The sequence below is a fragment of the Ursus americanus genome, chromosome 11 (genome assembly GCF_024610735.1).
Source record: "Ursus americanus isolate L20-20 chromosome 11, mUrsAme1.1.p, whole genome shotgun sequence".
NCBI classification, from domain to species: Eukaryota; Metazoa; Chordata; class Mammalia; order Carnivora; family Ursidae; genus Ursus; species Ursus americanus.
The window spans coordinates 67,853,864-67,998,042 of NC_142137.1; the positions used below are offsets into that span (position 1 = coordinate 67,853,864).

Below are 144,179 nucleotides of genomic sequence, written 5' to 3' on the forward strand. Positions count from 1 at the left end.
GAGCATCTGGGCTCCGCTAGGGGTGCAGATGGAGAGGAGCTGAGGCCATTAGCCAACAGCCAGCGCCAACCTGCCAGCCATGTGAGGGAATCCTCTTGAAAGTGGGTGCTCCGGCCCCAGCGAACCGTCACATGACGGCCCCCCAAGCTGACGTTCAGACTGCATCTCATGAGACACCTCCAGCTAGAACTGCCTAACCAGACGCTTTGGGGTTCCTGCCTCACAGGAGCTGGGAGGGACAATACGTGAGCACGGCTTCAAGTCACTAATATTGGGAATAACTGCAACACAAGCCTTCTGAGAAAAAATACAAAAAAAAAAAAAAACAAAACGAAACCTGTCATATCCTTGGGTAATTATTCAGTCATGGACCAGAAGAGGAGGAGATCATGTGGAGAGTGTCCCCCGGTCTGTGCCTTTCTGATGTGACAGTGTTGGTCAAGGGGATCACCGACGTTATGGAAGTACAAGGACTCCTCGCTGGCAGCAGTGGGAGTATTGAATACACCAAACCAGCTGAAGGGCTGATTGGAGAAATCATGGTGTCTGCAAATCCCAAGGCACTCAACACCCATCTGTTGAATGAATTCAAGAAACAGCAAACAGGATGTGTGTCACCAGTTAATGAAAAAACTGAATTTGTCACACAACTACTTGCCTCTCATTCCTTCCCCACCTTGGAAACAATAAATGAGTATTTGCTTGTGATTATTAGACTCACAGCACTGATCGTCCAGAATGGGAAATCTAGTCTTTTTTTTTTTTTTTTAAGAGAGGGGGAGAGAGAGAAAGAGAGAAGGGGAGAGGGACAGAGGGGGAAGGAGAGAGAGAATCTTGAGTAGGCTCCACGCTCAGCCCAGAGCCTGATGTTGGGCTCGATCTCATGACCCTGATCGTGACTTGAGCCGAAATCAAGAGTCAGACCTTCAACCAACTGAGCCACCCGGGCGCCTGGGAAATCTAGTCTTTCTAAACTGTGCTTGTGGGAGTGTCTGTCAGCCTGAGGACGTCTGCCCACTGGTTCAATGAATCCCTGGTTACGCATGCAGGGAGTTCAATACAGCCAGGATTTGGATGGGAGTGGAGTGGCGGCAGGGCAGAGGTCCAAGCTTACACTTCCTTCTTGCAGAGGCCCGTTCCACCAAGCTTGTACTACTGAGTACGGAATGTCCTCCGGCCCAAATGCACTCAACCCGTGTTTGCTGTGCACCTGTGTGAGTCAGGTCACAAGCCAGTTCCTGCGCTGGGGGGGGAGCAAACCCAGACACGGTCTCTGCCCTAGTGGAGCTTACAGTCGCGTGGTGGCGATGCACCGTGGGTAAGCACACGGAGAAATGCAAACACGCAGCCGTGAGAAGGGCTTGCAACGGAAAGTCATCTGGTGCTTTGAGTGGGCGTTGGGGGGTGGGGGACAGTTTATCAGCTGGCAGGGGTCGGGGGGACTTTGATATGAGCTGCTTCGTGAAGGATAGGAAGGAAAGCAGAAAAGAGTAGGGGATCAGCTGCTGCCAAAGCCCCTTGGGGGGAGGCGGCACGTCAAAGTGACTCCGGGACTGAAACACGGCCGGTGGTGGTGTGACAGTTACTGTAGCAGGAGTCCTGGACTAAGTCCCTTCCAGGAATGGAGGTAACCCACGAAATAGCTCAACTACACCTTTTCTTTTCAAGAGCACCATATAAACAATCACCAAGCATAGTTCATGAATTATGTCAGAGAATCATGCAGATTCGCATGGTACAATGTCATAGAAAGTTTCTTCTTGGGTGCACTTTGGTGCAGATTCTGAAGGATGTAAGAAAAACGGGCTTAGTTTGCTTCTCAAATGTGGCCTGAAAGAATTGGTTTTGAAGCAGATGCAAAACAAAAACAAACAAACAAACAAAAAAAAAAACAAAAAAAGGTGCCTTTTCTAAAGTATAAATAAAAGACACTCTAGTCTTAAATGCCCCCCTGCTGATATTTTGTTGCTGGTAATTCACATAAGTGTTCTTTGTACTGGCCTATAATGCAGAGTGCTGAGTTTGCAAAGGAAGTAGCACTATTTGCTCCTGCCTTTGACACTTACTAACTGTGTATACATGGGCTGGGCATATAACCTCAGTTTGTACCTCTGTAAAATGGGCATAATAGTGTGTCTTCCGCCTTCATGGTTCATGAAGGTGAACAACATCACGCTTTGAGAGTTGAAAATCACCATATTCTTACAGGTAAGAGTCCCTGAAGCCGTATCAGTCACTTACATTTCAGCTAGAAGGAGGTAGAAGAACATCCTTGGGGGCGCCTGGGTGGCACAGCGGTTGAGCATCTGCCTTCGGCTCAGGGCGTGATCCCAGCGTTCTGGGTTCGAGCCCCACATCAGGCTCCTCTGCTATGAGCCTGCTTCTCCCTCTCCCACTCCCCCTGCTTGTGTTCCCTCTCTCGCTGGCTGTCTCTATCTCTGTCAAATAAATAAATAAAATCTTAAAAAAAAAAAAAAAAAGAAGAAGAACATCCTTGAAGGCAGGTTTGGTGGTGGTAGTGGTGGTGGGGGGGGGGGGGTTGGTAGGGTGCCCATGGGTGCTGTGTGCTGGGGTGAGTGGTATGAGAGGGGGTGCCACCCACGAGGAAAGGGGGTGGGGGTCACTGCTGACGATCTCTCTTCTTCATCCCCTTTGCCAGGGCTGGTCACGCTGGTAGCATGATACTACCAGGTATGTGTTCCTGGTGAGAGAAGGGTCTTGCGGGGCACCAGGATTATGCTGGGCCTTTCTGTGGCTTGCCCAAGGGTAGCCCACTGGGCTGTTGATGGCAAAGCCCCTGTCAGCTGTCAGCTGGCCCATGGCATTTCAGAGGTGACCACCGGTCTGTGCTGTTGAAGATAGGCTGGGTATGCAGTAGGAGCTCATTAAAGGCTTACTGAAGAAATAATTAGTTTTCCCATTTTGAGCACGAGTACCTGCCTACCCACATGGGGTCTTTGTAGGCCTGTGTAGCTGGTGTGACATGCTCCGTGCTTGGCAGCTCTGTGCCTCTGTCGTACCTACGGGATTGCAGCCCTGTTCTGCTCTCGACAGGAGGCGGGGCTGGGCCAGGGCAGGCTGGACAGCAGCCAGACGTGTGTTTTGCTAGCATAATGCCTCAGTCAACTTCTCAAACTGCCAACTGCAACTCGAAGACTGGACATTCTGAGCTTTTGTTCCATCCCGGTTTACTAATGCCTTCTCCCCAAACTAGACTTCTTAATTCTGCAGGGTTAGAGTGAGTGCACCCTGAGTGACGTCTGCCTACAGCAATTACATGCAGGGTTAAAGCCCTCCTTGGGGAAAAAAGTGAATGAAGTAAGAGAAGGGATAGGCAGCATTTAGAACGATGCCCGTAAGCTTCACGGCTGAAATAGCACGGTGCTCCAGATTGTCAGTTTTTGTGTGTTTCTGTCCTTGACTGTAAGTTCTTGGAGGCAAGGGGCTGCTTGAGCTTCAGTCACATTTTATCCCCAGATTCTAACACATTACTTGATGCAAAAACAGCTGTTCAACAAAAGTCATATAAAGGAATAGATTAATGAATGATTTCTCTCGACCTAGCCCAAGTCCTGTGCCCATTGACAAGTGGCAGGTGCTAAACTGGATTATCTAGCTGCTTCCATTTGCAGTGTGTCTGTCTAGTGGCCTGGGGCCACCAGGCAGAAACTTAGAGTAAGGTCTGTGGGCTTTCCTATCATGGCAATCAAAACATCAGAATCTTCGACGATTCGTAGGCTAGGTGGGGTATCTGACATTTTCATCCCTTATGTTCCACTAATTCGCAGTATTTGCACAGAAGAGAACTTGCCTTGGCATGCTTTGCAGTGGAAACTAGTCAGAACTGCGCAGAGGAAGTATGCTTTAGGCAATGATGGATTTACAGAAATGCAACCACCACTTCTCTCCTGCATCTTCCAAACCCCAGGAAGGTGAATGATGTAACATCAAGGTCTTGTGTAATTGTCTGCTAACGAGGATTGCTCACCATTTGGATGATAAAGAGGTGTCTCTGTTCATCTGTACTGCACACGGGGAATGCAAAACATACTTTTATTTGTAGTCTCTGCTTGGATCCTGATGCTTTTGCTGAAAATAGAATAGGAGACATCTGGTGGTGTCATAGTGTCATGGAAAAGATATGTACCTGGAGTCAGACGGGGGGGGGGGCTGTCACCCTTACTTGTCACTCATGAGGGTGGACAAGCCACACAAACTCTCGGAACCTTGGTTTTCTCTTTGTAGAAGCAGAGAAGTGCCTCTAAGATCGTTGTGGGATTCAGAACAAAATAGGTACCGCTCAAGAAAAGTTTGGCCAAGCATTATTTTATTTTACTGCTGGTTAGAAGCAATCTCCATCTTTTTTCTCCCTTGTGAAGCTGAAGCCTGCTTGCCTGCCTCTTTTTTTCTTTTTTCTTTGCCCCTTCTCCTCTGTTTATGGCGTCCTGTTTATAGAGACTGAGTCTCTCCAGCTGCCTTGTGCCTGCGTCCGTGGTCTCCTCCCAGTCACTGCAAGTGCTGTGGGTACTCCCCCTTTCATTCTATGCTCTGGGGAGTCTTTAAATAAAAGCTGTGTGCACATCACCGTTGTGGAATGGGGATTGTACCGCGTCCTGATGCTGTGGCAACATACAGATACAGTCAAGTGTGCTGCTTAAAAAGGAAACGAAAGAGCCATGTGAGCCAAACTGAAGCCTGAACCCGATTTGATGTCCGATGATGGTATGAGACACGCACTTTCAGAACTACACGGAATGTATCCTGGATGGGCATCGGAACTGGTTTCCGCTTACCCACATGAGAATAGCATTGTAATCTCCCCACCGCGTTGGAACGCCATGACAATGTGTATGGAGATTGCTCAACTCTTTGAATGTACGGTTAAAATTAACTAGAACCAGACATAGTGATGTGGACACGGACAGATTCATAAAGCTAGAAATAAGCCAGAGAAGCAACCTGGAGGCTGGTTAGGAAACGGTCACAATCAAATAGCTGATAATCCATCTGGCCCAAGAGTGATCTCTACTCTGTTTCGTTTTGATAAATAAAATAAAAGCAACAACCAGGAGCTTAAGAAATTATGTGAAAAAAAACCCAGAAAAGTCTATCAGGACGATAGTAAAATAGAGGGGAAGAAAACTTTGGAGAGCTTGTATTTTTGAGGTGCTCACATCCAGGACAGAGGACTATGACTCTTAGGTCAGATTTCTTTGAGGTCTTTCTGTTCATTTATTTGTTTTTGTTTTGTTTGTTTCTTGTTTTGGTCTGTTTGTTTTCCTGAGGTCTTTTAAACCTCAAGTTTGCTGTTTCCTTTTAGGACTTTTAAAATGAAATGGACTTCCAAATTTGTAATCAAATCAGAATCTAGACTCATAAATGTTAGTAATTTCATTTACTATCTCACAGTCCCTGGATGATTGTTCTGATCTAGTTGGAGGCAATGTTGCCTTGTACTTTACTCTGAAAGGCCCCAGAAGTAAGCTGCCCTCATAAGTAATATGCTGGGGAGGCAGATGCATGCACATGCATTTCACAAGGAAGGAAGGAATGTGCTGGTCAGGACTCAGTGGTTACATGGGATGGAAATCCCATTCCAATTTAGCAAAAGGGTATTTTTGTCTCCTGGAACTTAGGAAGTGCAGGGCTGGGGCTGGAGCCCAGGACTTGTACACCTGCAGACTCTATCTCCCTGTTGGGTTGTTCATGTGTTGGCTTCATTATCTCTGGATGGTGCCTCTCAAGGCTGAGCCAGAGACATAGACACCTCCTGGCTACTGTATCAATGTCCTGTGGCTGCTGTAGCAGCTAAAACAACTGAAATGTATCCTGGCAAAGTTCTGGAGGCCAGAAACCTAATATTAGTGCCACTGGAGTCAAGGGGCCCAGGGCTGTGCTCCCTGCAGAGGCTCTCTGGGGAGAATCTGTTCTTTGCCTCTTTTGACTGCTGGGGGCTGCCCCCTACCTTGGCTCATGGCTGCATCGCTCCCATCTCGGCTTCTGTGGGCACATTGTCCTCTTTTCTGTGTATGTCAAATCCCCTTCTCCTTCTTGGAAGGATGCATGTGATGGCATTTAGGGCCCACCAGATAATCCAGGATAATCTCTCCATTTCAAAATGCTTAATTTAATCACATATGCAAACACCCCTCCTCCCCCAATAAGGTAAAATTCATGGATTCCAGGGATTAGGGCATGGATATCTTTTGAGGGGTTATATTTCAGCCTACCATAGATGCGGTCCTTCAACATCCCTGAATGACTGGAGAAAGAAGACTTTCCACCAGCTCGGACTCTGACCCTGCTTGGGCCACTACGGATACTTGGACCAATTTGGGTGGGGAAAAGTGTGGTTGGGAGGGGACAGGTCCCACTGGGGCCACTTGGTCAGAGTGGGGGAAAGGGCTACTATTCCCAAAAGAAGAGCAGGACCTGGGGGGGGGGGCGCTGCTGGACAGACAAAAACCACAGCTCCATATTACATGGCTTATGGAGGAAACGGCGAAATACTGGGGAGTAATGGAAGAAAGTACATATTTAAACATTAAAATACTCGCAAACTACAAGAGCTCTGGGAGCACAAAGAACTCTCAAGATGAATGAAGAACAAACGGTCACTGGGAACCAGGAGAAAGCTTTCCCAAAAAGAAGGTTGAAGGAATTACGGGTTTCACAGCCAATCACTGGGCAAGAGGCACCAGCCAGGGTTTAAGGGCAAGGATGTGTTGTTGCTTTGTTTCAGAAGAGAAGTACTATGTTTCTCTTTTTCATCGGTCTACAATTCATTTAACAGTCGTTCCCTCTCTGCGGTATCTGGTCAAGTTTTGGGGTGTCCCGATGGAGAGCCGCCTCAATGTTAGGTTGTGAGCTGGAGCGCGAGCAGCTTTGAACGGAAACCGCTGCGCAGCGGGCAGCACCGGCGCCCCAGCGTGGGCCTGCCTGGAGCAGGTGTCCTTGTCGCCTCCAGGGGCGCTCCCAGCCCGCTTGGAGCGGCTCGAGGCTTGCGAGGGTGACGGCTGGCCACACACCGGTGGGAGTCCGGTACAGGGAGCCACCTAAGCTGTGTTCATACCATGGATACTGGAGGAAGCAAGGCCAATCAAGGCCTCGGGCTGGAGGCTTCCGTACTTCAAGACGGATTCCTTTGAGACGAGTTGATGCGCTCCCCAGAAATGACAGCCAGGAGCAGCAGTGTCTAAGGACATCAGACCCCCTCTCCCGGGCGTGCGGGGTGTGGGAAGTCCGGGGTGAGCCGCAGGAAAGACCGCAACGTGCAGACAGAGGTGAAGGGACGTGGCTCCAGTCCCCAACGTTGAAAGTGGGGGTTTTTATTCAAGGGATCCTAGGGCACTCTTGGGCTTAGCAGCGATTGGACGCGATGAGCCATTTCCCGAGCAGAAAACGAGAGATGTTAGACAATGGGAGGAACTTCCCAGTCCACTTTGCCGCGCATCGCAACCACGAATTTTCAGAACCACCAAGCGGGGTTCTGGGATGCTGGAGCACCCGGAGCCCCGACTCGGCACCCGGTGCCCCGCCCTCCTGGGCCAGCCGCCCCGCCGCCCCGCCGCCCCCCGCCTCGTGGCCGGCAGGGGGCGCCCGCTCGCGGCTAAAAGGCGCGGCGGACCGCCGGAGGCCTCAGTACACAGCGCTGCGGCCGGTGCGCGGGCGGAGCGATTAGCGCGGGGCCAGGGCGCCGCGGGAACGGCGCAGAGCGCGCACACCCACACAGACGGCGGGGACCCGACGGCGGCGCCTCCGCGCTCTCCGACTCCCGCCCAGCGCCCATCCGCCAGCCGGCCCGCGCAGCTCGCCGCGTACCCCGGGCTCCCGATGGCGCCCGAGGCCGGGGCGGCCCCGCGCGCGCGGTGCCCGCTGCCCTGGGCGGCGCTGCTGCTCCTGGCCGCGCTGCTGCCCGTCGTGTCCCCGGCGGGGGCTCCAGGTATGCGCAGTCCCGGGCTCGCTGCCCGGCTCTCCGCGCCTCCTCGCCGCTTGTCTGTCCACCCTCCGTGCACCACCACCCACCCTGCCTGTCGCTCCGGGGATCGCCGTCCGCTCTGTGCTGTGCGTGTCGTGTCACTAACCTGTGCGTCCTCATCGCTCGCGGGTCGGGGCGCGGAGGGGGCGGCGGCGGACTCGGGGTCTGGGCACTTGGCGCTTCGCGCACGGGAGGCGGACGTGGGGACACCGTTGGTGCCGGGGACCTCAGTGCCCTGGTTTCAACTTTGCCGTCGAACGCCCCGGAGTCCGGAGACTCGAGCAGTCAGTCTAACTTCCCCAAGAGAGTCGGGCAAATGAAAAAACAAACAAGAAAAGAAAAAAGCGACCCTTCGGCGTTGCGGTGGAGGTGGGGGTGATGTTTCCCCGTGGGCATCCTTTCCTCCGGTTCACCTGCCCCGAGGTAGGGTTGCCTGTTGGAGGGTGGCACTCGGGAGGCCAGCAGGGAGGCAGGGAGGGGGGACTTTTCTAGAAGCGCACGGGGAAAAGCTTCGAGCTGCCCGGGGGCGGTCGGGTACCTCGGCGCCCAAGCATTGGTGGCGCTCGGACGGAGGCCAGTACCTCCCGGTGGGAACTCTGGAGCTGGGAGACCTTGGTCTCGAGAGGAGGGAGAGGGAAGGTGCGAGAGCCGATTCGGGAGAAGCTCGCCCTTCCCCGAAAGAGACTGAGGACTGGAGATGGGATGGATGCTTTCTTTCGGGGCTGAAGTGTGAGCAGCGCTTTTCAGAAAATGCCAGCGTGCTGGTGTCAGATTTTTTGAAGGTTTCCCGCAGAGAGTTAAAGCTTGTGGTGGGGTTTTCATCCCTAAGCCTTTGGTGGCCCTTGTTCCCACCTCCTGTGCAGGCATTTTCACACTTGAAACGGTGTGGCTTTTATTTATGCATCAGTTTGTAGGAATCCAAGAAGTCCACATTTTTGTTGATACTATTCACTCCCAGCTGGGTTATAAAAATTCAGATGTGATTCCAAGGAAGGCTACTTGCTTTATGATGCTATTTAGTGTCCCTATTGCCCTTTTGAAAAAGGGAAATGAGGGACAGTTGGGGGGTCGCACTGTCTTGCAGTGCTTTTTGGTGGGGACATCTGCATCAGGTTGATGCCACATGGTGGGATGCCAGAAGTCACTTCTTCATGCAAGGCAGTGCCACTGGTAGATTTTGTTTTCCTCTGTTAGCAATCTCTAGGAAAGCATTCACTGAGTATTTGGTGCAGTAGTTAACAAGAATAAAACTCTTTTAAAGCCTTTAACTTCCCTACCTACCACCCATGGCTCCCCCCCCCCCAAATTAAATTTTCTGAATGTTGAAAGAGTTTTTGTTTCAGAAAATGGGCTGGCACTGGAAATAATGCTAAACTGGCTTCATGACAATTCCAGCTTCACTCCTGCTGGATCCCTCTGCCACCTGCCCATTGGGTTACATTTGTGGGTGCCTGGAGTCAGGGTGCTTTGTGGCAGCTGCGGAAACGCTGCCATGTTCCCTGCTATTCCTTGTCTTGCCTCCTGCTCTGTAAATCCACTGAGCTGTGGAATGTGGGAGCTGGAATGCTTGCTGGCACTTCTCTCAACTGTGTTGACGTGGGATTTGCAGTAAAATGATGATCAGACTAGAAATGGACCAGCACATTCCGAAATGAATATCTACTGTATTTAAATGCAATTAATAGAAGGAAAGAAACAGATATAATCTGCAGATAGCTCCCCAGTGCTGTGAAAGAAATCATGGGGCCCATAATTTATTTCATCTGCTCCTCTGGAAGGCTTCCTGTCTGTCCTGCTGCACATAGCTACAGTCACTGCTCCAGACTTGGATTCTGGGTCTGACAGCAAGGCCATGGACACACCACTCCTTCTCTGGCTGAATCAATGCACGGGCCCAGCAAGCTCCTTGAGTCAAGCCTTTCCCTGCCCCCCCCCAAACCTTTGGGGGCCAGAAACCCTATAAAGAAAGCACCCAGATCCACTCTAAATGGCAGGCCACCACAGCTCAGAGGAACTTTTCTTAAAACAGAGGAGATTTGCAGGGCATACTGAAGATCTAAATAAACCCTTTACCTTGGTGGTCCGTTGAAACATAAAATAAGCAAGTGAAGCCTCCGCCATCCATCCCTACAATAAAGTGCTAGGCAACCATTGAGATTATGGTGGCATTTGCCAGTCCGATAGGATACATATCTCTAAAAATGTGAGGACGCACACACTCACAGACATTTCAGCAGTTACCTTAGTGTGGTTATGGGTGACTTTAATTTTTTTCTTTAGAACTTAAATACCCTTTCAGAGAATCTACAAGGTCAAACTATTTTCAAAGAAATGCCAAGATACTATTTGCCTTTTTTTTTTTTTTTTTTTTTTTTGTACTGTGTTGACATTTGCAGCAAGGGTGGAAAGCTTGGTGGGTGAAACTGCTGGTGAATCGAGGCATTGGCACTATAATGAACTAGTAGTCATTGAAGTGAAGAAAAGATATGCCAGTTTCAATTACGATTGTCCTGTGCAGAAATTATTAATTTTACCAAATCTCTACCCTTGAATGCATGTCTTTTTAATATTCTGTGTGATGGAACGGGAAAGGGACATAAAGTACTTCTGCGGGCTGCCCAAGTTCAGTGGTAATCCGGAGGAAAAATCCTGAGGAAAATCCTGGTAATCCTGAGGTAGTCCTGAGGAAAAGCTCTTGTGTGATAGTTTGAGTTGTGAACTGAACTACCTTCTTTTTTCATGGCACACTGACCATATTTACCAGAAAGAATGACCACAGACAAACTTGGGTATTTGGCAGACATCTTCTCAAAGATGAACAAGGGGGCCTGTCACTTCTAGTAAAATAACTGATAGTATGTCTTGCCAGTGATAACATTTGAGCTTTCAGATGAAAATTAGAATTTTGCCAAGTCATCTCCAACATCATTTGAAAGCTTCCCAATGCTTAAAAACTTTTCTAACGATGTCGGCATTTAGATGACCTGCATAACCAAGTGAACCAGTAAATTCCAAGTGGCCAGTGCAAGTTACCAAATCTTGCCTGGCTAAAAGATCTAGCCAAAGTGCAAGACAGCCCAGTGGATTTTTCATGTAACAAAATGTGAAAAATTCTTCATATGGTTTCAGATTCTACATCACGACCACCCTTAAAGAACTGCTACTTGATGAGTTTTGGTGTAGTACCAAAGATCTTCCAAAATGATCCACAAGGCTGTTAAGATACTTCTCCAAGTACAGAGCTGTGTGAGGCTGGATTTTCTTCAGGCACTTCAACCACAGCATATTGTAATAGACCGAAGGCGTAAGCGGAGAAGACGTCCTGCTGTCTCCTGTTGAAGAGATGTGCTGAAGTGTAAAACAATGCCACTCTTTCTTTTTGTTTTGGAAAACAGTTTTTTTTTTTTCATAAAATACAGTTTTTTTAATGCCACTATGAAACGGCTTCCTGCTGCTATTTTTAAATGATTTAATACATGCACAGGAACACGTGCCTACTTTACATTTTGGGTCAGTAGATCACAACAGATGAAACCCACATAGATATAACTGTGAAATCCTCATTAATTTAAGAGTTGACAGGAATCCAGAGACTAGGTAGTTTGATAACCACTGAGACAGAAGGAGGTCCCCCATCAAGGGGCCTGGCTGGGTGTCTCAGTGCTGTGTCATTCACACACTGTGTGACCAGCCCTGGGCCAGCTAGTCAGTCTCCACTGGTCCAAGTGAATGGAAAGATTCCTTCCATCTCCAGAAGTCCTCAGGGGCTTTCCTGTGGCCCAGCCTACACCCAGCTCTGCAGGGTTTCCCTCCCACTTCTGTCCTCTTTGAGAAGAGAGGGTGGATATACCGTTTCCTTTTATCTTGAGCCCACTCAGATGAAAGCACTGTTCGATGCATGCACTTTGGTACTGTGGAATCAGAGGTCGTAACAGAATTGCAGAGTGACGGTTCATGCCCTTGGGGAGTTGTCCCTGGACGGTTCCAGAGCATTATCAATATGTCTTGCCAGGGCCATTCATATCTCTAGTTAAGTCATAAAGGCCCATTCCCTGAAAACAGGCAGGGGAGGAGGTGAGGAGTGTGTGTGTGTGTGTGTGTGTGTGTAGGTATATTAGTTTTCTATTTACTGTTGTAACAGATTACCACAATTTTAGTGGTAAAGCAACACAAGTTTTTTATTTTGTAGTTCTGGAAGTCTGGAGTCCGAAGTGTGTCTCATTGGGCTAAAATGAAGGGCCGTGTTCCTTCCGCAGGGTCTTGGGGAGAATCTGATCCTTACCTTTTCCAGCTTCTCGAGGAGCCCATGTTCTTCTAGCGGCCCCTCCCAGCAGTCCTATCACTCCACTCCCTCCCACACATCACCTTCTCTGACTCTGACCTTCCTGTTTCCCTCTTTCACTTATGAGGACCCTTGTGGTTCTCTTGGTCCCAGCGGGATAATGCAGGATAATCTCCCCATCTCCGGGTCCTTTACTCAGTCACATCTTCGAAGTCCATTTTGCCATGTGAGGTCACATATTCGCAGGTTCCAGGGATTGGGAGATGCACAGCGTCGTGGGGCTGTTATTGTGCTACTGCAGGGGTGAGGGTGGTGGTGGGAGGCTAGCAGCAAACATTTCAGGAAGGACCCATCTCCCTTCACTGATTGAGGAGCAAACCTCTCTTCATTGTTCCTATGGAACTGAGGATTTAAGTTACCATTAAACCTCTTATCAGACTTTATTTTAGTTTGAAAATATAGAGGTGAGTATTTAAAGGTATACAAATAGAGAAAAATACGTATATTTACTTGTTAATCCATAGAATATTTATGTTAGAACATACCCGAACCTGAAATTTTAGGTGCCTTGATGAGAGCCAGGTAGCTGGGGGCAGGGACAGATATTGCTTATTTCTTTTACCAGTTTTAGTAAGCACATATCAGGGCATTTGGATCGGGGTATTGGTTATATATACGAGCTAACATCTTCTTTTCCTTCTAGAATTTATTCTTGTCTTGTTACAAAGAATATACATTTAATTCTATTTTGGGGAATTAGGTTATTATTGATTTTTCAATAAGGAAATTTCTCCAATATGGGCCAGATGGTTAAAATTTAGAAATTTTGAACAAGGTATCTTTGTGCCACTGAGCGTTAGGTGACGTCACGAGGAAGACACATTTCGCCCCATCCCCCACTGCCTTTTTCTTTGGGCCCCGAGGGCGGCCGCGCTTGCGCCCCGCGGCCCTTAGAGGGCGCTGCTGGCCTTCTGGCGGCGTTTCCACCGCCCGCCGGCCCCTTGCGCTGGCGCCCCAGCAGCTGTGGCTTCAGAGAGATAAGCAAATTAGGATAAACGTGCAGTTATCTGCTTTGGGTTTCCCTTAATGTTTGCCTTGTCAACTTTGCTTCTCTTCGAAGCTTCCTTCAGACAGTAAGTCAGGAAGGACAAAGCGTGCGTTAAGAGTGGAACTGAGTGCTTCTTAGTAATTTTCAGCTGATCATTGGTGAGGAGGAGCTCGAAAGCCTAGAGCTAAAGCAGGGGCCGGCAGCCCTTGAACGCTGGGGGACCCCCGGCATCTCTGCCAGTCCCCCAGAGCTGCAGCAGCTGGAAGGTGGGGAGAGACAAGGGACACTGGAGGAAGACACGGGCCTCCAGAGCACCGCGAGTCAGTTTTGAGTGAGTTGATTAATCAGACACAGTTTCTCCCCGTTAACCTCCCTGGAAGCTTTTTGTATCTGGGGAGAGTAATGCACGTTTTAAGGCAGATTTGTAAGTCTAGCAAAATAGCTGGAGAGCTGCTCATGTTATTCCTCACATTTTTCTGCTGTGGTCCCTTGTATGTGGAGGAAATGATTAAATTATAATAGCATCATAATCTATATGGTATAACCTACACAATTCTGTTTTCATTTTTGCGTGGAGTTCTTCGGTGTGCGTTTTAATTTCCTTTTAATACTAACTGGTGATTAAAAGTGCCACAGAGTTTGTCATTTCTCTCTATGTCATATCATCTGATTTTCATGGCAACTTTGTGAAGTTGGTAGCATCCTCCCCTTACCACGAGGGAACTGGGTTCACAGGAGTTAGCTGATTTTCCCAAAGGAGTTAGCTGATTTTCCCAAATCATGTAGTCTGCGGTATCCCAGGATTTGGACCCCAGTTTTCCGGATCCACATCCTCCGTGCTTCCTGCAGACCAACCCAGCTCCTGTTCTAGTGTTTGCTGAATTCCTCGTGTTTTTTTCTTTGGGGTGGCGGTGGGAGCTGGTTTGCTCAGAACACCCTTCTAAGTCTACGCTCCAGTAACACTGCCGTTGGCTGTTGAGAAATGAGCCTGTCACGCACCAAAGCGTGTTGAACTCTAGTAGGGCTTAACGTCAGATGAAGTTGCAGGGAACCTGTTCCCTGTGACGAAATATATTTGGCATTGGGGCATAAGCACGGTCTTCATGGTAGGCAGTGTCCCCTCCTTAGTGGCTCCTGTTAAAACTTGCCCTTGAGATCAGTGCTCTGTGCCTAGTTGGTTACAGAAACCCTTCAGCGTTTAGCGCAGTGGTTCTCTGTGGAGGCCTGATCTGTGTGATGGAGCCTGTCAGCCTTGTGTTGCAACCACAAGGTTCCCAGAGTTGAAGTTTGTTTACAGCAGACGATTTAGATCAAGGAGCAGTGCTGACAGACATTAGTTTTTTTTTTTTTTTTAAGATTTTATTTATTTATTTGACAGAGATAGAGACAGCCAGCGAGAGAGGGAACACAAGCAGGGGGAGTGGGAGAGGAAGAAGCAGGCTCATAGCGGAGGAGCCTGATGTGGGGCTCGATCCCACAACGCCGGGATCACGCCCTGAGCCGAAGGCAGACGCTTAACCGCTGTGCCACCCAGGCGCCCCCCTGACAGATTAGTCATTAATCTGTGGGGTTGACAGATCCTCATCTCAGAGGTGGCAGGACTGTAAGAGCATTACCGTTTTAAGGTGTTTGGAACGTCTCAGAAAACAGTGTTCTCTAAATGCTTGAATTTGTTTTTTAGGGATTATTTTACAGCGTTACGTCTCTTTACCCATAGTGGCTTCACCTGACCCAGCTGCTAAGTTGCACTGCGTGAACTTGGGCAGGTCATAATTCTGCAGGCCTGTTTCTCATCTGCAAAGTGAGGGATCAGACGATGGACATCGCTAAGGGCCCCTTCGGGCTCTAACTTTGTGTGAGTCTCCATTTAAAGGCCATCCATTCAGTCAGTCAGTCAGTCAGCCAGCATTAATGCTTGTCAGATGCAGGGATACAAAGCCTGACAAACACAGTCCCTCCGTCCAGAAGGCGTAGGCAGAGGGGGTTGGGGAAGGGGTGCACACAGCGTGGTGCGTATTAGGACAGTCCCTTGGGGGAATCGGACTGGACATCAGGACAGCCATATTGGAGCTGGGTTTTGAGGAGGGGAGTGGGCGTTAGTTAGGCAAGGAGGGCAAGGAAAGACATTTCAGGTGGAGGAACACTGTGCCGTGTGTGTGAAGGCACAGAGAGGCAAGGAGCATCATGACATGTTTGATGAAACATGCGTTTTCTGGTGGCTACTGCAATGTGGCCCCCTGGGGGAATGGTGGCATTCAGGGCTGGAAGGGCAGCCCTGGTCATCAGCTCAGGAAGGTCCTGGAGTTTGACCATAGTCCAAAGTAGCCAAGGCCATTGAAGGAGTGTCCATAGTGGGGGGAAGGGGGCACATGGCTGCTGAGTGGAGGACAGTGCAGGAGTCAGGCCAGAGGGGGGGGTTCTTTTATATCTGCTTATTTATTTGAGTAATTTTAGGAGTTGGTGGGGGCGGCGGCGGTGGGTACCTCGGAAATGAGGAAATCAGGCTCTTAGAGTCTAAACAGTGACACTCCACTGGGAAGGCCCCCCAAGCATCCACTAGCTCTGGGGTCTGAAAGCTGGTATGTGGTGCACAGGCGGTGGGTTAGAGCCAGCGGACCCAGAGAGAGGAGCCGGTGCCGTCCGTGGCTGAGGGTGGACGGCGGGTCCCCAAGCACCCGCGCCGCGGCTGTGCTGGCTAGCGATGCCCTCCTCGGGAGGCTGCCACGTTTGTCTGGGGCTGAAATGCCACCGGCAGTCACCGCAGCCAGAGCCCGCAACGCTGGGCAGGGGGAGAGTCCAGGGACCCCGAGAGTCAGGTGTGGTCTCCTAGGAGCTGGGGAGCAGCAACCACAGCCAGGCCAGGTGAGGGCGGCCCTCTGGAGCCCCCCACCAGGGGCTGCTGTTGGCGGGGTGACGGCTGGGCCGGCTGCCTTCTCCGTGGTACCGTCTCACGGGGGCAGCGTTTTATCAAATCAAATCCCTACGGAGAAGACTCAGTCTCTCCAGACCGTGATGGTGCCGCGTGGATGCTTCTCCCTAGGAGACAGAGAGCTCTGGGCGCCTGTCCCGCAGTGAGACCGGTGCGGTGTGCAGTGTGGCGGCTCGGATTCCAAGGCTGCTTTCGGTGATCGTTTATCAGGAGTCTGCCCTGGCGTGCTCTTTTCCCCAAGCACAGGGGGCAGGGTTTGGAACTCCACTGTAGTCATTAAACGGCTTTGTAAAGTGTCATTTTTGAGGTAGTCGTAGTCACGTGCAGTTGTAGGAAAGAGTGCAGAGATCTCCTGTGTCCTTCCCCCAGTGTCTCCCAAAGGTGACATCTTGCATACCCTAGTGCAGGGTCCGTCACGCAGCTGACATTGCTACGATCCACTGACTGTTCCCATCTCACCAGTGTGACGTCCTTGTGTGGATTTCTGTGTAATTTTGTCGTCTGTGTATATATGTTCACCTTCCTTCTTCCCCTCCACCTCGGCCCTTGGCAACCACCAATCCATTCTCCACCTCTGTAATTCCAGCATTTCAAGAATGTCATATAAATGGAATTGTTTAATATGTCACCTTTTGAGACTGGTAAAAGCCTATTTTTAAGAAGTATTTTCGCCCATTCTGCTCGAGATCACTAGTTAGCTTGCCAGTATTTTTGTATGTTCTGAGATATCATGGTATATAATTTGGCATAGCAGGAAAGTACTGCTTGCCACCCTGGTCCAGGTCACTTTACCTGGATTACTGCAAGAACCTCCTCATTGATCTCCTTGCTTGCATCCTCCCTCCCTGCACTCTATTCTCAAAACAGCAGCCACAGTGATTCTTATGATCCATGAAGTCACAGAAGTCACAGTAGCTCCCCATCTCTCTTGGATAAAAACCCAAATCCTAACAAGTTTTCGGGGCTACACATGATCATCTTCTATACCACACCCTCCCTCACTGTCAGCTGCAGCTCCTTGGCTTCCTTGCTGGTTCTCTGATGTGCTAGGGACCTTCCAGCCCCAGTGCCTTTGCACTTACTGTTCCCTCTGCCTAAACAACTTTCCATGAACATCTATGGGTACATTCCTCACTGTCTTCAGGTTCTTTATGTAACATCTCACGAGGCCTTATATGACCACTTCCTCCCCAGTTTAACAGTGTAATCCTATCCCTACTCCCAGCACTTCTTATCCTGGCTTTATTTTCTGCACAACGTTTAGCCCCACCTGATAGTTCATGTATTTAGCTTTCGAAGTTGATAATTGCATGTTGTCCTCCATTGGACTAAAAGCTCCCCAAGAGCAGGACATTTTTTGGTTTTGTTCACTGAAGTCTCTTCATTGCCTGGAATGCTATGCCGCCTGCAGAGAGAAGATGCGTGGTAATTATTTGCTCAGTGATTGGATGTGTGCTTTCTTTGGTATTGATTACATGTGGTAGACACCAAATATATTTATGTACATGACCTGACAAGAGCAGGATATGTGGGGGCTGCGAGTGTGGGACAGTGACCTGCCTCCCTCTTACCATAACCCTGTGAGGTCAGCCTGTGAGTTTTGAAAAGTGTCGGCTTGTGTTGGAAGTCCATCAGCAGCTGGAGTGAAGAATTATATTTACGTGGTATACCCATTTCCCAGTGCTGCGTGACTAAGGACTGCACACTGGGTGGATTTAACAACAGAAATTTATTCTCTCATACTTCTGGAGGCTGGAATTCAGAAATCTGTGGGGCAGGGCCATACTCTGAAGGCTCTAGAGAAGACTCCGTCCTTGTCTCTTCTTAGCGACTGGTGGTTTCCAGCAATCCTTGATGTTCCTTGGTTTATAGATGTGTCATCCATTCTCTTGTCTCCTTTGTTATATGGTCTCCCTGTGTGTCTTCTTATAAGGACAGTGGTCATAGTGGATCATGGCTAACCTGAAGCATAACGTCATCTCAACTTGATTACATCTGCAAAAACTCTATTTCCAAATCACATTCACAGGAATTGGGCATTAGCACTCAGCGTGGCTTTTGGGGAGACGCAGTTCAACCCACAACATATGGTATGCCTACCAACACGATTCCTTTTCAGTAGGTGAAAGAATTCTTGCAGCTTCCAGAAGTGGGCTGTAGTTGAGCCGTAGGAAGACATGAGTCACTGTGTCATGCGCTGTGCTGAACTGTCAACCCAGAGTTCCAAAGACCTACGCACATTCAGTAGGCCTAATTCATAGATCAAACCGGGCTGAATCCTTCATTCATAAAGTAAGAAATTAAGTAATTAACTCAGATCTTCTGTGACCAGTGACTATGCTAGGCTCTGAGGCACAGGGCTACAGAGACTTAATAATGAAGTTAGGATTGATGTAGCAGTAAATCATGGCATCGAATGTGATATTTAGCAATATGGAAACATTTAGTACTTTCTAATCAACTTCTCCTTGTCAGGTATTGTGTTAAGTTCTCAGTGTTTTTACGTCGACATACATAAAATTGTAAGATTAGCAAGAGAAATCAGCAAATTTGTGTGAGGACTCTGCCTGGTGGCCTCCCTTGAATATTCACTCAATCTCTATTTTTTTTCCTGTTCAATAAAATTTGGGATGCACCACTGTCCTTCTCTTATCTAGATTGTAGTCTCTAGTCAAGACTTCTGGGGGGGTGAGGTGAGGAGGCCTTGCTCTCTCACAGAATATCCAACTTTTTGACATTCTTTATGTCATAGAAAAACGTCATGTCCTTTTTCTATTGTAATGCATGCCTGGCCCTGCTCTGTCTTTTCACATTTTCCCACCCCACCCAACAGTTGCCTTCTATTATTTTCTGATAGACTGGGAGAATTGAAACCTCTTCTTGTGGTTAATAACTCTCAGAATTCGCATATGTACCTGCAGATACCTGAGCAAACCAGAGCCGAGGGGAAGAGAAAAGAGGGGCAAAGAACACTATGGTCCCCGACTTCCCTGAGTCCCAGGCTGATCTTATTTTATAGTTGTTGAGTCAACACCACATTTTGACTCTAGTACCTAGGAAGGAAGAAGTCTTAGAGATAAGCCACGGGCCATTGTCTGAGCAGATTACATGTCTGTCTTGGAGAACATGAGGATTTTGGTTTAGGAGTCTCTGGGATGAATTTGGTGGGGTCTACTGGTGCTCTGAAATTATAATGAGTTTTCATTATAGAAAGCAATTCAGAGCAGTTTCAAGGGTAAAGGGCAAGTTGGGTTAGAGTCACAGAAACGACTTGATTAAATGTCCTCTCACAATTCAAGCTGTGAGACTGAAGCATAAGAAACAAACTGAGGGTTGCTGGAGGGGACAAGGGTGGGTGGATGGGGTAACTGGGTGATGGAGGGCACGTGGATGCAATGAGCACTGGGTATTATATAAGACTGATGCATCACTGGCCTCTACCTCTGAAACCAATACTACGTTATATGTTAATTGAATTTAAATAAAAATAAAATAAAATAAAAAAAGAATTCAAGCTGTGGAAAGCACTGGCCGGGTCTCCCACACATGCGGGAAATCTCTGGCAAAGGCCCTCCTTGAATCCCATTATTAAGTCTCTGTAGCCCTGTGCCTCAGAGCCTAGCATAGTCACTGGTCACAGAATTGTGCTTTGCTCTCTGATCATCCTGACTTGAGAAAGACTTCCTTTCCTCACCCTCTGAGCCCTGATAATGTTCATCGTTAGTAGCACTCGGTTGATATTAAACGTCTGATACCCTCACTCTTCTTTTCATGTGCCCGTACAGCGCTTCCCTCAGAAGCCTGAAGACCACTGCCTTCCTTACACGGCTGTGAATTTATTCACTTGTATTCCCAGGGCAGCGTCTTGCATACTAACTCGTACTAACGTCATACTAACTTCACCCAGCTGAAGTAAATATTCACGGAGATTTACCTTTGAAGAGAGGGGAATGTGGGGGAATTTGACTAGGTAGACCTGTCTAATCACGGAAACTATTGAAGACCGTTTTAGGCACAGAATTGTTAGGCAGATTGAAAAGGGGAAGTTGATCAGATGACCTAAATTTCCTTTCAACTCTTAAGATTTTAAAATTCAATTCCAAGACTATTTCCTAAGGTTGAATAAAATGAAGACCCCAAACCCACTCCTGCTACGTGAGGAAGGAGAATTGCCCGAGAGCCCAGGTACTGGGAATCATGCCCAGTCATTTTCTGTTGGGTTTTAATTGGTGACATCAGCCCTTCTGTGGCTCTTCCTCTTCCCACATTAGCTGAGTGCTTTATGACTTTCTTTCACATTTCATTCTTGCATCAATCCTTTGAGCACAGCTGTCTGAAAAGGAAGTGATTCAGTTTTATATTTTCCTAGAGAAACTTTGATGACCTATTTGCTTTGCTTTTAGGCCTTGAGTGGGGGTAGACCTGTCCTAAATATAAGTGGAGAAAAATGGGCTCTTCTCAGGCTTTATTTGACTTGGCACTGACAGACATTCCCTTCTTCCTGAAAATCTCTCCACTTCTGTCATCCATGATGCAACTTTTTTTCGTGGTTCACCTCTTTATAATTAATGGTTCAAATTAAAATGTCTTCTTTCCAGTCATCCTTCAGACATCTATGTTCTTTGGGTGCCACTGGAGATGTCACATACACTGTTGGACACATTGGAGCGCCAAGGAAAAGTCAGGGGTGCCTGGGTGGTTCAGTCGGATAAGCATCTGCCTTCAGTTCAGGTCATGATTTTGGGGTCATGGGATTGAGCCCCGTGTCGGGCTCCATGCTTAGTGTGGAGTCTGCTCCTCCCTTTCCCTCTGCCCCTTGCCCTGCTCATGCTCTCCCTGTCTCTCTCTCTCTCTCAAATAAATAAGTACAATCTTAAAAAAAAATAGGAAAAGCCAGGGCTGGAGTCATGAATTTGGGAGCCATCATTGTATGGGTGGTATTTGCTATCATAGGACTAGATGTGCTAAGGAGGGAGAGAAGACAGAGGGGGGTGCATGCAGAGAAGAGGGAGGGCCAGAAGCTGACTCTGGAGTACTCTAACATTTGAGTTCTGGCAAAGGAGACCAATGATGTGGAAGAGGTACCAGGGAGGGTGGTGTCCTGGGAGGCAGGTGATGGTGGGGTCAGGGAAGACAGGAGAAGAGGTACCTTTGGGAGAAGGAACTCAGCTGTTGTTGGAAGTAAGTAAAGTCAAGGACCAAGAGATGAGGGTTTGGCAACATGGACTCTTCTTGGTATTTATAAGAGCTCACTCAGCACAATGAGCTCATGTATCTTCATGAATTCTGGTGTCACTGATAACTTTTAGGGTTTTTTTTTTTGTTGTTGTTTTGGTTTTTGTTTGTTTGTTTGTTTGTTTTTCAAAGTAGGCTCCATGCCCAGTGTAGAGCCCAGTGCAGGGCTCAAACTCACAACTGTGAGATCAAGACCTGAACCGAGATCGAGAGTTGAACACTCAACCAACAGAGCCACCCAGGCACCCTAATAACTTCCAGTTTTATATCTTTGGTTCTGATTTCCCTCCAGGCCTACATTTATCCCTTTCAGTTATAACTGCAGCTGAGAGGCAACAAAGAGTAGTAGAAAGAGCATGGTCTTTGGTTTGGGATTGGTCTGGGTTTAACCATTGTAACTTACTAGCTGTGTGCCTTTGGGGAGAAACTGAACTTTATGAGACTCAGTTTCTTCATATGTAAAAGTGTGGATACCGAAGCACAGTTGATACAGTTTTTATGGAGATGCAAGGGCTGATAGTTACAGTAATCTAGAACTCTTTTTAATCACTTCTGGGTCCCCAGTGCCTAACTCAGAATCTGACACACAGTAGGTATTCAACATATGTCTTTTGTAGACATAAATGACATGTCTGGCTCTTACTAAATGGGTAAATAACAAATATTCATTTCCTTTTTTTCTTTACTTCCCTCTCTATTTTTTCTTGATCACATGTGGCCCCACTACAAAACTTAAACTCCTTGCTTATGAGGTGTGTTGAGCATTTCTTTCCTTTTCATTGGTAGATTATTTGCCTATGCCATTCATAACCATTAAGTGGTTATCTGAAATATTAATTTTTTAAATTTGAAAGCATATTTTATTTTATTTTTTCAAAGATTTTATTTATTTATTCGACAGCAATAGAGACAGCCAGCAAGGGAGGGAACACAAGCAGGGGGAGTGGGAGAGGAAGAAGCAGGCTCATAGCGGAGGAGCCTGATGTGGGGCTCGATCCCATAACGCCGGGATCACACCCGGAGCCGAAGGCAGATGCTTAACCGCTGTGCCACCCAGGCGCCCCTGAAAGCATATTTTAAAAGGTGATTATTATTAGCAGTCTGGGTCGTCATTGGGTCCATGAGGTCGGTGGCTTCTGGTCATATCTGTCTCGTTTACTCTGTTTCATACCTGCCTCTCCACAACATTTGCTTGGCTTGTCTTCTAAGGGTATTTTTCAGGGAGCTTTCTGAGTAAGATGAGTGGTGATTTCAGTGACAGTAATACCCAAGTGTTTAACATAGACAATGACTTTCACATTTTGGGAAAAGGAATGAATTTTCAGGGAGTTTTTTTTGGCTGGCATGTCAAGCAGTTTATAGTAGGCTGAGTTTAAGCTGGACCAGCAAACAATGGTAATTCTTTGAGAAACTATTTCTCAGTTGCGGATTGAATTTGAAGAATGTGCAAGAGATCCCACAAAAACCTGGAAAGTACTGGTGTCTAGTGGGATCTCTGCTGCCAGTCAACAGCAGGCATGAGTCCTGTATTCCTTTCCAATCCATAGGCATTTTCTCTTCCAGGTCTCTTGTTTTCTTGTTGTTTTTTTTAAATAAATATATCTGTCCAATCCCTCCAGTTCCATTTCCCTAAATCATTCTGGAAAGCTGGTGGTTTAGATGGGGAAACATTCTTGTCTCTTCTCTGGAACAGTAGCTTTGCTTACATTAGTTCCTGAATAAAATGGCCAAGAGTTTAAAACTTTAAATCCTAATGATCGGATTCTGCCAGCTCTGTGGGTTAAGTTTACTTTAATTTTTGGCTGCATCATTTTCTGGACAGATGTACTGACTCAAGTCTGTGGCATACTGACAAATAAAGCATTGACATTGTCAAAATTAAATTCCCAGAGCAGGTCCTTTAACAACAACAAGAGAAATAAATTAAAGTTAAAACAAAGCAGCTCTCATTTAGAAATCAAGAGAAAAAGTGACTTGATTGTATGGATCCAGAAATGATGACACCAGTTAGCAATGGATTGAGTTGCTAATAGCACAATATCTGATGAACAGTGGCTAAACAGGTAAGAGAACTGCTTATCTCACTCATCAGTAAACTCAGGAGCAGAGAGGCTAACCAGGATCTTTCCATTTTTCCAGTCTGCTGTCCCAGGCCACGTCGTCATACTCAGGCTTGTCACTTCATGTTCCAAGATGGCTGCTGCATGGCTAGGTGTCAGGTTGACATCCCGGAGTGGGGAAAAGCAGGAAGGTACAAAAGGTCAAGAGCACATGACAGTGGATCCTGACCCCTTTGTAATGCTTTCCTGGTAGTGATAGCAGTAACTTCTTCATAGGTGTCATTGGCTAGAATTGATCACATGACCACCCATAGTTACCGGGAAGGCTGAGGGGTCATGAATGTTTAGCATCTCAGTTTCTGTTGCGGAAGAAGGCAAGGGAGGAAGAAGCTGGGAGTGGATCTGCCATGACACTTTCTGAATTCAGTGCAAGTTTTAAACTGTTATAAATTAGCTGAGAAACTGGCCATTCTTGAGTGAAACTAATAAAAATTCAGAAAACATCTCAGAAGACATCTTGAGGAAGAAGGCAGATTCATTTTAAGAGTATTCTTTGGTCTTGAGAATTTGATTTTAGTTTTGCCACTTGCTGCTTGTTTTGAAACAATTCCCTGCTGCTTCATTTTGTTGTCCATTTTGTGTGTTTTTCTACTTTATAGATCTTCCCCAAAGTGGCTGACAGGGAGGAAGGAAGATAGTGAAAGGGAATAATGTGAGGTAAACGTTATTAACAGATATTCTGCCTGTCTCTCTTCACCCCACTTTCTCCCCAAATACAAATAAACAACCTAGAATCTAGAACATTCTAGGCAGAAATTTCCCATAGAAAGCCATTAACCCTTGAGGGTAAGGAGATGGCATTTGAATGACAGCCTTTGTTGGGCGCAGGTGTGGGAGCTTGGGGGACAATTCCTAAGGAGGAGACACAGGAAAGAAAGTACAGCCCATGTGGCATTGGGGCTCTTTCTTTGGGAAGTCCCCACGCCCTGGCAGGAGTACTGGGCAGCCTAGGACATGACCAGCTTACGTGCAGCACTCCCCACCCCCTGCCCCGTGACCCAGGGGAGCAGTTTCCTGAAGCCACATATGAGGATGTGTGACATGTGGGCACCTGAAACTCGAGTTAAGGTGGAGGATGGCGGTGCTAGCTGTCTGGAGAGGATGGAAATGGACTCAGACAAACTCTACGTAAGTTTAGCCAGTGGCTTGAGTTTTGAGATTTGGATGGCTTCACCATTTGGCTTCTTTGAGCTGATGGAGAAAAAATGTGATTCACAATTGTATTCAGTGACCATCTAGTGCCCTTATAAGCTCATTGGCATGTACGCCTGTGAATTTGGCCATTTAGTCTGAATAAAATGATGCTTTGTTGTGCTCAAAATACTGGAGTACGCCTGAGGGCTTGGGGACGAGGGCAGGGAACTCAGGTTTCGCTGAGGCTGGGAGAGGTGAGCAGAGCACACACTGAGCCTAGTGGCCTTGCTCACCCCTCTGTTCATTAGCAAACTCTGCGGGCAGCGAGGCCGGGGTGCTCCAGCCACACGCCAGAGCTGCCCGGGGCATTCTGAGTCTTCTGGTTTCTCACTCTACTTGTCTATGCCCTCAGCAGGTGAACATGATGGGACACGTTGGGCATGGGGGTGGAACCCAGTAACATGGGGAGCATGTTGTGACAAGGGAAAATGGATTGGGTTTTGAGGAATGCGAACCAGGGATAAAGTCTGGAGAGCCCTGGCTGCCCTCGACCTCCTGAGGGACCCAGGACATCTGCTTGCCTTGGTGTTTCTCTCTGACTCGAGGACAGTGCTGTGTGGCTTCCCCAGGGTGGGGTCAGAGGTTCTGTTTGCAAAGTTCTTTCAGCTCTGTGGAGTGTTTTTTAAGTTTAAAGACTCCAAAGACCTAGACTCCCAGACGTAGGTTTTTTTTTTTAAGCAGTTATCCATAGAGAACCATGCCAACTGTGGAAAACACTTTTATTGAACCCCATTCATATTGTGAAATGTCAGAAGAGGAGCCAGGCCATTATTTTAATACTCAGACTGTGTCTACCCAGCCCCCGTCTTCCAGGTGGAAAATGCAGTCAACCATATGTAGATTTGACTCGTAGCGGTTTTACTTCACACCGTTGCAAAACCACCTGTGCTCGCCCTGTTTTGTTGCTGTTCTTGTTTGTTTTTTAGGGGACCATCATAGTTATTTGGCAAATATAACTCCATCCATTTGACAAATTATTAAAATTTGGCCGGACGTTCCAGTGTTTTGCCCATGTGTTGCCAACCATCTGGATGTTTCTGCGTTTGTGACTATTCCTTTGCTGTCTGATATCTTATGGACAGAGCCAAATTTTTCCACCTTTCCTTGGAATTATAGTCTCAAAGTTGCAGATCATGTTGATTCCTACCCGCTCCCCCCCACAGTTTACATCCAAACCTTTTCTGGCTTATCGATTGGATTTTTGGTCAAACACTCATGGTGGCAGTGAGATCTGTGTTTTCTTCATTTCAGAGTCTGGGAAGTATTTGGCGGTTTCCAGTGGAAAGTAAAACTTGCATTTCAAACAAAGACGAAGTAGGGAGACTGACATGAACATGAAGGTTTTGTTGCATTAAAGAGCAATCCTCAGTATACTTAAGAAATAATTTTAGAATTTTGGGGGTTTTAAGGGACTAGTTTATTTCAAAAGCTCTTAACATTCCTTTGGGGGTTTCCTTCTTCACCAAGGTTGTCCGCTCCTGCTCCCCAGCACCGACTGCCAGGCGGGGTGGGCTGCACGGAGCGCTCAGCTAGGAATGGCAGCCATCCCTGGCTGGTATTTGCCTTAATTTTTTTTGGGTGTGTCTGCACACTGGCAGCCTTTTGTGACTAAATGTACTGGCTACTGGGGCAGCTTCAGAAAGTTATTTTTGACTTTTGTAGAGATCTTGATTGATCCATCAGGGTCTGACTGCAAGTGGCCAAAAACCCAACTTGAACTCATTTAAGTCCCAGAATTCATTGCTTTGTGGAACTGTATGTTTGGTAGTGCAGGGGTTGAGCTGGCCTTGGGGGTTGAGCCCTAGAACCAGGTTCTAACAGCCCCCGGATTCTCTCTCCGTCGCTGGCGTCTTCTCCACGTGACGCGAGAGCTGTCACTAACAATTCTAAGATGCTCCCTCCACAGCCTCATGACTGGAAAGCAGAGGCAGTGCCCAGGGTCTGGCCCCAGTTACAATGATTCCAGTGAGGTCTCCAGAGACATCTGAGCTCACGTGAACAGAAGTCTGTTACCAGAGTTGGGGGGATCTTCATCGGATACATAAAAAAATATGAGTCCTTTACACTGCACATTTTGGATTTTCTGCCTCACAGAGATTTTAGGGACTTGGGGCTCTTTAAGAACCTAGGCAGATGGAAGACTTTGGGTTTGATTATTTTTACGTCAGGGAATCCTGAAGAAGTCGCACCAGTTCCAGTGAAAGATGGCAGAGGCTGGAGTTGCTGAGGGAGCCCTGACCCCATCAGGGCACTAGATGAATCTCCTCTGGCCGAGGCGAGACAGAACAGGAAGTAAGAGCGGAAAGAAACTTGGACTTCAATTTCTTTAGATTTTAAGCTATAAGACCCAGAAGGCTTCACTCTTGGACTCTGAATTTTTCATGGGAATTTCATAATGGGAAGGACTTATATTGAAATTGGGACATTTTTATTTTGCTGGTACTGTATTATCAGAATATGTGTTTGATATTTCAGCTCATTGCTTAAACTCTGGTGGGGTATTTTGGACATCATGGCCTGGGCAAAATAGGGGATTGGGAAAGGAGAGGCAGGAGTGGATTTTCAGCCTAGAGGTCAGTGTGGCTTTGGAGTTGGCTAAAGAACGAGCCTTCCTCATTTCTGAGCCTTTTGGGGGCCGGAAGGATCCCATCTGTCACCCCAGGAGGATACCAGTGGACAGTGATTAGTCCTGAAGGTGGGGCAGGTGGCCTTGACCCTCACTCTGAAGAGGCAGCCACAACTTGACCTCGGGTTAATGGTCATGCCCAGTGGGGCCAGGGAATAGCCTGCTGGAGATGTTAAAGGGACTTCCATTTTCCTCTCCTTGTGTTTCACTTCTGGCCTCTGGCCTCATCCTGTGCTCCCTGTCCTCCCCGAGGCTTGCTGTCTCCGAGGGGTGAGTGGTTAGAGCCCAGTCTGCGCTGGTCTGCTTTCTCTACTGTGCGGCATTAATGCCTTAGAAACACAGACATGTGAGTCTCCTCTTCAGGTCTGCCTTCCTGCAGGAAGGCTGCATTTGGCTCCTCTCCGGCTTCCTCGTGGGATGGCACTGGGTTGTGGCTCAGGCCTGTTGCTTTCCCCCCACCTATGAGGCAGCGGCCCTGACGGGTTCTGCTCTGTAGGCTGGGCTCTCCCCTCTGTGTTCACCCAAGGGTCTGGAAGTGGAGAGGGGAGGGAGACAGGAAGCATGGTGACGGTCCCACTTTAGATCTACCCTCTCTAATGTTTATCAATAATAAACCTGATAGTTTAATTTTTTGCCAATATAGAGAATATGATGAAGTCACTATGTTATTTTTTTAAAAGTAAAATGAAACAAAGAAACAAGCAAAAGCAACGCTTTGAATCCAGAAATATTCAGTTACTGTTTTGAATCACAATCTTCAAAGCATGATTTCTCCATGGATTGTGTCCATTTTGGATTACTTTTACCATTGATTCATTTTATCAACTGATTCTGAACTTTCCTTCCCTTTATTCTGAGGAAGAGCCCTTCACGGAATTCCCTTTCTAGGAATATATGTATTTGCATTCGTTTTGGATATGCCTGTATACTTACGGATGGGTGGTGATGTCTGAAGCAAGGCAATGAGAAGTGCGAGACTGAGTTTCACCTTGAACCTGTTCCACTTGGAACTCAACACGGGACTATCACATGGGCAGTGGGGACTGTTGGTCTGGGATGGTTAGGTCAGTGACAGACATGCAGTGGTCATCAGTTTTGCTAGTAGCCAAAGCCTAGTAGCATCCCGCTCTCCCCTGGGAAGCCATCTGGGATGGGCCTTCCTTTCTTCTCTGGAACCCAGGCCAGTTTTTTTCAGAGCCTTTATGCCTCTCAGGGGACAGAGGGAGGTCTGGCAGTGAGATATGGGTCCTTGAACAGATCTGTATCCAGGGTGAGACTAAATCGTGCCTTTAGACACAGTGGACAACACTCCTTAATATGTCTTCACTGTTTGCTTGATCTTCCTGGTCCTTAGAGGTGTTTGCGTTGGAAATCCTTGGTGGACCTTGTGAGTCTAAAACCTCCTAGCATCCTTTTCTTCGATCCGTCAGCCATGTAAGTGAGCACCAGGTAGGTGGTCAATATCTGGCGTCAAGAAAGACGCCAGAGGGGGAAGGTGAGCAAGGAGCAAGTGGGTTATATGCCCCCATCTACTGTGAGAAATGGGCCCTGCAGATGTTGGTCAGGGCAGCCTGGCCCTGGGAACCTAGCTCTGGCATCTCGAGGACATTTGTCAGCCCTGGAGAACCCCTCGAGGTCACTCTGCAGAAGCTGAAGACCTTCCAAGGACAGACATTCCAGAGCCATTGGGATTTTGATATTTATTCTTGAGCAGAAAGGGATCCATACTTTGACCCTTGAACCAAACTGGCCTCCTAGAGCCCTCTTGGATAGGACCTGAAGTTTGGACCTAGACCAAAGTAACAACCCTAGGTGCTGTGTCCTTGTTGCCTGTTCCCAAACAAACCAGTAGAGGTCTCATAGGAGCCACAGCTCAGAAATGTCCATCCTGGCAGTGGCTGGGTGTCTGAAAGATCACCAAAATACCATTGCCACTTGGTACCTGACAAAATATTCCTGAATCTGGATAATGTTTACTGGCATGAACTATGGAAGTGACTTTCTCATGGTATGAAATTGCTGGAGTCATAGCAGACTCTCCTAGCTTCCTTCTTCTGTCTGGAGCATCTTACCACCTGCTCCGTTCAAAGATGCCTTGAGTAGGGAGAAATGGGAAAAGACATGGACAGGAAATTCTTTTTACTTAGCCTAACATCCCTTAGGCTGCAGCTTTTGCTCATTTCCTCATTTTGTATCTTGGGGAGAAGGAAAAAACAGCTTGTCATGGCCCTAACCTGTCATGCGGGCTCTGTGAGGTTACCACCCGTGTTCCCTCTGTTGGGCCATAGAATTCCTGTTGTACTGACTTTGGCTTTGTCCTTTTTTCTTTTTAGAGAGGCAGTTCTTGGGATTTATAGCTTTAAAGGATGTACCAGTACCATCTTTATCAGACGAGAATACGGAAAACTATTACAAAAGGTTATGTGTTGCATTTATCTAGCAGAGAGGGTGGTCTGGTCTAAGTTTCTAAAAACAGTTGGCATAAATCAGGAATCACTTTGTCATATTTCATCCTTATGCTCCCAGAATACTGATCCCACAATACAGAACCAGAATGCTGTCTGCAGACCTGGAAACCAATCTCACAGCCTTTATGCCTTTACTGCACATTTAAGGAATGAAATCAGGAGACCTACAGAACGATGATCGGGAATAGAACATACTGTCACGTTTCTAGTCCCAGGAAGAAGCTTTCTGTCAATTCAAGTGCGTGCGCGTTGATTTGTGCCCGCTGGTTTGGTGAGTTCGCAGAGAGCTCAGGCACGAGGGGTGCTGGGTGGGGCTGGAGTGACAGCAAAGATTGTTTTCTATCCAGGCCCCCCTTCTCTTCCAATTCTTTCTGAGTGGGCGCAGATGATGTTCACTAGGAAGCACCAAAAATGACATCAGGTTGAAATATCGAAGTTGATAACAATCCAGGGAGTGAAACTATCTGCTAATCAGGCCACCATATGATTCGTTTAACGGACCCAGTTTGCGTGTGTTGGGGGGAGGGTGGGAGGCAAGGTCATGGTAGATTAGCCTAAGGCCTTTGGAAAACCGTAAATTCAGGAGAGATCTTCAGGAGATTGACCCGAAGGCTGCCTTGAAATTATGATTTCTAGGTCTCCCAGAGGCCTTTGTGTTCACAGATGACCTTCATTAGGTAACTCTCTAAGGCCTAAGATGTCACAATTAGAATAGTCTCTGGTCTTAGGTTTTGTCATAAGAATGCAAATGTCCCTGAGAGAGCACATCGTCCACTTCTTCCATCCCTTCCAGAGGGGGCAGAGGATGAGGACACCATGATGGTGTTGGGGGGGGCAGGAGTGCCCCCCAGAGAGGAAAGTGGCATGGTGGCAAACCCAACCCTAGAGGCCTTGCGATTTGTTTTAGACGGGTGGTGTCTTCCTAAATTAATTAATTTTCCAGGGCAGTGCTCACAGGTCATATCTGAGCAGGGGTGGATTCTGAGGGTCTGTGAGCTGTGGGGAGAGCTGGGCTCTGGAACTGGACGAAGCAGGGCTTGCGTTTGGCTCCGGCTCTGGTGCAGCTGTGTGACTCTGGGTGAACCCTAACCTTGCTCCCAGCCTTCTTCCCTCGCCTGGAACATGGAGGGAGTAAATGACACCTCCCACGTGGTGTGTGTTCTGAGCACTCATGTGACGTGGGCTTAGGCTCTCAGAGCAGTGGGCAGTGGGCGGCAGACACTCCATAAACCCCCTCCTCCTGTCCACCGCCCTCTCCCGTTGGTACTGACTAGCTGCACACCATGTGGCTTCTCTCAGCCTACGAGTGCTGGCTCAGGCAATTATCGCGTTGAGACACACCGATGGTACTTGATCATTGGCAAGAGGAGAACAAACTCGTGCACAGACACTGTTGGAAGCTCCGCTTGTGTAAGCACAGTGAAACAATAGTCATTAGGTTTTGGCAACCCAGCGGTATCTCCCCCTTGCCCCTCTTTACTTTGCGCGTCTCTTACTGGAGCCCCTTGAAGGTTTGCCATATCTCCCCACATGCTGGGCTGATGCACCCGTTTGAACGTGGATTCTCGTTCGAGTTGGAAATTCTATGCTGGGTCCAAGGATAGAGGCAAGGCAGGGCTGGGACAAACTATGAGTATATTTATAAATTGTTCTTCTTTCCGGATGATCAGTAATGAAAGTCAATCATCTTCAGGCCTAGGCAGTTTTGTACTGATTGAATCACAGGTGCCCAAGAGAAAAACGTGACAGTGCTTAGGGGTCCGTGGCCTCTTGTTTCAGCTGTCTGTCTGGGAGCTGACTTTCCTTAAGGGAGATTTGGTACCAAACTAAGGAAAAGCGTCATTCCCATATTCATTCATTTTCTTCCTTGGGAGAATCACCCAACATGAGCATCCCTTTGCAGTTCGGAAGGGGAGGGGCCTCACTTTGCTCTTGCACACCTTGCGGTCAGTGTGAAATACTGGATTCCTGGGGCTGATTGCTGCGCTGGGGGAAACAGGGATCACACCGAGAAAGAGCTGGGTAGTCAGAGGGCAGAGAAGGAGGAGAGGCTTTTGTAGTGAAGCCTTGGGGGAAATAAAGGGAACCAAGAGAAGGGAATCCCAGTCCTCTGGCTAAGTCCTGGAAGGTTTCTCGTGGGCGAGGAGGGGTACATGAGAATTATTGAAGAGTAGCCATGATTGCTAGTAAATGCCCAAAAAGTCACCAACGTGCTGTGTGTACAATCTCTTCAACTCAAAATTGTACAGAGAGCCCTAGGTTTCTTGTCTGTGATTTCTCCCATTGTGGGTTTATGGGACCCTCATCCCTGGAACTGGGGAGGGGAGGCTTTGTGGGTTTTGCTTCCTGGCCCAAGTCTGACAGCATGCTTTTGTCTCCAAAGTAGGCCCCCCTTCTTTACTGCTTTGAAATCATCAGATTCATTCTCTTCTTTTCCATTCCTTGGATTTCTCTGAGTGAGACCACATGAGCTCTCTCCTTTTCTCATCATCGTACTCCTGAGGCAGTGGGGCAGTTTGGGGAGGAACGAGTGATGTATGCTAGCATCGTCTGTGCTTATGGTGTTCAGAATTTTCACCTGGTGTTAAATCACATACTAACCAGTCCACGTGTTGTCACAGAACACTCCTTCCCCTTTCTTCTTCCGTGAGGTTCCAAATTCATTTTTCTTCATGTTACTCAGTTTAAGGGTTTCTGGGTTGTTTAGATTATTTTTCTCTTTCCTGAGAGTGCCTTGCATCATTGAATAAACAGTTTCGGATCAGGTTTGCCTAAAATTTGTTTGACTGTTGTGTGAATGTTTAGCGTCTATATATGTTATGTAATGTGGCAGGATCCGTTACAATGTGAGCTGAGAGATTTTGTTTGACAAAATGTTATGTTTCATTTGGGTTATTTTTCAAAATCAAGAATACGTTTGTGGAACCTCATAACTGAAGATAAAAATGTAATTATGCTTCTTAATAACTTGTTTTTCTTCTTCTGGGACAAAGCATGGAAACAGTTAAATTAGCTCCATGCAGATGAACCAGAGGCTTACCTCCCTTTCAAGGTGTTGACGATCTTGGTTTGTTTTCTTTGTGGAAATGAATGCTTCTGTTATCTCACTTTGGATGCAATGGATAGTCATCCTTATCATGACAATTTTATGTCGTTCTTCTTGGAGGTATTTTAAAGATTGTCCAACTGTACCATGCAAGATACTAAAAGCGTATTTGATATATGAATGCAAAAATTATGAATTCGTTATTCCTGCACTAGCGAGCAACATAATCAAGCCAGAGAATGCCTAGAGTCTGTTTTGATTTGTTTCACTTTTGTTTTAAATTTACCACCCACAGTTATCCAAAATACATGAAAGCTTGTGGGTTTGATATGTTTGTTTTGCTCTCATACTGTAACGATGTTCAAACATGACCGTACTTAATGTCTTTAGGACCAAATTGAAAGTCATTTGCTCTTTTGATAATAATATCAGAGAACATTGGGAAAAAATTCCTTTTCACAATCTGCCATTCCCGTAAGTTGATAGTTGCGCTGTTTGCATAGCTGACCACCCACTGAAGCCAAGGCACGTGAAACTGCTGTCCACTAAAATGGGCCTGAAAGTCACGTGGGACTCACCCAAAGATGCTACCAGTAGACCCGTGGAGCATTACAACATTGCCTATGGGAAGTCACTGAAAAGTCTTAAGTACATCAAGGTGAATGCCGAGACGCACTCCTTCCTTATTGAGGATGTGGGTAAGTGACACTCTGGTCTTGTTGCCAGTCAGAACTAACTGTACATCAACATTCTCGGTTCCCTCCTCGGGTAGGATGGCTGTTTGTGAAACACAGTGTGACCAGGCTCCAGCGATCTCATGGTTCTTTGGGAACAGGTAGCCAAGGTCATGAGGCTGTTGCTTAACCTTTATCTTGCCCCTGGGCTTCTTCATTCTGCATTTGAGCTCAGGTATTTCTGGATAGCTCTCCAAATGGACGTAGGAAACCGAATGTGCTTTTGGAAAACATGTTGGTCTTTTGTTTGTTTCAGAGAAACTTGACTACTTTGTAGCCTAATCTTGAGATGTCTAATTTATAAACCAATTAGAGATTACTCAAATAATATGTCCCTGTGAGGGTGTGTGTGATGTTATGCCTACCCACATCTGGTTCAAAGATGTGACATTCTCCCCGTTAAATTTGATTCTGGAAGTCTGTATTATTTAACAATTTCCCTACATATATTGTTTTATAAGTGCAGGTGTAGCTGGTTTTGAACATAGGCTTTGAGATGCCTCCTCAGGATCTTCTATCTTTTGCTTTTTTGATCCTACAAGCCTGAAACTCCATTTATTCTACAGTCCAACCTCAGGATGGATTGTAAGGAAGTAACAGAAGTCAGCATCCCTGCCAACCAGGTCTCCTTGTGCCAGGTTACCGTTTCCCTGCCTTCCTTTAGTGAATTGAAACCAACTCACGGCTCCTCAGATTCCTGGCCATAGTCTGCACCCTTACTCCCTCTCCACCCCTGCGTTTTAATGTTAGGCTTTCTGAGTAACGGAGCAGAAAGCATATAGAAGGGACATAAAAGGAGCCAGATTTCCTTCTTCATAGTTCCAGCTAAACATATATTTCTCTGAATCTTTTCCACATCAGTGTGGCCCTACGAAGTCCAACAGTGAGGTTAAATGGAGATCCTGTTGGACCAAAGGCATGAGCAGGGTCATCTTTGCTTGTTCAAACCTTGGGTTGTTAGGATAGCTGCAGAGAAGAAAAACATGCAAGAAGAGAGCCCTAGAACCCACTGAAAAACAAATAGTGTCTCCCAGTAACTCGCTGATGAGTTAACGGGAATCAGAGACATGTGGATTAAATTTCTTTGAAATACGAATAACCTCAGAATAGAGAAAGTGCCTGGCGACGCGTGCTTTTGCATGCTGTCTGACCCTCGAGAGAATTTCCCAGTCAGTCCAGCAGGCCGTGCCAAACCCTGAATGCCACCAGGCCCTGCCGCAGTCGGACAGAGGTCCTACTGACCTTGAGCACAGCGGGGGTGCTAGATGGCATCACCGTGTCGCTGTTGCTGGGCCTCTGGCCCAAGAACTAAAGTTCCGTTACGGGGACATTCCTCACCTTGGGCAATGTACACATGCTTCTTGCCTTTGACTCAACTGACTTTTATCTCTCCAACCGTCCGTCCCATCAAATGCCCACAAACCCTCATCTTTCCAAGGAATTGGCGCCTTCACTTACCTTTCACAGTAATTCATTTTGAGGAAAACCAGCGCTATTGGAGTTTTCCTTTTTGCAGCTGCGAATTCAGGACTTATCACCCAGTTAACGTGGCCTCTCCATTTCCCTTCCTGTCCCACTGACTTCAGGAACTCGGCCAAAGAGATCATGGCTATTTGACCTTGACCCCTAGATTCAAGTAAGCCCAGTTATTTCAATATTAGTATGTCCAAGGTTCCAACAGCTGTTTCTCTGGATTTTTGTTGAAACGGTCAAAGACAACATGCAGACCTAGTAAAGGGAGTATTTTACTGTCATAAGGAGAACATTTCATGAAGCTTTATGTGTTGCAATGAAGATTTCCCATGTGCTAAATTTTATGAGTTACACTTACATTTTCTTTCTGTTTTTTTGGAGATTTCTGTGTGAGGCATCCAGGGGGAGATATTATTTGCAGTTACTGACGCTGTAGGCTATAAAACACCTAGTTAGTGGATAGTGCGTTCCTATTGCCTATATTAACTTCGCATTAAAAAGCTCAAAAACCTTTTCTGTGGACTGCTTTATTAGACATGCCATGTACTTTGTACTAAATAAATGTGTTCTTTGGGTCAGGTGTATTTTCGTTGCACGAGAGGAATGTTAGTGATATTGATGAAAGAGAGAGAGAAAAAGCTGCAGTTAGACTTGTCACTTAATTCAGATTTTTTGTATTTGGTTATACATAAGGGAGACAGTTAGTGAATCAAACTGTCATTCTTGGAGATTTGAAATGGTGGCTTGATATAAACCATATGTTTCAGAGCCGGGGGTAGTGTACTTTGTGCTGGTTACTGCAGAAAACCACAATGGAGTGAGCCGTCCAGTTTACAGAGCTGAAAGCCCGCCTGGTAAGTCTTACCTAGCATTGGAGGCTGTATTTTTGTTACGTAGATGGGGAGAAACATCCCTCCTTGCTTTCTCAGATCTATACAAATTTAGAATCTTTAAAGAGTTCCTGAGCAAGAATGACTCGTATAGCAAGCTGAAAGATAGAAGACTAGGACAGTCTCATCCCTTCTTTTAAAGTAATTTTAATGTAGGTTGTTAGCGTTTTGTCCTACATTTTTTGAGTACTCATTAGAGTAAGCCATGTGCAAAAGGCCAAAAAGATGTGTTGTCCAGAAAGCTTAGGTGCCTCATTACTGATGTGGCCTGAGTGGCTCCTTTTGTGGACTGTTGAAAAGACCACTAAACGCATGTTAGGGCTGCACTGAAATGTGGAAAATCCAATCGTCCTCGTTTCTAACTATGAAGTTGCATTTTCCTCATTTAGGAGGTGAATGGATCCAGATTGATGGTTTTCCCATTAAGGGTCCAGGACCATTTAATGAAACCGTCACAGGTACTACGTGCTCCTTCGGTTCATGTCTTCACTGAAGCACCGTCTCGCAAGAGGGTCGTGCTTCTGTCACACACATGTGCTCACCAACCTTCATTCAGTTCCCATCGCTAAACTAACACACATGCCACACGGTTTTGGTCCATCTGCTCTGCACCTGATGACCCAGACTGCAGCCAGTGTTGCTCATTTCGCACTGTTCTTTCATGTTCTGGTGTGGGGACGTGTCTGCGTCTACATCTGGGGATACTGTTGCACTGTTAACAGGCAAATATGGTGGTTGAGATGGCAGCCCTGGCCTGATGAGGATATTTAAGCTGTTACCTGTGGATGGCATAAATGAATGGAATCCACCAAGAAGTGGTTTTTATTGGCTAATACGCTACATAAGTCTTTCTCTCTTTTCTCGTAAGCGTGGGATATTTTGTGATATGTTAGAGCACCTGCCTTCCATCTCTGCTCCATATTTGTATATATGTCTGTTTTATCATTTGGATGTTGATGTTGTCTAGTCATATTGTTTTACTTGTTGAGAGAAGTGTTTACATTTCTTGTATGTTTTTTTGAATATATTTAATTAATGGTGAAAAGATAATACAAAACGAATGCAGTTATTTTGGAGTGTGGTTGGATACTATCCCAAAGGCAAAATGGTGAGGACCTGTATTCTATTTTCATGAACCATGTTTTTAAGTCCGTCAGTGTGGTGGTGTTGTTGAGAGGAAGGTGAGTACTTTGAAACCAATGACCATAATCTGCTTCTCAGATCAGATTTGGTGGGTGTAGGCACTTTCAAAGTCCCCTTTTCATAGAAAGGGGGTGGAAAAATGAAACCACCAGAAAAGGAAGGTGGCTTTCAAGGAAAGGTGATATGCTTTTGTTCTAATATGCTGGACTTGCGGTGACCATGGGGTGTTGGAAGGGAGACATCTTGGTGGTGATTGGAGGTGGGGAGATGAAAGTTGGAAGAGAGAAGTAAGGGGCAGACATGGATTCCGGAGTCATGCTCCAGAGTGAGTGGAAACCGAGAGTGTATGAAGGAGACAGGAGGGACAAGAGCAAAGGGCCAAGGTCAAAACTGAAAGGATGATGACAGTGCGGAGTAGCCAAGATGGTAGTACACCTAGGAAATGTGCAAAATAGGCAGGGTTGTTTATTCCGAGATTGTCCATCCCTGAAGAGGTGCATGTAAACTTTTTACTGACAGAGGTTCAGTGCCTTATATTGGAATCTTGTATTTTAAATGACCATTTTATTTTTTATAATCTTTCCGATAAAGTATTCTGAATGACAGTGGTTTTAGAACAAGTAATTTTCTTTTGCTTTTTCTTAAATAATTAATTTCTTATGCCTTCTTTAAAAAAGTGTGTGTGTGTATGTATGTGACCTTTCTGAGTGAGCATGAGTTACAGAAACACTGGCAATTGGGACTCATGGACAATTGTGCTCCAACATGTTATTGGTTTTGCATACTGTGAAATCATTTAACCTCTCTCTGTAGGAGACGCGTATGCCCTCATTGCCAAAGAGCACTCTTCTGTGATATATAATACTATGTTTGTTACACATTATGATAAAAAAGATACTGGAAGAAATTGCTAGCTGAAACCATTTCCAGCATATGATATAAAGCAGAACTTTTTCTTTTAAAAAAATGAATGCCAGAATGCACAGACTTGGTTACAATGCTCCAGAAAAAAATTACATTTCATTGGTAATAAAAATAATAAGAATAATTTATGAGAAGTTATCAATAAATGGTCAGCATGCATCTATGCCTTTTCTCTAAGGCTCGGGAAATACGCTGTGCTGCTGCTCTGAGGAATAGTTAAAGAAATGACAGTCCCATTAACCAAAGTAGGTATTCCGCGTTCCAGGTATCTTCATTCAAAGGAGGGGATTTGCCCTCAAAATGTAGACATTGGCATTGGCTCCTGGTGGAAGGCCCCAGAGTTCCCTGTAGTGCTTTGACTGGTAGCATCTCACTTTCTTTAAGGGTTTTATTTGAAACCAGAGGACAATCTATCTTTTTGCTCTGCCAGAAACAGTAGTTTCAGTTCAAATCCCAGAAGGCCTCCTTTTGGGGTGGAGACCTATCTTGACCTCCTTGTCTTTCCCTAATTATTAGATTCATTTATTCAGTGCCATTGGCTTTCCAGGGGCAGGTCTGGAGGCTACAGATACAATAGTGGGTAAGACAACCAAGGGTTTGGCTGAACGAAGACTGGATTCTAGTGGAAAAGAAAGACAATAAACATGTAAGCAAAAAATAACGCATATAATCTGTATTAGTCTGTGAGGGACTCTGTAACAAAATACCACAGAGGGTGGCTTAAGCAACAGATGTTTATTTTCTCTGACAGTTCCAGAGTCTGGAAGTCCAAGATCAAAGTATCAGCAGGTTTGATTTCCCCTGAGGCTTCTCTTTGGCTTTTCTTTCCTCTGTGAGCGCACATTCTTGGTGTCTTTACGTGTCTCTGACTTTCCTTTCCTTAAAAGGACATCAGCCAGATGGGAGTAGGACCCACCCCAGTGGCCTCATTGTAACTTAATCGCCTCCTAAAAGGCTCAGACTCCAAAGACAGTCATATCCTGGGGTAATTGGGGGTCAAAACTTCAACATATGAATTTGGGGGGGACACAATTCAGCCTGTCACAGAATCATAAATTCTTTGAAAAATGAACAGCACTGAGATACAGACTAAGCCAGGTGGGCGAGCCGGGGAGGCTCTAAGATGGTGGCACCAGGCTGAGTTGGTATGGGGACTGCTGGCTGGGGTGAGAGTGAGGAGGAGGAAGAACATGGCAGGCAGACTTGACTAATTCTCAGACTAGTCACTCGTCCAAATCTGATAGTGCTCAGGACTCAGAAAGTAGGAGGACTAAGCAGAACTGTAATTTTCCCGGAAGTTCTGGCTTTGGCTTTGGGCAGCTCATCTTATATCTGTTAGTTAGAAAGTTTTCTTTGTATTTCAATGTGAAATCCCTTCTGTTGAGATGCCAACCCATATCCCTTTGTTTTGTCCCCAGGGAAGAGAGGTCCCAAGTCCATTCAGATATCGGAATCTTATTTACTTTCCCTGCAGACTTCTTTTCTGAAGTTGTTTTAGCTTTTAATCCTGTGACCGGCTGTGGGGTCATTTGGTCTGTGCCGAGCCAGACAGTGGGGTCAGGACAAGACCACGGCCCAGCTCTGCCTCCAACCAACCCACGGACTGGGTGTGCAGGTCATTCTGCTTTCACTAGGCTCTTCATCTGGAAAATTTTTGTTCTCAATAGGATCATGTGTATTTTTAATAAGGTGATGGTTTTCTAAAAATCTAGTCATTCGTGCTGTCCTTAAACAAAGGCGCCCAAATTAGACATAGTACTGAGATAAAAGTTTGATTTCTACCTCGTATTTTCTTACATTATATTTTAATCCATGAAGTTTGCTCATTTTTTAGACAATTAAATTATAGCTCTGACTTGAGTTCACAGTTCTCCTTGGCTGTTCTCAACCAACACTGGCATACCTGTGCCCAGCCATTCCCTGACCTCCAGGATGCTCCCCAAATACAAATAACACGTTGGCACTTGGCTCATAATGGCCGGTCCACACTGGTGTCCTCCATGACGGTGGCCCACGTGACAGCCTCACCTCATGGTTTCCGGCTGCTGCCACCTGCTGCCTGTGGTAGAGTTGCTCCTGTCCACAGTATCTCGCTTTTTAAACTCCCTTACTGTCCTGAGCCCCCTTTTGGACCTACTCAGGGTTTGGGTCCATAGACCCTTCCCAGTTCCACAGTCTGAAGTCATCTCCTGCCTCATTTCTTGTCTTATCCTGGTCCCGCTCGTGTCAGCTCGGCCAACTCCCCTGACCGTGGGACAGCCTCAGCGGCCTGCTAGTCCCCATACCAGGGCCCCTACCTCCCTGGTTTCCCTCCTGCATGTGGATTGCTGGGCCTTGTGGGAGAAGCAAAAGCTCAGCTGATCTGGACCTTTGTGACTCCTTACAGCTGGTCTGCTAACTCCAACTGGGTCCTCAGCGCTGCTTGGCAATTGTTCTAAGTGTCCTTACTCAAGGTACTTCCTTCGTTCCATGGGTTGGCAGTTTCAAACTGTTGCCACTTTGCTCAAGCTCCTTCCTCCTGTCCTCCTCTCGCTTCTAGCCTTGTCTCCTCCTCCTAGCAGAATAAAGGTCATCAGCATGACACCCCTCCTCTTATTTCCCATGACTTCCAAACCCTCATCTCCCTTCCCTCTTCTTGGCTCTGAGGGGAACTGCTGTCCCTGTGACTCTTCAAGGCTGACTTCGTACGTGTGAAGCTGCTTTGCATGCTGGTCAGACCCGAGGGCAGGCCCGAGGTCATGGAGGCTGCTACTCTCCTCTGTGCCTGCCTCAAAAAGGTGATAGTTGCTGTTGAATAGGTATCAAATTATTTGACATAGAAATAATGAAACTAACAAACCATGCAAACCACAGTTTGGCATCTTTAATTCCTTCCCTGGTGTTCCTTTCATAGGAAATACCTATGGAATATGAGAAATGGGTATTTCATAATCTAGAATTATGAATTCTGGGATGCCTGGGTGGCTCAATTCGTTAAGCGGCTGCCTTCGGCTCACGCCATGAACCCAGTGTCCTGGGATTGAGTCCTGCATCGGGCTCCTTGCTCATCGGGGAGCCTGCTTCTCCCTCTGCCTGCCGCTCCCCCTGCTTGTGCATGCTCTCTCTCTCTCTCTCTCTTTCTCTCTCTCTGATAAATAAATAAATAAATAAATAAATAAATAAATAAATAAATAATAAATAAATAGACCAAAAGAACTTAAAAAAAATAATTATGAATTCTGGCCTTTTCTATCAATAGTTCATCAAAACGAGCACGGACCTTCGGGTGTATCTTCTTGCCAATTTATTTAAATGTGACTGATGTGGAGAGTGGAAATTCTAACCCTAGTGTCCTGCGATGGGCCCTTTCCTGACCTGTTGACTTGAGAGCACAGTCCCCATCAGGCTGTAGTCCCCACCCTGTCCACTCCGCATGGCTGGCTCGGGCTGCAGCTGCAGCATATTCCTGTAAAATCCTGCAGCTGTGAAATGCTGGGACTTGATGGGAAGGTTCTAGGTTCCTTTCTAAGAACGGCCTCAGGTTCTGAGTTTTATTCTAAGGTTCTGGGGTTCCTTTCAGCTGGGAAATTTTGTGAATTTAGGACACGAAGCAGATCGATTCCACCACTTTTATTGGGTGATTTTGAGCTTTGCAAGCAATTGGGAACCATCTGTAGTACTGAGAAATGGCTCTGTGCCTTTTTCTCCACCCCTTTTACTGTTTTAGGTCAGCAAAATAAAAAAATCATATTATTAAAGGGAGAAACACTGAGTTGCAGTTTCTAGGTGTTGAATCCGTGCCCGAGTGCACAGAGCTGCTCAGAATAGAGAATTGTCACCAGCGAGCCACTGGACACACCTGTCCCAATGGCCCCGTTGTCTGTGCCGCCCCCCCTTCTCTGTGTGTGACGGCACGCGTGCCACCACGTGAGCCAGGAAGAAGGCCCCATTACCATATCTAGACTGTTGGTGTCACTCTGGGTAAAAGTGCCGGTGTAGCACCAGTGGGCAGATCACACACCGTGCTGCTGCGTCCAGGGCTCTAGCCGACCATGCTGGAGCCGGGCCAGGGGGCTGCTGTGTGCCAGACTCGCGCTTCAAGCGTACCCCAATCCAGACTTCTTAAAGTAATTACGATCAGATGGTCCTCTTTTCACACACTAGTTTCAATTAACGCCCTGGCCAATGGGGACTTAATAATGTCGGTGACCTGATTTTCTCAGTAGCTTTCTCAGGCAATCATGAGTTTTATTAAGTGCAGTTTACAAGGCAAAAATCAGTTTCCGCACCCCAGCCGAAATGGTGAGCCACCTCAAAGGCAGGGTGCTTTGATTTACTCATCTTTGTATCTCCGGGGCCTGGGGCAAGCACACAGTAGGTGCTCCATCGATGTGTGTTAAGCAGAAATGTATTTGGAGGCTGCTTCCCCTCGGTGTCTGTGCCTTGGCGGAGGAGATGGGCAGTGACAGGCGCGAGGGCAGTGCGAGATGCAGAGCGGGCTGTCAGAAGGTCAGGGTCGCCCCTGGCTAGTTCAGCCTCTGATGCTGGGGGTGGTTCTGGGCGGGCCAGGTTGTCGGCCACAGAGGGGTGCTGTTCTCAGTCAGAGATCCTGATTCGTGCCTTCTGTGTCTTGGAATGACATGAGGGCATTTGTGGATTGGAATTCCTCGAGGCGGCTGGTCTGTGAAGACGAGGCGTGTACACAGCAAGACCTGCTGTGGGGATGCCCCTTCTTCCCGGGGGGCTCCCATCTTATCAGAGTGCCTGCTTCAAAGTTGCCTCTCCCATTACAGTGTAGACTTCCCCAACCTTCGAGCCCATTCTTGAACAGTGAAAAAGTAGGCAGTGGAATCTTGTGTGCGGTGCTGTGTAACTTCTCCCATAGCTGAATGTTCTAGGGTTGGAGCAAAACTCTCAGGGGTTCCAGCCCCCACAGAAATGCCTTGGAAGGGACTCAGGAGCTGTGGTTGACTGGAGAGGCTTCCCAACTCATTCTGTGGTGTTTCCTCTGTATCGATGGATGTGAATGTGTGCTCACAGATTTTCCCATCAGCGAGTGGCCAGGAAGCCGGCGACCAGGAGTGAGGCCGTTTCCTCAGGTGTGGGGTGGGTGCTCACTTCAGAGGCCGACGAGTGGCTGCTCTGAGCGGCAGGACAGGGCCCAAACGCTGGAGAGAGGAACTGTCCCCACATGTGTGGCCTTGAGTGAAGGTGCTGCTGACTTTGCCTTCACGTTCTGCACCTGTTAATAAACCCAATGCTCCTGACAAGGTCAGCATCTTGGGGGCCAGCTGCCACTGTCTGACTGCACAGGGTCTGTCATGGGCTTTTCCTTTCACGTCTGAGTGGAAAAGAGGGCAGGCATGTCCCTCATGAGGTCTCTGAAGAGGGATGTGGTCCTTATGTAGGATCCCTGCAAATGCAGATATTAGTCCTGAAAGAAAGCCCTTCTCTTTTAACTTATCAACCTATTCATATATCATGACTGGGTCTTCTGTTTGCAAAGGGCATGTTGGATTGCAGTAAAAAGTTAAACTAACCAGTTACCACTCAATAGAAACAAGGTCTTTCATTTCCGGAAAACAAGTGCGTTACTTACTGTCCAGCTCCCGAATGAAAGCAATGCAGAAGAGCTTTAGACTATAACAAATAAACCAAACAAAACAAACCTTGGAACTGAGACACAGTTTTCCTCAGAATACTTCCCACTCCTTTATCTTGGTTTCCATAGTCCAGGAGGCTGTCCCCATGTTACACTGAGGAGTGAAGAAATGCCAGATGTCTGCATCTCAGCTGCTAAGGAGATCAGGAAAGCTCCCTTTGCTTTCCGTGGCCCTCATAAGTCCTCAGGAAGTGCTTCTAGAAGTGACACTACCCCCAGAGGGATCTAGAGCAGATGCTTCCAGTGACTGCACCTGCCCATCTCGAATGGAGGAACCCTCCGCAGCTGGAGAAGCTCCCTGATCCCCTCATGCTAGGTCCGTGGGGCTGGGCCAGGACACCACCCTGCCGGGAGTCCATGAAGACATAGGATACATCGACCATGTCCACAGGAAGTGCTTTCTGGATGATCTTTCAAAATGTTACTTTCTACTTTAAGACAAACGCCAAGATATTTAAGAGTAGTCTATAAAATTGAAGTGAGATTTTGAGATAAAGATTGTGAATAAATTGTCTTGAGCCAGGCTTCTGGGACTGTGCCATCTTCTTTGCTATTAAATAACTTAGACGGGAAAGTTTGAGGAGCTCTCCTACGTGATAGAGGGATTCCACAGTCTTGTGCAACAGACAGCCGAACAAGACAAAATGGCCTCTGTGGCGTGAGCCCGGAATGGCTTACAGTATTTGCTTTGTTTCTGAGACAGTCCTCCTGGATTTTGAGGGCCACCGTTTAGGGCACAAGTGCTGGCAGCCTCGCAACAGCCCATGAGGTTGGCCTCTGACTACTGTCCTTTCTCTGCTCTGTGCTGAGTAGGATATGCCCTGTGGCATCTCATCTGGGGACAGTCTGGACATTACTGTGTGATCCCAGAGAGCAGGAGGGAAGAGTCTGTGAAGAACTGGACAGGGCCAGGGGGCAGGTGGAAGCTTGACCGAAGACACTCAGGTTGGCTCGTTTTAAGAGTTAGTGTTTGATGTTTTAGAAAGGCTCTTTGGGCTTCCACAATCCATAACATCATTAGACATTGGCATTGGTGAGTTTGGGGGAGATCAAGGTTGTTTTTCTTTCTTTTCTCTTCTTTTCTTTCTTTCAAGATCTTGTAGACCTTTGAAGATCTACTGCCTCTAAGTGGGCCGAGGGCTGCTGTTCTAGTGTCTCTGAGGGCAGAGAGATGTGTGTAAGTTGCAAAAATTCTCTCCTTAATGTCCTGACTGCTTCCCAGGATGAGTCGGGCAGCCAGGCCATCAGTGTGGCTGCCCAGGTGCTGGGCTGTTCATCACATGGTCTTTCCTGGAGTGTTGAAATGTACAAATGTCAGGGGAATCGTGTGATGAGTGGCTCCTGATGGAACAGATGGACTGACTTCCCTCAAGAGCAGCTACGTCCTTGGGGACGATGCTGATGTTTTCTGTAAGTGGGTGTACTCGTGGCATGGAAGTCATGGGGTGATTCCTGGAGCAGCAGACCAGATCCTTCACCCCAAGTTGTCTGTGAGGCACCAAAAGGGACCTTCTCCCAGGGCAGGCATCATGCTTATGCCACAGCGTGGCTGCTGGTGACATCAACTCTGCAGCCACCAGGAGCTTCTGAACAAGAGTGAAGAGAGAATCAGGGTTACAGATCCAACAGACCGCAGTTCCAGGCCAGCTTCGTGCCCCTGCTATCTGGCTTCGAAATTCCCCTTTAAGCATCCTGAGCCTCACTCTGTCTGTAAATGGGGCATTACTGGGTGATGGTGAGGACATTTGTCAAATGACTTCTACCTGGTAGGGATCCAATGACTTATGAAGGTTGGTGACATGGTGACAGACACTATTCTGAATAAAGAACTAAGATACCCATTCTCCTTATTATTAAATAGCTAGGCATATCCAAATATCACACAAAAACCCAGAAGTCAGAGTATTGAGGATGTTTATTGGAAAAGAAAACAACGGCATTCAAAAGACTTCAGTGTAAGTGTTGCAAATGTTGGTGTGTGGAAGGAGAGTTTTGTGAAGCATTCATAGGTCTCTAAGGAATGATGTGTCAGAACTTGCTCAGGAAGGAGCCCTTGGCAGACATCACTCAGTGCCAGGCCTGGGCCTGTGTCAGTGGCAGGGAATCCATACTCCTTGTGGGGACAGCAAAGCCCATGTCCTGTCTCTGTTCTGGCTGTCCACGGTTCATCTTCACCCCCTCTAGTGCTCCTTCTCTCCCCTTTTCCTGCCCTCCCTCCTCTTCCTTATGCTTATTCATCAAAGGACACATAAGCTGGGGCGCCTGGGTAGTTCAGTTGGTTTAGCATCTGCCTTTGGCTCAGGTCATGATCCCAGGGTCCCGGGATCAAGGCCCACATTGGGCTCCTTACTCAGCAGAGAGCCTGCTTCTTTCTCTCCCTCTGCTGCTCCCCCTGCTTGTGCTCTCTCACTCTCTCTGTCAAATAAATAAAATCTTAAAAAAAAAAAAAGTACACAGAAGCTTTGGACTCACCTGGCTCTGATAGAGCTGGGGGCTGGGACGTGTTTTCACAAGCCCTGCAGGGGAGTCTGATGCACACTGTGGTGTGAGGGCCACTGCGCTGGCCTCACAGGCCGGACCCCTTCCTGCTGTTTGGACCAGTGCCCCTCCTAGCCTCGGGGTCTTATGTTTGGGATTGTAGGGAAGCTGCTGGGGGCAGAGGATGGGTGAGCGGAAGGCCAGTGAGCACACAGGCCTGCCCTCTCAGGCCATGAGGATGAGGGTCGGGACTATTGATCTCTGTGAAGCCGGGAGGTCAGTGAAGCAGGGTGTCAGGTTGCTCAGCGGAGCTGTGTGCTGAGTGACAGCTGGCGTTCTGCTGGAAAATGAGAGTGTCCTGTTAGCCGAGACCAGGCCGAGGAAAGTGGTCACCAGACAGCAGTGGCCGTGGACCCTTTTATGCCAACAAAGAGCCGGGGCTTGCTCAGAGCAATTGATCGTTGTTAGGTGGTGACGAAGAATAGCGCTGTCAGTTTATGGTGCAGAAAAAGGGGTCTGGATTAGACCACCTCATAGCTGAGAAGGTTTTCAATATAGAGAGTCTTTGACAATACTGCGTTCTTCTGCTTATGTCTGGTTTTTTGAGACACGTGTTTTTTAGTGCCCCCTGTGTGCAGGGCATCACGGTAAGCTCTGTGACACGACCGTGGCTCATGTCTGGAGGGGGCGGCCTGCCCATCCAGACAGTCTGATAAATGAGGGATTTCATTTTTATCACAGTCACAGACACATCTAGCACCTAATGGGTGCTTAATGTATGCCGGGTACAGTTTTAAATGCTTTACATGGATTATATTACAAAACTCGATATGCTGGATATACTTTACAGAGGAGGAAACTTGAGCTTCCGTGAAGGTTCTCAAAGGCACCCAGATAGCGTTGGATTGTAGACGGGCACAGCATCATGGTGATCTTTTGATTTTTTAATTTTTTTTCTTTGTGAAGAGAACAGATTTCGATTCTGTATAATTTCAGGATTTTTGCCAATTTGCGTAGCTGGCAGTACAGATCAGGAGAGGTGTTCTAATCCTGTCTGGCTTTCTGAAGTCTGCTGTAATCCAGGTGCTAACTGTTGCACAGCTGACCTGCCAAGTGGACAGTGTATAATTAACCGCTGTGGCTCTCCTGTGATTGGTCAGTTCTGAGTACCATCTACCTGGTTCTGTTGTACCAAGAGCAATGGAGGGAATGTGTCCCGCCAAGTTTAAAATACACTCTGCACTGGTCAATGTGAACATGATGACTCATGGCAATTATGACTTCCTGTTTTCAAGATAAAAGACTTACAGAGGTTTATCAGAAAAATTTCACAGGGCTTCTGTGAAGCTATCACATACAGCTTAGAGAAAACACTGGAATAATTTCATGGCAAGTGAATTTGAACCATATGGATAGGTTTTTCTTAAAATGTGTGCATCAGCTTAAAAGAGGACTACCAGATGACCTATAAAAGATCTATAGAAGATGTTTGATGGTATGAATCCCAGAATATTAAAGAATGGAAAATTTCAAAATACTTGAAAAAAGATTTCTAAAACCAAGGTTTGAAAGATGGGGGGCTGTGGTTTTCAGAGTCAGTGACCTCCGTGTATGGTGGGAGAGGTCTCGGGGCGTCCTTGGCGAGAGGCCTTCTCTTACTCATTTCCTGGTACTGTGTGTACTGTCCGGTCCATTTAAATGTGTGCTTGCGCCCACACACACACACACCCACACACTTAATGCCTACTGTGCCAGACATTATGCTCACACCCTGAGAAGGGCCTGCCCAGCTCAGAACCTTGCTTCACATTCATTGGCGGAAGAGGTTAGGTGGTTGTGGGATGGCACGTGGGCTGAGGGGAGAGTGGAACTGGAAGGTGTCTAGCGAGATGAGAATGGAACCCAGCCCACATGCTTGAATTCAGGTCCTCACTTGGCACTTAGTAGCCGTGTGGACTTAGGTCAGCAACTTCACCTCTTTGAACCTCAGTTTTCTCTTGGGGATTATGACATGTATCCTACTTAACCAGGAAGCTCTTGTAAGGACAATTAAACCATGAGGGCCTGTGTAAACTGTGAAGTTCTGTGTAAAGTAGGCAGCGCGGTTGGTGGCTGGGGCTAGCCGCAGCCTGCTCCCTGTTCCCCGAGTTCCTTGCTCAGCAGGCCCTGGTGTGGGGCGGCTACACAGCAGGTTGGAGCCTGGGGTGAAAGCCTGTATAGTTTGAGGGGGGCTGTGTGGCTGATGCCTAGGGGGCCTGGTGGGAGTCGAGCCAGAGCCACGGGCTGGGCACCTGAGGCAATAAACTTGTGTTGTCTGAGACTGAACTCCGTGTCCTTGGAACCTTAGCACTTCGTGCTCCTCAGGGACCCTGTCACTGTTCCAATGGTCTTTTTCCTTCTTACAGTTTTGTCAGCGCTTTACTGTGGAGTGTCGGGGAGCAGAGACCCGCCACGTTCCAGCAGTGACAGCACGCCCTCCAGGAACACTTGACCCTGTAGTGTGTGTGGCCGGAAGTGCCCCAGAACTGGAGCGGAGCTGCAGGGCAGAGAATACCATCTCTGTGCAATAATTGATTTTTTATCCAACTCCTGTGAGACCCATGTGTGTGTTTTCAGTACATTTGCCCATTTTGCCAGAGGTCACCCAGAACTCCCACGCTGACGTATTGCTTCCTGCAGGGGTGCGAGCGTTGCCGGAGGCCACAAAGGGATTCAGAACAAGAGCTGGGGAGGGAGTAACACTGAGGACAGTCAAGTTGATAATAGCACCATGGACATCTGTCTTGTTACTGCAGCCCCTCAGGAAATACACTGTGGCAGCCATGGTTGGGTGGTAACCCTGTCATTTCTGCCCAAAAAACAAGCAGTGCAAATGGCCTGTGGCAGCTTGAGCAGGCGTCATTTTCAGGCCCACATCACTGAGAGGTTCCCTTGAGGAGGATGAGCTTTATCTATAGAAGTAAAATAAACATCACATGCTATTGGCAGAGATCATTTTCACTTTATAAACTTCTAAAAAACACAGTACTAACCCTTGCCCAAAGCTGGGCACCCCCTGAAATCAAACCCCAACCTCAGATGGTTCACCCTCAGAGACTCGATGCCATTACTCACGGGAGGGTCTTCAGTTAAAGTTGGATTTGGTGTGTGTGGTGACAGTTTGTATGAGAGGCACACAGGGGAAAGACGATTTAGAAGCTGTAAAGACAGAAGGAAGCAACGATTTTTGCTTCCTGTGAAATTTTCTCTCAACTTCTGTGCCCTTGCTTGTGGCTCGTGTCAAGTCTATTTCACGACTTTGCACAAAGCTGAAAAAGACACGAACACTATTCCTGAGAGTGTCAACTTGGTTATGTGTTTTGTTCTGACGAATGTCCTCCACAAATCTGCTAACTTTGAAAACAAACCAAAACATCATTGTTGATAAATGAGACTGATTGTGCTCCTTGTTATTCAGATTTTGCTTTTCATACGTGGTTTTTGAGACATTTCCCCCGGTATTTAAAAACATCCTTTTCATTCAGGCCCCACGCAAGGTCTAGTCATCAGTGACCCATGCCGATAAAGGAAATTCACGTCCACCTCTGTGACACAGTCACCTGTGTCTTAATAAGTTTTGGCAGCCTGGATCTTTCTAGAAACATGGGCATCACATTATTAAGGGTGTGAACGAGAGATCCCCATTGGGAACTCATAAGAACAACCAAGTCATAGGATTAATATAGAAACTCAGGCAGTTACTCAGTGCTGTGTCATTAAAGACTTGGGCTCTCAGTATTGAGCACATTTGGCAAATTATTTTCTTTTGAACTATATAAATGAGCATATTATTCATTTCCATAATCACTTGGTAGTCCCTAATTTTTATAGAGGCTAGTCCTTGAAATTGAGAACCTACCTCTTAACTTGGATCAAAACAGAGATCAGTTTAGTATAACCCTAGGGGAAGTGATTACACTCACAACACCAGGCTGCCAGGGAAAGTCCCATGTAGTTAGTCCTTTGGCTGCATTATTGGGTCAAAACTGAAAAATCTTAATAATGACTATTTTGTATATTGGGGAAAATATTTACTGAACCATAATCTGGTGTTCACTTAGAAGCCTTTCGGAATGGGGGTGCCCAGTAACGGAGCAGGTTACCTCCAGCCAGTGTACAAAAGGATATTCCTGTTGATTAGATTCAAAACATGGGAGCGTGTGTCTGGCTTTTCAGGATAACCATCTCCAATGGCTCTTGATTTATTGTGCTACTGAAGCTCACGCTAACTCGTGACATTAGATTTTGTTTTTATGTCTTTGCTTAGCTGGGAATTTTCCAGTCTAAAAAATTAGTCAAGAATTGACTAATAACGGAAGGATATACTGTATGGTGACTAACATAACATAATAAAAAATTATTTAAAAAAAAAAGAAATCATTGAGATGATTACAAACCCATTAAAAAAAATAAAAGAATTGACTAATAACGGGGCCGATGGAGATGGTTGAAGAGCAATGCCTGGGAAGTACCTGGCTTCTGTAAGTGAAGAGATGCTTATTAGCCAAATTGTATCCCTGATGCAGGGCCAGAGTGTGGCTGGTGTCAGAAATAAGCAGTCTGGTCGTCACTGCCTTGTTCCCAAACTTACCAGCTCTTACTTGATGTAAAAGCAAGACTTTAAACACTAAGTATTGGCCACCAGAATGCATTGCTTTAAGTTAACAATCAGGGTGTTTCTTGAGATTGGTCATTTAGCAAGAGGGTTTCTCGACACTGATTTCTCAAGGAGGAAAGAGCAGAGACTGGGGATTGCAGCGGCATTCGTCTGGAGGGGCAAGACAGCTGTGTGAGAGAAACTGAGATAAAACACAAAAACCGGTTAGCATTGCAATCTTAGCGATTTACTGTAAAGACAAGGAAAGCCTGTGTGGAAAAAAGCTTCCTGGAGGACCGTTTTAAATAGCACAGAAGTGTGTTTGCTCTATTTTTACACTGACCTTTAGCTCTCACCAAAGAATATATAGTTTTGGCCTTAAGAAGGCAAAATAGATGAGAAAGAACGTTGTAAAACATCCAAGATTTCTGGCTGGCAGCCGCACAATGGCATGTTTTCACTTGAAGTTCTTGAGCCCTCTCGGTCTGAAATGCGGGGAGGAGTGGGTGCATTGAGTGTTGATACCCTTGGGGGATAAGTGCTCCTACTAGAATTGATTTACCAGAAATGGATGTTTGGAGCCCGGCTGCTAATTGTCGCAGCTCCGTCTTCGGACAGACTCTGTGGACTCAGAGGTTCACTCTCAGGGGTGTACTGTTTAGTAATTTCTGTGTCATGTCCTCTTTAAGAAAAGGAAGTGCCCAACAAGCCCTTGCGTGTCCGGGTCCGATCCTCAGACGACCGGCTCTCCGTTGCGTGGAAGGCACCGCGCCTGTCGGGAGCCAAGAGTCCACGCCGATCGCGCGGTTTTCTTCTGGGCTACGGGGAAAGTGGCCGGAAGATGAATTATGTCCCACTGACAAGAGATGAGCGGACACACGAAATTAAAAAGCTGGGTGAGTTTAACGTTAATTGGTATCGATGTGTTCATGACCTTGCCATCATGTCAGTATTTAGAAGCTCGTTCGTGACCGGAAATGATATTTGAGGTGTAGCGTTCATTTTCCAGGTGTGACGATTATTCACAACCGTGTTCTTGGCTCCATCCTCCCTCCATGCCTCTGTCCTTTCAACCTTCAGTTAGTGGCAGGACGAGACCCCCTTCCCCGTGCCCATCAGCTGCCGCCTCATGCCATAGCCCCAGTCCCTTCGGCTGGGCCATTTCTCTGCACGTCGGAGGGAAGCTCATACTCTTCTCGTCTTGTCCCTGCTTTCACCGTTTTATTCTTTTAAGCTTTGTCTTAGCTCCCAGGACGCTGGACTTTGAGTCCTTTCAAGAGGAAGTGTGGCCGCTGAGGGAGCCTGCACACCACGCCCGCCTTCCTCCTTCTTTGCAAGCCCTATTGTGTGAAGGAAGCTCTGGCCATGGGACGCGGACGGGGACGTCTGCTGGAACGTGGAGGTTCCAGCTTGGGTTGAGGCCTGACCTTTTGTTGCTCTCACTCACTCACAGGCCCAGAGAGTGGCACAGGCCACGGTCTAAGCAGGGTGATGCTGCAAACTCCTCCTTTTCTCCCCCTTTCCTCATGCCCCCTTATTGACCTGATGAGTTTGGCGGGAGGTGCTGGGAAAATGTGGGTTGCCCCTTTGTGTGTCCTCCTCTTGCAGGGAAGCCAGGCTGCACAGAGCACGTGATCTGCTCAGCTCGTCTGGGCCTATGTCACATAGGCCCCTGGGCTGTTGGGCAGCAGAGCCTGGTAATTCTGGGGCTCATTACTAGGAAAGCACACTTGCCCCATGATCTCCAACGTAGCTTGACCAGCAAGAAATATGTTGGCCCCACTGCTTATTCTTCAGTCGCTTCCTAATTGGGTCAGTACTTGAGCAAGGAAAGGGAATGATTTTTTGGGCCCTTCCAGAAGACTCCAGTGGGACCTGATGATCTCTTCACTTGCTAACGCGAGCCAGGCCTCACTCAGCTTCCAGCCTCGGCAAGATGGGCTGGAGGTGGGAAGGAGAACCGGCTCTGGGCAAGGAGCCCAGAAGAGCACAGAGCTGAAGGTCTGTGCCGGGCACAGAGTCACCCGTGAGAAGGCAGTGATGCCTGTGGCGCCTCCTTAAGTCTTCTGTCAACATGACGAGGGACAGGCAAGTGGTGGGAAATGAGACCGGCGAGACAAGACAGAGAAATGGGAGAAGAAAGGGAGAGGAGAAGCCAGACTGAGGGTTCCAGGCTTGCAGCAACAATGACCAGCAGTTTGGGGCTCAGGAAACAGGCCGGTGAGAAACGGGGCTGCCTGTGGGAAGCAGGTGTGCTGGCCCCCAGTGCCTCAGGTGCTCCGAGAACACAGTCCCGCTGCTCGAGGCATGACCACAGATTCTGGAATTTGGATAAGCAGCTCTGAGTTCCTCAGGACTCCCAAGGCCGGCCCCCTGCGCCACATGGCAGGCACTGCTCGGGGCCAGATTGATCTGGTTGGAGACGCTAGTGGAAGGCCAGCCTGGATTCCCTTCCTGAAACAACCCAGAGTCACCGCCTGAGTCACGGCTGTCTCTTCAGCCACCTGCTGAACCTTGGACAAGTCTGATGGGTGTTCTGCTGGGCAGAGCATCCAAATCATCTCGAAATTCAGACTCCAGACCTCCCAGACAAAAAGACCAGCTACCTCTCTGCTCCAGAGCCACCAGAAGCCACACGGGATCACAGCAGGCAGTGCTTGGGGAGGCTTCGGTATTAGCCGTGAGACCTAGAGCCAGAGGCCCAGTCATCGGGAGACTCTTCGGTCATTCGTTCCCAAGCCTACCCTTTGCCCTGAATAGTTGAACTGTGCGGGGGTAAATGGGCCAAATTCTACCCAGAACATCAGCAGCAGAGGAGAGGCCCTCCTTCTGCATTCCTGAGACTGCAGGGGAGCGTGTTTCCAGTGCGAAGTGTTCATCGTTCTGAGTCTTCCATAGACACCATGCAGTAAAACCTCGTTTGGTGCGGACACGTTTCTCATCTGCCTGGGAATGACCCCTGGCTCATCTGAGGGCAACAGAAGGATTTGATTGCTTCTTGAACTTGAGCCAATGTGGGAACTGAGGTCAGGGCTGGGCTCTAGTCCCAGCCTGATGAACAGTGTGCCCCATGCCTCTGCGACAACGTGTTGGCTTTTGAATTTTCACCAAAGTGTTGGACTTGCCATTGCGGACACTCTACGAGGCTGCCGTGAGGAAGAAGAGGGCTTCCCGGACGATTGCTCCGTCATGATGGGGAGGGTGCAGTGAATTCTGGGGAGGATGTCCCAGTGGGCCTACTGTGTCATGGGAGGAGTGTCCTACATAAGATTTTAATTCCGTTTATGACCGAGATGCCATTGAAAGCATGGTGCCCACAGAGAATGGCCAAGGAAACTTGGAGAGAGGTGAGCCCAAGGTCCTGTCAGCAAAAATCCCACCCTGCCAGTCACTCACGAAGCACATGTGATTGGATGTCTTCTGTGTCAGGCCCCTCAGGGGGCACCGGGGCCCCAGCAGTCCCTCACAGAGACAGACCACGGACAGGGTGTTGTGAAAGCAGAGACCATAGAAGCAGACACGGGAGGCCCCAAGTGCTGCGGCGGGCGCCCAGGGCCAAGTCCTATCCAGGGGAGCAGGGGCAGCCATGGGAGACAGAGGCCAGAGGACGTAGCAAGCCCCGGGGCTCACGTGGGAGCAGGACAGTTATAGAGAAGGAGTGTGTGAGTTTAGGGGCCTTTAGGAAGTTAGGACTCTGGACGAAGTCCAGCGTTTCTGCCGAGTCACACACTTCAGATCAGGGAAGTGAGCCGATACACTGGCTCTGATGAGGGGCCGTGGTGCCTGGGGTCTCAGGGGGCACTGGGCTGGTGACGCTGGGGTCATTTCGGATATTTTATTTCCAGAGTACCAGGGGGCACAGAATGGAGCGTGTTCTGATACCAGCGAGTCGTCATTATTTCTGTGAAAAAGAGATGGTTGTTCCCAAACCAGCACTTGGCTCTGGGCCCTGCTCCCTCGTCACCTGCCGTAGTAAATCCTGGTGTCACACTGACCCTGCCACGTCGGCCGTGACCGTGGGTGGGTCATCCCATCCCCCTGAGCCTGGTTTCTCGTCTGTGAGAAGGAGACCGTGAGAGTAGCTTCCTCATGGGGCTTTCGTTGGGGCTAAATGAGGAGCTGGGGTGACACATTCAACACAGCAGAGACCAGGGCCACACTCGTGGGCTGTTCTGGTTTATTCTTCCTTCGCGGTAATCTTGGGCCAGGTTTAGTGTGGAGAGCTCGCAAGTCAAGAATCTGGGTGTTAAAAACAATCTAGGAACTTTACGAAATACATGACGAATATGTAAAAACATCAATTGTGGGAAATTATTCATTTCTTGGGGGCTCTTGATGGGCCACTGCTTTTTAAGGGTTTTCCTATGTGGTCCTGGGTTGTGAGGTTGGATGGGGGAGTTTTTCTTTGTTGCCCTTTGGCTGCTTCCTTGTCAATAGCACCAAAAAGTTGACCATCCGCAGAGACTCCTCTTTTTGGAAGCTTAGTCTGATGCTCTATGAATCCCAGTATTACAAACTTGAGTTTTCCGTTTATAAAACATACATTTCAAAATTCGATAGTAGCATGTCAGAGCCTTAGTCTAAATAATAATTTACTCATCACCGCATGAGTTTCACCTGCCGTGTGTGTGTGTGTGTGTGTGTGTGTGTGTGTGTGTGTGTGTGTGTGTGTGAGTGGGGAGAGAGAGAGGTAGGCTATTCGAGGGTTGTCAAATAGTACCCCCTTCCCCTGAAACGTGCCTGGTCTACAGCAGTTTGTAAGTTTCTCTGTGTGAGGTTTTTGAACACTCATCTCCTTTTTATGTTTAACTGACATGCTGTTTATACAAACAAAAGGTTTATTTTCCCATTGCTGTGAAAGTTTGCAAGGCCCGAAGGAAGACCTCCAGTGTTACAAGTTCTAATTCGGATCTCTGTCCCCTCTGCTAATCTGCTCAGGTGCTAGCTGACGGTGTAGTTACCTGATGGTTTATTACCTAATGGTGTGTGGTTAGAAACATGTCATATTGGGGCGCCTGGGTGGCTCAGTCCGTTAAGTGTCTCACACTTGATTTGGGCTCAGGTCACCATCTCGGGGTGGTGAGATTGAGGCCCGAGTTGGGCTCCACACTGAGCATGGAGCCTGCTTAAGATTCTCTCTCTCCCTCTCTGCACCCTGCCCTCACTCTATCTCAAAAAATTTTTAAAAAATAGAGAAATATGGGGCGCCTGGGTGGCACAGCGGTTAAGCGTCTGCCTTCGGCTCAGGGCGTGATCCCGGCGTTACGGGATCGAGCCCCACATCAGGCTCCTCCGCTATGAGCCTGCTTCTTCCTCTCCCACTCCCCCTGCTTGTGTTCCCTCTCTCACTGACTGTCTCTATCTCTGTCGAATAAATAAATAAAATCTTTAAAAAAAAAAAAAAGATCTTTTAAAAAAAAATAGAGAAATATATCATATTGCCTCATTTTTATTCTTGAACTTAAAGGCTGCTTCTGGAAGCTCAGTCAATAGAGTCTGGAGTTAGGCATTAGTGACTCTGGATTCAGAGGACATTATGAGTCCTTCTCAGGGGCATGACCACGGGCAAATCAGTCAATTTTCCCATGGCTTTATGTCCTTATTTATAAAATAAGGTCAAATTGGAATTTAATCAAGGTTTCATCTGGATCCCAGATTTTATGATTCCACGGTACTCAAGAGTTGCAAGTTTTATTTCAACATTGTGATTTTTTTCCAAATACAGTTTTCAAGTTTAGGTTTGTTTGGATACTGCTGCGCCCAATGTACAATTTGCAGTGTGGAGTAGAGGGAACTAACTGAAAGAACAATCCAGAAATAAAGAATATATTTAAACTCTTACATTTGCTCTTAGCAAATCTTTGGAGGCTCAGTTCTGAGGATTTCAGTTTCTGAGGGCCCAGCATCCTCTCTGGACTGCTTACCTGGTACACTCACTGTTCTTGTCTTGCTCCCGTCTTTTGATGACAGATTAAAACACAGAATGACCCCTCTTCTCTGTTTTGGAGGTAAAAAAAAAATTGGGGGAATTCTGTGGGCAAATATACTGTTCTTTTCTTTTTTAAACATTGTTCATCTTTCTTCGATGTTTAGGAGATAGAAACCCATTTCTCAACAACTATAGGTAATAATCACTTCCACATTTTCTCACATAATAGTGTTCTTCTTAGGCCTAGTTTCTAATGTTCTTGGCTCATCTTGAATTGTCCTGAAGAAGTTGGAATGCCCAGAAAGACAAGATGGGAAGGGTGGGGGGATGCGGACAAAGAGGGTGTGCGTTCCGGAAAGCCAAGTGCAGAGCCTCATCCCTTGCCGGTTGGTCCACAGCCTCGGAGTCGGTGTACGTGGTCTCCCTGCAGTCCATGAACTCCCAGGGGCAGAGTCAGCCTGTCTACAGGGCTGCCCTAACGAAACGGAAGATTTCAGGTATGTTTCCAAGGATGCACCTGCTCACGCCATGGTCTGTGTGGATGCAGGATTGTTTCCAAATGATGCCGCATTACGTGATGAATTACATGGATTTCGCTGAGTATGAAGGAAACCACAGGACCGGCTTGGTCACGTTTCGGACACGAGCATGTTTCTTTTATACTCAGAGATGAGAGTGTTCTTCCAATGAAGTGTATTTCCCTGTGCGTTTTGAATGGCTTCCCTGTGCAGCAGATTTGCCGCAAAAGGAGCAGCCAAGCATTTGCTCCATTTAAAGTCACAGTCTAACCCACACAGCAGTTGCCCTTGGCGGCAGACCGTCAACAGAGAGAAATAAGAGTAGGTGTGGAGGGGACAGTCTGCAAGATCTGTACTCATACTTCATTTTAGCTAAAATCACCTAAACAGCATTGAGAAGAGTGAGAAAAATGTAGTAGAGGCTTGCTCATAGCCTGATCATTGGTCATTTACTAAGGGATGCTTTCCGCCTACATCCATTCACAGATTTTTTTTTATGTTACGTATTAATAAATTACACATACCTATTCTGGGTTCTGCATCTTAATTTAAAGAGGCAGCCTGCAGCATGGTTATTTTTATGAATTCACAATTTATTTGTGATTACAGTTTTATATGACAAAGCAGATATTAAGTTATTATGTATCTTTCTGTATTATCGTTTTACATTTATGATTATAGTTGCTTACGTTGTGTGACAGAAGTCTCAAATACGTGATGTTGCATTTTTATTTTTCGTATTTACTACTATTGAAAAAGTGTCTGCATTGCCTTTTTAACGGGCTATTTACATCTTCCCCTACTTGTAGCAAAAATCGCATCCCTTTGGTCCCTGAAAGGTGAAAAGAAAAAACAAAACAAAACAAAAAAACCCCAAGAGACTAAAAGCAAAATTGAAGCCTATAAGTCTTCATTTTGGGTAGAGATTAAACAGAAACTTAGGCTTTGTGAGTATGATGTATTCTCTCGGAAAGTGGCAAATTGAATTCTATTTTATGTCTGAATGTAACTTTTAATATGTCTTGGAACCACATTTTCTAAAATGGGAGGACATTGAACCGAATGTAATTTGTGCATTTGTTTGAACCAGAATTTCATTTCATGCCATGATCGCTAAGGAAATGCTCTGGCTTGACATTTTCTCCCCCCAAATTTTGCTTCCTGTAAATCTTGTATTATTTCCCAGAAATTTACAGTACGTTTTAAGAAAACATTGAATTACTTGGAGTATCCTGGGCCAAGGCAAAGCATCCCTTTTGCACTGTTCTTTAGGTCAGTTGAATTGGGCAACTTTTCAAGTGAACTGCCCATTTCTTAGACTGTGGGTAAGAAGAAGAAGAATGGAGATTTGGGTTTTTCTACATTGACCAAGCAAACAATTGCTTAGCTTTCTATTAATTTCACTTTATCAACATTAAGTGTAAGCAATTGAAAAATTATACAGCATGAATAATGAACTCTGAAGGCCAGAGGAACTCAGGGCAGAGCCTATTGTAGAGATAGCCTTTAATGTGTCCCGTTGTCTTTTCAGAAGAGGATGAACTAGACGTGCCTGAAGACATCAATGTCCGGGTCATGTCATCCCAATCCGTGCTTGTAGCCTGGGTGGATCCTGTTTTGGAAAAACAGAAGAAAGTTGTTGCATCAAGGTACTTTCCCTTATTTCTTTGTCTTTATTTGAAATACGAGAGATGTGGTTTTCTGGCCCTGAAGAGACATGTGTTTATTTGAATGACTGTATCTTCTGACATATCTGAATGCTGGCCTCTGAATGGTAGACTATTCTATGACAATCTAGCTAATCTCGGGTGTGGTCACACATTTTCCACAGATCAGATATGACCAGGGCTTCGTGTGTAGTGCACACAGCAGGACCTCACCTCTCACTTGCTCAGAGTTTTATCTTGTGTCTGGAAATTCCCTAGATTCCATTTCTTTCTTTGCCCCATTTGTGTTTTGCTTTATCTCACTACGATCTATTTGTGAGCAGAAGATATGGCCCCAACTTCGAAGGAGTCTTACCTTTCCTCCTGTTATCCAAGAAGGGTGGCAGTAGAAAGGATTTTTTTTTTTTTAAAGATTTTATTTATTTATTCGACAGAGATAGAGACAGCCAGCGAGAGAGGGAACACAAGCAGGGGGAGTGGGAGAGGAAGAAGCAGGCTCATAGCGGAGGAGCCTGATGTGGGGCTCGATCCCAGAACGCCGGGATCACGCCCTGAGCCGAAGGCAGACGCTTAACCGCTGTGCCACCCAGGCGCCCCAGTAGAAAGGATTTTTATGTAGAGAAGGGGACATTTGTCAAATGCCTTGTACACAGCAGTTCTTCATACATTCTTCAAACACTGAATCGCTTTATGTCCAGCTCATTTGTGCATAGCAGAAGGCATGTTTTGTCTCGTAAGCCATGACGTTACGCCGTTACACTGATTTACAATAGCAATAGAAGAAAAACAATCATGAGGTTAAAATAATTTTTGTGTTTAAAGAAGCCACTGGTGAACACCATTCCTTTTAGCGGTAGATTAATCTAACCAGCAATATTTTATGTGTTAAATGACTGAATAGTTTATATTACCAAGAGAAAGCCAAAGATTTGGTGGTCACTAGGGCACTACGTATTAACTTTTGAACCTATCTACAACCAGGAAAAGTGAACATCCTTTAAAAAATGAATGGAATATAATGCTGAGATTATATATGTATTTTATCTATATATTTTTATTTTATATTTTTATTATATATATTTTTATCATATAATTTATTTTATATACACACACATATACCGTTATTTGTATTAGATATAGTTTCTGTTACTATCTGTTAGTAAAGAAAAAGAAAAAGAAATCTGCTTCTTTTGAAAGACCCAAGAAAGCTCATAGTGATTCTCTTCCTAACCATTTTGTTCCTCATTACCACTGGACTTTGATTTCCAACATCTTGATGAAAAGGAAAAAGCGCTTGAGTTTTCTTAGCAAGACTCTTGAATTAATTGGCAGGCTGTGTCTGCAGCTGAAGTCTTATCTTGACTTATTAAATATCACCTTGTTAATGCTTCAGATGCTTTCTACTGCCAAGTGGCTGCAAAGAAAATTTCTTGGCAAAGGAATACAATAAATGGCATTTGCAACTCTTAGAGTGTGGAGGATGTCTTCTGTCTGGGATTGTTATTTCCATGTTTGTTCACACTGTTTCTCTCCCTGATAATCACACAGTAGAGTTCCTTTTGTAAGCTCCTCTATCTTGCTCTGTTTATTACACATTTTTGCTCCTTCTCATGGTGATAAGTCTACTCCAAACCACATGTTGCCTTTCCTCCTGAACCTACAGAAAGCATGCCTGCTTTGGCATGAAGTGGATCTTCTTGTCTTTCTTTTCTGGAGAGCCAAGATACCTTGGGCCAGTTTCAGTTCTTAATATTGCTTTTTCCACACCACATACATGCACACACATACACACATGTCCCTCAGAAGGCCCTGCCTGGTCAAAACTGTCCTGCTTGTGTCCCTTTCCTTCTTAATCTCTGCTTGAATTCGTGAGCAGTAGGACACTAAGCTTCATCTTTTCTGGCCAACTTTAGGCACCTTTCCTGGAACTTAGGAGTAAATTCTTTGACTTAATAGCATAGTCAAAAATGTAGATTTTTCTCCTCTTTAATTTCTCTGCTTAACCTCCAAAGTCATTACTTATGGGGAAGGAAAAAGAGCAAGGAACCCAATGTTTAGTTGCAGAGAATTGGTCAACGGGGTGCATTGTTGCCTTGCGTTTTCTTATAGACAGTACACTGTGCGCTATCGAGAAAAGGGGGAATTGGCAAGGTGGGATCACAAGCAGACCTCCAACAGACGCGTGTTGGTCGAGAACCTGATTCCAGACACCATGTATGAATTTGCAGTCCGTATTTCACAGGGTGAAAGAGATGGCAAATGGAGTACATCTGTCTTCCAGAGAACACCAGAATCTGGTCTGTATTTAAAATGGCTTTTGGATCTTCCATTTGGGAAATGCCCTGAAAATAAGATTTAAAGATGGTTTAAGAAGCCAATGGTGATAAAGGCCAGCAGAGGCATTTTTTTAAAGTAACATTAACCCTAAATCTGGGAAGTGATTCTATGTACAAGCGGAAAGAAGTTCAGGAACTGTTGCCTTGGGTCCATGTTTGTCCTCCACTGGCCATCTTCATTAGCAGGTTATTCGGACATGTGGAGCACATTACATCCCAGGATAGAGCATAGTCATAAGTCCCCGCTGGATATGTACATGCCCCTGGGTAATTCATGGCTCTGGAGGGTAAGGGAGACTCTTCTTTCCTAAGGCTGAGCTTTTGTTTGATTCTGGGGGAGAATTTTGCTCTGTATCAATTATTTTCTTTTAAATGATGTCTTTAAAAGCTTTATTAAAAAAGAAGTTTAAACTGGATTTTCATCTTTTTTATATATTTCAACATTCAGCAATGAGAGAAATTCTGAATTTCTAAAAGCATTTCCCTGGATATGTCTAAACTCACTACATGAGGTGGTAGCACTGATATAAATCATTATATTGCACAAAGAGTAATGAGAGTGTAGAATTTTCTGTCATGTATAATCAAAATGAACCTAGTAGTAGCTTCAGTGAAAAATCTATCTGTAGGGACCATACGTCACTTACTTTTAGAATATCCATAAAGGCACTTTAAACCTTGGGTCCTTGTCCTTTTGTAGCTCCTACAACAGCTCCTGAAAACTTAAACGTCTGGCCAGTCAACGGCAAACCTACAGCGGTCACTGTAGCTTGGGACGCACTGCCTGAGACCGAGGGGAAAGTGAAAGGTAGGAACCTCATTATTTAAGGTATCAGGTGCACACAGGAGTGACATACCCCAAATAAAGATGTGTACATTGACTCTGATAAGCACCAGGTCTGACAGCAGGCTTGATGACTGGAAGAGCAATAGGGAAGCAACATACGTATATGGGGCACTAACCCAATGGACAAGGGTATTTCATGTAGGGTTCTTACGTCAGTAAGATCCAGGTACTCATGAAGATGATTTTGCATCTTCTCTATCCACAGCGATTTGGGTGCTGCTGTCAGGAGGGGTGTTTTTGATTGTATGGGTATGACATCATAACCTTTACCCATACAAGTAACAGCCTTGTGTTGCATGCTATGGATCTTTTCATTGTACCAATAAGATCATGGAATGTGGGAGTAAATAGGAACCCTGTGGGACCACAAGTGTCTTGAATGAGACCATAGATATTTAATGGGTTTGAAAATCAAGTAATAAAATAAAATAAAAAATGGATTTTTTTCCTATTTTTCAGCCTTTTAAATTAATTATTATTATTTTTTTTGGTTGAGGAAAATGTGACCTTAAAATAGAAAAAAATGCCAAAGATGAAAAGGAATTAAAATAGAATAAAATGTCCACAACTACTTAAATTTAAAAATAATCTGTTAAGAATATTAAATAAAAACACAACTTCCTTTTAGTGTAAAAATATTTAAGAACCTTTCAGAAGTCTTTTCAGAGACATTTTAGAAAACTGTGTGAAGGTTTTCCCCTGACATTGCATATTCAAATGTACCCTAAGGGTACGTTTTATTATTACTTGATTTTGGAAGACAACTTAAGTCTATGTCCAGAAACTCTGAAAGGTTTGTGTAAGCTTAAAGAAATCGAGAAAATTATTACTAATCCCCTCTGGGAATTTCTTAACTGAAAAAACTGAAAGGTTCTCTTGTATTCAACTGTAAGTTATCTTTGAGGACCTGTAAAGATGTCTTTGCATGGAACAATGGGGTAGTAGTTTCTAAACTTAATGCTTTCTCATTTGCTTGCAGTTTGTAAAGAATATATTGTACTATTCTTGCTCGTTCTTTTCCCAGTGGAATAAATCAGAAGCAAATGAAGAGAAGAAATATTGAGTTGGCCCTTTAAATCATCCTTTTTATGACAGTTTGTCGTGATGCTGGCAAACATTCTGAAAATTGCATAAAGACGTTTTTGGCTGACTTTTGTTAGTTACAAAAAAGTCAACTGTTGCTCCTTTCATGACTTTATTATCATGGTACTTATTTGCTTTCTTTCCCTCTCCCACATCTTAGTTTATATTTATAGCTCTTTGGCGAATGAACCTCCCTGGTAGTCAATGAAATATTTTCAGAAAATAATAATAGCTACTGAGTTTTTTTGTCCAAAAGAACTCACGTATCTTAACCCTGCTTAGGCAGTTTTCATAAAGGGGTGGTGATGGGACTGAAAAGTCATAATTACACTGGGGAATTTATATGTATGACAAATATAAAACATAATAGAAGAATATAGTTTAACATGGTTACATTTTTTCCAGATGAATTAAATTCCTAAAAAAATCTGTATTACCAAATTTTATAGACAGTGGGTTCTTTTAATTCTTACTTTGACCACCACAAATGACTAGTTTGTTCATTTTCAAAGAGAAAAGAATGTGGGTGTGTTTTTGTTTTGTTTTGTTTTGTTTTTTTTTTAGACAAATGCTGCAATGGCATTTTTGGTTGAAGTTTTTTAATTAATGTACTTTTTAAAGATTAGATCTCAGGGAAGAGAAAAGGTCTTCTGTGCTCTTCTACATATGACAAAGATAGTATGACAGTTGCTTGGTTTTTCTGTGATTCAAATCATTTTTCGTGGTTAGCTCCTACTCACATTAATTTGATAAGTTTTGTAAGTCTTAAGTTTATTGAGAGGAAAATAGGCAAGACAGTTTTTAGTCGAGGGTGGAAATTCTGCTTCAATACATGGCTTCCTTACGTTACGGTATTTCCATAGAAGCATAGAGCTATATTAGGTCCTTGGACTGAGTTTGCTCTGATTTTCAAAGTTCAAGGGCATTACATGTTTGTAAATATCACTGATTCGAGATGGAAACATTAGACATCACATAAATCTATGAACTGGCAAATTTTCCTCACAGTTTTAAATACTGTGAAATATCCTTACCTAGATATATTGAGTCAGGATTGGAATTTCTGCAAAAGTGAAATTATACTCCAAATATGGAATTTATCTGGCTTAATAGACAAATAGCCCAGATCAATACACCGAGACTCTCAAAGGTGTTGGTAGCGCTTCAGATTTAGTTCCGACCATTGTCATTTAAATCTTCCACGGCTTCTTCTACTCAGAATATATTAATGCTGACATAGTAAATTAGTAAAGGAACACAACGAAGAAGAGCTCCCAATGCAGTGTAAACGGTTTGGGTAAGTTGTATGAAGACTGGCCTCCTGGGTTCCGTTGTTTAATTTGCTGGAAATGGAAAACTGCCCACGAATTCACTCCAGGGCCCGTTCTGGTAGCCTGAATGAATGGGAGTTGACCTTCCACTTGTCTTTATGCTCCAGCTGCTGACTTGGCGTGCATTGCTAGAGTATTAATTTTAGTAATGCACGTTCTAATTCATCCTGCCCATACAGTCTGTCTGCTGGACACAGGACTGTTTTCAGTTTCCTCCTTCCAACCGTCTGCCAAATCATTTCAGAATACATTCTTTCATACGCCCCGGCTCTCAAACCATTTGGAGCAAAGTCCCTCACCTATCCTGGAGAGACTACTTCTGCCCTAGTGGATGGTCTGCAGCCTGGGGAACGCTATCTTTTCAAAATCCGGGCCGCAAACAGGAGAGGACTGGGGCCTCACTCCAAAGCCTTCATTGTCGCTATGCCAACAAGTAAGCATCGTGTGTTCGTGGCTCGCTCTCTCTCTCTCTCTCTTCATTACCGCTAATTGTGATGTGTTACTTTGAATCATGCTCGTGGATTTAGAACTGCTCTGTTGATGATTTGGGGGGCTAAATTTGGTGATTTCGAAAATATTTTTATTGTCCCTTTAAAAATTCTTCTCCCTGAAGACTAAAAGATCGATTGCCAGTCATATGAATTACTATTACAATATTACAGTAACATGAATGTAATAATTATGTGATTAATCTTATATCACTGTGTAATTTTGGGCTTATGATGACAGGGAAAGAACATATTTACAGGTGTAATGTGACATTTTTAATTGTTAGCTCTCTTCAATTTCTAGATAGCACTTAATATTTTTAGCTTATATTCCATTATTTTGGAGTGTAGCTTTAGTCAGAAGAATTTCAATTACCTCGTTATCTCACCACTATCAAAATCGAGCAGGTTAATAAAATCCCAAATTGGAGTGAGGTTTTTTGGGGCTGTATTTCCTTTTCTGCTTCCCCATATTTACACCAGATATTGGGAACTGTCTCCTGCATGGTGTGCGGTGAGGATCCCCAGTATACTGCAATATTAAACAGTTCTGTGCTGGAAAAACTGGAATAGATAACGTTTGCTCCCTCTGGGTCCCCCCTTGCCATATATATTTCCCCCCTCTTGCAGCATCCCTTCCTGCATTCAACCTGCTCTCAGGAAAGGATAAATTGTAGGGCACCTGTAATATAATGTTTTGCCTACCCCAGGAGTCTTTTTAGTTTAGGCCTTATTTTGGGATTACGAATGTATCCATTATTAAGGGGATTTTACATAAGAAGGAGGAAGCTGGTACAGACATGTTAGGGGGAATAGAGAACTCTTTGTAATGTCTTAAAAATGACAGATTTGTTGCTCACCTGTCACTTGCAAATCACACACAACACATCCCCATTTAGTTTTGTGTATAGATCATTCAGCATTTTGTACCAGGCTCTTGTGTATTTCTTCCCTACATCACGAAGAGTAGTAGTATCCCAACAGTTATATTAAGGAAATCCTACATAAGATTTTGCATTCACAAAATCAATGGATTACTTTAAAGTACTCGTTTCAAAATTTCTGCAAATAATAAGCTGTGCCGTAACTTGATTCAGTTTATAGAAATTTAATACACATTTTCTGGGACTATATTGTTACTTAAAGCAAAAAAGAGATCTTTAAAAGAGATTGCCATAATTCGAAAAATGTGTTCAATGTCTAAATAATGAGAAGTTATTAATTATAATGACTAATTAGAAATGCCTCCACACTGCCATCTTAAACACTTACCTGATGTTTCTCAGCTTTCAATTTTTTTGACGGCAGAATCTTTAAAATCTATTTTAGCTGGTTCTGGTGAGTCCGATGTGCAGCAGAAGACCCACCCCGAGGATGGCTGGAAATCTGAAAAGCCAGAGACTTCTCCCAAAGCGCCCGCTTCCTCAAAACACACTCATTTGCCTATTTCTCCCCGAGGCAGAAATGTCAAGGACCCTCTCCTTGACTTGAAGAACAAAATATTGGCTAACGGTGGGGTGCCTAGAAAACCCCAGCTTCACCCTAAGAAGACTGAAGGGCTGGGTCTTCAGTCGACAGAAATCACCGATGAGGAGGAGCTGGATTCCCGGGGGGACCCACCAACGTTGCCCTCAGAGACCCAAGACCGGAAACCACAGCAGAGGCTACCAAGTAGATCTGTCCCCCCAGTCCTCACTCTCGGGAGGACCCCAGTGAAAGCACAGACGCCAGTGCTGTCCCAAAAGGAAGGTGCAGAGCGGGGTGGCTCCTCTCTGGCTTCCCACCCTCGTCCAGGGGTGTCCTCCTCTGTACCCCACACACGCATCGAGGGTAGCTCTCACCGCCCTTCGGGGGGGCCCTCTACCAACCTGCCCCCCAGCTCTGCTGACAATGACTCAGTGGGCCAAGAGGAGGACGAGCCAGCCGCAGGCTCCCGGGACCCCAAGGACGCCGCCTCCCAACGGCTGCCTCCCAAGAGCACTGCCCAGGCTCGGCCAGCCCTGTGGCCCAGCCGCCAGGCCACCTCCAGTGCCCAGCGGGACAGAGGCCCTGCGTACCACAGCACAAAACCAGCCTTGCCCGCGCGGAGAGCACCCCATTTTGGGGGTAGGGAGGAAAATTCAGGCGCTTTAGTCTCACCCTCAAAGCTTTCTCCGCCCCAGGGAGGGTTGTCTCGGCTGCTGCCCACCCCACCACACCCTGGGGCTCCACTGTCCAGGGGCTGGAAGAATGGTCACGATGCCCCAGCCACCAAGTCCAGTGCACCATCACAGTCCAAGTCTTCCTCGTCTTCTGGTCTCTCCTCAAGGACACTGGTCCCTGAGGGAGAACATGCCTCTGATGGCGAAGGTGACAATGATACAGAAGATAGAGGCAGGCAGGCGGAGGCCGCGGCCCCGACGTCTCGGGCCCGGCTGCCCTCAGGTCCGCCTGTCTCTGGACATTTCAGTTTGTTCAGAAACAAGCCCTTTGCTGCCCACACGAGATATCCAAGTCGGTTTGGCAGCAGCCGAGGACCCCGGTTGCATCCTTCCAGCTCCCCGCCGTCCACCGTGTCCCCCCGAGTCCACTCAAGGGTGAATTCTCACCCAGCTTCGGACCACAGGCCTGGCTCGGGGATCCATGGAGATGGAGCAGAGAGCGAAGCTGAGGATGAGAAGCCGCTTCCTGCCACCGTGGTAAACGACCACATGGCTTCCCCCTCCAGGCAGCCTGTCTCCCTGGGCGTGGACCACCTAAGAAAAGGCCCGCAGAGAGGGGCGAACCTTCAGCGGAAGGAGCCCCTGGCGGAGAACCCCAAATCCGCAGGGATTGAGGCAGGCGCGCACCCTCAGGGCAAATCCCTCCCTTCCAAGGCGCTGGATGTTCAACAGAGCACAGAAGTGGGCGTGGACGGCGGCTCTCCTAAGGCGCAACTGGCCCCCGCTCGGCGGCCCGCGACGCGGCCCCAGCACCACCCCGGGCCCGGCGTGCCCAAAAGGATGGCACCCGGCCAGGGCCTGGGTGCGGGGGCCGCCGCTCCGGAAGGGCAGCCTTCGCCCACGGTCTCCGTGTCGCAGCCACAGCCCCGCGGCCCCGCGAGCAAGGACGTGGGGCGTCCGCTGTCCAAGCCCGAGCTGCCCCAGGCTGGGCGTCCCCACTCCGCGGTGCAGGAAAGCGCCTCCTTCTCGGACCCCTACGCGGCCAGAGGCAGTCAGTCCCCCCACACGGCAAGCTCCCGAGGGGTGCTCCCCACATCTCCCCACCATCGGGACGAGGATTCCAAGGGCAGATCCGTTGGAAACCTCCACGACAGCACAGAAGCGGAGGCTGGAGGCTCCCGGGCGCCCGCACACCCGGCCCGGGCCAGGGACCCCATCTTGTCCCTTCCCAAGCACCTCCAGCTGGAGGCTCACGCAGGAGGCGCGGGCGACAGTCACCTTCGCAGACCCCCAGGCTCCCCGTTGAGGCCCGGCAGCCCCCGCCACTACCCCCACGCCCGCCCTAGGGTCCCGGGCCGAGCCGGGCCTCAGGCTGTGGGGAACAAGGACCGAGCTTCCCAGGCCGTGCCGTCCAAGAGGGAGCCCCTGACCTCTAAATCGCAGCAGTCGGTCTCGGCGGAGGAGGAGCGTGAAGATGCCATGGTGTTTAAAGGAGGAAAGGACGAGGACCCTCTGTCCTCCTCTGTTCCAAAGTGGCCTTCCTCCTCCAGCCCCAGAGGCAGCAAGTATGTGGATGGGAACATTGCTAAGGACAAGACGGACCCTGCCATTGTGCTCTCACTTCCCAGGGTGAGCTCCCCGCAGGACGAGAATGACACTCCTGTGAAGCGTCCTCCTCCTCCTCCCCCTGTGGGCAGCTCCCCGAGAGCCTCACACCTTCCGCCCAGACACCCCCACCGCAGCCCTGCCACCCCAAGCCCCACCGCGGACACCCCGGCCCGGGTGCAGTACACCACCCGCGCCCCTCCTGTCTATTCTTCCACCACCCCGATGCTCTCCTTGCGCCAGCGCATGATGAACTCAAGATTCCGGAACCCCCTCTCCCGCCAGCCTGCGAGATCCCCTACCCGACCAGGTAATTCGTTTTTAACTGAACATTCTCTTGGCGGTTCTCCACGGGGTTCAGAGCCAATTCTTGAGAGGCTTTTATTTTATATTATTGAGTGTCTGCTATGTCCAAGCCTGTGTTAAGAGCTTTACAGATGTAACGGGATTTCATCCTCTTAACCACCTCTTGCATTGTTTCTCCTGGTTTTCAGAGGAGCAGACTAGGGCCCAGGGATCTGAGTGGTTCGGAGAGAGGTCAGACAGCTATGTGGCTGAGTGGCAGATCCCATCCCAGACGTGCTAATTTCCCAGGCCTCTGCCATTCCTCTATCACATCCTGCCTCTTCAAATTCCCCAGCATGCGCTCTTAATCTGTGAAAATGCATCACAGTCATGATGCCAAACTAGGCTTCCTGTATTTTAGGTTATTTTTAGTTGCTCACCTGCCAGGGTATATTTAAAGAACCCACAGAAAGGAATTAGGTAACTGTGTAGGCTGGATCTTGTTCTTGTAGATTCTGCATATAAAACTCTCAGCATACACCCCGAGATAAACTCAGATGTCTTGGATGCGAATTGCTTAAACATTGCAATCAGTGAACGTTATTTAAAACCTCCAGAAAATGCATGTTAAAGATGATTGTCACACGGAGGAGTGAGAGGCAGATGTGTGACTTACGTTGAGGACTCAATGTAGACAACTGTAAATTGGAGTCTACATGGACCCCAGGGCAGGATCTAAGTTATTTACTCCAAGTTTGCATTCAGTTTAGTGACACCTTGCACTCTCCTTGCCTGGAATTGGTGCTTAATGGGAGATTTTTGAATGAATGCATTAGTTTTGTTAGTCTGTACTATTATTAGCTTAGCAAAATGTAAAGACACAGAACAATGCCCTATATAGAAGTCAGTTTTCTATTAAAATCACTATTGTAAGCAAACATAAGAGCCTGATAATAGATGTAAAATCCACATTCCCTTGTATATAGCAGAAATTCAATAAATATTTAATTCTCATTAGCTATTTGAATGATAAAAGTCTCTGACCCACAGAGTTGTAAGAAAGTCCAAGTACTTTATGCTGTGGGTGGGGTTGGACCAGAGTGCTCCCAGCGCAGACCTCGACTCACTGTAGCTGATCAGAAATGCCAAGAGATGAAGAGGGAGGACAGATGCTAGGAGCAGACAGACCAGCAACCGAAGGGGCAGCTAACTGGACCTTCTACTTCATCTCTGAGCAGACGCTTCTCCAGCAGCCCCACGCAAGTCAGCACTGAGCTTTTACACTTGGTGATTGATGGACCCGATTCAGCTAGAAATACTTTAGTATAATCTGCTGAGAAGAGCAGGACAACATCTAGTATATTTTAGAGAGATTTTTCTCCATCCTTCCAACTTTCCTTCCCTCTATCTTCCAACTGGCTAAAATAATGCTATAGCCACTACCGTCCTTAACTTTATCTAGAAAATTTACTTATGCTGGACTCTCTCCTTTTCCCTGTATTGTTGGGAAACTGTGACTTTAGTGTACTCTTCGTAGACATTCATATTTGGTATTTAGAAGTCACAATTTAAGACTGTCTTCTAATATATGCAAGTTATTCGTTTAAAATTCTGTTTAGTATTTCTGTTCAAAATGATGCGTTACTATTTAGAGGTTAGTATGAAGTCAACTTTACAGGAGTGTTGAATTTACCAGATGCTGGGTTTTGTTGTTGTTGTTGCTATTGTTTTCTTTTGTGTGCATGTAGGGTATAATGGCCGACCAAATGTAGAAGGGAAAGTGCTTCCTGGTAGTAATGGACAACCAAGTGGACAAAGAATTATCAATGGCCCTCAAGGAACAAAGTGGGTAGGGTAAACTTCTTTACACATACCGGTTGTTTTGCTGTTGGGAAGAGAAAAATGGTGGGCATTGTACAGCAATAAGTGAAATGGTGTTTCGTTTATCTCCTCCAGTTTTAACCACTCCTATGTCAGTATATTTTTGTATTGCTTCTTCCAGTGCTCAGAAAGATCTTTTATTCTCCTGAGTAACTAGTTTGCTTTCTTCTCATAACTAATAAGACAAATGGGTCTTTATTTCCTGTTTGCTTTGACTGGTTAGGAAGATCATACAAATGTATGTTCCAGCCCCACAGCAATTACATAGACCCTGATGCTTAGCCCCTCAAATGGACTTCTTTTTTCCATCTCTGATAGTTTCATTTTATTTTTATTTTGTATTTTTATTTATTTATTTAAGATTTTATTTATTTATTTGACAGACAGCCAGTGAGAGAGGGAACACAAGCAGGGGGAGCGGGAGAGGAAGAAGCAGGCTCCTAGTGGAGGAGCCCGATGTGGGGCTCGATCCCAGGACTCTGGGATCACGTCCTGAGCTGAAGGCAGATGCTTAACGACTGAGCCACCCAGGCGCCCCTATTTTTATTTTTTATTATTTGATTAACTAGTATACACATTTTTCTGTAAATTGTCTCGAATCCTTCGTAAAAGAAAGCAGGGTAAAAACAAACAAACAAACCAAAAAAAGTTGGCTCAAATAGGCAATTTTCACTATATCACCTTTTGAATTTTCCAACGATCATTGTTTGACCGAAATAAAAAATAATTACTAGTATTTTATGTGTGTTTAAGCTAATTGACTTTAACTTCCTGGGGTTAAATGTTCAGCAGTTGTTGGTGAGGTAGAGGGTAATGGGCAGAACACCTTTACAATGTTCAAGGATTTAAAAGATTTACTAGAGAATCACAAAATTATTCTTATTTTGACTAGGAATTCCCAGTCAAAACTTCCCCTTTATTGCAGTAAGCTTTAGGAGAACATCTTGAGAGAGTTCATAAAATTTTTAGTCACAGGTAACAAGATACATTTTATCATTTCTCCAAGGAAAAAGGAATTGATAAAGAAAGAATGTATATTAAAGCGAAATGTCATTGTAAATAATTTTGCATTGGAACAGTATGGAGTAGAGTTCAGAAGAAGGGTTTATATAAATACATTTTATTTTAATTACTGAGACATCATCCAACAAAGTGGCATCCTGGCAGGTGTTGCCTGCTGTGCAGAGTCATGGTTCTCAGACATTAGGGAGCATCAGAGTCCGCTGGGGGCTCGACAAATAAGACCTGGGGTAGGGCTAGGTAATTGGCATATCTATCAAGTTCCCAGGTGACGCTGAGGCTGATGGTCCAGGCCACACTTTGAGAATCACCAGTGTAGAGCATGAGCTTGTTCCTTAACGGGAATAATAATAGCTTCCCCCCTCCCCAAAGTATCATAAATCGTAAGAATATGACATTTTTGCCTGCATTCTATATTAGGCAGTTTCATTACAAATTAAATGGATTTTGTTATATAGCAACTTCAGTTTTTGACATTAACAGCCAGATGGAAACATTTCATGTTTTTAATACACTAGCAATACGTGTTCATGGCAAGAAGTTAAAGCAATTCAGAAATATATGAAAAAGATCATTTCTAAGCTAAGAAACATCCCAAACCACTCCCCAGCGGTAACCACTGATAACAGTTTGGGATATGTCTGTCCAGATTATTTTTCTCTGCAGTTTTAAGCTTATATATACAAATGAATATATTTTTATTTCTTCCAAGTAGTCCTGTAATCTGAGTCCATAGCAGTTAATATATGTAGAATTTCCCAATCCTTTTCATTGGCCGCTAGCAGTCCACGGTGTGGATAGGCCATGTTTTCTTTATCCCTCCTCGCCACCGGTAAGCGCTTAAGTCATCTGCTGCTTTCAGCATTACACACAGCGTACTAAATGGAAGCAGTACTATGAATATCTTTTGCATATTTGAGAAACTTAAAACAATTTATATATTCTATGGTTAAGCAATTATGGTGTGAAATGGGACTGTTTTGCACTTTATTCTTATTAGACCTTGTGAATGGTACAGACAAAAATAACATTTCCTATTCACATTATGGTTTCCTTCTGTGGAAGCTTCGTGGATATGTTCATGTAGGTGGATTCATGCTCAGTCTATTCTTTAATTTGTGTTATGGATTTAGGTCGTGGATCTCAACCGTGGGTTAGTACTGAATGCCGAAGGAAGGTACCTGCAGGATTCACAAGGAAATCCTCTTCGGATTAAACTAGGAGGAGATGGTCGCACCATTGTGGGTAAGTGAGAATGGTGTTTAGGCAACAAAAAGTGTTCCGAGTTCACAATTAACAGCCACCTACCCTTTTTTAATGGGTGCCCTAGGCCAGTTACTTTTAGCCATGTGGAAAGGAGTCCCCCAAAGAGACAGAACTTAGCTTTTTCCCTGATACAACTGTAGTTCTACTCTTCAAACAGACTCCACCTTCCAGAAAAGGTGGTGCTTGACTTCCTTCTTGAGAAAGGGCAGCTGAGAGCAGTAGGAGTCAACAAACGGCAGCACAAAGACCAAACCCTGTCTGCTGCCTGTTTTTGTACTGCCTGCGAGCTCAGAATAGTTTTTGCACTTTTATTTTGATTTAAATTCGATTAGCCAACATATAGTATATCATTAGTTTCAGATGTAGAGTTCAGGAATTCATCAGTTTCGTGTAACACCCAATGCTCATTACATCACGTGCCCTCCTTAATGCCCGTCACCCGGTTACCCCATCCCCCCACCCGCCTCCCCTCCAGCAACACTCAGTGTGTTTTGCCATAGTTAAGAGTCTCTCATGGTTTGTCTCCCTCTCTGATGACTTCCTATTCCGTTTTCCCTCCCTTCCTAGTTTCTGCATTTTTAAATGATTGCAAAAAAATATAATAAAATAAAAAATCAAAGAATAATAATAGTATTTGTGACATGTGAAAATTATTTGAAATTCACATTTCACCAAGTTGTATTGGAGCATAGACACACTCATTCGTTTGTGCACTCTCTGTACTTTTTTGCCCTACAATTGCAGGGTTGGGAAGCTGCAACATGCAGCTTAAAATATCTGGCCCTCTATCTTCTCTGGCTCTTTACAGAGGAAGTTTGCTACCCGGGTACAATGTAACTCTTCCTCCTTAGATGTAGAAATCAAGAGGAGGAAAGTGTTACTTTCCTGACTAGAGACTAAGAGTTATGTCAGGGTAATTGATGAACCTGATTATGTAAGTTAATACAGAATAAGGGACAATATAATAAGCCCAGAAATTTCTGGAAGGCAGCAGATATTGCTGCCTCTGCTGGATATCCTTTTAGTGCTTCCTTTGCTTTTTGCTGATTGGAACATAAGAATAAATAAGCTTGGGAAAGACACTTTGCATTTGGTTTTTACTTCCTCTGGATGATTTCATCTCATTGTACAGCTTTTGTCTGATTTTGTTTCAGATCTGGGAGGGACCCCTGTGGTGAGCCCTGATGGCCTTCCCCTCTTTGGGCAGGGGCGGCATGGCAAACCCGTGGCCAGCGCCCAGGATAAGCCCATTCTGAGTCTTGGAGGGAAGCCTCTGGTGGGCTTGGAGGTTGTCAAAACAACCACCCGTGCCCCCACCACAACTACACGACCCACTACGACGACCCCAAGGCCCACGACCACCACCACCCACCGCACGACCACCACTACCCGCCCAACGACCACTACCACACGCCCAACGACCACCATTCGAACCACTACACAGACGACCACCACTACGACTACCACCCCTGAACCCACCACCCCCGTTCCCACCTGTCCCCCTGGGACCCTAGAACGGCATGACGAAGATGGCAACCTCGTAATGGGCTCCAGCGGGGTCCCCGAGTGCTACCCTGAAGAAGGTAACGGCCTTCATTGTAATGATGGCCCACTTAACTAGCATGCTGCATTTCCAAGTCGGGTCACAAAGGCTCCAGGGAGGGGTACATAGGGGGCACAGTAGAATGGTGACTAAAAGCATTTCCAGTCCCACAAGGTTCGTTCAGGGGTATGTGTCCTAACTGGGGTTGTCAGATTTAGCAAATAAAAATATGGCATGGGACATACTTCATATGAAAAATTATTTGCTGTTCATTTGAAATTCAAATCTAAGTGCACGTCCTGTGTTTTATCTGGCAATCCTTATCACGACCCAAGTCAAAAATTTAGCTGGAACATGGAACATTATAGGAATGGATTAGTGTGTCTCCAAGTGTGTATTACTGGACATTCATAGATTTGTACGTGTTATATTTTTCTTTAAAAAAAGGTTCTGTGATTCGCTATGTGATTTAAACAAGGCTAATTTCTTACTGTTGGATTGTTCTGATCCTTGAATAGTCTCATTGTGAATTTCCAAGAAAAATAGAGTGTCCTAAACTCATTTGCTGGCCGAACACTTTCTTGATCAGCTCTCCCTTTGCAAAAGCTAATCCTTGAGTAGCTGGGCTCTGGTGGCAGCAAGGGCAGGACTGCTTTCCACCAGGTAGGACTGTGCTGTTTCCTCTGCTGTGGGGCGCCCCGTCAGGACGGTCCTCTGCCCTTGCTGTGTCTTCCCGCGGAGAATGCCCAGTTCCCCTGAATGGAAGCGAGGACCCTTCGGTCAGCTCACGGTGGAGCTGCAGAATCATCACCTTCTGTTCAGGCTGCTTTGGAAGAGGTCATTCTGCATTGGTGTCCCGCTCAGAGGAGAAAAATTCATCTTCTTTCCCTTAGGTGGAAAAGAATCACCGTGGACGCTGTAAAACTTAATGTCTTTTTAAGCTGATGCAGGGTGAAGGCGCTTCGTTTCAGGAATCATTTTATGTGCCCGGCATTCTTTATGCAGCCTCGTTGACTGTGATAAGCTTGAACTTGAATGCCGTATTCAAAGTGGGAATTCTCTTTGAAGTCGCTCTTCCCACAGAAAAGCTCCAAGTAAACAGGAACGTTGGACACATCTGAAAGTTCACACCAAAGGATGAGGAACCATGCTGAGAGGAAGGCCGTTGGGAAGAAGATTCGCACACTATCATCTCCCCAGGGAGCACGAACTGGAATTTACCTTTGGATTTCTGGTATGAAAACATTATGTACTTCCTTTGACCTTTCACTTCCGCATATATTGATGTGTTTGTTTTTTTTTAAATCTAAGTATAATTGGAAGAGCTATTTACTTAATAGTTGTCTGCAAACAGGAGAGTGACTATTTTGAATTTGGATTGAATTACTACTATTATTATGAATATTTTGCATTTTCTTTTGTCTACATTTACAGAGGGCTTATAGCATATTCTTTTCATTTACTTTGAATTTTTGGACTTTCATCTGGCATGAAAGTTAATGTTTTTCCTGGTATTTTTGTTTCTTCTCCTTCTTCTCCTTCTTCTTCTCCTCCTCCTCCTCCTCCTCCTCCTCCTCCTTCTTCTTCTTCTTCTTCTCCCCCTCCTCCTCCTCCTCCTCCTCCCCCCCTCCCCCTCCCCTCCTCCTCCTCCTCCTCCTTTTGGCAAATCATAATGAATGTGTATGTTTTTCACTTCCCTTACGTCATCCTTCCACTTTCCTAGCACAGGCCAAATTAGTAGCCAAGTGTTAATTATAATTTGCCTCTAGGCAGCATTTTCAGAATAAGTACAAATCAATACCAAGTCTTGGGGAAAAAAGTAAACTCGTGGAGTGCAACATATCATCTTTATATAACGTTATAATGTACTATAATCATTATTTTAAAAATATTCCTGTATGGCCGATCTTCCTTTTTTACTTATGCTGCTCCACTAACAACTTAATTTTCTTCCTTGTGTTAATTCTAATCATAGTTATTTTTATTTATTTTAAATTATAGCTTTCTTGAGATTCAATTCACATACCATAAAGGTCACCCTTCTAAAGTGTATGGTTTAGTGGTTTTTAGTATATTCACAGAGTTGTGCAACCATCACCACTATCAAATTCTAGAAGAATTTCATCACCCCAGAAGAAACTCCATACCCATCAGCCCGTCACTCCTCATTCCCCTTCCTCCTAACCCCTGGGTAACCACGAGTCCACTTTCTGTCTCTATGGGTTTGTCTCTTCTGGACATTTCATATAAATGGAATCCTACAGGATGTGGCCTTTGTGTCTGGCGTCTTTCACTCAGCATGGTTTGTATTCAAGTTCCATCCATGTTGTAGAGTAGATCTGTACTTTATTCCTTTTACTGCTGATCAGTATTCCATTGTGTGGATAAACCACATTTTATCCATTTCTTGGTTGATGTATGTTTGAGTTGTTGTCACCTTTTGGCTATTATTATGAATAATGCTGCTCTGAACAGTGTGTACAATTTTTTTAAACACCTGTTTTCCATTCTCTGCGGTATATGCTTGGTAAGAGAGTTGCTGTGCCCAGTGGTAACTTTGTGTTTAACTTTGGGAGGAACTACTAACCTGTTTTCCCTAGTGGTTGCACCATTTTGCATTCCCACCAGCAGCATATGAAGCTTCCGATTTCTCCATGTCCTCACCAACACCTGTGCTTTTCTGTCTTTCTGAACCTCACCATCCTGGTGGGTGTGAAGTGGTATCTCTCGGTGGTTCTGATTTCCAGTTCCCTAATAACTAATGCTATCCGCATGGCGATTTTGTATACTTTCCAATGATAGGTTCTGAAAGGGAAAGCAAGCAAGATCACATCTGGTGCCTTAGGTCAGCCCTGATGTAGAATTGAGTAAATTGATTTGACAAATGTTTCATCTTTATCATTGTGGCGGTGATGTCGTTGTGAGAAAGCCCATGTGGTAAACTAGAAAGGATGCAATGGCTCTTGTTTTTGTTATCCTGGCTTCATTCATAATTTTGTAAAATGAAATTAGCCAATGATGATTAACCATCTGGTGCGTGTGGATGGGGTTCTCCGTGAGCTACAGAAGAGCCCTAGGTGATCTGCCTCTGCCCCCGAAACTGCAGTAGACAGAAACAGCTCCCTCTCTTGTCAGAAAACCAAAGCGTTCATTTTTTAAAAAGATTTTATTTATTTATTTGAGAGAAAGAGAGCACAAGTGAGGGCGGGGGCAGGTGGGGCAGGGGGAGAAGCAGACTCTCTGAGGAGCGGCTCGATTCCAGGACCCCAGGATCATGACCCGAGCCAAAGGCAGACGCTTCACCAACTGAGCCATGCAGGCACCCCCCAAATTGTTCCTCTTTACAATAACACAAGACAGGGTAAATAAAGATTGTTTTGCAGTAACCCCGAGAGCTCTCCAGGCCTGAAGCCCCGATGTCTCCTTGGACTTCTTTGAACTCATTGCCAGGCCTCGTTGCCCACTCACTCTTCCTGCAGCACGCTTCCTTTTTTTCTTAAGTTTTTATTTTAATCACCAGGTGCTCAGCATGGCGTGTGCACGCCTTAATCCCCATCACCTATTTTCCCCACTCCACCCCCACCTACCTCCCCTCTGGTAACCATCTGTTTGTTCTCTGGAATTAAGAGCCTGCTTCTTGCTTTCTCTTTCTCTCTCTGTCTTTTCCACTTTGCTTGTTTGTTTTATTTCTTAAATTCCGCATATGAGTGAAATCATATGGTATTTGTCTTTATCTGATTGGCTTATTTCGATTAGCATTATACTCTGTAGCTCCATCCATGTCATTACAAATGGCAAGGTTTCATTCTTTCTTATGGCTGAAAAATATTCCATCGTATATCTATACCACTTCTTCTTTATCCATTTATGTATCAGTGGACACTTGGGCTGCTTCCATATCTAGGCTATTGTCAATAATGCTGCTATAAACATTGGAGTACATGTATCCATTTGAATTAGTGTTTTTGTATTCTTTGGGTAGATACCCAGTAGCGCAATTGCAGGATTGTAGGGTAGTTCTATTTTTAACTTTTTGAGGACCCTCCCTACTGTTTTCCACAATGGCTACACCATTTTGCATTCCCACCAATAGTGCATGAGGGTTCCTTTTTCTCCACATCCTGTGTTTCTTGTGTTTTTTCATTTTAGCCATCCTGACAGGTATGAGGTGATACCTCATTGTTGTTTTGATTTGTGTTTCCCTGATGATAAGTGATGATGAGCACCTTTTCACGGGTCTGCTGGCCGTCTGGATGTCTTCGGAGAAATATCTTTCATGTCTTCTGCCCATTTTTAATTGGATTAGCTGTTTGTTTGTTTGTTTTGGTGTTGAGTTATGTAAGTTCTTTATATATTTTAGATACTAACCCTTTATCAGATAAGTCATTTGTAAATATCTCCTCCCATTCAGTAGGTTGCCTTTTAGTTTTGTTGGTTGTTTCCTTTGCTGTGCAGAAGCTTTTTATTTTGATGTAGTCCCAATAGTTTATTTTTGCTTTTGTTTCCCTTGCCTCAGGGGACATTTCTAGAAAAAAGTTGCTATGGCCAATGTCAGAGAAATTACTGTGTTCTTTTCTAGGATATTTATGCTTTCAGGTCTCATATTTAGGTCCCTAATCCACTTAGAGTTTACTTTTTGTGTATGGGGTAAGAAAATGGTCTGTTTCATTCTTTTGCATGTCGCTGTGTTGAAGAGACTGTCTTTTTCCCATTGGATATTCTTTCCTGCCTTGTCAAAGATTAATCGACCATATAATTGTGGGCTTATTTCTGGATCTTGTATTCTGTTGTATTGATCCATGTGTCTATTTTTGTGCCAATACCATATTGTTTTGATTACCACAGCTTTAAAATCCAGAATTGTGATGCTTCCAGCTTTGCTTTTCTTTTTCAAGATTGCTTTGGCTATTCATAGTATTTTTTGATTCCATACAAATTTTGGGATTATTTTTTCTAGTTCTGTGAAAAATGCTGTTGGTATTTTGATAGGGATTGCATTAAGTGTGTAGATTGCTTTGGGTACTATAGACTTTTTAACAATATTTGTTCTTCCAGTCCACGATCATGGAAGGTCTTTCTGTTTGTGTCATCTCCAATTTCTTTCATCAGTGTTTTAGTTCTCAGAGTACAGGTCGTTCACCTCTTTGGTTAGGTTATTTCTTGGTATCTTTTATTTTTGTTGCAATTATAAATAGGATTGATTCCTTCATTTCTCTTTCTGCTGCTTCATTACTGATGTATAGAAATGCAACACTTTCTCTATGTTGATTTTGCATCTTGTGACTTTACTGAATTTGTTTATTAGTTCCAGCAGTTTTTTGGTGGAGTCTTTTATTTCCTGGTTGACCCATTCATTGTTTAGTAGCATGTTATTTAACCTCCATGTATTTGTGGTCTTTCTAAAAGAATTTTTTTGTGTGTGTCGTTGACTTCTAGTTTCATAATGTTGTGGTCAGAAAAAATGCATGGTATGATTTCCATCTTTTTGAACTTGTTGAGGCTTGTTTTGTGGACCAGTATGTGATCTGTTCTGGAGACTGTTCCATGTGCATGTGAAAATAATGTGGTTTCAGCTATTTTATGGTGGGATGTTCTGAATATATCTGGTAAATCCATCTGGTCCAGTGTGTCATTCCAAGTCATTGTTGCCTTGTTGATTTTCTGTTTGGAGGATCTGTCGTCAATTGATGTAAGTAGGGTGTTAAAGTCTTTTACTATGGGGGCGCCGGGGTGGCGCAGTCATTAAGCGTCTGCCTTCGGCTCAGGGCGTGATCCCGGCGTTCCGGGATCGAGTCCCACATCGGGTTCCTCCGCCGGGAGCCTGCTTCTTCCTCTCCCACTCCCCCTGCTTGTGTTCCCTCTCTCGCTGGCTGTCTCTCTGTCACATAAATAAAATTTAAAAAAATCTTTAAAAAAAAAGTCTTTTACTATAATTGTATTATTATTGAGTAGTTCTTTTATGTTTGTTATGTTATGTTTTATGTATTTAGTTGCTCCCATGTTGAGTGCATAAATATTTACAATTGCTGTATTTTATTATTTGATTGTCCCTTTCATTATTTTGCAGTGCCCTTGTCTCTTGTCGTAGTCTTTGTTTTGAAGTCTCTTTTGTCGAATTTAAGTTTTGCTACTCCAGCTTTCTTTTGACATGCATCTGTGTGATAAATATTTCTTCGTCTCCTCATTTTCAATCTGCAGGTGTCTTTAGGTCTAAAATGAGTCTTTTGCAGACGGTATATAGATGGGTCTTGTTTTTATCCATTCTGTCACCCTGTGTCTTTTGATTGGAGCATTTGGTCCCTTTCCATTCAAAGTAATTATTGATAGATATGTATTTATTGCCATTTTAATATTTGTTTTGTGGTTGTTTCTGAAGATTTTCTCTGATCCATTTTGTCTATCTCTCTTTCATGGTTTACTTCTTTTCTTTAGTGATATATTTGGATTTCTTTCTCTTTATTCTTTGCATATTTATTAGAGGCTTTTTATTTGTGGTTACTATTCGGCTTGTATATAACATCTTCTGCATATAGCAATCTATATTAAGTTGATGGTCATTTAAGTTTGAACCCATTCTCTACTCCTCTCCCTCCCATGTTTTAGATATATGACATCATATTTTACATCCTTTTATTTTGTGAGTTCCTTGGCTTATTTTTTTATAGAAATATTCATTTTTACTGCTTTTGTGTTTCTTACCTTCATACTGTCATTTTTTGGTCTTTCCAGTCAAAGAGATCCTTTTAATATTTCTTGCAGGGCTGGTTTAGTGGTTATGAACTCCTTCGGTTTTTATTTGTCTGGGAGACTCTTTCTCTCTCCTTCTATTCTGAATGATAGCCTCACTGGATAGAGTATTCTTGGCTGTAGGTTTTTCCCACTCAGCACTTTGAAGATATCATGCCACTCTTTTCTGGCTTGGAAAATTTCTGCTGAAAAGTCGGCTGATAGCCTTATCAGGTTTCCTTTGTATGTAACTGTCTTCTTTTCTCTTGCTGCTTTTAATATTTTTTCTTTATCACTAGATTTTGCCAATTTAATTACAATATGTCTTTTTGTGGATCTGCTTTTGTTGGCTTTTGGCAGGGGGAGGGTCTCTGTGCCTCTTGGATTTGGATTTCTGTTTCCTTCCCCAGATTAAGGAAGTTTTCAGCTATTATTTCTTCAAATAAATTCTCTGCCCCCTTTTCTCTCTTTTCTTCTGGGACTCCTATAATACAAATGTTATTACATTTGATGGAGTCACTGAGTTCCCTAAGTTTATTCTTGTTTTGCATAATTCTTATTTCCCTGTTCAGCTTGATTACTGGTGCTTCTGGGAGTATCTCCAATGTGGGCTGCTTATGCTCTGCTCTTGTGTCCTGGCCACTTTATCCTTTAGGCCAGCCATCTGCAGAGGCTCTCTTTGCCTGTTGTGGGCAGTGTTTGGTCCCTGGCCTGAATGTGGTAAATTTTAACTAGGTGTTCTCTGGTCTGCTTGTGAAATGACACCTGTCACCGCCACTGCCAGACTGAGGCCCTGCAAAACTCCTAGGTCAGAAGATGTGGTGCTAGCAGGGGTTTGGGCTGGTCTTCTAGTGGAGGGTTCCTGCCACAAATGGAACTGAAGCAGTTGTGATGTGGAGGAGTGGTTCTTCCACAGTGGAGGTGGTTTGGGGCTTAGTGTAAGCGAGTTAGGTAGCCAGTGTCAGCACTGTACTGCTTCCTGTAGGTGGCCCTGTGCTTACGCTGAGGGGTGGGAGAGGGAAATGATGCCTGCCAGTTGCTTTGTTCCTAGAGTGGTCTCTCTGTGAATGCTGTCTCTATGGGATACATTCTGAGATGAGTGAATAGCCTCCTCATTTTGTGCTCCAGGTGCTTTTCAGATCACTGTATCCATGCTGTATGTCCATGGCCATTTGCCCAACCTTCTCTCCAAGGGCAGCCTCAATGTCCTCCAGGCTCTCCCAGAGCCAAGCCCACTGACCTTTAAAACTCTAGGCTTTAAGCCCTCCTGGTTGCCAAAAGTCACAAAATTTGGCCCCTCTCACTTTCTAAGCCAATTGCTATGGGGATTCATTTTTCCCATGCACTCCCCTGTGTGCTATTCTGTCTCTGTGCCCTTCTCTGTGACTGTGGCTCCCTCCCCACCACAGTAGCCATGATCTGTTTCTCTTCCAAGCTGCATCTCTGTACTTCTTACTTTCTTCAGTGTGGCCTCTTCTCTCCCTTTAGTTGTGGAGTTTTTTCTGCCAGTCTTCAGGTAGATTTCTGGGGTATTTAGAATGATTTGATAGTCATCTAGTTGTATTCGTGGGACAAGGGGAACCTACGGTCCTCCTACTCTGCCACCATCTGCCCCTCCCCTTCATCACACTTCTTAGATTTGCTTTACTCTTTTCATCTATAGGCTAGCCCTGTTGGCCCAATACTCAAATTGTTATTCTTTATTGGGCTTCCTTCCACTAGCCTCCACTTGCCTGGGGATACCACACAGTCCCTGCTTCATTCATCATTGGAATGAAACGTGTCAGGGCCAATGTTGGAGAGAGGCAAAGGAGCAAGCATCTTGGGTGGGAATTAGCTTCTAAAGTGAAATAAGTCAAGCAGAGAAAGACAATTATCATATGATTTCTGTCATCTATGGAACATAAGAACTAGGAAGATCGGTAGGGGAAGAAAGGGATAAAGAAAGTGGGGTAATCAGAAGGGGGAATGAAGCATGAGAGACTATGGACTCTGAGAAACAAACTGAGGGCCTCATAGGGGAGGAGGTGGGGGAATGGGATAGGTTGGTGATGGGTAGTAAGGAGGGCACGTATTGCATGGTGCACTGGCTGTTATACGCAACTAATGAATCATCGAACTTTACATCAAAAACCAGGGATGTACTGTATGGTGACTAACATAATATAATTAAAAAATAATAATAAAGATGGCTTATAATTTGAAAAATGGAAAATGCTGTGTACTATCTATGAAATACAATGGAATTTGTCATTTATTGCTAAAACAACTCTTAGTGGCCTTGATATTTATTTTGTAAATGCTGTAATGATCCTGAAAGCAGACGCATGCTTTCAGTAGGAGGCTCTGAAGTCAGCTGAGGGGCAGTCCTAAGGCTCCCCTTCACACATGAACTGCGGAACCACCTGTATCCTGTCTCCATGCCTCTTACTCTGCTCTCAAGTTCGTGTTTTTCTCATGCCCCTGCTCTTTTGTTGTATTTAGTGCAGTCCATAATGTACACTCACAAGTGCCAGGGCTCCATGTGTACATAGCCAGTACTTAGCAAGCAACATTTTGGCCACGGCCCTTTGCAGGCCAGTAGCCTGAAGTGTTTGTTGCGGTAGTGCTAATGATCTATCACCTGCATCAGCGATCAGTGAAGGACACCTGCCCTTCAAGGCCCCTACTCCGCACCGCCCCCAGCTGGTCACCCACTTGTTATTACATTCCACTGGTGAAGTCCAAAAATTTTGTTTCTAGCCCTCCAATTTTAAAATCTTTTCAAATCTCAAAGTCTTGGCTCACCTGGTTAAATCACATACCCCTTTCCTTTAAAACACTGCTTTAAAATAACATTCTAGGGGCGCCTGGGTGGCACAGCAGTTAAGCGTCTGCCTTCGGCTCAGGGCGTGATCCCAGCGTTATGGGATCGAGTCCCACATCAGGCTCCTCCGCTATGAGCCTGCTTCTTCCTCTCCCACTCCCCCTGCTTGTGTTCCCTCTCTCGCTGGCTGTCTCTATCTCTGTCAAATAAATATATAAAATCTTAGAAAAATAAAATAAAATAAAATAAAATAAAATAAAATAAAATAAAATAACGTTCTAGGAATAACCTTGTGTCATTCAATCATTCCAGTAATTCAAGCAGTATTTACGTACTTCTTCATTTGTTATGCATGCCATATGTGTGTGCATATTCCTGGAAGCAAAGATGCATCTTATGTGCTTGTTTTCAGTGTTTTGTTGCCTTTACTCTTCTCTCTTTCTTGCCACACACACACACACACACACACGTGCGCGCGTGCGCACACACACACTTTTTTTGCTTAATCTGATTCCCCTGTTAAATAATAAACTCCTTGCAGTAGAGACAGTGTCTTCTGCTTCATCTCACATTCTTCATGGTACTTAATTATTCATCTTTGGGTATCTAAGCAATATCTTAAGCTATAGACATTCTCCATTTTTCTAACTCAGAAGTAAAAGCCAGTGGTCTTTGTTTTTCAGGTTCATTTCTACAATGGATCAGATGATGTCATACGTATTTGGAAATGTTGAGCCAGCTGAACATCTTCAATAATTTGTAACATGATCTTGGGGCATGTTTCAGAAGAACATCAGTCATTTTGGAAAACCATTCCACTCACCCACAGCTCACTCTCAAGATAGAAAATACAAGAGAATAATTGAAAATTCATTTGAGCTGGACCAACTTTGCAATTTACAAATATCCTGGTTTTCAAATGGCTGTCTTTAACCTTTTCCCTAAACTTCTACTCAGAATTTTTCTTATAGTTTGGTTAAATATCTCTGGAGTCAAGGCCCTAATTCTTTGGTGATATCTTGCACTCATTTTTTTTTTCATGACCACTTGGAGAAACTACTCAAGAGAATGAACGACGCCACCATGTTGGTGGCTGCCAGCTGTGGCTCTTTGATGTGAAGAGTTGGAAGCTTTTGACAATGATGCTGAGTTGATGTATAAAGCATATAGTTTTATGTAGTTCCAAATGCTTCAAAATAGCAATCAGGTGTGACAAATTCTGATGGCCAATTTTGTAAAAAAAATAAAATAAAATACACTTCCTTACATCTGGAGGTTACTTTTACTTGGAGCCAAGATGGTGCTATTTTAGGAAAATTATGCCTGACTTTATTTGAGCCTAAGAAAAAAAAAAAGAGCACTAAATCGTTCAGCAGGATGTTTACTTTTGCCGGAAGACTTAACTGATACTTATTCAAGAAACGATGCCAGTTTGCAGGTAAAAGGCATCATCTCTGTGGCCTGCTGCATGTACTGTGGTGTTCCGGCACCTCAAGAATTACATTCAACAGTGAGACTCCAGCAAAGAAATGGTATCCTTTTCCCTTTTCTTCTTTACTCTGGGATGCAAAAGGTATACAATTTATTCATTTTTGATCTGGCTAAAAATAAGGAAAAGAAACAAATGTGAACCAAGAATGAGGAAAAACAAGACCATGTTGTTAAAATCAAATTGACAAGGGAAAGAAAATGGTAACCAAGGAAGTAATGGCAAGCCCCGAACTGGGTGGTGTGAACCTGAAAACTGTCTGATTTGAACCAACCAGAAGTAATTCCGCTTGGATCCAAGAACATTGACATTGGAGTGACCTAAGGAAAAATTATGTCTTAATAGTTGTTCTTGAAATGAGAGTCCTGAGCCCTGAAAGGGGTGGACTGTAATTTACAGCCTCTGTCCTGCCGACATCCATTGGCCCCATCAGAACACACCAAGGGTCACCACCTCAATGGTGAAGCAGGTGCCAGGGCATCTCATAGGCCCTGGGCTGCGGGCTTCCCACCAGAGAGGGTGGGAGGTTAGAAGGGAAGCAGTGAAGCACAGGGAGCTCATGTGTGTGTAGTTTGCCAAGGTAGAATGTAGGAGAGGCAGGAAGTCACCCTGCTTCTGGAACATGTAATGGTGGCAAGATCGAGGGGATAGGGAGGATGAAAATGTGATGAACAAGGGACATCGCAGGTGGGGGGATTTTTGTCCCCACCCTGAGCAGGAGTCTCACACTCTCCTGCTTCCTGAGAATGCACGTTCTCAGTCCTGTGACCGCTGGGCTGGCCCTTCCCACAGCCTCCTGAGAGCTGCCTGGGCCAGTGGGTGGGTGGGCACTGTGTGCGGAGGGGAGGTCAGAAGACGCTTTGTGCTGGAGAGTTGGCATGCTGCGGGACCCCAGGGGGCGTTCTGAGCACCCTTCTCTGAGTGTAAAGGAGAAGTCTGGGTTTCTGGTCAGGGTTCTAATGCTCTTCCTTCTGAGAAAGCTGGGTGACCCTGGCCTGGCCACTGACCCCTGCAGAAAGGTGGCGGGGACTGAATGCCATGCCCGGGGCACGGTTTCCAGCTGCTGAGAGGAAACCTTTCTCCCCTCTTTCTTCACTAGATGAATTCTCAGGATTGGAGACTGACACCGCGACACCCACAGAAGAGGCGTATGTTATCTATGACGAAGGTGGGAACTGATTTTACACTGTTTGGATTTGGACAGTTTCTCTCATTTTAATTACTAAGTGGATGATCTCAATTTTCTGAGTTTCCCTCAGAACTCGGGGCTGCATGGCAATGCTCAGGGAAGATGGTTGTACCCCAACTTCCAAGTTAGCCCCCAGTACATATTTGATCCAAAGAACAACAGTGGGCTTCATATGTGAATGCAGCCTCCAGACAAGCCCCTGTACCCCCGATACTCTCCCCCCAACACCCAGAACCCTGGAGCTGCTTGTCTGAGCCTCCATTTCCACCGCCATTTGTGAACCGACTTGTTTAACCCATGACTCCGCTTCCTCTGTTGGCTCCTCTCATTGTTCCCTTTTCTCTCCTTTTCTAATTATGTAAAAAAATGCAGTGCTATGGGGGCGCCTGGGTGGCTCAGTCGGTTAAGCGTCCAACTCTTGATTTGGGCTCAGGTCATGATCTCAGGGTTGTGAGATCAAGCCCCACCTCGGGCTCCGCACTAGGCGTGAAGCCTGCTTGAGATTCTCTCTCTCCCTCTGCCCCTCCCCCTCCACCGCCCCCCCTGCAGTGTGCATGCCCACGCTCTCACTCTCTCCCTTAAAAAAGAAAAGAAAAGAAATGCAGTGCTATGCAAGTGTTTTTTTTATCACAGAACCTTTTCAAGCAGGGATAAGCTTATAAGATTAAGAATGCAGTGTGCCTTGGGTAGAATCTGGAGCCAATGCAGTTAGTCTACTTATGACCCTGTGACCCTGCGATGGTTCTGTGTGTTTTATAAATTGCCTGTGCAGTTTTCCCGTGGGCATCTTGTCCCCACCGCAGGGCTGGCCTCTGATACTCAGGATATTCTCACTTCTGTGCTTTCTTGTCTGCTGTTATCTGTAGCTCCCGTGGCCTCAGACCACTGATGTGAAAATAATGTCACCTTTGATACAATCATAATAAAGTTCGATACATTGGTTTCGTCCCAGAGTTTAAGAAAAAACTGACTTAAGAGAAAAACAACAGATGTCAGAAGCAAAAGAAGTTCCTTAGCACCTCTGAAAATACTAAGCTCTTTTCTTACTTTCTTATTATCTTTGAGCAGTTGAAAGGGGAGCGAGTTTTCTTTTTTAAATATTAAAGGATTAGTTTTTTAAATAGGATTCATGCCACCCCTCTCCCCAGGAAAGAAGCCCATACACAGAAGGTGAATTTTTAAGAAATCAAGTTTATATTCTGATGTGAATCTTTTATGGCCCTGAAAGAAAAAAATTACTTAGGCAGCGAATGGCTGGGGGCCAATAACAGGACGCAAAACTGGATGATTCTAAGATTCTGTCCAGCTCCAATTGTAAAACCTCATTTTTCTGCTCCTATGTGTTTCCTTTTCCTCTTCCTTTTCCCTGCAGCTGCTCTCGAGGGGAACACTGTTTCATTGGGAAGAAATCACGTTCAGGCACAGCACTTATTTTGGGGGTGTGTGTGCGAGTGTGCTTTAGTCTCGAGTTGAATGTTGAGAAGGTATCTCTTGGCGGTACATGGTGCCCCGTTTCTGGAAGGGCCCAATTGCAAAGCCTTCATATCGTTTCAGATTATGAATTTGAGACCTCAAGGCCACCGGTCACCACCAGGCCCTCCACCACGGCTGCGACACCCGAGGTCATCCCGCCGGATGGCTCCATCAGCTCCTTTCCTGGAGAAGAGTTCGATCTGGCTGGAAAGAAACGATTTGTTGGTAAGTAGAACTTTCTTAACCAGAGAAACATGGGTTTTTAACTTTTCTCTTTGAGGAAGAGCATAACTAATTTCTTGGCCTGGTCGAGGCAGCACATTTGGAGCAGAAGCTTTCCCAGAGTGAAGTTTCCATCTGGGGTGACTCAGTCAGTCCTGCTTGAAGGCACATTAGCTTGCTTTCTGCAGGAGTTGGGGAGGGGGTTGCAGGAGAACGTCTGGTATCTAACCAAGTAGAGCTTCAAGAGGCTGCCTCACGTAGACCAAGAGGAAGGAACACTTGTAAACACCTTCAGGAGCAGAGAACATGACTGTTTTTGTTCTAGCAACTTTTCCAAGCCCGAGCTTCTGCTGGGACTCGCGTATACATTGTTAAGTCCTTCCTCAAAGATGAGCAGCTTACCGAATTGAGCCATGGTGCTTCTTGTGCTACCACAGAGCCAAAGCTGGTTTTCTTCCGTCGTTTCCTGTAATTTTCATTAGCCTCGGACTAGGGATCTAGAAGTTTACTTGATTCTTCTTTCTCAGTTGTTAAACAGCTTCAAGAGGAAATTCTATTTCTCTAAACTGTGCTTCACTCCCTTTGGGAGTCTTCTTTTCCCATGCCCTTAATGAACTTCACTAACGAGACAGTTAGATTAGTACATTACTAAGTGGAAAAAAATATTACCAAGTGGAGACAGGCAACAGCTTAAACTAATATCACACTTTTCTGTTTCCAAAACAAATGTTCTGCCATAAGCAGGGAACAGCGCTTGCCAGCCAAGATGTAGTATTGAGTGTCTGAATCTCACGTGCCTGAAGCACAAGAATATTAATTTGAGGTAGCATTCCTGAGGCAAGCGCTGATGCTGGCCCCTGGCATTAATCAGGCTGGCTGAATTCGCTGAATGTTCTGGTCGTTCTCTCTGTGGCTCCATGACAGGAATGAAAATGCTTTTGGTGCTATCATTTGCTGTTCCATAGAACGCTTCTCTAGACCAAAACGCTTACTATCGTCCGGCTGTTTTCCTAAGTCTGTAACTCTACAAAGCATAGTAGATTACTCCCCAGAACTTCCTGATTAGATGCATCGACAAACTCTCAAGGCCTAATTTTATACAAACTATTGGAAAGTAGAGGATCTAAAAATTGCTTTTAATCCCAGTGGCCACCAAGAATGAGCACCTGTACCAAAAAATGCAGTGGAATGTTTAGAAAGTACTAGAAATTGTTACTTGAAAGCACTTGAGAGTTTTGCATGTATGAAGCCCCAGCTCCAATTCCTTGACGTTTCTATCTCCTACAGAGCATATGTAATAAAGAGGTGTGGGCTGGAGGTAGAGTCTTCTGTTTGACCCTAGCTTCGTGGGCCCTGTCAGCATCAGTAGGCTCAGTGGGAACATGGGATATCAGTCCATGTCCTGCTTTATTCCCAGGGCCCTTGTATCCACTGAGATAATGTGTGTAGAAAAACTTGAATCTGTCCATAAATGTGAGTAGCTGTATTGTACTTCGCAGTAATGTTGTAAAGGCGTCCAGGGCTGGCCTTATGCAAATATCCCAGATGGTTATGGGTATCCCTGAAGCTCTAGGGAAGGCCATCCAGGACTGGAGGCTAGAAGCTGTACTTCCTGATCGGGGTATTTTTTTTCTGGTTCCAAGACAGTCTAGGGAGTGAACGGTGCCACGAGAGCTCTAGTTAAGTGTCAGCTGGGCTTGATTCATACCTTGCCAAGTGTCTGGGCATACAAACAGCAGAGCGCTGCAGACTTATACTACACTGAATTATAGTTTGGGGGTCTTTCAAAATTACTTTGAAGACGTAGTCATTGATGTTGATGGGGCAACAGGATCTTTTGAAACTACCAGATTGGAAGATGTAAATGCGTGGGTGCATTAAGGAGAGCTAAGGGAGCGTTTCTGAGTTTAGCATCAGGGCGGAGGGCACTGGATTCTCTGTCTGGCGGAGAAAGACTGAATGGTAAGTCTGCTGTATGGAGCAGACATTATGTTCCTGCTTCTAGAGAAAGCTTTCAACAATACAATTGGCTGTCTCTCTTCTTTTCCAGCTCCTTATGTGACATACCTAAATAAAGACCCATCGGCCCCGTGTTCTCTGACTGATGCTCTGGACCACTTTCAAGTGGATAGCCTGGATGAAATCATTCCAAATGACATGAGGAAGAGTGACCTGCCTCCTCAGCATCCCCCCCGCAACATCACTGTGGTCGCTATGGAAGGCTGCCACTCATTTGTCATTGTGGACTGGGACAAAGCCACCCCAGGAGATGTGGTAACAGGTGTGTCCAAGGCAGGTGCTCAGAGTCCTCATTGATCTGTAGGTGGAAAATGCAGACTGTAGGGGATGGATAGATGATGGATAAGTGGATGGATGGATGGATGGATGGATGGATGGATGGATGGATGAGTGCAAATGCCTCCTTTCAAAAGGATGAAAAATAGGCCACAAGAGAAGCCTTGTGAAGTAGCATGAAGAGTACTGGGTGGAAGACAAAAGTCCTGAATCTTAGTCCCACATTGGTTTGTATGACCTTGAACTAGCTACTTCATCTCTCTGGACTTTGGTTTCTTCCTATGCAAAATATGATTACATCTCTAACATTCTGTAATCCCACAAATGGCCACGGAGTCCACATAGCCACTTGTAAGGTCAGATCCTGCAGCACAGGTGCTGAAAGACCTCCTAATGTGCACTGCCCTGTGGAAGAGTCAACCCTGGGATCAAGACTCTGTGTCTGCACTTAACTGAGATGAGATTCCTGTATTATCCTGTAGGGGGTATGTTTCTGAACCACGTGCTCTTGTTAATATGAATCCCAAGCCGTCCAAAGCTCCCTGGAGAATTTGGTATCATCACATCATCATATACCCTACACCTTGTCTGAAACCAAACCTCTGTGCCCCAATCACAGGTACCCATGCCCCTAGCATAAATAATATGGATGAGGTATTTATAGGCACTTGGGCATTCCCAATTTAAAGCTGTGCCTGCTAAATTGATGACCATGGAACATTCCAGTGCAGGACAACCCTACAATATGCAGGAAGAACAACAGACCACATTGAGCACCAGCTGTTGTTACCTATAGCATCACTGAAAGCGCTCATGACTGATGTCGCTGTTACCAGAGGAGGAGGAAACCCTGTGAAGGGAGCAGCATCCCTTCACGAGTTCTCACACAATATTTGTTGAAAAAAGAGAATAATGAACTCCTCCAGGGAACAGTGTGGAAAGGGCTATGGAGCCCAGCCTACCTGCTTCTGCTTCTGGTGTGCCTGTTGGTTAGCTGTGTGGCTCTAATCCACTCTCTTTATGTCACCAAAATCGCTCCTGTGAAAGTAATCAGCAGTCACAGGTTGCTAAATAAATTAGCTTGACTCTTCGATACATTCAATGCTGTTGACCTTCTCCTCCTCCTTGACTTATAACTTGATTCTCTCAACCTCTGAATCTCTCTCACAGGCTTGTCTGCTTTGCTCCAGCATTAAATGTTGGAACTTCTCAAGGCTTGGTCCCAACTCCTCTTTCCTTTTTGCTCCATCTTCTCTCCCTCCAGGATCTCACCCAGGAACATGGTTTTAATTCATCCTGGAGATGAGTCATTGATTGATAGCTTGAGGCTAGGCCTGCCTCTCCTCTGAGCTTCAAACACTAAAACCAGATGGGCATTTGATATCATCCCCAGGATGTCTCCAGAGCATCTCAGACTCAGCATATCCAAAATCAAACTCCTGATCCCTCTGATTCCCGAACCTGCCCATGCGTGTTTCCTGTCTCAGAGAATTACCCCTCTCCCCACCTCATTTCTGTAAGCATGGGATTATCTTCAAATCTTCTTTAATTTCCCCCACCATATTCAATTCATCACTGAATCCTATCAGTTTTGCCTTCCAGGTTTCTCATGAACCCATCTGTTCTCTCCATTAACGACCAGATTTACCTGAGCTCTTGCCACCTGTCACTTGGATATTACAGTAGCTGGCTGGCTGGGCCACCTGATCCACACCCCCTACCTGACCCATTTCACTAGGCTCCGGAGGGAGGCATAGAAGACAGTCTGGTTGTGCTGCCCTGTAATGTCTTCCCCTTTCTTTTAGAATGAAAAGCAACACTAAGGGCACTGCGTATTTCTCTGTTCTGTGCTTCTTCAGCTTCATCTCATGCTTTAACCTCTAAGACTCCGTTTTCCCATGTGTCAAAACGGGGATAGCGATGCCTACATGCTAGGAGCAGGAGAGTGAATCAAAATAAAGCTTGGTTGAATGTATTTAGAGTGTTTGGCACATGGGAAAGGCCTGATGGACGTTTTCTTCCTCTGTGTGTAACATAGGAGACTGTGGAGGGTGCATGAGCCATGACTTCACTGGCCTCCTGAAGCCTCCTTGAAGGCTGAGCAGGTGTCAGGGCCTGCTGGGGTCCCTTCATAGCAGAGAAGGCAGAAGACATGGCCTGACTGCTGTCGCTAGACATCGAGGTCAAGGCAGGCACAGATATTCAACAACTAGTCATCAAAGGAGAGCCTTGACCAGTTGGGTGAGGAGACCACTGTGAGTCTGGAGTCTTTCAGTCCCACACACGCGGGCGTGTGCATGCACGTGCACACACACACACACACGTGCACACACACACAGCATTCACCATCAACAGTTTTGTCATTTCATGTAAGGACAATTGTATATATCTCTGCCAGGAAATTCTTAAATACTTGTGCGGAGGTCACTGCTTTTTCTTCTGCTGCCTTTTTCTCTGCGCTGTCAAGATCAGTCAAGGTGATTAGTTCCGAGGACATGAAGAAGCCAAGAAATGTGGAAGATATGGAGAAGGAAGAGAAGTAGGGAACCAGCAGTTGTCAGGAAGTGTGTTTAATTTTGTTATCCACATCGGCATTCACCAGCAGGTACCGACGTTATACCCATCCAGACGCGACATGCAGCTTGCTCCCGTTGTGGAACTTTTCCCTCAGACAGCAAAGCCTCTGTGCTATGGCCTCCTCCCCATCCTGCTCCATCGGGCATATCTCTTGGATGATGTGGTTCCTCAACGCTCAGTGGTCCTTCTGTATCTCCACTTGCAGGTTACCTGGTTTACAGTGCATCCTACGAAGACTTCATTAGGAACAAGTGGTCCACTCAAGCTTCCTCAGTAACTCATTTGCCCATTGAGAACCTGAAGCCAAACACAAGGTACGATGTGTCAATCATTAAAGAGATAGGTGGGGGGGGAAACCTGTGTGCCTGGTCACGGGTATCCTCAGGTTGAACATGAAGAGAATGATGAAAAGGTTTTATGATTTCTTGTGTAGTGTCTGTTTACTTCTCATGGAATATCAATGAATACCCACCAATGTCATTATATGTCTCTTAAAAGAAATTACTGTATCTATTAGAGTTGTTAGTCTATTGTGTTTATATCTTGTTACCAACGTTCCAGAGACTAAACACTACCGACTGTTGGGGAAAGAAAGGTTGCTCTGTGTGTCGAAGGGACTCGGATGCATGTGCAGGCACCCAGGGGGCCGCATTAGGAGCACAGCCTTCATATGTAGCCTCGGTGGGGCAGCAATCGCTGAACACATTAGTGAACTGGTGCTCACACTCTACGATGTGGAAGTTCAGACCATCTAGAAAGATGCATTTTACACGTTAATAAGGTTACAGACATGTCTTCCTAAACTGGGCAGTGGCTGGCTGGCCAGAGGCCCCTCTGGGAGCCAGAGTTTGTGACGCTCAGTGTGAAATCTACAAAACTTGTTCCCACGGTTACAAAGAGAGTGACTGCATTTCCTCTTTCACACTATCTGGTTTTGATAGCAATAATCATCAGGAAAGCTTTCCTGGTGGGTGACAATGGGCAAAGGGCCAAGCAGGTGAGGGTCAGGCATAGTGTGCGTGTAAACCAGCTCTCTGGGGAAACAAAGTCCCTGGTTTATGGTGCTTACCATTTTCTGTAGTGTGAACACTCCCACCGTGGCCAATTCCAGGCTCCCAGTGGGCCTGCAGGATTCTTGAATATTTAATGATTATCTCTCTCAAGCCCGTGCAAATGAGTCCAGCATCCCACGGTCATATCAAACCCAATCTTTAGGGAGCAAAGAGCTCTAAATGACGTGTCTGTGGGTCTGAGAGGTCTCTCATTTCCTGTATAATTAGACGAACCTGGAGAAGGTTGAAACAAAACACTCTCTTTAAACAGAAATGTGCCAAAGCGGATAGAAACTAGTTAATAGCCTTGGGTACTGAGACACTTCTGAACTAGCTGAGAATTTTCCTCAGGGCATTGGAGGTGCTGTGTGGGCTTCCCTGAGCTAAGCGTTCACAAACTATTATCAATTTGAGGATTTGGCAAATAAAAAGCAAGGAGCAAAACAGGAACCTGAGAAAGCACTTTCTTTGTTTTTCCCTAATAGTGAGGAAACATGAATTAGTTAAAGCAAACAAAAGCAACAGATTTAAGACAGTGGAGTCGACACCCGATTTTCTTTATTGTGTGTGGACTGACGGTGCTTCCCCAGCACAGCCTCAGTATCCCACCACTAAGAGAGGCACTGGAGAGCCTTTGCTGCGTAGTTCCTTGTGGTAGAATTTGAATCCCCATCTCCTGACTGCCCCGTGCCCGCCGCCCCCCCTCACCGGCCAATGTTCTTTCTACAACTTTTGCTGCCAGGCTGATCTTGAGTTTTGAATGTCAAGGAATGGTTATGTAAGAGAAGGTGTATTCATTCTTCCAGCAGGTATGGAGGAGCGCCCACAACTCCCTCTGTACGTACGTCACTGGGTGACGCACTGAGGGTAGAGCGGGGATTCGGAGCAGGAGGGTGAGGGGGTGGAGGGAGTGGAGTAGGGTCTGGGAGGTGGGCTATAAATACGCCATGGCCCTGTCCTCACGGAGCTCACACTTTGGTAGAGACAGATCGTTCAGCAACAGCATAAATATAAACTTTGACCAGTCAATATCCTGAGCGAGACTTTTTTCCTGAGCTTGTGGGGAGGGGGTGGGGTGGTCAGGTGAGCTTCCCTGGAGAAATAGATAAGCAGTGGTGAACTTGGAGAAGGTGGGTGGGGTAAGGCCAAGTTGTTCTGGCAGAAAGGATGTCCGACAGCCTGGTGTGTTCTAGGAAGGAAAGGAGGCCAGGATGGCGGGAGCAGGAGAAAGAGAGGAGGCTGGACAGGCTGGTCCCAGAGCCATTGGGAGTCCCTTGTGCCTTCTGTCCTACCCTCCACCTACATTCAGTGCCCTGATAGCCAGGCAGGGAACAGCAGGTGCTACTGTAGCCTTCTCTCTGGGATGCCTGCTTAATTATTCCTGCTTCCCATGGAGGGCACTGGCGGGGGCACGGAGCACTCGCGGCTCCTCGACACAGATTTCCTCAAAACCCCTGTGAACAGCCTAATGTAAGGATGCTCATTGTTTCCCTGCGTTACTCTGATGCAGAACATCTCTAGTGGGCCCACCTTAGTGGTCCACGTCCTTCTTCCACAGAGGCTGCGTGTCCCAGTTGTTAGCACTGTCCTCGGGGCTTCTCAGGAACCCACCTCAGAATCCCTGTAGGAAACACAAGAAGTCACTCCCCTCAAGATGAGCCGGAATGAAAGACACCAGCCTTGGTTCTTTATGACTGAATTTTGTATTTGACTTTATCTAGGGATTGCCCGCCTTGTTCACCCAACTCAGTCCCAGACCACTTTCTGGAATCTGCATATTTCATCCATACTTCAAAGCACAAGAATTGAGACTGTGGGGGGTTATTCAAAAGAAGGTGCCAAGAGCTTATGTACGAAGGCAAGGCATGGATCACTCTTGTTACTTGGGTGAGACAGAGACTGGTCATAGTATGAGATATTTTAGTTTCTAGAAGAAGTTTAATGTGGTTTGGAAAATAGGTACCTTACTTTTTCCCCATAATTTTATGTTTTTCAGCTTCATGCATTTAAATTTGCTTTGACACATTAGGTGAGGTTCAAATGGAAGTATGTCTTTGGAATTGGGCCATGTGGGCTTTGTTGGAGGACAGGATAGAGAAAGTAGAGGAGAACACTTGGGTTTCAGTGGGGAGACAGAATTGGTACAGTGAAGGAATCAGACCGGTCGGGCATCCTGTACCCTCTCCACAATTGTAGAGCTGTGAGTCCCTCTGTGGACCTTGGGAACTGGTGTCAGGACCACTCGATAATGGCTTAAGAAATGTTCAGCAGAAATGTCTCATGTAGCCTCTGAGGATGTGTCATTCCTTGGGTTTTGATTTCCCTTTTTAAGGAAAAAAAAAAGTATCTGTAAAATTTGACCAATATCACTGACGTATGCCAAACCCACTGCCTGCAGAATTTTGCCTTAAATAACTCCATAACCACTGAATAAAAGTATGCATAATTGGGAAAACACAGACTGCTGAGTGAATTGAGATTTGGAAACTCATATGTTCTTAATTGTGCATATCTTTTTTTAAAAAAATGAAATTTAAAAAGGATTCTCTTCTAAATGAGATGTGAATGACTTTCTTGAAAGGCTGAAAAGAAGACTAAATTTACCAAATGAGCCTTTCTTTGCTCTCTGTTTAATCAAACCCAAAGTCAAATATTTCTGTGTAACCGGGAAGCCTGAGGCTCCCGTGGTGATCTCAGGAGCTCTGGAGGCTTGGCGCTAGGACAGGGGTGTAACAGACATACGCCTTTGCTCTCTGAATAAATAATTCACCTTTTGAAAATTTAGTGCGTTTTAATTAGTGCATAGAACCTGTCTGTGTGCCAAGGCTGACATAGGAAAAGTCTTGTCGGGAACTCTCTGAAATGGCAGAGAGCCACCCCTACTGGGGTTTCTTACCCTCTTCTTCACCTGTAAGTAGCTCAGGATGTCGAGAGCACAGATAATGCCTGGTGTCCCAGAGGTCAAGGAAACACGGAGATGAACAGTGGCTGTAGTGGGTCGCAGCTGCGGTGTTGGTCTCTAGTATTATTTAACCACCACTTTTTGTCCTATAGTTCATAAGAGCACAGAGCAAGATGTTTGGGGACTCCCCACCCACTCAGCCTATTAGTCTCCCTCTAGGCAAGCGAGTACATTCTCTGTTCCAAGACAAGGATAAATTCGACAGTAAAACCTCTCCCGGCCTTTTCCACTTCCCCTTCTTGGACTTGCTTCTCTTTCCTGGAGGCCCAGAAGCTCGAAACTCAGTGACTTTTAAAGCCAACCATAGCACTTGTCACGCGCCCAAAATATCATTGTCATGTTTGTTGCACTGAGGAGGCCAACCTCGGGACTGGCTCGCCTTCGTTCCGCCAACAATAGTTGCATCATTACTGGGTCAAACATCCTGCTTTTTCACATGGAGTCCAGTGACAAGAATTAGGTTAAGTTTGAATTTTGCTCTGGAAGTGTCTTGCTGCTCCAGCATCTCCGTCTTGAGCTGTGGAACTCAGGTGGGACAAGAGCAGGATGAGAGGGGCATCCATCCAGGGGTGAGGCTGTGTGGGGCCAAGCAGCCTTAATGCCCTAAGGAACATAACGCTCTCTACGCGGCTTATTTGCCCGGTATGCTCCTTCTGCTGCCATCAGCCACATTCATCAATGCTGTGAATTGTATTATTTTGAAAAGTTATTGAAAAATGAGAAAATTCAGAAAAAATATGAATAGCGGCAATGTATGCATTTGTTACGAAATAACACTCAAAACCTGCCACAGAGTCAGTGCTCAATAGTTTGGGAATCTGTCTTACTACACAGAAATTAAACAAGCTTCTCTTTCAAAAAAAATCTTTTCTTCCAATTCCAGGTATTATTTTAAAGTTCAAGCCAAAAATCCCCATGGCTACGGACCCATCAGCCCTTCGGTCTCATTTGTTACAGAATCAGGTATCTGCATCTTAACATTCTCGTTTTTTTCCTTTTCTCAAAGACAAATAATTTGGAATCATGACTACAATAGAATAAAACTGAAGAAGTAAAGTCCTTACTTTTCTATTTAGTGAGTTCATATTGGAAATCACTTCATAAAATAAACATCATTTTCTTTGTGCTGTGTTAAAATCTGGATAATAAAATTAAAAGTAATCTTCATTGGAACTGCCTGGAAAGTGGAAAGGTCACATTCCAATGAAAGGAAAAAATCTAGTTTTCAACCATGTGGGAAAGATAAGTTTGAATCTCTCTGTAAAAGATTTAGTTGCAGAGCTAATTTTTTTTTATTACAAACAGCTGAAGAACATAAATGTCATGTGGTCTGAGAGGCATTTGCTTCTTCCAATTAGTCAGGTCTCGAAGATTGTTCTTTTACTAGGAGACAAAGATGTCCTAATATGGAGAGTTTCATTAGAATACTATCCAGTCTTACAAGCAGTGTTACTCGGACGATGGCCCTGCACTGGCGTACAGAGCTCTCCAGCCCTCTGTAAGATGCTCCTGTGGTCATGGTCTGAAGCAGTATGCCCAGAGCTGGCTGTGGTGACAGCCTTTCCTTTTTTGTCCTGGGTGAACAGCCTGTCCACATAGGAAGCCACACTGAGAGCTGGTCCCTATGCCTCTAAGCCAGGCCACCTTCAGAGGTCCAGCCGGACCAGTTGTGCACTTAAGTTGCTCTAACTTCTATTTGGATTATTTCCTACATATAGCTTAATCCCAGAACACTGATCATTGGCAGATACTTTTAAGTGTGATGCTTTGAAATCTACCTAATCACAATAAGGGGGAAAAAAAACCTTCTGCGAGAATATGCTTCATATTGGAAATGTTGGCAAAGGACCGCAAAAGTGTTTTCATTTTTTCATTTAAGAAGTGTGTTCCTCATTAGTAATTAAGAAAGAGTCAAAGAAAACCATTTTCAAGGGTTAATTTGCTAAAATAGGGAACATGTCTATGTTCATGGCTACCTTTCCTAAAAAGAGAACGGGCCTTTGGCGACTACCAAAATTAACATGATAAAAGTCTGTAGAAAAAAAAAATAATTCAAATCTAGAAAGCTTTCAAGAAATTGGCCTGAAATCTGAGAAAAGAAATATAAACGTAATTTCTGAGACTACAGTATGAATTGGAAGAGACAGCTCTCTGCTACTCCCCCCTCCCAAGAAAAACCCCACCATGATCCTACCCTATCCTTTACGGCCTGTAAAGGGTGGGTGAGGGCACTCCAGGGGCCCCCACACAGACCTCTTTTACCGTCAGCTCCCAGGAGATCCTCACGCATCTGACAATGGACAATTGTCAAAAATTGACAATTTGACAATTACTTGAAACTTGACAATTATTTGCTCTGGCCGTCTTCACTCTATTCAGTCAGTTTGTTCGAGTTTCTTCTTCACTTTGCACAACCCTGCTGTGAGTGGTTAGGTTAACAGCAGAAAATTATCAGGTAATTGAATTATGGCACTTGCCAAACATAAAAATACCTGAAGTAAATGCATGTGTGAGCACAGGTTGCAGCACAGGGTCCGCTTTCCATGTTGTTTGTGTTGTGTCGTCGTTCTGTGCGTTCCCCTCCCCTCCACCCTGGAGCATTTGAGATTTTTTCAGCAGACTCTTGAAACTTAAGAGCAGGAGAGCAAAACAAGTGTTTACACTGACAGCTACTGGGGGGTCACTCTTCTGTGGGAGTAAATGAATGGTCTGTACAAAGACCCAATTCTTGCTACCCCAAAGGGGCAGCTCAAGGGAGATTTGGGGGATGGAAATATTCTGTATCTTGATTGTAGTTAGGGTTCCATGAATCAATGCATGTGTTGAAACTCACTAGATACTTACCCTAAACAAGTAATCTTACTCCATGATAATTTAAAAAAAAAAAAAAAAAAAAAAGAATGGCCCATGTCATTTTATAAAAATGAATTTTTTCTAAAACAGAATTCCTTAAAAGCTAGTCCCATATTTTCTTTTTTTCTACAAAGATTTATTATTTTGGCTATTACAAATAAAACTACTGTGAACATTCATGTACGAGTGTTTGCTCAGACATGTGTTTTAATGCCTCTCGGCTAAATACTTGGGAGTGGAATGGACAGATCATAGACCAGGTGTATGGATACCTTTTTGAGAACCCACCAAACTGTTTTCTCAAGATAGGCACATCTTTTAAAAACAACAAGTATTGAATTATTCTGTCATACCCCAAATCAAAATCTGACTATATTGACCCACAACTTCTGTATAAATAGCGAGGCAGTTTAACTAGAAAAGGATATTTTTCAGAAGGAAATGCTTAGAAAATGAAAACTAAGGAAAACATTGGCATCGCTTGAATAAGCTGTATTTGTATCTATTCCAGGGGGCTCTTTGGTTAGCTCTCTCTGCCACAATAAACATTTCAACAATTGCATGGCTGTGAAATAGGATAGTGAAGTCAATTATTTCTTTTTCATTTACAGACAATCCTCTGCTTGTTGTGAGGCCACCAGGTAAGTTTCTCTTCTTGACAAACTTGACGTTCTAGTAATCAAGTTGGATATTGACTATGAGATTGCTATGATTGCTCACAAGTAGAAATGCTAGACCATTTTTGCATTTTTATGACTTAATGACAACTTCCTTGGTTTCCTTGACCCCTTTATCCTGATCTAGGGAAAAGAATGATCTGGGAATTTTTTATAGGACCATAATTTATTTACATAATCCCTTTGAATATTTTAAATGGCTGAAAAGGTAGCAAAACGCATTAAACATACAAGAGATTTTTACTTTGTATTTCAAACAAACTGTGAAAGACCTATTTCTTAAGTTCAAGACAGGTCTTAGGAGTGATGAGAACAGTGAGTCTATGCTGAGGGACTTCTGGAAGGGGCAGGTAGGATGGCATATCCCAAAAGATCAAATATGCCATTACATCTTATTTTCCTTAAAGCTTAAAGGCTTTTTCTTACTTCAAGAATCCCTTATAGAAATGTAAATAAATATGTTCAGGTAAAAGGAGCTCCTCAATTGTACTTCAGTGCCAAGAAAGAAGGGGAGTGAGGGAAAGAGTGCCCACTGGGGAGGTGAGAAAAGCCCTGAGAGGAGGGGAAGGGCTGATGAATCAGTCAAACTCTCTGATACTTTGTGTGAGAATAAACATCGTGGAATGCCATGACTGAGAGAGTGTGTCTTGTGTTGTCAAGGTGGTGAGCCCATCTGGATCCCATTTACTTTCAAACATGACCCTAGCTACACCGACTGCCACGGCCGGCAGTACGTGAAGCGGACATGGTATAGAAAATTCGTGGGAGTTGTTCTTTGTAATTCACTGCGGTATAAGATCTACCTCAGTGACAATCTGAAAGGTAGGTCTTTAAGAATGGCGTGGTAAGGGAAGGTATGGAAATGTTTTCTCTTACCGAGTACTAGCTTGACATAGTAGGTGCATCGGAATGTATTTGAGCTGTGGACCCATTATATCTCACTGTGGCTCAAACACAAATCAGTTTTTCAGGTTCTACTTTGGAGTTACTAGTTTTTACTTTGACACCCAGAAATATATATATGATTTTTATTTTAGTTTTTAATATATGTAATTATTATATATAACTATATATAATATTTGTATGTTATATATAATTATTTTATTTTTATATATAATTTTTTCATTTTCATTTTATTTTAATATTTATTAAATAATAAATGTTATTAATAATAAGTTTTAGTTATATATGATTTTATATATAATATGTATTATTTTAATTAGATATATAATTTTTAAAAATCCACTACATTTTAGAAATGAGGTCCAAAATTCTGTTAGAAATGTAAAGGCCAATTTTCTTTGCCATTAATTCAATAACACTAGGTATGAGTGTAAGCTAGTAGTATCAAGGAAAAGATCCCACCCCCCACTCCTGTCCTTGCCATTGCCACACCTTTATGAAGAGAAAATGTAGATGGTGAAACGTGTCAGTATTACTTTTCCTGTGTCTGAATAAAAATGACATTGTTTCCATTATGGTAGGGGGTTAAAACAAAGAATACCACGAGCACCTTGAACTACTAAATTTCAAAATGCCGTCTCTATCCAGCTGGCTTTGATTCCCCCACCACACAAATCTGTTTTTCATTTTTAAAACTTGTACACTTTTAATTTTTTAGTACATATATTTTGAAAACTTTTCCTTGGCTGCTATAGATTTTTTTCTTGCTTGTGGTGATCATTTAAAGACAATGTCAGGGCACCTGGGTGGCTCAGTCGATTAAGCATCTATCTGCCTTTGGCCCAGGTCATGATCCCAGGGTCCTAGGATCAAGCCCCACATGGGGCTTCCTGCTCAACAGGCAGCCTGCTTCTCCCTCTCCTGCTCCCCCTGCTTATGCTCTCTCTCTCTCTCTTTCTGTCAACTAAATAAATAAGATGTTTTTAAAAAAATTAAGACATTGTGTCAAAACAAATTCTTCCCTACCATTCTCCACTCTGGCAATTTCTCAGTGTATATGTCTCTCCCAACACCTACTGTCTGTCTGTTTCTCTCTGCTCTTTCTTTTCTCTCCCACCATTGTGCTCTACCTCCTCTGCATCAGAATTCCTGGCAGAAATTACACAGCCAGCTCCAGTATCCCAGGGTCTACAGAAACAACTGCCCTACTGTGCAGCTGTGGTTCAGGACCATGGACAGCAGCTTATGCCACAGACACACACCCTACTTCTAGTTATGTATGAAAATAGGTTCTTCTATTTTTCACAGATCTTCATGCCTTTTGTAATTATTTCATAATATACCCCTATTACAGTTTCATCTATTCCTTTTTTAAAACCAAGGAGTAAAGAGGCCTACCATTTATAGGCTGAAACTTCCTATAATATCAATAGTTTCCACTTATTGAGGACTTGTTAAGTATTTAGCATACATGATCTTACTGAATCCTTACAACACTTTGATGTTGGTGCCATTATCACTCTTTTTCCAACATGGAAAGTATGACACACTGAGTTTAAGTACCCAATTCAAATGGTCTCCAAAGCTTGTGCAAATTCTTAAAAAAGGTGTACATTTTTTGACCAGTCACTAACCCGTGATATTCCCTTATGCAGACACATTCTACAGCATTGGGGACAGCTGGGGAAGAGGTGAAGATCATTGCCAGTTTGTGGATTCACACCTTGATGGAAGAACCGGGCCTCAGTCCTACGTAGAAGCTCTCCCTACCATTCAAGGTAATTCAAACAGAGGCCTGATTAAACTGCCCTGGGGGTTGGGAGAGGAAGGGTAATATAAGGAGGAGATCACTATCGCGCTCTCTTTTGTTCACCTTTTAAAGATAGATGTTTTAAAGACAGCATTTTGAATCATATAAATAAGGAACCATCAAAATATTCCAACCATGTGCTGGAATTCGGTGAACCCAGGAGAGGCGGGGACACAAAGGAATATAAGATCTTGTCCCTACTCTCAGAAAAATCTCTTCCCTGCTCCATAACTGGGAAGAGAAAATAGACATGTAAAAGGTAACTGAGAGTGAATGACTTAAAATACAGATAATGACAGGAGTTCTGTCACATAGTTGCCCTATTGTGAGGTAATTGTGCAGACTGTAGTCACTGTCTGAGTTCAAGCAAGGCAGGCTACTTGAGGCTGTCAGGAAAGAAGGAGTGGATACTGGGCTGAGTCATTAAGAAACCTAGACATGCGGAGATTAGTCTTCCGGGCAGAGGACAGCAAGAAAACAGGTGTAGAGAAGGAAAGGTAAACAAACATACAGACTGGCCATAGCTTATCATATACTTCAGGAGGTGACGTAGTAACTATTTCATTATGGTATCACAGGGTGAGAACAAAAATACTAATCTCAAATGTTAACAACCTGCACTATGCTACTAACTCCCTCAACTGCCAAAACAAAAAAAATAAACAGAACAACTGAATAAAGTCCAGCACTGTTTCCATTACACACTCAACTCTTAGTCATCTGGCAGTTTTAAGACATGAGATGTTCTATCAACTTTTTTAATTTGGAAAAAAAAATACCATAGGCTGATAAACACAGATTACCCGTTTTCAAAGAATTAAGATAGATTAAAATACACAGAACAGGAAAGTAAGTGTATTAGTCAGAATTCTCCAGAGAAACAGAACCAGAGAGAGAGAGAGAGAGATGGGGAGAAAGGTGTCCTAAGGAGTTGGCTCATATGATTATAGAGGCAGGCAAGTCCAAAATCTGCAGGGCAGGCTGGAGACCCAGCTAAGAGTCTGGGTTACAGTTTGAGTCTGAAGGCAATCTACTGGAAGAATGCCCACTTTGTCAGGGAGGTTAAACTTTTCCTGTGAGGGCCTTCAACTGATTGGATGAGACCCACCCACATTATAGAGAGTCACTTACTTTACTCTAAGTCTGGTAATTTAAAGGTGCACCTCGTCTAAAAATATTTTTACAGAAACCTTTAGAATAATATTTGGCTTAATATCTGGGTACCATGGCCTAGCCCCATTGACACATAAAATTAACCATCACAATTGGTATACAAAATATATCACATTTCTTCCTTTATTCAGGATCTTGCATTGATCCAGGGTTACTATGCATTGTTTATATTTTACTGTTTCTGTGACTGTGGTCATGGTTTTGGTTCTGAGCAGAGGTGCTCCCTCTTCAGCTGCTCACTGGTAGGATGGCGCGTATCCTTTCGTCTGGCAGGAGTAAACAGGGCCAAAGAGGAGTTGCCAAAATTTTTTTGAACAGCCTGGGGACCTCAGTTACTTGAAGGGAGAACTGCTCAAAAATGCTATAGCATTCTTTCCTTTGAGAGGTTTACCTGAAAGATCTAAAAGCCAGACTTCAAGAATTAAACCTGGAGGCTTGAGGTTCTAGGCGAGTCGCGAGGCCCTAAGTGCTGGGAGGAGCAGGTGGGAATCTTGCTGACAGTTGTTCGCCCTGCAGGGAGTGCTCCACAGAGAGCAGCTACAATGATCTTCTTTTGTGGAGAGAGAGAAATAGGGCACTAATGAACACGCTTTCCCACCTGTGTCACACACCTGTGGGGACTGGATTATCCCCCCAAATCATGTGTGGTAGAAACCCCAGGGATTCTTGTGACCCTACATAGAAATGGTAGTGTTTCTTGGGAGAACAATTTCTCAGAGGTCTTCTGTCTGAACGAAGGTTCTGAGGATGAGAATTTTTTCTTGTGGTTCGGGCACTTTTGATGCTACCGTTGTGACACCAATACCATGTGTGGGTTGCCCCTCATACCAATAGCGATTCTCAGACACCAGCGGGGTGTCCTATGGTTCAAGTCTGTCCTGACACTATACCCAGAGGTGGCGTCAGATCACACAGGTTAAGGGCTCAGTCCCACAAGACCGATGCCCTCCGCCCACCAACTTCAGGTGCCCGTCGCACGTCCAGAGTGCCATTGAGCGTCTGACCTATTGGTCACATATTAGAGGTTCCTACTGCCCCCTTCTTGGGTTCGATTAATTTGCAAGAGCGGCTCATGGACTCAGAGAAACATTTTACTTACTAGACTACCTACCAGGTTATTATAAAAGTACACAATTCAGGGGCTGCCAGAGGGAAGCAGGGGCTATTCAGGGCACAGTGTGGGGAAAGGACATAGAGCGTCCATGTCCTCACTGGGAGCGCCATCCTCCCAGCATCTGCACATGTCCACCAATCCAGAACTTTCAGAACCTGAAAGTTTTTGGGTTTTTGTGGAGGCTTCATTATCTAGGCATGATTGAAGAAATCATTGGCCCTTCCTGATTGAACTCAATCTCCAGCCCCTCTCACCTCCACAGACTTGAGGAGGTGGGCCTGAAAGTCCCACCCTCTAATCCCATGGCTGGTCTCTCTGGTGACTAGCTCCATCCACAGATGCTTTCTGAAAGTAATCCCAGCCGCAGAAACTCAGATGTGTTAGGAATATTGAGATACTTTTACCACTCTTATCACTTAGGAAATCTTAGGGTTTTAGGAGCTCTGTGCCAGGAACAGGGATGAAGACCAAATCACAGATTTCTTATTATCAATCCTAATATCACAGATGCATTTTCTTTCCCTCCCTTTCTTTTTATCCTTCTAGGCTACTTCCGCCAGTATCGCCAGGAGCCCGTCAGCTTCGGCAACATTGGCTTTGGAACCCCCTACTACTATGTGGGCTGGTATGAGTGTGGGGTCTCCATTCCAGGGAAGTGGTAACCATGGGAAGATGGTGCTGCAAGCTCACCCGTCCGGCCCCCTTGACTAACTTGCACTAGGGACTGTGAGCAGGAAGAGACAGTGTTTCAAGCCCCACCGACCCTGGGTGCCGGCAAGGCCACGGGACGGACACCGGACATCTCCAGTCTGGAGCTCGGTCCTCCTTCGTGGCCAGGACTACACACAGAATTCAGCGTGGCTGTTAACTTTGCTTCTCCACATGTTTTGATTGTAATAGCACCTGCCAGAGAGAGCAGAAACACACAGCCACAAGGGAGCCCCACTGACTCACTGAAGTCTTCACACTTGATAGGCACAAAATTCAGACACGTCCGTGTCTCCAGGGAACAGCATAAAACATGCCGTGCTTGCTTCATGGAATGCTCCATGCTTTCTCTTTTCTCAGCGGACTCTTCCCAAAGTAGCCGAATTTAAGCTTCAGATCTCTAACACTGCAGTAGAACTGAGTTACTAAAAACACCACCAAAGGAAATATATCCTCCCTGAGATTTATTCCATGGGCGTACCCACCGCTAGACCAAATGTATCAGATCATATTTGTAAAGTCTCAATTTTGAGATTTATATATATGTATATAGGCATATACATATCCTCACTTGTCTGCAAGAACATTAATTAAAGTTGCTAAATTTGTACTTGTTCACTAGATAAATGCGTGTGGGACTTTTTGGAGCAAAGGTGCTGCTTATGAACATCTTTTAGAAGCGTCCAAAGGGTCTGTACTGTGCGTGAGGAGAACAACAGAGGGAACGCCGCTGGACTTTGGGAGTGGTGGGGACCTGGCGGTGACAGCAGCTGACACCAGTGAGCTAGATGCAAACCAAGTGCTTGCTGCCCAAGGAGATGGTCTGTCCACACCTGGGTGAAGACTACCACTTGCCTCTATGGGGACATATCCAGTATGTTTTCAGAATAATCAAGATTTTAGGGCCCAAATGATTTAAAAATCCAGTTAAAAAAAATATATATTTTTCCCCTTTCCTCCCTGAGTATCGCCTCCTCGAAATACAAGCCTCTTATCCATTTGGACGACAACATGAGAACATTTATTTTAAGACACGGTATTCTAATTCTTTTTCAAACATGGTGTCCTTTCCGTGTGCTTGGCTGTCCCGTGTCCTCGGCTGTCCCGTGTCCTCAGGCAGCTCTGTGGCATGAAGGTTTTATCTTCTTTCATAAAGGTTTCAGCATAGGAGAAGAAGGGGGGAAATGAGCTAGAGGTGTACCCTTTTCTGGGGCCTCCAGGCCACTATGGAATGATTTAGTGGCAGAATGCTGTCCAGCCTCGTGGAGTCAGTTCCTCTCAGTGCCGGTACTGTGTTGAGGGGCGACCTGATGTATCTGGTGAGTTCAAAGGTAAAACCTACAAGGAAACTTAGCAGGGTCCTTTCCATGGGGCTGTGAAAGCTGATGTTCTCCAATTCCATGATCCCCTTTCCACAGTACAAACAGTAAAGAAAATGCAAGCATTCTGACAGCCTGGAAAGATACTAGAATTCCTTAGGGAGCAGATTAGAGACCCAGTTCATATGTCACTCACAGTTTAGTTTGCAAAACAGGATGGGAACCTCTAAGTAGCTTTTAGGGCTCTTGTTCATGAAAAGGGGATTATTAAAAAAAGGATGTCTGACAACCTTATTTTTCACACAGATAACATTCAAACATATTTCACAATGCCAAGCGAAAGATAAGGTCTTTAAATATAAGTGACTTTTCCCGATAAACACGTAACTTGCTTCCTTCATTTCTCCCACCCACCCCTCCAAACTTCTGTCTGGTTTCAGCTTCCACTCGCCTGCTGTTGGAGACCAGAGAAAGAAGCCAAATGAGGCCCCTGTCGGGGAGAGCACCAGCAGATTGCACATTTCCTGAAAGTGTCTCCTCGGGCATAAATAATTCATTAGCATGTGTGAGAGAAGAGCCATTTGGTCTGTTCCACAAGCCTGTCTTGGTGATGGGGCCCCCTTTAGAAGACACAGAGCTCCAGATCAGCGCTGAGAGGCAGGCACCCCCCCCCATTTGCAATTCACACACCGAAGGGCACGTTCCCTGCCTCACCCCCCCAAGCATTGGATGCTAATGCCACGTCCTAAAGGACATGGGTCCCTCAGAAGGCTAAGTTTATGCTCACCTCACAGAAATCCAAAGAAATTCCCTGGCATTCACTCATGCAATGGTTTTCAAGCCCTGCCTACATCCTTAGACTGTAATTCATTCTGGAAATCTGAACTTCTATTAAAATGTTGGCAGTTTTTTGATGGAAATTACTACGAACCCCAGATGACAGAGCAGCCAAGGCAAAAACAAAAACAAAAACACTGATTCTAAGCATAGGTAGGTGGTGTTACCGGTATTCTGCCCAAACTAGGTTACGTAACAGTCCAAGTGAGGGCACAGTGGCCCCGCCGAGTTTCCGGTTCCGGGTCAGGTCTGGAGGCCATGCTCTAGGAATGCCGCGGATCTCAAAACCATTTCATCTCGAGTTAGGAGGAAACTAATGTACCGATTCCCTAAAGAAGGCTTCATCTATCTCAGAGGCTCCAAGAAAGAAGAGCTTAACCCTAGAGGTCAGAAGTAGGCACAGGTGGGAATTAAAGGAAAAGAACATTTGGCTCAATGTTTTTTCTTGTTGTTGTTTTAAAGACTTTATTTATTTATTTGAGAGAGAGCACAAGCAGGGTAAGGAGCAGAGGGGGAAGCAGACTCTGCTGAGCTGGGAGCCTGACTAGGGGCTCGATCCCAGGACTCCAGGATCATGACCTGAGCTGAAGGCAGACGCTTAACCGACTGAACCACCCGGGCGCTCAGAGCAGACAGATGAGCAAAAAACCAGTGGTATGTGACAGAGACCCTATTATGTAGTTTGCAAGGCCTAAATTCCTATCTCACCCTGTAAGAAAAAGTTTACGTACCCGTGGATTTGTTTTCTTGAGGTTGAAAGAAGGTTAAACACAGTCCTAATTTAAACACTAGCACATACTACTTAATAGATGTCCTTTCCGTTTTCTCTTACTTGAGTTATGTTTCTTCCTGACCATCTCTAGCATGGAGCACCTGAACTCTCCGAGTGCTTGGATCCTGGGTTCCCAATTTTCCCATTTGGCAAATGCTTTGTTTGTGCTACGGTCTCAGGAGGCAACACGCTCTTTGGGAGGCTTCATGCATATTTATGACCATCTGGTTAAAACATAATTTCCAGCTTTTACCAGATGAGTTTTGACTTATTTTCTCCCCTTTGACCTACCCAAGCTCCATGTCCTGGTCAGGTCAGGAGGCTGGGGAATTTGGGAATGTGATGATGAATGGGGTTACAGTGGGGCTCCTCTCTCCGCACAGAAATCAGCTCCGAGTCCCTATTACGAGGATTCTGCTGATATGCTCAATGAGCCTGTGTTTGTGGGGCATCTTGCACGTTGTGGATGCCTTAAAGTCATCTCCTTGAGGTTTAACTATTTTGCAGTTGGAGAGAAGAAGTGAGTTTAGAAAGTAAGATGACTTCCTGGCCATCCATTTCCAACTGTTCTCAGATCAGGCTGAGCTCAGTAAAATTATATGAAACCACAGAGCTTACCCATTATGAACGGAGGTGTGATTTTAAATCTTAGTTGTAAGCTTATTGTACAAAATTTAAAAATCATAATGAGAGCTAAGCACACAAGGGTTTATGATAAAAGGGAAATAAAATTGATATAACGTTGGAAGCCAATACATTTAGCACACCACACACAAATTCTTGGTCTAGACTGGGAAAGCAATATTCTCTCAGGCTGAGATTATTTGATGGCCAAGAAGAGAAATAACTCGAGAGCTAAGTCAAGGGTTTGCATAAGGGGGGACCACCTAGTCTCAGGAGAGGAAATAATGTGTGGCAGGTGCTGCGGGGTTGCAGGGAGTGACAGGTTGGTGAGTAGTGGCTCTTGCCTCCTTTTCTCTCTGGTCTGTTCTCTCTCCTGCTCTCCATGCATGGCCTCATCCTCTTCCCTACAGATGGCTTTCTCTGGACACATGACGCCCAAATGCCACCAGCCCCTAGACTTCACACAGAGCTGCCATGTACAACTGCAGTGTCCAGCGACCACCCTGTGTGCAACGATCTGTCTCCCAGACCTTGTAACTCTGCTTCTCTCAACCAGCTCTCCAAGTCTCTCGGTATCCAGTTCTAACCATCCTGACAGACTCTGATGGGATGTCTTGGGCCAGGGTCCACACCCTGATCCAATCAGCTCTTCTGACGTGGGGTTGTCACCTGGTAGAAACGAGGCTGTCTGTGCCTGCCCCCTGTACAGAGGCTATTTGCATGTGGAAAAAGATAACCACTGACGTCTTAGGGCAAATACACATAGGTGAATGAGACGTCAAATAAGAAAAGGGAGTCATTGTATTAGGCAACTGGTCATTTTCAATTTTCACTTAGGATATATTGAGGATTTCATGTTTGTTCACTATGAGGCTTTATGTTTCCTACTCTCCAGTCCTTCTAGCTACCATTGGGGTAGCCTTCCTTCTTAACTGAAAGAAGTTTGAGGACAATTCCAAATATTTATAATTAAATTATGGCCTAGATGCACTCTACCACACCTATGTTTTTCAAGGAAAAAAAATGAGTACATTCTTTTTGCTGTCTGAGATGCTCCAGGAAATTTTTAAATTTTGAACAGAAATAAGAGAGCAATACACAGTCATGTGCAGCTTTCTGTTATCAGACCAATGATGAAATGAATAGCTGATGTTAAGGCAGTCTTCCTGAACAAGACGAAATGAATTAGCCAGTGATAGAAAGTTCCTGAGGGGCGGCTGGGTGGCTCAGTCAGTTGAACATCCAACTCTTGATTTCAGCTCAGGTCATGATCTCAGGGTCATGGTCTCGAGCCATGCAGTGGGCTCTGCACTCAGAGGGCAGACTGCTTGAGATTCTCTCTCTCCCTCTGCCCTTCCCCCCTCAAATAAATAAATAAATAAATAAATAAATCTTAAAAAGAAGAAGAAGAAGAAGAAGAAGAAGAAGAAGAAGAAGAAGAAGAAGAAGAAGAAGAAAAGAAGAAGAAGAGAAAGTTCTTGAAGGCCCTGAAGTAACTGGCCCTGAACACTTCTGAGGGCTGGAGGGGTTTACTCCGGGCTTTGGAGTTACAAGGGGATTCCCTTTGTTCAGTACTCTGAGATACCCAGCTTCTTCAGGGTAAAATCCTACATCCTTTCCACAGCCTCCAAGGCACCCCACAATCTGGCCACCCCACACTCGCCCCCAACACACCCACTGACACCAATGACTCTGCCACTACTCTGACCTCCCGCCTCCCCTCTCTGCTCCTGCCTGTCACAGGGCCTGCACAGAGTGGGCTCACAGTAAATAGTCATCAAATGGGTAAACATATGGCTAAGATATAGATGGGAAATGAAAATACAAAGCTTTCCAATCCAAGATTCTCAGTGAGCAATACGTACCCCTCCAGCCCACCATTCTGTCTGGGATTCCCTCAGCTCCCTACAGGTTTCCACGAAGGTTTGTCAGGCTGTCCCCAGGGTCCTGATATCTACTCCCCATCATCACCCAGCCGCATCCTCCGCTGCCCCTGATTCAGGAGATTCCTCACCTCTCAAGGCAGAGCCAGCAGGCAGAGCCACTGGTCTCCCACAAGCCTGCAGCTTGCCTATCCTGTTGTTGAGAAGCCTCCCAGACCGAGGCCCAGTGCCCTATCTCTACACCGTGGTGTCTCCCTCTTGTCCTGAAAGATTCTTCCCCGACATTTAGACATGCTCCAGTCTTTCTTACTTAAAAATTTTTTTTAATTTAAATTAAAAAAAAAATGTTTTCCATCACCTCAGGTGCCCCCTCAGCTACTCCCTTGCACTATGCTTTGCTTGGAGCTGAGTCCCTGAATTAATCACCTGCCCTCCATCCCCCAGCCCTCCACCTCATTCCCACACATTTGTCTCAGCGCCGCCATACCCGGGCTTCTATGATCCACCTCACACTCAGCTTCCCCAGGCCCCACTCTCTCTGGTGGCTCAACCCAGTGGACACTGGTCAGTATTTTTCAGTGTTGAGGTGAGCTGCTCACCAGCTTGTCCTTCCTGAACTGTTCTCCACATGGTTCTTCCTTCCCTGGCTCCAAAATGGCAGCCAAGTCTTCTTGGTTTTTGTTTAAGGGGCTTTGGATAATACCGGAAGATAACTTTCTCCTCGGAAGTCCAAGCACGTTAAAGAGATATGCAAGGGCAAGGGATGAATGCTTTGAGAGTTACAGGTAGAGGAGACATTTCCCCTAAGATGGTGGGTAGATGCTAGATGGACTTTGCAGGCCATTCCTACCCATCTCCCTGGGGCCGTGGTGGAGTGAGGTTGGCTATAGTGAGCCAGTAAGGCTCGAGCTGGGCTCGTGGAGAAATTTTTGTAAATCTCCCGAAGGGTCACAGCCTTCTAGCTGACCCCATCCCAGGCCTTCTCCCACTGACACGTAGCAGGGAGCAGGAGGATGTTTGCCTTTGGCCGTGCCGGCCTGGGAGTGAATGAAGAGTTAGTGACAAGGCATTTCTTCTCTCATTCACACAGCTAATGTCAGTTAAATTCAAAATACGTGCCAGTCTTTCCTCTAAGTACTATGGCTACACACCCAATCCCTGCCCTCACAAAGATTATATATTATGGAGCAGATGGAAAACACGCAAACAAGTACACCAAACGTCAGCTGGTGAAAGTGAATGAACATAAATAGAGTAGATGATTGTGTCACAGGCAACTGGGGCCCAGGGACCAGAAAGGCCCCCCAAATGCTTCTTTCTAGGATACCTAGGATACCTTTTGGTGGGAGAGAAGGGACGTGGGGTGCAGGAGGGAGCGCCAGTAATGACTGAGCCTGAAGAGTTTCTACCTGGGCATATGGGATCTCAGAATTGACATGTACAAGTAGAAATAAAATAATGCTCATTTCCTGGTCTTCGAACCCAGAAGGATTATCCTAGTTGATAAGGTTGCTGTAACTTGAGCACCATAAGAAGAGAGTCTAGATCCTGTCCCACTCAAGGGACTGCTGACCTCAGTCCAAACCCACCCACCCAACTAGTCACCCATCTTCAAGCCCAGACATCACCAGGGAAGAGGGGAGGCACAGCAAGGCTTTTTCATCCAGAGATCAGAGAGCTAAACCTCATTTTTCCTTTCAGACAGTGACTAGGTACTTACTTTATGTTTGGGTGACTGAAGGGTTCTTCTGTAATCTTCCCAAAACAAAGGGTATCTCCCCTTCAAAAGAGAGATCAATTGATGTCCCCCTTTTTTGGAAACTTGCCATACCTATCTCCACTGCCCACTGAGGCAGAGGCCGTGTCTGCTATTTCATTTACTGTTATGTCCTGGCATCACACGTAGAGCCTGGCCCATAGCAGGTGTTCAATAAATAAGTCTTCAGTGAAAGAACGAATGAGCAAATGAATAACTGAACGCATTATTTATTGCTCTCCTCTGACTGTGTTTCTTCTAGGTGTGCTGCTTCTTTCAATCTACTGGCTCTGTTCAGCTTTTTTTTCCAAAGGACAGAGAATTTGAGACCAGGATCATTATCTCAAGAAAGTCCCACTAGCATGGAGGAATTCCTCCAGTGTCTCCAGTTAGTATCTCCTCCAGGTCTTCAGTTAGCCTTTTTCCAGTTCTGTAACAATGTTTTTCATTTATGCATTTTTTTCCATTTGGAAACTGGAGACCTGATGCCTGAGATACATTATACACAATTGTAACATAGAACCTGGAATATAATTAGTCTTGGTGACTCAAGACTATTATGCTTCCTTTCTTTTCACCAGGAGGCAAGGGAACTTGCAGTTATAGGCAAGAAAAATTGATCAGGGGAGGAACCCCCTTGCAAATAGCAGCCCCTGAAAATCTCCTCCTAGCCTCGTCTTCGAGAAGGCCAGTTGACACTAGGTATTGGGAGGGTCTGGGTTGAAGCTGGGTCTCAGACTGGGGAAGGAGTGGCTAGAAAGGATTCTAAAGATGGGTCTCTATACTGACTGCTTGCCTTCCCACTCCTCCCTGTTCTGTTTTCCTGCCTTTGCAGTCCACTTGTCCTGGACAGGTCAGGACTCCTCAAAGCCCCTGCAAGTTACACTTCCATCTGCTTTCCCTCTCTGAGAAAAGAAGCTTTGTGAAGGAGCTGTGCCACCCAAGTCTCATTGGACAAAAATGATGCTGGAACTAGAGGGTGACGGTAGGGACCCTCAAACGCATCCATCAGATTATCTCTTTAGGGAGATGATTGGTAGATAGATAGATGATAGATAGATATAGATAGATGATAGATAGATAGATAGATAGATAGATAGATGATAGATAGATAGATAGATAGATAGATAGATGATAGATAGATAGATAGATAGATAGATGATAGATAGATGATAGATAGATAGATAGATAGATAGATGATAGATAGATAGATAGATGATAGATAGATATAGATAGATGATAGATAGATAGATAGATAGATGATAGATAGATATAGATAGATGATAGATAGATAGATAGATAGATAGATGATAGATAGATGATAGATAGATAGATAGATAGATAGATAGATGATAGATAGATGATAGATGATAGATAGATAGATAGATAGATAGATAGATAGATAGATAGATAGATAGATAGATAGATGATAGATAGATATAGATGATAGATAGATAGATAGATAGATAGATAGATAGATAGATGATAGATAGATATAGATAGATGATAGATAGATAGATAGATGATAGATAGATAGATGATAGATAGATAGATAGATAGATAGATAGATAGATGATAGATAGATATAGATAGATGATAGATAGATAGATAGATGATAGATAGATAGATAGATAGATAGATGATAGATAGATGATAGATGATAGATAGATAGATAGATAGATAGATAGATAGATAGATAGATACGTAATAGACAGATATACAGAGAGTAAAACCTACCATGATTTCAACAGTGACACCAAGAGGGAGGCTTAGACAACTAGAGACACATGGGAAGAGCTAAGCTCCTTGGTCCAGGATGTTTGCTCACAATTCTCTATCCTTTCTCCCCACAACCTTAGTCAGACCATTTTAAAGGTGATACAGCCATCAAAGCAGACAAAGACCTTATACATATTTCATCAACTAAGCAAACATTTATTACTGACTAACTTGTATAAGCCACAGTGGATCAGGATTCCAACAGTGAACAGATGTCACATTCAAATTAGAATCATTCAAGGAGGTTGAAAAAAGGGGACTGGTTACATAGCTGCAGGTGGGGACCCCAAGAAATACTGTGTCAGTATTGACTGTGACTGCCCCTGAGCCTGGAGAGCCAGAGGAAGGAATGACTAGCAGAATCCAGAGGGAGGGTCTCATGGAGAAGTCCAGTTTTAGAGAAGCATGACCTCAGTCAAGGGACCACGCCTAGTTTCCTCCTTTTCCCTTCCCACTTCTTCCTATTTCCTGCCAGCTCCCCATCATCCAAACCCATCTGGAAGCCAGGTGGCGAGGAGGCTGGCTGATGCGGTTGCAGATCGCCCCTGCCGCAGAGAAACTGGAGAAACAGATTAGAAGCAGACACCACATCTGGGAGTTGATAACTCATTTTTCACGATCATTAGTTACTCTTAGCACATTATGATATCATTAGCAAAAATGAGTTAAGGACAATTTTTAGAGCACTCGTTTAAATAGAAAGAGACTTCAAACTCCCTCCTCTTCCTGGAGCTGGTGGAGACTTCACAGGGCATCTCACCTAAATCATTGTAGAGTTGAAACTGAGACCCTGAAAGCTGAAATAACCTGTCCAAGCCGCATACCACGTCATGCGTCCCACCCTTCTCCCTGGCAGGTGTGACAATATGAGTACAGACGCTACCACTCAGCTTCCCGTGACCCATGACAGACAGCTGATCAATCAAGAAAGTTTTACCCCCAACAACCTGCATTTGACCAGAGCGTCACTGCCAACGTCTGCCTCTGGGCATTTGTCTCGTTGAACAGCACCAGCAGCTGGGTTCAAACCTGCTTGCCGTCTTGCACTGTGGATGTCTCTTCGTTTGGATTCCTGGCAAGAGCTAATCTTCTACTCTCAAGGCTCCCTGATATGTGGTCAGAATTGAGGGGAAATGATAGTTGGAATCATATCGGTGTTTTCTACCCCACAGTGTCCAGTGTTTGGATTTAGTTGACAAAGCCGGCTTCCTCCAGCACTAAGTCCTCATTTAGTTCAATTTAACAAGGAGTTGTTACAAGCTTCTGCTATGTAGTTAGAACTACACTAGCTGCCACTGAGGCCAAAGGGAGAGAGGTGCGTTTGTTGCCTTCAAAGGTTTAGTCAAATTTAAGGAAAAAAGCATCCACTGCAGTCTTCCTGCGGCTGGGCTGACCCTGGCATTACTTCCGGTCACTCTTCCAGCCACTTCCTGTGACGTCAGGTTCAGAGGAGCTTTCCATCCCTTCTGTCCCTGCCTCAGTGTGGAGCCAGCACATTGTCTTCACTGCTTTCCCACTCTACAGGCATGGCATACAGACCATCCGCCCACCCTACAAGGCCCTAATAAGCCCCATCCCACTACCACTTCCTTGGAAGATTTGGAAATTTATGGATTTGCCTCGGTTGAAAAAGTAGGTGAGTTGCAAGATGGATCTTGAAGGTTCTCTATGGGAGGTAGTCCTGCTCTAGAAGTCTCAGGTTCATTCAGGAATGAGCATGTGTGGTGCGGAGTCCCTGGCGTTACACTTCACTTTGACACAGGATTTCATGGGCTTCGACTTCAGACTTAGGGACATGTTGGGAGAGTGGGTGAGTCTGACGTGTGCCCTCAGCATGTGATGATGTTTAGAAGCAGTGGGTTGATCCATCCCTCCTTCGATTCAACCAACTTTCAACAGCAGTACGTGCCAGGGGGTATGGGCGAATGACAAATACACATAGCTTGTGCCCATCCCAAGTTCACAGTCTACACTGAAACAACACTTGAAAGGCTGGACTTCTTTCAAAGACTGGGAAAATCACACCTACGTGATAGATATTTTGTGTCTATTTGTGTCTCTGTGCTGTCATCTTGATTGTTGTGTTCCATGCAAAGCACAGCTGCTTGGAGACTCTAAATTCCATTTACAGCATTTCTTAGGTTGCCTTGTTTTATAAGAAATATTTATTTGGTGACCAGCATTCTGTTCTGTTTTTGATACTGAATTAGAAAATGCCGTTTCCCCACTGGGAATGCTCTAGTTAATAAGAAACAAATGGTGATCTGAGAGGTACAAAACTTGTTGACCAGTCCAGAAGATTTTCTTGGTATTAATAGAGGGTTTTATCTGTAGTCAGGATATTTCTGAGTTAATTGGTAATTATTGAGTTGCAAAATAGATTGTACGATTGTGTATAGATTGGTTCACAGTTCAAATACAAGGTAAATATTATTAATGCATCCATACACATGTCCATAACAGCCAATTTCTGTAAGTCCTTCCCAAGTGCCAAGGACTCTTCCAAATACAGATTCATTCCTTGTTTTTATTATTAGTTTTTATTTTTTGATTTTTAAATCATTTTGAGGTATGATTGACAAACAAAAACACTGCATATAATTAGATGAGTTTGGAGATGGTATATACTCGAGAAGCCATCACCACGATCTATGCCATGAACGTATCCATCAACTTCAGAAGTTCCCTCCACTCTATTATTATTTTGTGTGATAAGAACATTTAACAGAAGATCTACCCTCTCAGCAACATTTTAGGTATACAGCTCAGTAGTATTAACGACAGGCACTATTCTGGACAGATTTTTAGGACTTCTTCATCTTGCATAATTGAAACTTTGTACCATTTGACTCAATGTCCCCGTCATCCAGCCCCTGGCAATCACCATTCTACTCTCTGCTTCCATGGGTTTGACTCTTAGAGTCCTCATATAAAAGGTGTCGTGTAATATTTGTCCTTCTGTGTCCGATTTATTTCACTCAGCCTAATGGCCTCCAGACTCATGCATATTGTTGCCAATGGCAAGATTTCTTTCTTTTGTAGGGCTGAAAAACATTGCAGGGTGTGTAAGTACCATATGATTTTATTCACTTTCTTTTTTAAAATTACAGTTACCATACTTTACATCTCCAGGACTTATTTATTCATAACTGGAAATTTGTACCTTTTCACTCTCGACCCATTTCACCTACTCCCAACTACCACCAATCTGTTCTGTGTATCTATGCGTTCAGGTTTTTTTGTTTCTGTTTTTGTTTTGTTTTGTTTAGATTCCACATATAAATGAAATAATACAGTATTTGTCTTTCTCTGTTTGACTTATTTCATTTAGCATAATGCCCTCAAAGTTCATTTTTGTTGTCACAAATAGCAAAATTTTCTTCTTTTTTATGGTTGAGTAATATTCCACTGTGTATATATACACTATATCTTCTCACGCATTCATCTATGGATGGACACTTAAATTGCCTCCAAATCTTGGCTATTGTAAATAATGTTGCAATAAACACAGGGGTGCATATATCTTTTCAATTAGTGTTTTCATTTTCTTTGGAAAAATACCCAGAAGTGGAAGTACCGGGACATAGGGTATTTCTATTTTTTTTACTTTTTGAGGAACTTCCATACTGTTTTCCCTAGTGGCTGCACTAATTTACATTCCCACCAACAGTGCGCAAGGGCTCCCTTTTCTCCACATCCTCACTAACTCTTGTTACTTCTTGTCTTTTTGATACTAGCCATTCTGACCGGTGCGAGGTGGTGCTTCACTGTACTTTTGATTCGCGTTTCCCAAATGGTGAGTGATGTTGAGCACGTTTTCATGTGCCTTTTGGCCATTTGTATGTCTTATTCAGAAAAAGTCTATTCAGATCCTCTGTCCATTTGTTAATTGGATTGGAGGTTCTTTCTACGGAGTTGTAGGAGTTCTTTATATATTTTGGATATTAATCCCTTATCAGATATATGATTTACAAATACTTTCTCTAATTTGGTAGGTTGCTATTCCATTCCAAACTGCGTGTCACAGTTCGATTATGCATTTACCAGGTGAAGGACGTATGAGTAGTTTCTAATTTGGGGGTAATTATGAACAAAGCTACTATAAGTGTTCACGCATAGGATTTTGTGTGAACATAAGTTTTTATTTCTCTAGAAGGAGACTTCCTTAGTAATGTGGTAAATGTATGCATGTTTAACTTTGTAAGAATTGTCCAACTGGCTCCCAAAGTGACAGTACCATTTGCATTCTTATCGGTAATGTAGGAGAGCTTCAGTTTCTCTACATCTTTGTCAGTACTGGACCTGTCAATTTATTTTTAAAGATATTTTTTTGACAGAGAGAGAGAGAGTATAAGCAGGGAGAGGGGGAGAGGGAGAAGCAGGCTCCCCGCTGGGCAGAGAGCCAGATGCTGGGCTTGATCCCGGGACCCTGGGATCATGACCCGAGCCAAAGGCAGACGCTTAACTAACTGAGCCACCCAGGCGCCCCACCAATTTATTTTTAAAATGTTAGCCATTCTAGCAGATGCGGAGTGGTATCTCATTGTGGTTTTCTCCGCATGGAATGATGCTGAGCATCTTTGCACGTGCGTATGTGTTTACCATCCTTGTATCTTCTCTGGTGAAATGTCTTTTAAAATATTTTGCCCACTTCTTTTAAATGGTTTGTTTGTTTCCTTATTATCGAGTTATAAAAGTGTTTTATATAGTCTGAAAACAAGTCTCTTGTCAGACATATGATTAATGTACATTTTCTTCCAGTGCATGGTTTGACTTTTTAATTATCTTAACAGTGTCTTCTGTATAGCAGAAGTTTTTAATCTTGCTGAAGTTCAGTGCATCAGGTTTTTTCTTGTATGGATTATGACTTCAGGGAAATATATAAGAAATTACAAATAGTTTCTCCTTGAAGTTTTATAATTTCTTCTGAGAGTTTCATAACTTTAGTTCTAACTTTTAGGTCTATAATTCATTTTGAGTTAATTTTTATGTAAGACACATGGTATATAAGTTGAGGTTCTTGTTTTCTGAATAGTCAGTGATACTCCAGCATTATTTGTTGAAAGACTAGAATTTCTTCATTCAATTGCCTTTGCATTTTTGTTGAAAATCAATTGACTACGTGTGTGTGGGTCTATATATGGACTTTGTGTTCTATTTTGCTGGTCTTTTGGTCTATCATTATGCCAATACCAGTCTTTTAAAAAAATTTTGTAGCTTTAGAATAAATCTTGAAATCAGGTAGTATGATTTATACAAACTTGTTCTTTTGCAAAATTATTTTGGCTACTCAAATTCCTTTGCCTTTCCATATAAATTTTAGAATCAGCTTGCCAATTTTTACAAAAAAAATTCCCTGTGGGATTTTGAATGACATTGTTTTAAGTCTAAGACAGGTTTGAAAAGAATTTATATCCTAACAATACTGAGTCTTCCAATCCATGAATTTGGTATATCTTTTGGTTTATTTAGACCTTTTTTACTTTTTTCATCAGTGTTTTTAGTTTCCATGATATAAATCCTGCATATATTTTTGTTGGATTTTATGTATTTCATGTTTTTTAAAAAAATTTTTTTGGCACTGCTAAAAATAGTACTATAAATTTTTTTAAATTTCCAATTGCTTATTGTTGATATATAGAATTAGAATGCATTTTGTATGTTGACCTTGTGTCTTCAAACTTGCTAAACTTACTTATTAGTTTAGGAGATTTTTTTTTTGTTGACATCTTGGGACTTTCTACATAAACCATCATACTACCTGTGAATAGAGACAGTTTTATTTCTATATGCATTTTATTTCCTTTTCTTGCCTATCACTCTGGCTAAGAATTATGATGTTGAATGGGAATTGTGAAAGAAGCTGTCTTTGCCTTGTTCTTGATTTTAGGAGGAAAGTATTTAGTCTTTCACCACTAAGTGTGATGTAAGCAAACATTGTAGATATTCCCTTTCTCTTGTAGATATTCCCTTCTATTTCTAGTCCCCTTTGAGTTATTATCATGACTGTATATCAAATTTTTCAAAAGATTTTCTGCATCTCAGATAGTTCAGTTTTTATTACTTGGTCTGTTGATACGGTAAGTTATATCATGAGATTTTCAAATATATAGCCAGTGTTACATTCCTGGGATAAACCCCATTTCACCATGATGCATTATTATTTTTAATTTTAATTTGCTAGTATTTTGGTTAAACATTCTTGCATCTGTGTTCAGAAGAGATAATGAATTCTAGTTTTCTTTTGATAGGGTAATTCTGGCCTCATAAAATAAGTTCTAAATATTGCGTTCTCTTCTATTTTCTTGAAGAATTTATGTTAAATTGTTACTATTTCTTCTTTAAATGTTAAGTAAAATTCTCCAGTGAAGCCATTTGGATCTGGAGTTTTCTATGTTGAAAGGTTTTTAACTACATATTTAATTTCTTTAATAGGTATGGGACTATTCAGTTTAACCTATTTTTTTATATAAAATTTGGTGGTTTGTGTCTTGCAAAAACTTGATTCATTTTACCTAAGTTGTGAAAGTCAAGACATACAATTTTTATAGCATTCTCACTCTTTTTAAAAGATATTTATTTATTTATTTAAGACAGAGAGAGTGCAAGAGAGGACAAACAGGGGGAGGGGCAGAGGGAGAGGGAGAAACAAGTCTCCTCACTGAGCAGGGAGCCCAACTTGGGGCTCGGTCCCCGGACCCTGAGATCATGACCTGAGCTGAAGGCAGATGCTTAAACTGAGCCACCCAGGTGCCCCAATACAGCATTCTCTTATTATTGCTTTAATATCTCTATGGTCTGTAGTGGTGTCCTCGCATTCATTTCTAACATGAGTAATTTTTGCCTTCTCTTTCTCTTGCTTAATCTGTCTAGATGTTTATTAATTTGATTGCTATTTTTAAAGGAATCGCTTTTGGAGACTTCCAGGGAAGATGGTAGACTAGGGGGATCCTAGTCTCACCTCATCCTAAGGATATACCTATAAAACACCCACATCCACGTAAATAACCAAGAAAATGACCAAAAGTCTGGCAGAACAGACTCCCCACAGACAGATGTAGAGAAGGGGTGACATTGAAGGGGGTAGGAAGGGTGGAGACACAGTCGACACAACTAAAAGGACCCACAGGATTGTCTGTGGGAAGGAGGGAAGGATACCTCCAGGGTGGAGAGAGGAGAGGAGAGGAGCAGACCCCACAACAGGCACCCTAAGCATGAGGGACCTGCTTTGGAAAGATGAATCCCCATAAGGTTTGACTTTGAAAACCAGAGGGGCCTAACTTCATGAGTTCTTAAAATCACAAGTGTTTAACATCTGGAACTTTAAAAGTCAGTGGCTCAGTTCTAGGAGAGCCAGAGGAGGCTAGGAAACTGAGTTCCCTCCTTTAAAGAACTAACCCAACAAACTGCCCATGGAGATATAGCATAAGAGCAGTAGTTTGGAAAATGCCTGGGGTATACAGGAGGGAGATTTGTTTACTAATCTCAGATCATGTGCTGGAGGGTCATGGATATTTGGGAGACTTCTCCAAGAACAAAAGACTGGCAGATGCCATTTCCCTCCCCCACACCCCAGCCTAGATAACTGGACATCTGCAGGAAACAATACAGCACCAACACTCCACCTAGCTTGCTAATAGTGTGCCCTGTCCCCACACTCTTTTGTGGTCCTGCTCCCTCCGACACACCCTTGGCAGGAGTCCATCCAAATTGGCCCCACAAGCATGGCAGTGTGCCAGCAGCTCCAACAGGGGTCAGCACCACCCCGAAGTGACTCCTGCCACGGGAAGAAAACAAGAAAATCATACACATCAGTTCAACTGTGGCTCCAATAGTAGGCTTGGGGCTGACATCTGGTCTGAGTGCACGCTCCACCCACCAACAAAAGCTTCTTAGGGGACAATACAGAAAGAGCACCCTGGAGTTTGGTGCTACCATAGCTCTGACAAATACCTAGTCTGACTCAACTCAAGCCTAAGGTGACCCCAGACTGGCCAGCTAATGACCCAGGGACCAAACCCTAACCACAACAGGCAAAGAGAGTCATTGCAGATGGCTGGACTAAAGACAAAAGAGGCTCAGTCACAATAGGACACACACAACACACATAGGAGACACCCCTGGAGCACCAGGTTCTGGTGAACAGGGGACATTGCACTGCAGGGCACTACAGAAACTTTTCTTCATAAGGCCAGTACTTTCTAGAACAAAAGACATGGCTGGCTTTCCTAACACATATTTCCTAAAAATAGAGAGTTAGACAAAATGAGGAGACAGAGTAATATGTCTCGAATGAAAGAACAGGACAAAAATCACAGCGAGAGACCTAAATGAAACGTAGATAAGTAATATGCCTGATAGAGATTTAAAGTAATGATCATAAAGATACTCAATGGACTGGAGAAAAGGATGGAGGGCCTCAGTGAGATCCTCCACAAAGAGATAGCATACAAAAGAACCAATCAGAGATGAAGAACTCAATAACTGAAATTAAAAATATACCAAATGGAAGAAATAGGAGACTGGAGGAAGCAGAAGAACAGATCAGTGACCTGGAGGACAGAATAATGGAAAACAATCAAGCTGAACAGGGGAGAGCAAAAAGAAAAATAAAAAATGAAAATAGTTAAGGGAACTCAGCAACATCATCAAGCGTAATAACATTCACGTAATAGGTATACCAGAAGGAGAAGAGAGAGAAAAGGGGATAGAAAATTTATTTGAAGAAGTAGCAGCTGAAAACTTTGCAGATCTGGGGGAAGGAAACAGAAATCCAAATCTAGGAGGCACAGAGAGCCTCCCCCCCAAAATCAACCCAAGAGATCCACACCAAGACATGTAGTCATTAAAATGGTAAAATGTAGTGATAAAGAATTTTAAAAGCAACAATAGAAAAGAAAATAGTTATATCAAAGGGAAACCCCACAAGGCTATCAGCTGATTTTTCAGCAGAAGCTTTGTGGTCAGAACAGGGTGGCATGATATAATTAATCGAAGTGCTGAAAGAAAAAAACTTGCAGCCAAGAATACTTTATCCAGCAAGGTTATCATTCAGAACAGAAGGAGAGTTAAAATTTTTCTGAGCAAACAAAAGTTAAAGGAATTCATCACCACTAAAACAGTCCTACAAGAAATGTTAAAGGGGACTTTTTGAGTGGAAAGGAAAAATTATAAGTATGAATAAGACAAGTAGGAAGCACAAAAGCAGTAAAATTAAGTATATCCATTAAAACCAATCAAGGGAGGGGTGCCTGGGTGGCTCAGTCAGTTAAACGTTTGCCTTCCACTCAGCTCATGATCTCAGGGTCATGGGATTGAGCCCCAAGTCAGACTCCCTGCTCAGCAGGGAGTCTATTTCTTCCTCTTGCTCTGCCCCTCCCCTCGCTCATGCTCTCTCTCTCTCTGCCTCCTTCTCTCAAATAAATAAATAAAATCTTTTAAAAAACTGTTCAAAGGATTCACAAAATAAAATGAAGTAAAGTATGACATCATATACCTAAAATGTGGGAAGGAGAGTAGTAAAGAATGGACTCAAACTTAAGTGACCATCAACTTAACGTAGACTGCTATATGCAGATGTCCTACACGGACCTAATGTAACCACAAATCAAAAACTAGTAACAGATATGCAAAAAATAAAGAGAAAAGTATCCAAGTATATCACTAAAAAAGCCAGAAAACCATGAGAGAGGAGAGCAAGAGAAGAAAAGTACAAGGAACTACACAAAACAACCATAAAACGGGTAACAAAATGGCCATAAGTACACACCTATCAATAATTACTTTTAATATAAATGGGCTAAACACTCCAGTCAAAAGACATTGGGTGATGAAATGTGTTAAAAAACAAGACCCATGTACATGCTGCCTACAAAAGTCTCATTTCAGATCTAAAGACACAAGCAGATTAAAAGTGAAGGGATGGAAAAGCATTTATCCTGCCAATGGAAGTTAAAAGAAAGCCAAGGTAGCAATATTTATGTCAGACAAAATAGGCTTTTAAATAGACTGTAACAAGAGACAAAGAAGGACACTACATAATGTCAAAGGGAAAATTCATCAAGAATATATAATAATTATTAATATTTATTCACCCAACATGGGAACACCCAAATACATAAAGCAGATAATAGCAAGGATAAAGGAAGTAATTGATAGTAGTACCATAATAGTAGGGAACTTTAACATCCCACTTACAATGGTGGATAGATCATCCAAATAGAAAATCAACTAGGAAATAGTGGCTTTGAATGACACATTGGACCAGATAGATCTACAAGATAGCTTCAGAGCATTCCATTTGAAAAAAGCAGAACACACATTCTTTTCAAGTACACACAGAACATTCTCAGAATAGATCACAAATTAGGGCACAAAATAAGTCTCAACAAGTTCAAAAAGATTGAAGTCATACCATCTATCTTTTCTGATCACAATGCTATGAAACTAGAAACCAACCACAAGAAAAAGACTGGAAAGAACCAAATACATGGAGGTTAAATAACATGCTATTAAACAATGAATGAGTCAACCAATAAATCAAAGAGGAAATCCAAAAATGCACGGAGATGAATGAAAATGAAAACACAATGGTCCAAAAACTTTGGGATGCAGCAAAAGCTGTTCAAAGAGGGAAGTTGATAGCAATACAGGCCTATCTCAAGATGCAAGAAAAATCTCAAATAAACAACCTAACATTACACCTAAACGAGCTGGGAAAAGAAGAACAAAAAAAGCCCAAAACAAGTAGAAGGAAGGAAATAATAAAGATTAGACAGAAATAAGTGAAATAGAAGCTAAAAAACAAATAAAACAGATCAGTGAAACCGGGAACTGGTTCTTTCAAAAGAGCAACAAAATTGATAAACTTTAACCCAGACTCATAAAGAGAGAGAGGACTCAAATAAAGTCAGAAATGAAGGAGGAGAAATAACAACCAATGCCACGGAAATAAAAAGGATTATAAGAGAATATTATGAAAAATTATGTGTCAACAAATTGGACAACCTAGAAGAAATGGATAAATTCCTGGAAACATATAACTTCCCAAAACTGAATCAGAAAGAAATAGAAAATGTGAACAGGCTGATTACCAGCAAAGACGTTAAATCAGTAATCAAAAAACTCCCAACAAAAAAAGTCCAGGACCAGATGGCTTCACAGGTGATTCTACCAAACATTTACAGAAGAGTCAACACCTATTCTCTTAAACTATTCCAAAAAACAGAAGAGGAAGGAAAACTTCCAAACTTATTCTATGAGGCCAGCATTAACCTATTACTGAAACCAGATAAAGACACCACAAAAAAAGAGAACAGCAGACCAATATCTTTGATGAACAGAGATGCAAAAATCCTCAACAAAATATAAGCAAACCAAATCCAATAATATGTTTTAAAAAATCAGTCACCGTAATCAAGTGGGATCTATGCCTGGGATGCAAGGGTGGTTCAATATTTGCAAATCCATCAATGTGATACATCACATCAGCAAGAGAAAGGATGGAGGAGGAGGACATGATCATTTCAATAGATGCAGAAAAAACATTTGACAAAGTACAACATTCATTCATGATAAAACCCCTCAATGATGTAGGTTTAGAGGGAACATACCTCAACATAATAAAGGCCATATATGAAAAACCTGAGCTAATATCATCATTAATGGGGAAAAATTGAGAACTTTCCCCCTAAGATCAGGAAGAAGACAAGAATGTCCATTCTCACCACTTCTATTGAACATAGTATTGGAAGTCCTAGCCACAGCAATTGGACAAGAAAAAGAAATAAAAGTCATCCAAATTGGTAAGGAAGAAGTAAAACTTTCATTATTTGCAGACGACATGATACTATATATATAAAACCCTGAAGACTCCACCAAATACTACTAGAACTGATAGATGAATTCAGTAAGGTCACAGGATACAAAATCAATATACAAAAATCCATTCCATTTCTATACACCAATAATGAACTATTGTAAAGAGAAATTAAGAAAACAGTTCCATTTACAATTGCACAAAAATAATAAAATATCTAGGAATAAACTTAACCAAGGAGGTGAAAGACCCATAGTCTGAAAACTCTAAAACACTGATGAAAGAAATCGAAGATGACAGAAAGAAATGGAAAGATATACCATGCTCATGGATTTGCAGAACAAATATTGTTAAAATGTCCATACTTCCCAAAGCAATCTACAGATTTAATGCAATCCCTATCAAAATACCAACAGCATTTTTCACAGAACTAAAACAAATAATCCTAAAATTTGTATGGAAACCACAAAAGACCCCAAATTGGCAAAGCAATCTTGAAAAAAAAACAACAAAACTAAAAGTATCACAATCCCAGATTTCAAGATATATTACAAACCTCTAGTATTCAAAAGTGTGGTACTGAAACAAAATCAGACACATGGATCACTTAAGATTCAACATCTTGTTGTCGATGGAAAGAAGTGGTACAGTGCTTTATGCATATTTTGTTTATGCATATATGCGAACTGAAGAATCAGATGAATTGTTTACCGCTATAAAATATTCTTCAACCTCCTTTCAACTGTTACAAGCACCACACTCATCAGTGAGAGCTCCAGATCAAGAATTAGAGTATGAAGAGAAGAAAGAAAAATAGATATTTGACACCACTGGGAAAAGAAAAAAAATTGTTATGTAAGAATCTAGTGCATTAAAAAAAACCCAGAATTTAGTGCATTCATGCTGAGGATTTGATCATTTTAATCACTTTGTCTTTTCTCTTCCCTACACGCTTCTGCTGCTCAGCCTCTTTGCACTCTGATGGTGGCCAAAGTTCAGCCCACCAAAACTGGGGCCTTGGCACATAGTTGCCTCATGTTCCGAAGACACAGAGCAAGAGCTATGGAGAGGCATTGTCCTGGGGCCTGAACAGTGCTGGCTGTAACAGATGTTTGGGGTTCTGGGTGGCACTGTGTCACTTCTGTGCACCAGATTCCCAATGACCCAGGCACTTGTGCGTTGTTTCAATAGATTTATTTATTTTGTGTGGGTGTTTGTGATGTGCAGGGCCTTCTAAAGTACGAGCCTCAGCAGGTCAGTCCTGCCTTGCACTGGCTGGTCCCTTTTCTGGAACAATCTTCTACGTATCTGTGAAGCTGACTCCCTCTCCTCCTTTAAGTCCTTGCTCAGATGGCTCTTCTCAGTGAGGCCTCTCCTTATCATCCTTTTTAAGATTCCCATCTCCACCTCTACATTCACCCAGGTCTTCCATATACCCCTTACCTTGCTCTATTTTTTTCCCCATGACACCTACCATCTTGTAACACACTGTATTTGTTGTTTATTGTCAGTCTCTACCTATTGGAATGACGTCTTAGTCGGGCTTCTCCGGGGAAACAGAAGCAATAGGAGATAGATGGATGATGGATGGATGGAAGAAAGGAAGGAAGGATGGATAAATAGATAGATTTATTATAAAAATTGGCTCACAAGATCATGGAGGCCAAGAAGTTCCACAGTCTGTCATCTGTAGGCTGGAAAACCAAGAAAGCCAGTGGTGCAATTCAGAGTGTGTATGCCTGAGAAATGGTAGAGTCAATGTCCAAGGACAGGAGTAGATGTCCTGGCTCAAGGGGAGAGCAACTTTGCTCTTCTTTACCCTTTTGCTCTGTTCAGGCCCTCGAAGGAGTGGAATGATACCCACTCACACTGTGAGCATCACCTGCTTTGCTCAGTGTAGCCATTCAAATGCTAGTCTCTTCCAGAAACATCCTCAAGGACACACCCGGAAATAATGTTTTACCAGATGTCTGGGCCTGCCTTAGCTCAATCAACCTGGCATGTAAAATCAGCCGTCACAAATGGGAACTCCAAGGCGGCAGGGAGGATCTGGGGTATCCTGAGCGCCTGGAACTGTGTCTGGCACACAGTTGAATGAATCAACGCCAGACTCCGTTCTAGGCGCAAAAACCAAGGTGGCAGTGGTGAGGTAACTTTTCCAAAGTGATCCAGTAGGAAGGGGTGAAACTGGGGTAACTCCTCAGGAGACCATGGCGAGGGCTCCCGATATAACCTGTCTGCCATACTTGGCGATTTTCACAAAGTAACTATTCCATAAGTTGCAACTACTCTCAGCTGATGAGCAGGGTCTGGCCGGATCTGTGGTCAGAGCCTGCTGCGTGTTCATAAACACACGCTGTCTCCTGTCTCTTGCCACGTTAGAGCAGACGAAACCCTGACACGGTTACGGGCTCATCGATCGCTCAGAACATTATCCTATGTTGTGGGTCTGATTAAAACCCCAAATGCATTTGTGCAGCCCCTTTCTGTGCTTCTGAATGCCACCCACCAGTTAACAGAAACCTGATCCCTACGTTGATAATCTGTTTATATCTCACTGACTGAAATTCTATTTAGGTGGAGCCAAAAAGATTGCCTTTTCCTTGTGAAAAAAAAAAAAAAAGAAGAAGCAAAAGTTACATTTTTGCACCTGGAGAATAACACAAATCCTAATTCAGTCTGAAACGGTGACCCCACTAATTTTACTGGTTTCTGATATGGGCCGACATGGGTAGCCCTCGGTTTATGAAAGATTCAGACTTAGCATGCATCTTCCTTGTTTTCTGCTGTGGTAACTAGTGCAAAACAGACATGTCTAACTTTGTTCTCTTCCAAAAAGCCACCAAGATCCTGGAAGACTTTTCCTGAGTCTTATCAAATATTGCTGATAGAATCTGCTTAACGAGAACCACCTGAATTTTGCCACCATCATAGTTTCTTACATTTTTTAAAAATATGGAAATAAAATGTTGTGTGTAAGCTAGGAATTATGAAGCCACACGGGTCTGTTTCTACAGAAAAGTCAAGTTACTTGTACAGTGTCTCATGGAGGAAAACCTTCCCTGAGTGAATCCTACTTGTATCACTTTCTTCAGCATTGTAAACCCAGCCTACGGCCAGTCCTGAACACTGGGAGAATTTTCTAGGCACTTATACTTAATGATGCTTGCAGCTATGGTTATGCATATAACAGCATGTAGGCTGCCCACCAAGCCAGAACGTGGAAAGACATATTTTAAAAGATTCTTAAGAACTTCGTCTCCACTTTATATTAGTTTCTCATATTTCAAATAAAGCCTGTTGCCAGATTTGAAATAAAATTGAACTGTTAACTTTCACTTAGACTAGAATGTACAAAGTACTTTTCTCATTAAAAGCACCAAGTTACTCAAATGCCCCAGAACCACTGACTGCTTTCATCTTTGCTGCTGACCAGATGCCAGAGCTAACAGAGCTAAGGGGGACCCGGGGCCCTTCCAAATGAAGGCATTGCAAAGAAAATCTTAAATTTCATCACCTCCAAAGTTTCTTTGCTCTTTTGAAGTGAGGAGAATACTCAGATATGACAAAGCATTGAGAATCCTCATAGGGACATGGGATCCTGCAGATTCAGGGGGAAAGGAAGGACAGCTCTGGCTGGTGAGATGCTTTCATTCCCTCTGAGTTGGGTCTTTGGCTGTAGAAGTCAACTTGAATCTGTCAATAGGATGTCAGGCTTGTGTGAACATGGCAGAAATGTGTCCATAATGTCCAGGGTCCTTCCTTGTTACAGACATTATTGTTTTATTAAGAAGCGGAGAGTGGCTGTCATTGCAGATCTTCCTGAATGTTCTGGTTCTCCTCTTTCCAAGCACTTGGTGAGATTGCAATTCCTGGTCCTTCCAGCAAAGGTGATGTGTACGACCTCCAGGCAGAGGCGTTTCATGGCCCGTGTGAGGCATTGCTGGCAGAATCTGCTTAAAGAAAACCGTCTGAATTTTGCGACCATCATAAAAGAGTTTTTTACATTTTTCTTCCTTTCCCTCTTCGGGGATTCTGAAGGCAAGTGCTGCCATGGGTCCTTGACCTTCCTGGACTCCAGGTGACCACAGTGAGCAGAGTTTTCTACCAATTCATGTTGTACGTGCAGCAGGGGAGGGATCGGCTTCTGTCAGGTTTTGTTTTGTTTTTTCTGCCATTTGGAGATTGTTACCCCAGACCAGCCAGGCCTATCCTGACTGCCATCTGCTGTTTTGGCATCCCTAGTATTTGTTTTGTTTTTCAGATAAATTCTTCTCCATTTTCCCTAAAAGACACCACCAGGAGTCCATCCACTGCCCATCAGATGTGGAGACGCGCCATCTTCTAGCTCCAGGAATGGGTAGATAAGAAGAGCCGGGTACAGGAGAGTACCTCATCCTTTAGGAGTCAGTGTGTCCACAATTCAAGTAGGCTAATGAGCATCGAGCCCAGGATTCTTTCCACAACATTTTTTAAAGAGACACTCTCTCTTCACCAGTGTTGTCAGGCTGATAGGACATGACTTTAATGCTGCTAGTGGCCACCCTGCCACCAACTGGAAAAAAAGCTAACATAAAAATAGCCAAAATCAAGAGAGGAAGAGAAATGGATTCCTAAAAACATGGTTTGAGCACCTGCGTGAATGATATCTGCAGGAACACACTGTTAGATCCCTGCTGGACAAGCCAATAGCTTAGCTTTCTTGTGTATATCAGTTCAAGCTGGACTTTTGAGACTTGAAATGGAAACAATCCTGAGTAATACACCCAGGAAAAACATAACTGATGAGACAATTCACAGACTCCCCTGAATCTTAGACTCCCCCTAAGACATTACTAAGGATTAAGAGAGGTTACGTGCGTTGGCGCAGCGAGTGCTGAGTGACATGGAGCCAGGGTAGGGGAGTCTTAGGGGCTGAGTTCATGACTGAAGCAGAGGTCCTGGGGCCGCTGAGGGGAGAAGGGGATGGGAGGGCATGGAGGACTCTAGTAAATTATCCTAGAGTCTAAAACCATGTATTTAGATCTCCTTTAATGTCCTTCAGAGATGCTGGAAGGATGGAATTCTTTTTTAATTGCATTTGGCTTTTAAACTCAGCTCCTTGGACCTGACATTGCTGTGTTTATGGATCACATAGGACCTTAGGTTTATAAATTCTGTGTAGCACAGTTTGTAGGGCTGCTTAAATTTGTAGAGCGCAGCTTGTAGGGAGAATATTTTCTTTCTTCTCAATTTTAATTCCTCTATTTACAACTTTTGCTCTGACTTGAGAAATCTTCAGAAATGTCTACGAAATTTGGGGCACCTGGGTGGTTCAGTAGGTTAAGAATCCAACTCTTGATCTTGGCTCAGGTCATGCTCTTGGGGTCCTGGGATGAAGCCCCATGTTGTGCTCCCTGCTCAGCAGAGAGCTGGCTTGTCTTCCTCTCCCTCTGCTCCTCCCCCTCCCCGCTCGTGCTCTCTCTCTCTCTTTCTCTAAAATAAATAAATAAATCTTTAAAAAAACATCTACAGGGATGGCTGTGTGGCTCAGTCGGTTAAGCCTCTCTGCCTTTGGCTCAGGTCATGATCCCAAAGTCCTGGGATCAAGTTCCACATTGGGGAGGGGGGTGGTCCTTGCACAGCAGGGAGCCTGCTTCTCCCTCTGCCTGCCACTCCCCTTGCTTGTGCTCTCTCTTTCTGACAAATAAATAAATACAATCTTTTAAAAAGTTAATTAATTAATTTTTTTTATAAAGATTTTATTTATTTATTCGACAGAGATAGAGACAGCCAGCGAGAGAGGGAACACAAGCAGGGGGAGTGGGAGAGGAAGAAGCAGGCTCATAGCAGAGGAGCCTGATGTGGGGCTCGATCCCAGAACGCCGGGATCACGCCCTGAGCCGAAGGCAGACGCTTAACCGCTGTGCCACCCAGGCGCCCCTAATTAATTAATTTTTGAAAACTCTACAAACTTCATTGTTGCCCAGTATTTATAGGCTTAGAAGAATGATAAAGCAGGGGCGCCTGGGTGGCACAGCGGTTAAAGCGTCTGCCTTCGGCTCAGGGCGTGATCCCGGCGTTATGGGATCGAGCCCCACATCAGGCTCCTCCGCTATGAGCCTGCTTCTTCCTCTCCCACTCCCCCTGCTGTGTTCCCTCTCTCGCTGGCTGTCTCTATCTCTGTCGAATAAATAAATAAAATCTTTAAAAAAAAAAAAAAAGAATGATAAAGCAGAATTAGGAAAGGACTAATATGAACCTATAGAAACGTCCAAGTTTTGAGTATAGCTTTTTTAAAAAACAGACTAAGAAAAAGATTTGATTTTATCCAGAGACTCTTTTTGAAAAAATATGAGTGTTGCATTTCATAATGACATCTATGCCAAACAAGGTCCCTTGTTTTTATTGTCTTAACTGATCTGGATGCATTTACAGAGGCCAAATTTTGGTTCGCAGTACAAACAGATGGTGACTTACTCAGGCGCTCATTGCCTCAGAACTGTAACAGACCCGGCCAGAGCACCTTCTGCTCACAAAGCCAATACCATTATGGTGATGCGATCATGGTTGTACAGACTTTTCCTGTTATTTTAAAGTTCTGAACTTCAAAGGCCAGTGTTTAGGTTATTTATGAGTAAATGAATAGTAATCCAAGGTGTATAAATGTTATTTGCGATCCAGTAGGCCAAGAAATGTTTGTTGCCCAAATTTGAAAAAGAAAAGGAGCAGAGAAGACAGTTAAGACTTAATACTCTTTATTTTTGGTGAGAGACTGTCCAACATATGGGCCTAGTTTTGCTCTGGTTCCTGTGGAGATTTGGAAAGAATTGGGACGGGGGAGCAATGTCTAAGGGAAGGGACAAGGAAACGTGTACAGTTAGCTTCACAGAGATGGGGGCATCTCTGCAGAGAAGGCAGAGCGGCGACCTGGAGCGTGGCCTGGAGAATCTTGTGGGTGGTGATAGCCGGGTGTCCTCCATCTCAGGAGCGACACGCAGCAACAGCCGGGTTTATGATGTAACTAGAAAGATTTAGATTACAGCCAAGGAAGAATTTATTGGTGAAAGTTCTTCTAAGAAATGCCATATTCTCATCCAAGAAGATATTTTAAATACAGCTGACTTTCATCTTCCTTGCAAGGCTTTGAGGAAAAGGAACGTGTAAGATGACTTCATGAGACATGCCTTTGGTGACACCCCGGCAGGACCCTGAACCCCAGTATCTCTTCGTGCCTTTAATGGTGCCTGCAATTCCCTAAAAAGAGCCTCCTGTGAGGATGTGGAGACCCCAGAATGGGAAACAACAGAAATCACTACGGAATCATAGAATGTTGGAGCGGGGAGCGGCCTTGGGTCGCCTCACGACCTTCTGAACTTCTTCATCACCTGACACATATGGTAATTAGCGTTTGTTTAACAGCTGGTGTCCCCTCTAGGTTGGAAGCCAACCTTGTCCCCAGCCTGTAGCTTTAAGTAGGCCACCAACATTTGTTGAATGAACAAAGGAGGAGTACAACTCTCTTACTTACCAGAGGAATCTAAACCCAGGGTATTCATACAGCTGGTTAGCAGTCACGGCCTCTTCACCCAATCTTTACTACACTTACCACACTGGATACATTTACTGCTGAGAGGATTAGCCCCCAATGCAACTCAATATAAGTCCTAGTCAAGAGGAAACTATTTCCTAGTCAAGAGGAAACTATTTTCTAGGTGAGGTCTAATTTATTTTAAAAGTGGAATCTTAAATTGCAGTGATTTATCTTTGAATTTCTTACAAATTCAGGTCAAAGTACAAGTGATGGGATAATATTTTGGAAATATTAACCTCTCCCCTCCTCCCCAGGATTTCTTTCTTCTCTTTTCCCCTCCACTGACATGGCTGGTGCTTTTGTGTTCATTGTTTCAAGAGGGTGTGGTGGGCAGATATCGACTCGATTATTCAAGCATGAACCTATTCCATAGATAGTTATGGAACTATGGTTCTAATGATCAAGCTGTGAATGATGGAGCCCATACTCTTTTCTGGCTCTCTGCTTCTCTACTGGGAATCAGAGTTCAAGCATGACAGAGACATTGAGGACAGGAGCTTCGAAGAATATGGCTGGTCGTCTTCCTCCTTCCCCTGAATGGTGGCCCTACACCTTGCTTCCTGGCAAGGCAACAAAGCTTGGGGTAGATCGGAAGAATCTGAGGAGGGATCTATGTGCTTGCCCTCCAAAAGTCCTGCCCAAGTGGCTAGACCTTGGGAAGGGATCAGCAAATCCCAGCAGACAGAGCAAGTCTCATCAAGGTTTCCAAGCCAGGATCAGAATAATCCCTGTGCCCCAAAGTGACAGATAGAAGTGACAGCTGAGCTCCTGGGTCTGCAGTGGGTCAGATGAGTGGGACCTACCTGGGTTGATAACCACAGACCCAACGGGAAGATGGCTGTCTCAGCAGACGCTTGCTTGGACAGTGTCCGTATTAGCCTCTATTGAGACCAGCATGTCCTCTGTCACACTCCCACATGTATGGTGGCTCGCTTTGGTGTACATCCCATAGAACTTAGCTACAACCCCAGAGAAAGGCGGGGGAGGGTATCTAATGAATTGAGATTCAGTTTTTGCCACCCACTGGAGTCAGAGCAGCAAGGCTCAAAATAAAAGTTATGCTTTTGTTCACACACTGGACGAAGATTTATATCTATCAGGTACAGATGAGATTTCTTCCTAGAGATATTCTGTATTTGAAAGCCATGTTGAAGACCAGCGAAGCCCATTTAACACATCCGCAAGTAAAAATGAGCTTCACTGAATTTTTTCCAGTGCACTCATAGCATAGATTCATAAACTACCCAGCCTGTCACTGACGAGGCAGAAGAGGCACAGAAAGATGCTTTGGTGTCCTGGCTCCACTGCAAGGAGCAGGGAAAGGACAGGTGTTTCTCCATGGCTTCTGCCACATGGCACCCTTCCAGTTTCCCTCCCACCTCTGTGACCTCGCGACTTCGGCCCCTTTGCTGATGTGCCCCTTCAAATGAGTTGGGAAAAGCTAGATTGCCCTGAAGGTCAGCCCTAGACCCCTGCTCTCTTCCCACCCTTTGCATGGACTGAATATTAGTGTCCCTCCAGAATTCGTGTGTTGAAACCCTAATCCAATGGGATGGTATCAGGAGGTAGGGCGTCTGGGAGGTGATTAGGTCATGAGGGTGGAGTGCTTGTAAGAAGAGATGCCAGGGAGCTTGTTCTCTCTTTCCCCTGCCGTGTGAGGACACATCCAGAAAACGGCTGTCTCTAAGCCAGAAAGAGAGATCTCACCAGCACCTGACCATGCATCTCAGACTTCCAACCTCCAGAACTGTGAGAAATAAATGTTTGCTGTTTAAGCCACCAGTCTATGGTATTTTGTTATAATAGCCTGAACTGACTCAGACACGCTCTACTCTCTGCTTTGCACTGAGAAAAGGAAGCTTTTGAGGACAGCTGAGAGCAAAGCTCTATGGGAAGGGATAGTTTGCTCACAAATAATATCACGGGAAAGAACATCCTATCCTCGTGATGCTTGCAAATCTCTGTGGAGTTGGCTTCTTTCTGTGATCTAATTCATTCCTGTTTCCAATCATTCTTTAAAAAGTGTCCGAGATTCAACTTTCCATTATTTACATTGCCATTTTTCATGACTACTGGTAACTCAGCAGCCAAGGAGAGCACAATTATAAATACATTTAATTTGGTTTGGATTTAATTTTGTTCCAAGACTCTGTGCTCTGATACCCTATAGACAAAAAATTTTTGGAAATCTTGTGCCAATATAAATTTACTTGTTGGGAGATATTCTTAAATGAAATGTAGAATGTTTTGACTTCTAAATATTGCTGAAAATGTCTTCTTGGCCTCTGAGCAGATGTGCACTCCTCACTGAGTGTTTATTGTGATGTCCTTTGGAGAGAAACCATGTAATTCAATTTGATTCTATTCGATTTGATTTGATTCAGTTCAACATAGTTCAGTTCCATCACATTGGTTAATATTTATTAGCACCTACCTTTATATATAGCAATTTGTTAGGAATTTCTATCATAGTCCCTAAATTTGAAAATTCATAGTCTAATGGGAAAAGGAAACAATTTCAAGATGATTTATAAGCCGGAGCACGGTTCTTAGGCGAGATGGCAACGACACAGCTGAGGCAATCACACCACACTCCCCTCCCACGAGCATGGCAGAAGTCCTAACCGTTGTCAGCGGTATCCCCAGGATCTTTCTCAGTTAGTCCGCACCAATCGATCAGTATTGGTATGTTCACTAAACCTTTACCCATCCCTGGAGCAAATTATATAAAAGCTCCGATGGATTCCAAATTGGAGAATTTCATCTGGGTCTGGGCCTGCAGGCTTTGTAAAGTGAAGTAGCTTGGTAATTACAAGGATTTGTCAGTCGAGTATGAATTAAAACAACATGAATTTTTTTCCAGTCAGCTCATAGCATAGATTCACACACTTCTGCAAAGAAGCATCTGAGCGCTTACTCAGAGAGTTTTGAAATCTGAAATCGCGATTGAAATTTCAAAATCTGCAAAGTGCACTGAGACTCAGAGGAATGCGATTCCATTGCGCTTTGCCACTAATTAATTGTATAATCGTGGGCAATTCTCAACCCTTCGGTACATTTGAGCTTCACAACGGGGGTTAGGGAGTATAATATTTTTCAAGCATTTTTTCAAAATGATCTGAATTCAGCACCCTGATATAAATAACAAATAAAAATGCAATGTCTCTTGTTAGAGCTGAGGCTTGGAGCCTGGGTCTGACTCCCGGTAGCTTCCCCTCAGCCTCCACCTCAGTCTTCTGGAGGCCCCTGGAATATCTGCAAGGTACATTAGCAATTTGAAGAACAAATTTTGAAAAGTCTTTGACAAAAGGTTCTTTGGCTGTTCTTCCAGCTCCACACGTGTTTAGGAAGCTAAACCAGCTAGATGTGATTCATACAGTTGTACTGGGAATTGAAAAAAATAACAAAACCTGGAAATCGTTGATCTCGGGGGGACATTTGAGCAGATGGAGCGCATAGTCAGCCCTCAGCGCCACGCAGGGCCACTTGCTATGTCACACACTCACAAGGTCCTGGTTTTGGACCCTCTGTGCAGCCCATCTGATTGTTTTCCTATTACTTTGCTCCCACTACCATGTGACGGTGTGAGACCACCTCCGTGTATATCAAATGAGGAGACTGAATAAACTTCTAGTGGACTTGGAGGCCAGAGTGTTAACGTCAGTCCGTTTTTAGTATTTTGACATTTTCTTCTTGACACAAGTTCAATAACACAGTAAAAGACTTTCCAAAGGCCATATGTATCATAATGCCATGAAACAGACTTACTGGAGCCCGCACTTCATTGAACCACTAAGGTCCGAGTTAGGGCCTCTGAAACTTACTGTATGACTACCCTCTTTAAATCTGGTTCATGTAAGAGTAAAAAAAAATAAGTGTAAAGAGAAGCGGAATCTTTGGCTGTAGGAATAGCATAACAGGTGTCTGGTGATTGGGTTCTTGCCTTCGAGGGTCTAGAGCTGCTTAGGGCTTGGCCTGACTCGGGGATGCTGGAGAGCATTTACAGGTTGCTTACACTGTGCTATTTATGGATTCAGTCCTGCCGGATTTGAACTTGGAATTACACGAGGAAAAAAAGACGAATTAAATCATGTAACAAAATCCTGCTTTTTGCTTGCTGACGCATAAATATCTAAAGAGGACCCCGGACACCCTTTCTGGGGTACACTTACGCAAAACATTTTAGCACTAGTGTTTTAAAGAAACTGCGTCTCTTACATGGGACCCAGGGCCTCACAGAGATACTCGAAAGCAGCAAAAGAAACAAAGGATAAAGAAACTTGGCCAGCATCCAACAGGACTGGAAGCCAACGTCAGCAATGCTCACTTGAGCTAGAGGTGATGAGCATTAGAATTGTGGTGTTTTTTTTTTTTAATAGGAATTGTCTTTAAAAGGGGAAGAGTCAAAGAGAATCAGAGTATGTTGGGCTCTTCACCTAGGAAGAGGGGTCTTGGAGCTGGAGGATGTATCAGGCTTATTCTAACCCGCGCTTTCTTCATCCGGTCTCCACACTGATGTGCTTGCAGCTCTCAGGCACCGTGTATCACCCCGTCAATGGGCTGAGCCTTTGCTGATCAGGCCCAGCCTCCTTTTAGGGCTGCAAAGACTAAGGCATTTCCCAAGCACACTTTTAGGAAATACCGCCTCTGGGCCGACCTCAAACCTTCCGAATTGTCATTGCTGAAGGCAGCTCCTAGAAATAAGTATGTTTTCTAAGCTGCCTGTGTCGTTCTGACGCTTTGCCTCGGGAGCTCCTACCTATCCTTCACACTGTAGCTTCAGCATTGCTTCCTCGGGGAAGCCTGCCCTGACCTCGAGGTAGAATTGGTTGCAGTGCTGATTGTACCTTTATTTGTATGGTGATTTGTTATGATCTGTCTTTTCCAATCATCCAAAAGTCTAGGAGCGCAGGGACGACGTCATCGTCACTCACCACGGCATGCCAGGGTGGGCACAGCGCCGGGCACGCCATAGCTATTGAATAGATGTCTGTTGAATGAACACATAAGTGAATGGGTAGATGGGGGAATGAATAAATAAATGGCCAAAGAAAGGAGCAAATGAGCAGCCAAGTGTGGAGAGTGCTCTTGGGAGTGAAAGTCCCGTTTATGGAGAGCTTTCCTGATCGCTGCTGATGCCACACGCCTCACTGTGGGATGTAGGCTGCTGTGATGATTAGGGCAAGGAGAAAAGCGTTAGGAGTGGAGGTTGCAAGGCGGAGAAAGGTACACACCACGTAGTAAACCGTAGTCAAGGTGACACATCTGGGTAGGCATCGCTTGTCACTTTACGGCTCAGTAGGGGCCACAGATGTCCGCTGGAGACCGATACCGCCCAGGCTGAGAGCCTGGCTCATCGTCTGTCTTATGTTAGCCTGGATCTCAAAGAAGAACAGTTAGTTCAGAGTTTCTGAGGTGGTGATTTTATAATGTGGCAATAGTCAGTTAGGTCGCCAGTTCTCATTAGGTAGTACTCCCTAAATTCTGTCACGGGCAAGGTTCACATAGCACCAAGGCCATCAGATACTGAAAATATCAGTCAGTCTGGTTATTTTACGTGGTACGGTGCCTCCAACTCAGTTTTGGCGCAGAACTGGGTACTGCTTTGCAATCGGCTCCCGTTGGTGTGCTACACACAGGGCCAGCAGAGGTCTGGGTCAAACCTGTGGGCAGGAGTCCAGGGCTCAACGATCATGACCCATCTCAGAGGCCAGCCCACATTCAGAGTCAGCCAATACCGCACAGCGCAGGCGCTAAGCCCCTGCACCATCCAGGTAACCCTCGCCGTGGTTACACAGGAGGCATCACCGTCACTACCTACGGCTGACATTGGCTGATCACTCCGGACAATAGCAGCAGCAGACAGTAGGGAAGAGCAGGAGAAATCTGTTGAGTGTTCGTACTGTATGAGCATGTACTGTTTCACTTGATTCTCAAAATTCAACAAACGCTGACCGAATGCCACCATAGAGCGTGGATTATGCTAGATGCACGGGATTTAAAGATAAATAAAATATCATCACCTCCTGAACTTAGAGTCGAGAACAGTGATTCTCAACTGGGGTGATTTTGCCTCCCGAGGGACATTTGTCTGAAAACAGTTTTGGTTGTCACTACTAAGGGAGAGGGTTCTAGTAGCATCTACAGGGTAGAGGCTAGCAATTATGTTAAATATCCCAAAATAGGGGCACCTGGGTGGCTCAGTCAGTTAGGTGTCCGACTCGGTTTTGGCTCAGGTCATGGTCTCAGGGTCATGAGATCAAGTACCATGTCAAGCTCCGCACTGGGTGTGAAACCTGCTTAAGATTCTCTCCCTCTGCCCCTGTCCCCCCCGCCCCCGGCTCTATCTCTCTCAAAAAAAAAAAAAAAAATCCCACAATACACAGGACAGCCCTCACAGCAAAGAATTATGTGGCCGGCAATGTCAGTAGTGGAGATTGAGGACCCCGGTGGGAAAGTGGAAGCCACAGGCGGAGTTCGAAGTGCAATACGGTGTTAGTGTGTGATGGTCCCAGGCTGCGCAGGGCGAGGTGGGGATTCAAGAATCAGGATGATCGCATCTACTCTATGGAGGGGGATGGGAGGGGCTCAAGGAAGACTTCTGGAAAATGTAGGTCTTGACAGACAGCAGGCATTGCCCTGGCAGGTAGGGGTGCGCTGGGAGGCCACTGCATAAGCCAAGGCCAGGCGCGAGGAATGCCATGGTCTCCTGGGATCTGGGAGATTGTCCAGCTTTTGGTGTTCAGTTCCATTCAGTTACATAAAGTACTTTTTGAGGTGTCCAGACAAGGTAATCACACATCAGTTTTGCCCTTGAAGAGCTCATATTGTATAAGACCAGTCAGATGTTAAGTCAAAATAATTTTTTTTGCCAAGTTTTTGTTTTGGCATGTTACATGAGAAAGCATGGTAATTTAAAGAAATCCCCGTGATCCGTTCTGAAGTATGTTCTAGCCCCTCGCCATTGTTTGATCCACTTTGAAAGGTTCATGCCAAGACAATGAAATTGACTTTCCCACTTGAGAGCTCTGAGCTCGAGTTTTCTGAAGTGTAGGAATGTGAAGTGCCCAGGAAGCTTCCTTTGCCAAGGAGGGCATAATGCAATCAAGAACCTATAAAGTAATTTCGGAATTTGCTAGAACTTCTTGCATTTTTACCTAGGGCTGGTGCTTTGCTAACACTCTCTCACTTCAGGCCTGCCCCGTGGAATCCATCAGCTGAAGCCAGCCAGCCCTCCCTGCTGGAGAATCATTTACGAACAAAGACTGGAAAGACGGTTTATGGGAATGCAGCCTTGTATAGTCAGACCTTAAATGTACTCCCATATACTGAAGAAATGGTAATGAGATGTCAGGATAAAAGGAGGTCAGTATCTGAGAACGCAAGAGAAAATGTAATTAATGAGTCCCTGAGCAGGAGGTGGGTTACATAAAACTCCGGTTGATGTGGCCAACAGACTTTTCTGGAACTCTGGAATTCAAACCCTCTTCTTATGGCATAGGATAGGGTTACAGGAACATAATGTGCTGGGTAATTGATCAAACCATTAAAAATAACAGCATAAAAGTTTAGAGCTTTGACAGTCTTCTTTCCAGAAGGAAGCCCAGCTTGCAAAAGTGCTGATGTGCATCTTTGCAAAGTTCTATAAAATTGTGGCGAGAAAAGGGAAATTTATATTGGCACTCCACCACCCGTCAGCTGAATTTCCATCGCCCTGTTCACTAGCCGGCCTCGCTGGCTGCTGGCTGACTGTGACACGGGGAAGGAAAGCCCAGAGCTCATGTTCAAGGCAGGAGTCTGCACCTCAGCCGACAGCTGGGAAATTAACCAGAGGAGGACATCGGGGGGCCAGGAAGGGCCAAGACGCATGTGCGATACGGGGGACGGGAAGGGTGGGGACTGCTTCTAAAGGAAAGACGGCCCTTGTCACTGAATGAACTTCCCAGCAGCAGAGATTACAGACGGTTCTATGAGCAGAAGCAATCTCCTGCCTGGTCAGACAGCAAGGAAGAAAACAAATGCACCCAGTGGCTTTCGTGTGGGCAGGAATGGCATCTCCGTGCACGCAGGGAGCACGAAGAGACTCATAGAGCAGCGCTCCCGGGGTCCTCTCGGAGAAGACAAAACACAGTGCCTTGTGTTTTCTCGTCCACATACATGCTGAGACTGAACTGCGCTGGTTCCTAGTGCCATGAGATGAGGGGATTCTTACGTACAAGAGGAAGACACTGTCCCATGATCTGGATGAGAGGTGGGGGTGGCTTAGGTCTGCATGCAGCCCCTCTTCCCATTGATTTCTTGTTCAGACCAGGCTACATCCACATTTCCCTTCCTTCTACCTGAGCCAGCCCCCCTAGTGCTGCACCCCCGTTGCTGGATGGACAATGCAGAGGTGGGTGGGGCCAGCCCTCCTCCGATGCCCCAGTGAATTGTTCCCGTTGGAATGGCTGAGTAGGTCCAAGGTTCAGTGGTGGAGGCTGTGGTGTCCGCTGTGAGCATGCCTGCCTGTGCGTATGTCAGTCTACATGCAATCCTGTGGGGGCTGTAAGCCCTTCCTTCGTGAACGCAGCACGCTGAGGATTACGTAAATCATTCCAGAATTGGGAGGCATGAAAGAGGAGCAAGCGCAACTGGACCAGGAAGCTGTGTGCTTGAAAGCAGCCAGAGATGTTAAATTCTACAAACAGAATAAAAGCTCAGTAGAGGCTAGAGTCCTGTGCATTCTCTGTGTGTCCCACGTGCCACACTGAGGCTGTGAGGGGGGGGTGGGAAGCTGTCCCGTTGAGACTCACCTCATTTGGGAAAAGTGGCTTAGTTGGAAAGAGCCCTGCAACTAAGCAAGAGATGCAGGTTCTAATCCCAGCTCTGCCACTAAACACGCTGTGTGATCCCCTGGAAGTCTGCCGCCCTCTCTGGGCCTTCAGGTTTCTCGATGTTCTGAAATGCTGTGGGTTTATTTTTTTTATTATATTTTTAAATAATTTTTTATTATATTATGTTAGTC

The 144,179-nt window shown here is 44.7% G+C and overlaps 1 protein-coding gene across 1 annotated transcript; it reads left to right on the forward strand.

The window, feature by feature from the left end:
• The first annotated feature begins 7,639 nt into the window (after positions 1-7,639).
• FNDC1 (fibronectin type III domain containing 1) lies at positions 7,640-107,432 on the forward strand. The gene is made up of 23 exons (XM_045805438.2): positions 7,640-7,942; positions 33,430-33,624; positions 35,901-35,987; positions 36,413-36,481; positions 51,535-51,741; positions 57,173-57,271; positions 58,824-58,941; positions 61,069-61,256; positions 61,996-62,103; positions 64,801-64,989; positions 66,374-69,100; positions 70,824-70,924; positions 73,110-73,221; positions 74,397-74,825; positions 86,906-86,974; positions 88,550-88,693; positions 90,741-90,971; positions 93,768-93,876; positions 98,460-98,539; positions 101,041-101,070; positions 101,767-101,928; positions 103,665-103,787; positions 106,653-107,432. The coding sequence occupies exons 1-23, from the start codon at positions 7,834-7,836 to the stop codon at positions 106,766-106,768; spliced, it is 5,802 nt and encodes a 1,933-aa protein (XP_045661394.2). The 5' UTR covers positions 7,640-7,833; the 3' UTR covers positions 106,769-107,432.
• Positions 107,433-144,179: the final 36,747 nt, after the last annotated feature.

Excerpts from the sequence above, each read along its gene's own strand:
- FNDC1 (XM_045805438.2), top strand. The coding sequence starts at position 7,834 with ATGGCGCCCGAGGCCGGGGCGGCCCCGCGCGCGCGGTGCCCGCTGCCC. Across the intron at positions 33,625-35,900 it reads CTTCCTTATTGAGGATGTGG|AGCCGGGGGTAGTGTACTTT; the intron begins GTAAGTGACACT and ends CATATGTTTCAG. Across the intron at positions 58,942-61,068 it reads AAGAAAGTTGTTGCATCAAG|ACAGTACACTGTGCGCTATC; the intron begins GTACTTTCCCTT and ends GTTTTCTTATAG.